Source organism: Oncorhynchus clarkii, chromosome 4, assembly GCF_045791955.1.
Source record: "Oncorhynchus clarkii lewisi isolate Uvic-CL-2024 chromosome 4, UVic_Ocla_1.0, whole genome shotgun sequence".
NCBI classification, from domain to species: Eukaryota; Metazoa; Chordata; class Actinopteri; order Salmoniformes; family Salmonidae; genus Oncorhynchus; species Oncorhynchus clarkii.
In genome coordinates, this window is record NC_092150.1 from 59,427,294 (window position 1) to 59,555,831 (window position 128,538).

The 128,538-nt window shown below is 42.4% G+C and overlaps 2 protein-coding genes and 1 non-coding gene across 6 annotated transcripts; all 3 read right to left on the minus strand.

The window, feature by feature from the left end:
- Positions 1-24,102: 24,102 nt before the first annotated feature.
- Positions 24,103-115,903, minus strand: LOC139407012 (collagen alpha-1(XII) chain-like). Of its 4 annotated transcripts, none has more exons than XM_071150254.1 (80): positions 115,726-115,903; positions 113,935-114,048; positions 108,599-108,715; positions 108,186-108,329; positions 106,683-106,742; positions 105,206-105,466; positions 104,876-105,040; positions 104,132-104,305; positions 103,659-103,949; positions 102,942-103,544; positions 101,104-101,382; positions 100,711-100,986; positions 99,510-99,782; positions 93,387-93,656; positions 90,636-90,902; positions 89,928-90,120; positions 89,664-89,788; positions 87,282-87,431; positions 86,984-87,103; positions 86,262-86,426; positions 85,942-86,088; positions 85,057-85,196; positions 81,040-81,172; positions 79,237-79,382; positions 78,414-78,543; positions 77,538-77,674; positions 76,262-76,391; positions 75,648-75,787; positions 75,350-75,482; positions 75,196-75,216; positions 74,421-74,560; positions 72,055-72,184; positions 71,692-71,831; positions 65,857-65,980; positions 65,601-65,743; positions 65,347-65,476; positions 64,822-64,964; positions 64,592-64,721; positions 64,300-64,439; positions 59,789-59,918; positions 59,198-59,337; positions 58,846-58,975; positions 58,578-58,717; positions 58,330-58,459; positions 56,823-56,962; positions 56,537-56,666; positions 56,279-56,418; positions 55,961-56,090; positions 54,740-54,882; positions 53,473-53,602; positions 53,082-53,224; positions 52,215-52,344; positions 51,452-51,571; positions 50,832-50,984; positions 50,513-50,629; positions 47,257-47,409; positions 47,010-47,084; positions 46,060-46,199; positions 45,784-45,907; positions 45,352-45,495; positions 45,014-45,178; positions 44,843-44,881; positions 44,575-44,713; positions 42,420-42,562; positions 41,691-41,800; positions 35,967-36,125; positions 35,610-35,687; positions 33,816-33,902; positions 33,319-33,372; positions 32,803-32,898; positions 32,155-32,208; positions 30,784-30,837; positions 30,616-30,669; positions 29,559-29,630; positions 29,383-29,418; positions 29,213-29,279; positions 28,916-29,101; positions 28,167-28,235; positions 26,557-26,727; positions 24,103-25,039 (listed from the first exon to the last, which is right to left on the minus strand). In XM_071150254.1, exons 2-80 carry the CDS (start codon positions 114,002-114,004, stop codon positions 24,918-24,920), a joined length of 11,217 nt encoding a protein of 3,738 aa, XP_071006355.1. In that variant the 5' UTR covers positions 114,005-114,048; positions 115,726-115,903; the 3' UTR covers positions 24,103-24,917. The 4 variants fall into 4 exon arrangements, with proteins under 4 accessions (XP_071006355.1, XP_071006354.1, XP_071006357.1 ...); XM_071150253.1 differs by having other exon boundaries at positions 24,103-25,042; XM_071150256.1 differs by having other exon boundaries at positions 24,103-26,312.
- On the minus strand, positions 73,419-73,492 carry trnaa-ugc (transfer RNA alanine (anticodon UGC)). Its single transcript has one exon. It is a non-coding gene; the product is annotated as a tRNA-Ala (tRNA).
- Positions 115,904-117,741: 1,838 nt separating the features above from the next.
- LOC139407015 (cytochrome c oxidase subunit 7A2, mitochondrial-like) lies at positions 117,742-121,483 on the minus strand. Its single transcript, XM_071150267.1, has 6 exons — positions 121,256-121,483; positions 120,691-120,871; positions 119,384-119,586; positions 118,957-119,046; positions 118,160-118,244; positions 117,742-117,995 (listed from the first exon to the last, which is right to left on the minus strand). Exons 3-6 carry the CDS (start codon positions 119,399-119,401, stop codon positions 117,937-117,939), a joined length of 252 nt encoding a protein of 83 aa, XP_071006368.1. The 5' UTR covers positions 119,402-119,586; positions 120,691-120,871; positions 121,256-121,483; the 3' UTR covers positions 117,742-117,936.
- Between the last annotated feature and the right edge of the window lie 7,055 nt (positions 121,484-128,538).

A 128,538-nucleotide genomic window follows, 5' to 3' on the forward strand; every position in this document is an offset into this window, starting at 1 on the left:
ACCTGAGGTTACCTAGAGTTTGGTTAGTGTAGCTAGGTCATAGACTATGACTAAGAAGTGCTGGTTGTGAGGGACATAGCACAGCTCCACACCCATATACATTTGAAGATGATCCCTGGGCTTTGATGGACAGTAAACGGTTTGCAGAGGAGGTGGAGATGATCAAGCAACTGTCTCACAGTCAAATCCCAGCCAACATAAACAATCACATACAGCAGGTTTAACCATCCTAAAGTGCCTCTTGTTTGCAATAAATGGCATATGTCCTTCTCGGAATGTTGGGATTACTGCAGTTTCCAAGACCAATGCATGAATGCATGAAACTCATTCTTCAAATGCCACTGAACAAGGCAGTAAGCCAACTGTTCCCCGGTAGGCCGTCATTGTAAATAAGAATTTGTTCTTAACTGACTTGCCTAGTTAAATAAACATTTGTTATATATATATATTTTTTAATTCGAGTCCAGTTCAGGTGCATCATGGGCTGGCCAGTCATGGTTGGTAGCAAAATAGGTACATATGAGGACAATGCACGCCAGCAATTTCCAGACGGCAATCCCCTCCACCCTCTCAGAATGGCCTCGTCGGGGCATGGACTTTACAAGGTGTCGAAAGCATTTCCACAGGGATGCTGGCCCATGTTGAATCCAATGCTTTCCACAGGTGTGTCAAGTTGGCTGGATGTCCTTTGGGTGGTGGACCATTCTTAATATACAAGAGAAACTGTTGATCGTGAAAAACCCAGCAGCATTGCAGTTCTTGGCACAAACCGGTGTGCCTGGCACCTACTACCATACCCCGTTCAAAGACACAAATCTTTTGTCTTGCTCATTCACTCTCTGAATAACACACATACATAATCCATGTCTCAAATGTCTCAAGGCTTAAAAATCCTCCTCCTCTTCATCTACACTCATTGAAGTGGATTTAACAAGTGACATCAATAAGGAATCATAGCTTTCACCTGGATGCACTTGGTAAGTCTGTCAGGGAAAGAGCAGGTGTTAAGGTCTTAATGTTTTGTATACTCAGTGTAGACTGCCCAGGTGAATCCAGGTAAAAGCTTTGATTCCTTATTGATGACGCTTGTTGTAGAGCTAGGGATAGGGTGGTCAGGGTTGGATTCTCGTTCCTTTCGTTGAACCCTCCCAGTTGCCTCATTGATGCTCAAAGAGGCTCAGTGACACATCAAAACACATGTGTAAATGTATGCATTTTTGTCAGGCAGGACCATACAGCACTAAATGAGAGCAAAGTGTACTTGGGAAGTTGGCTATTCCACCACAGATAAACTGAAAGGTGGTGCCATAAAAAAAGAGCTATTGAGGCTGACGCTGCTAAATGTGTGAAATTAACTGTCAATAGCCATCTACTAGGCAGTTATACAGTGTATTTAAAAAAAAAAAACTAAATACAAGGTCAATTCAGGGACTGTCTGTGTAATTTAAATTGTTTTATCAATATTTATTTGCTTCTGAATCTCAGTCTCTTCAACCCAGCGAGTGAGTTAATGAGCCGTTTTAACAAGTGACTCGTGTCGGATTACATTACATAGCCACCGCCACTGAAGGCTGAAAAGTCCTGCCCATCTCCCTCTTATTTCAAAGACCCGTCACTTCTTCGCAAAAAGATATGCATATGTATGTCAAACGAAGCACAACGCTGGAAATCTATCCGCATCCACATAAACTAGTACCGGCATTGTTCTTTGACAAACACAGAAGGTTGCATATTGAATTCAATAGAAGAAAACAGAGAGTGAGGGGGAGAGACTGCCAGTTCCTTATTGTAGCCTTTGGCTGTATTATACAGCCAAAACATTAAGGAACTGGCAGTCTCTCTCTCTCCTTCTCTCTCTCTCTCTCTCTCTCGCTCTGTTTTCTTCTATTGAATTATATGTAGCCTAATATTTAAACACTTAGGTAAGTGGGCAGGGGAGAACACTTGGCATGACTAATTTGACATGTGTAGTTGGGCTGTTATAAGGTATTATACGCTGAGTTTACAAAATATTATGAACACCTGCTCTATCCCTGACAGACTGACCCGGTGAATCCAGGTGAAAGCTATGATCCCTTATTAATGTCACTTGTTAAATCCACTTCAATCTGTGTACAGGAAGGGGAAGGGTTAAAGAAGGATTGAGACATTTGAAACATGGATTGGGTATGTGTGTCATTCAGAGGTTGAATGGGCAAGACAAAAGATGTAAGTGCCTTTGAACAGGGTATGGTAGTAGGTGCCAGGCGCACCGGTTTGTGTCAAGAACTGCAACGCTGCTGGGATTTTCACCCTCAACAGTTTCCCGTGTGTATCAAGAATGGTCCACCACCCAAAGGACATCCAGTCAACTTGACACAACTATGGGAAGCATTAGTCAACTTTGGCCAGCATCCCCCGTGGAACTCTTTCGACACCTTGTAGAGTCCATGCCCTGAAGAATTCAGGCTGTTCTGAGTTTAAGCCTTGTGTGGCTGAAATGCCAGGCCCTAACTTTTTTCCCATTCCACCCCTGTCAGAGCTTGCAATATTGGGTTACATGAGCTGATAGTTGGGGCAACCTGCACTGTAGCGGCTACAGTTTAGCCAATGCCCCTATGTGCCCCAGCCCATTGAAGGCACTAATGGCACAGTCTCATGGCACAGGGAGAAGGGCTCACATGCAGGGGCAGGAATGGGTAACAAAGACATAAAACTCTTAATGGACAACACATTCAGAATTCCTGGCCCTAAAGAAAACATTTGTCTTAATAAAGGTGGTGTTGATTTGAATAAGTCACCAAACCAGTCTGTGACATACATATGGCCTTCATTAAACGTTGAAAAGATTGTTTGTATATTTACATGGGACCCTCTGATGTGGCTGAGAAGTAATTCTTTTGAATTTGTTTTTTTTTAATAAAGGAAGAAATCAAGACATGCATCCCAAATGGCACCCTATTCCCTATGTAGTGGACTACTTTTGACCAGGGCCCATAAGGTTTCGTTCAAGATTAGTGCACTATATGTAATAAATAGGGTGCCATTTGAAACACTGGGCTTGCGTCGGTCCTCTTTTAATAAACATGCCATATTAAGGTAATCAGTAGAGGAGTTGACAAGGATTTAATGTCTTGTTTTGAGGTCTGTCAATGTGACTGCGCTTAAACATTTCTCTGTACTTGTACTTCGAAAGTATTTGCCCCATACTAGCTCAATTGGCTTTTCTTTTGGAATAGCTGCAAAACTAGCCAGGGATCATTTCAAACTTATTTAGTCAAGTCAATTATTAGTCAGTCATTAATATAAGTACAAGGACATGTTTTCCTTCAGTTGGGTCTGAATTCATTGCAATGGAATTGTAATTAAAGTTGCCTTTTGGACTGATAGAGGGAGGCTGCTCTCGTGAGGCATTTGATCAACAAACGGACGCTCACTTTAGTGACCTGCAGACAATTCACTAAGTAAGTCTAGATTAGGAACGCGAAGCGAGGCGGCCATCTCTGTCTGCGCCGGAAGTCAATGATTAGAAATTAGATTAGAAATTGGTTGCTGTTAAACAAATCGCATGGATCAATCAACATGTTCTGTTTCTCTGACGGATACATCTCAAGACTTAAGAGGGAAAGTTACCATAAACTGTGTTACACTGATCCCTAATAGAAACAAAAAACTAAGTTTTAATTGAGAGATAGGCATTGGTCTGAAGCTGAAAAATAAAGGAAATTCACATGAGCACCACAATGCCTACTCCACCCATGCACTACCAAGGTTTTCCAGCACACAGCTTTGACCTACTACAGTAGCTGTGTTAGTCTATTGTACTTCAAATAGTGTGTAGGCAAGTTGCTTAGGATTCAAACCTTCTCAAACTGCCTAATCCATACTCTTAGAGGAGGTGCTTCCACAATAATGTGATTTGTATCACAATCAAGTTAATGTATTGGATTCGTTAGCATTGGATTCGTCACACACCAGACTAATCGCATTCCACTACCTTTTCAAACTCTTTCAAATGAACTGAAAATAAGCTTTGCTTTTAAACTTACAAGACCATCATTTGATTAAGCGAGTGAGCTGTTTTGTCTTGCAGTAATGTGGTGTCTGTCTGTATTTCTTTAAACCTTTTTATTTAGCAATACATGTACATGTCATTAAGAAAAAAAAATATTCCATTACATCTATTTTTGATCAGTAGGTGCCCAACATAACGCCAGGTGGTAGTGTGTTGGACACAGACACTCATATGTAGAGGTCTATAGAGCCTGTCTGCATTCCTGATTTCTGAAATAACACATATGGAATCATGTAGTAACAAAAAAAGTGTTAGACAAATTAAAATATTTTAGATTCTTCAAAGTAACCACCCTTTGCCTTGATGACAGCTTTGCAAACTCTTGGCATTCTCTCAACCAGCTTCACCTGGAATGCTTTTCCAACATTCTTGAAGGAGTTCCCACATATGCTAAGCACTCGTTGGCTGCTTTTCCTTCACTCTGTGGTCCCACTCATCCCAAACCATCTCAATTGAGTTGAGGTCGGGTGATTGTGGAGGCCAGGTCATCTAATGCAGCACTCCATCACTCTCCTTCTTGGTAAAATAGCCCTTACACAGCATGGAGGTGTGTTGGGTCATTGTCCTGTCATTGTCTGGTTTGCACTTTGTCCCACTAAGCACAAAACAGATGGGATGGCGTATCACTGCAGAATGCTGTGGTAGCCATGCTGGTTAAGAGTGCCTTGAATTCTAAATAAACCACTGACAGTGTCACCAGCAAAGCACCTCTACACCATCACACCAATGCCAAGAGAGGCAAAGGGTGGCCATTTGAAGAATCTCAAATATAAAATATATTTTAATTTGTTTAACACTTCTTTGGTAACTACATGATTCCACATGTGTTAGTTCATAGGTTTAATGTCTTCACTATTATTCTACAATATAGAAAATAGTAAAAATAAAGGAAAACTCTTGAATGAGTAGTTGTTTGAAAACTTTTGACCGGTAGTATATATATATATATATATATATATATATATATATATATATATATATATATATATTAATCGCAGGACACCGTATAGTCCGTATAGTCCATTATTCCACTGAAGAGTATAAATTAGGCTGTTTGAGAACGTTTGAATCCTGAGCAACCTGCATACACATTGTTTGAAATACAACAGAAATACAACAGACCAACATAGCTACTGTGGTAGATCAAAGCTATGTGCTTGAAAACCTTAGTAGAGCATGGATGGAGTAGTCATTGTGGTGCTCGTGAATTTGCTTTTTTTCAGCTACAGACCAATGCCTACTTCTAACTTACAACATTGCTTTTTGTTTTTAATTTCCATGGTTTCTACACCGGAAGATGATTTTCTTTTAAAGGGATACTGCACCTGCTGACTTTTCCTAGTTTTTTGGGTTGCTTCAGAATTGCAGGCGGCCATGACAGAAGCCAAACGTGTGTTGGCTTGGGGGCGTGGTTTGATATGGGTTTCGTGGGAGTGTCCTTGACACCACCAAAACATACCCATCTGTCAGAACCTTGCCCAAAGCTGTTTCCACCCAGTCAGCCACAACAAACAAACCTCCTGCAGGTTAAGCTCAATAAATACAGGTAAATGTATGGTGAGCTGCTTTGAATAGGTCAGAAGAATGCAATGGCTAAATTTATATAGATGTAGAGTGTAGACTAAACAATCCTTTACATAATACCATAGAATCAGTGTTCGGCTAATATAACAATATGCACCTTTCATTGTAATTGTGAGCCGGTACAGATACTGTGCTTATCAGCATTTTGTCTGGTGGTAATGGGGCTACCTTGGAAAACATGTCAGAGTGGTCAGACCTTCCTGTGTGGTGTCCCCTATACAACAGGAGTTCCCTGATCCTGGTGCAGAATACACACGGTTTCTGCCTCCCTCTCCATATTGATTTTTATCGAATTGAATGGTAATACAAGTAAAAGTTGTCTAGTAAAATCACGTAACATTGCAAATCTCCATGTGCTGACTCCATACATATTTCTGTGAACACATACACACATAGTCACTGTTCTATTACCAATGGCAGTAATGATAGGTGATATCTGACACACAAACAGGTACTATGTAGAAGTTTGAACAGGTCAGATAAAACCTACCCAATGATGGTCTCCCCATCAAACAACTGAGGCTGTCGTCTGGCAAAAGCATTTCCAGTCCATCTGTAGAAATAGGCAGAGTTGAGGCAGAAGTCATCAGTGACACATGGAATGAAAAGGGTGTTGCTAATACTGGACATGTGTGTTGTACTGTATTAATAGTAATCACCTCATAGTGGATGTGTTGAGTGGAAATGTTGAGTACCAGGTCTCTCTGCATCTCATGCCTCGGTGAACACACACACAGTCACTGTTCTGTTACCAATGGCAGTTAGGGATGGGTGATATTTGACAGACAAACATATACTATGTTGAAGTTTGAACAGGTCAAACTAAACCTACTTAACTCTGTTCTGTTCTCCCCACGGCGACTGTTGGCGAGCAGGCAAGAGGTGAGGTTGGAGGTAAGGTCTTTACCAGAGCAGCATAGATCAGCTTCTGGCCCCTCATCAAAGATACTGGTCGGTCACACACACAAACACACACACAGAGCACTGATTAAATGATCAATGGTGGTTATGAGTAGCCTGGTGGAACCAACCTGATCGCTGCTTTCACCTTTTTGTTTCACTTCAGATATCATAAAATGTGAAGTGAAATAGAATGGGGAACACAGCAATCAGGCTAGGTTATGCCCTGGACATTATAAGCATGAAAGAAGTAGAAAATAAGCAACAAATAATGTCAGTTTACATAAATGATGTCTCTGAATTGGGTTATCAAATGTATCAAAGTAATGAAGTGGGTTGCCTTCTGTATTTGTATAAGTGATGAGCCTGTGAAAGCTGTTGCCGCTGACAGGTGAAGGTTGCTGGCAGGATACTTGCAAACATGAGGCTCACGGTGAAGGCATGTCTGCATGATGTTGATGAGGGGCCCCCTGCTGCTTTTCTCTGTGCTGCGTGTTCGGCTGCAAACAGGACATCTCTCGAACAACTGCAGCAGGTAATCAATCGTATGAGGTGGTGTTGACTAGGAGGGCCTGTGACAGGGTGATGTAATAGACAGCCAATTTATTAATTGCATTTTGTTCTAAAGAAAGGGCAAAGATTTTTGCTAATACACTTCACAACCAAAATGACTGTATTAGTTGCATCTGCTTGGCTGGGGAATTAGGCTACTAGTTCATCAAGCAGGGTGTTTTTGAATACAACTTTTAAAATATACATAACCAGGTACATAACCTGCAGTCTATGACCATGCTACCGGTATACTCACCACCATTGTACTGGGGACCAACAAACTCCAACCACCTATTCCTCATTATAGGGTCCGTCGGCAGGGCTTGCAAACCATAGTTGGTCAATCTGTAGAAGGCTTTTCAGTCTCAAATGTCCGTGATCCTTTAAAACAAATTCAGTGAAGGGAAGCAAAGTGGGCTTAGGGGTGATTTGCACGTGAAGCTTGGCAAAAAGGGGGCATGATTTGTTCACATAATTGTAATCCAAACCCAACCTTCATTTACTCATTGTGACACACTGAGGATCCAAACTCTTATCCTATTTTGTAGTACATTTTGAGACTCAATCTAAAAAGGATGTATTCTAAAAAGCACAATTCAGTTTTTTTTCTCTCAAACATAATGGAAAATGAGAAACAAAATGACAATATTCACATAAGTACATAGGTTGTTAGAAAACCAAGACGCTGATTTCCAAACGAGGTAACATGTTTCTGACTCCTATCGATGTCATATAGCCATTTTTAAGGGATTAGTGGTTTTTTAGGGGAAGTCGCTCTTTAAAACATTTCCACATGCAAAAAAAAAATGTTTTTTTTTGCAACCAAAAGTCTGTAATTGGCAGTGCTATTGGAACCTTTAATTTGGCCTCTGCTAAAAGGTCTGGGGCCTCATTTATAAAACTGTGCGGAGGATTCACGTCAAAAGGTGGCATACAGACAAAACACAGAAAGTGCTTACGCACTAAAATATTCTGATTTATAACACAGTGCGCATGCACGTCCCAAGCCGGTTTCCCTTTATAAATCACAATCAACTCGAAATTTTGCGCACGTGTGCGAGCGTCTTGTACCACCACCCTTTTAACGCCCATAGTTATAAATTGCCTATAAATAGTCAGTGAAGCGCCCCTAATTAATATTCATCCATACTGATTGCATAAAGGCAAATCCCGACAGAAAGGCAAAAAAAGCAATTTCACCCAGTGTGAAATGGAAGTTCTTGTAGGGGAGACTGATGCAAGAAAAAACATATTGTTTGGTGGACACAGTGTGGGCATTTCAAATACCAAAAAGGCGTTAGCGTCCAACCACATACTGCCACTCTGTATGCTGCTGGCTCAGAAGGTCGGAACCTCTCAGAAAAAAAGTGGTCCGATAAAAGTGGAGGCCAAAAGACGCATAGCCTTACACAGACAAAGTGTTGGTGCCATGGGCGGGGAATGGGGACACCGGAAATCAAGCGACATGCTGTGTTATAGGGGAATCGCTCCTGAGTAGAGTAGTGACGGAGAGGGACACGGATATGCACGACGCACCGGAAGATCCAGGTATGTAATTAGTGTTCCCTCATTTGAAAAGAGTAAACTAAATGCATTCAAGTTTAAACATTTGACAAACAATTGGGACATTTTCTATTGTTTTTAGTTGCTGCGTGTTCCAGCGGGTTCGGTGGTGCTGCAGCTGAGCAGGAGCTGAGTGCGCCCAGCCCCGGGGTCTCCACTGCACCTCACAATTCTCCAGCGTCCGTGTCCTCACAGATGCAATCCTACAAATGCAAAGAGACACCATAGACGCTAATAACGAGGTTGCCAATGAGTTGACGTGGGACAGGCATGGCTTGTTTTCTGCGGGTGCTTATCTGTGAAGCTGGGCCCACTACAGCACAGAGATCCAAGAGAACAGCTCTTGGTAATCGAAACTGGTTCATAAGTCACTCATCATTGGCCAGTAAATCTTGCTGGTCTCTGAATTCTCTCTCCGAATTCTTCCATTCGCCAAATCTTCCAACCGTGACAAAGCCGCCATTGTTGCGCCATTACGTATTGGTATTGCGTGCCTTTTTATACCCACCCATTTGATTGTCAAAGCTTACCAATTGCGTAACACCTTCAGGTGTGGTAAATACCCTGAATGTAACTGACAATGACAGGGCCATTATCACATTGACAGTTCTGCGCAACGAACATGAGAACAATAAATGAAACTGTGCACTCCTATCTGCCCGACTGAGGCATCGAAAACGGCATCAGTTTAAACGTAATTTGTCCTACCGTTCACCTTATTATTTATGAGAATACATTTCATAACATGTAAGTATTGATTAATAATTACAGATCCAATTAAATATGATTCCCGATTAAACTGTACAACATATTTGAGGGGTTATTTTGTAAAAACCGTTTGTATTGATTATCCTAAATCATGTTTTCTTTAGTGTGCACTCAAGGGAACTCTTCATATATAATGCATGAGAGGTAATATTTTGATTTACTTTACACAATAGTATCAATTTCAAAGCGTTTCTCAAGTTTCATCCTTCTGCCATCGGACTCAGTTTCTAATTTCTCCAGTTTATTTTTTTTACCTTTATTTAACTAGGCAAGTCAGTTAAGAACAAATTCTTATTTTCAATGACGGCCTAGGAACAGTGGGTTAACTGCCTGTTCAGGGGCAGAACGACAGATTTTGTACCTTGTCAGCTCGGGGGTTTGAACTTGCAACCTTCCGGTTACTAGTCCAACGGCTCTAACCACTAGGCTACCCTGCCGCCCCATGTGCGTAAATATGGGTCAAAGTGTCCATGGAGGACCGCACATTCTCCCATCAAGTTAGTAGTTGGCTAACTTGATGGCTTAGAAAGTGGCGTAAGCCTTTTGTGCCTACGCAACGCTTATAAATGAGGCCCCTGGGCCTTATTGGCATAGGTGGTGTGCTTGCATAACTGCAAGGGTTGCCGGTTTAAAGCCTGGTCTCTTGGCTGTTGCCCTCTAATAGCTCAAATCAGTTTTGAACTAGCTATTAAAGTATGTGTAGAATTGACCATTGATAGTCAAAAGTAATTGTATGCAGTTTTCAGAAGTTGAGTAGCTCAATTGATTGTGACAGTCTTACATTGTAAAAGAAGATTCAATTTCCATTGAAAGTAAAAGAACAATTTTAAGTAATTGACTTTTGAAGGTTGTATAAATCGGCCATAGAGACTAAAATATATCCCATTTACACGAACCACATCTTTCTTGTGCATTTTACAGCCTGGGGTGGAGGGGGGTATTGGCCCTCCACCATGCCTAGAGCTGTGCCACTGGAATGGCCGTGCATGGCAGAGTTGTTGACAAATATCCAGCACATGGCAGAGTTGTTAGTTTGGCACTGTTGATCAGCACACATTTGGATTACAATGCTAGCAGGCATGCATTTGCACACTGCAGTCAGTGACAACATAGGCGCTATTGGTTGAACAGTGCAATTTGTTTTCTCAGCAGTTTGAGTTGTGCAATGTCTGATAGTAAAATGTGGCTAGCTATTACCGTAGCTTGTACTATGGAGTAGTAGCTAGCTACTGTTGCAAAAGCCCATTGTCTACATTGTAAGGTAGCAGCGTGACAATTTTCCTCAAGTTTAGTGTTGCTTTTTAACTGATACGTTAGCTAGCAAGCTATGTTTTGTGGAAAAATGTAGGACTAGCATTAGGATGTGAGCTAGCTAACGTTAGTTAGCTTCTGTCGAGGCCCTTTGCCTGTTTGTTAGCTAGTTGGCTTAGAGGGACGGCCAGGTCTTGGTAGATTTACAGTGGTCTGATACTCCTTCCATTTCAATATTATCGCTTGCACAGTGCTCCTTGGAATGTTTAAAGCTTGGGAAATCTTTTTGTATCCAAATCCGGCTTTAAACTTCTTCACAACAGTATCTCGGACCTGCCTGGTGTGTTCCTTGTTCTTCATTATGCTCTCTGCGCTTTTAACGGACCTCTGAGACTATCACAGTGCAGGTGCATTTATACGGAGACTTGATTACACACAGGTGGATTGTATTTATCATCATTAGTCATTTAGGTCAACGTTGGATCATTCAGAGATCCTCACTGAACTTCTGGAGAGAGTTTGCTGCACTGAAAGTAAAGGGGCTGAATAATTTTGCACGCCCAATTTTTCAGTTTTTGATTTGTTAAAAAAGTTTGAAATAGCCAATAAATGTCGTTCCACTTCATGATTGTGTCCCACTTGTTGTTGATTCTTCACAAAAAAATACAGTTTTATATCTTTATGTTTGAAGCCTGAAATGTGGCAAAAGGTCGCAAAGTTCAAGGGGGCCGAATACTTTCGCAAGGCACTGTATATATATTTGTCTGCAGACTGTGCATATTGCATTCAGTTTGAACATGCAAAGGCTTGTCAGTCTTGATATTTATAAAGTCCATTTAGGACCATCAACTGAGGATGTCCTGAAATATATTCTGTACTTCTGGTCATTTTATGGGACAATAAGGTCACTTGAATGACCAAACACATTAGCACAGTCCAAGCCTTTGATGAAACGTACTTACTCTTACCCATATCTAAGTTGTTTGAACATGTAGCCCAGGTACACACACCAGTGATGCAGCAGAACTTGTGCATTTGCCCTCCGAGGTCCTAGTCAAACACTAGGTTTGATCTTCATGTGTGAATCATTCTTTACTGTGACAGTGACATAATTAACAGGCTGTAAATGGTTCTTGATTGTTTCACACTGGGCTTATAAAGCGACTGGAACTTGGGATACATCCCAAATGGCACCCTATTCCCTATATAGTGCACTACTTTTAACCAGAGCCTACAGGCCCTGGTCAAAAGTAGTGAACTATAAAGGGAATAGGCTGTCATTTGGGATGTAGCCTTGATCTTCACAGAGCCACAGAGGAGCAGAGCGGCAAAATGCTTTGCTTGCACTGAGATCTTATGAGACATACAGTGAAACAGCAGCTAACTTAAGTTAACCCCATAATGAACATAGACTCTACTTCCCTATTTAGTGCACTACTTTTAACCAGAGCCCATAGGGCTCTGATCAAAAGTAGGGCACTATAAGGAAAAGAGTGAATAATCAAACAAACATTCTAGAATAATCCAATTACTTACTGCTTGTTAAATGTTTGCTATTTTTTCTCCAGCCCCTCTTTACTTTGACAGGTCCAGATTGCAGGTCCAGATTCACAAACCAGACGGATTACCAGAACGTGTACTCTGAACGTGTCTTCACTGACATTTTAAACCTCTCCCTGACCCAGTTTGTAATACCTACATGTTTCAAGCAGACCACCATAGTCCCTATGCCCAGGAACGCTTTCAAATGCTGGTGATGGCTCACATCAACACCAAGAGATTCACAGATGATGCAGTCTCTCCACACTGCCCTTTCCCACCTAGACAAAAGAAACACCTACGTCAGAATGCTGTTCATTGACAACAGCTCAGCATTCAACACCATAGTGCGCTCCAAGTTCATCACTAAATTAAGGACCCTGGGACAGAACATCTCCTTCTGCAACTGGATCCTAGACTTCCTGACAGGCCGCCCCAAGTGGTGAGGGTAGACAAAAACACATCTGCCAAACTGACCCTCAACACGGGGCCCCTCAGAGGTGCGTGCTTAGTCCCTTCCTGTACTCCCTGTTCAACAACTACTGCATGGCCTCGCATGACTCCAACACCATTAAGTTTGCCGATGACACAACGGTGGTAGGCCTGATCACCGACAACGATGAGACAGCCTGTAGGGAGGAGGTCAGAGACCTGGCAGTGTGGGGCCAGGACAACAACCTCTCCCTCAACGTCAGCATGACAATGGAGCTGATCGTGGACTACAGGAAATGGGGGTCCGAGCATGCCCCCATTCACATCGGCCGGGCTGTAGTGGAGTGGGTCGAGAGCTTCAAGTTCCTCGGTGTCCACATCACTAAGGACCTATCATGGTCCAAACACACCAACACGGTGTTGAAGAGGGCACAAAAACAACTATTCCCCCTCAGGAGGCTGAAAAGATTTGCACAGATGCACCATTGAGAGCATCGTGACTGGCTGCATCACCGCTTGGTATAGCAACTGGTTGGCATCCAACCGTAAGGCGCTACAGGGGGTATTGTCAAAGACTGGGTGGCAAGGCAAGCAGTACCGGAGCGCCAAGTCTGGGACCAAAAGGCTCCTGAACAGCTTCTACCCCCAAGCCATAAGACTGCTGAACAGTTAATTAAATGGCTACCCAGACTATTTGCATTAACGCCCTTTTTTCTGCACTGACTCTTTTGCATTGGCTCTATGCACACTCACTGGACTCTACTGACACACTCACACTACTACACTGACACTCCAACACACGCAAGAACACACAATACCTACTGTATGCTCACACACACACACACACACACACACACACATTCATACTCTTTCACATACTCTGCTGCTATTCTGTTTATTATCTAACCTGATTGCCCAGTCAATTTTACCCCTACCTTAATTGCCTTACCTACCTCGTACCCCTGCACATTGACTCAGTACCGGTATATAGCCTCGTTATTTTATTATGTCTATATTTTTTTATTTTGCAAATTTTTCTTACTTTTTAACTCTGCATTGTTGGGAAAGGGCTTGTAAGTATTTCACCTGTTGCATTTGGCTCATGTGATAAATAAGATTTGATTTGATTGCAGACTCCTTAAACCAACAGAAATGCTGATCTCCGTGCATTTTAATTATCCGATTAGAGCCATTACATTTGTTGGCACTAATAAGAAATATGTGAACAATGTACACTGCAGTTGAATCAAGATGCTAGTCTCTCTTTGTGATAGAAAGGAGCAACGTCCCTCTTTAACCTAATGCATGAGGATCTGTAAGCAAGACAAGGTTTACTATTCAAAACGCAATCAATGTCAAGTACTAATCAGATGATATGAAATCTTTTCTGGCTTTTGAGTCTTTCCAGTTGAATTCATCCTTTCAGAGACATCCTTACTTTGTCAACCACACAGCTTTACAATGTCATCACTGTGCTCATGTCCAAGATCCATTTATATTCCCTGTGGCAATGCGCCACTGCAATCGGCAAAACCGATGAGAGAGGGCCATACAAACCTTACAGTAACTATAGTTGAGATATAATCTGTAGCGCAGAAGAGCTGTGTTATAGCGTGATTGAAATTTAAAGGTCATTTCCGATTCAGTGAATGCAGTCTCCACAAACGCGAGAGCATTCCCTTTAAATGTAAATATTTACATGTTTTAATTCAATCGGTTTTGCGGAAGATCCATGATATAGCATAATTAAAATGTAAAGGTGATATCCAATTGAGCCAACATATGCAGCTTTGCCTTTTCAATATAATTTGCGCTGTAGCACGGATCTTCCACGATACAGATTGAATCTAGACCTAAGAGCAGTTAATGATGTCATCAAGTGATACCAGTGCCAGTAGAAACATGTGTCTTTCACACTACAAAGTTAATTGCATTGTTGGCTCTGGATGTGCAGTACATTTGTAACACTTACACTTGCTAAACAATAGGGTTATGTCATGTTTGGTTAACTTTTGAAAGCTTTCTGAAACTGACGAAACTGACAAAGGACAGGCATGAAATGATTAATGATTCACATACTGTACTCTTCACAGATGTCATAATACCATCACACCTGTAAGTGTGCGCATGTTAAAACAGAAAGAATGCTGTACTAAGTCCTGCTTAGCCTGGTGGCTCATGGTCACAGAGTAGCACAGCATATGTCTCCTACAAAGATCAGTAATTGTTGCTATTTGGCTAACAGATTCTTCCAAGTGATTTAGCACCAAAATAGCTATTTATTTGAAAGGCATAAGTGGTGGTCATGCACAATTATTCAAGCATACTTTTCTACTCAGGCAAACAAGGCAATCCTGGGGGAGCAACCGCTCAATATTTGCATCTTTGGACATATGTGGTAGGCACAGAACTTTCTCAACTACAGAATAAATCTGTGTTGGAGCAACATAATGTTTCGAGAACTGGTCATCATTTGTCTTCTTATATTTATTTTATAGTCAGTTTCTTCCAGGACGTTCTGCTTCCTGTCATTACACCATTCCATTCAATAATGTCTACCTACATAAAAACATTAAATGTGCAATACGCAGAAATCGCTCCGCCATTTCCTAGTTGCAAAAATGTGAATATTTTGTCTAATTTAAGTTTGTGACAAAACAAGCAATGTAGAGAATCTTTGTACCATATATACCGTTGTGAAATATATTTTCTATAACCCCAAATATTGTATTTTCAGCTTTTTGAAGCTGGTGTACAAAACCGAAAGTAATAGATGCAAAAACGAAACTTAAGAATGGGGAAACATAGAAATAGCACACAGAAAATATATACCGCTTCTTAGGCTTTCACTAAGAATGACATATCTATATCACACATTTCTATGTGAATTTGATCAGGTCATCCAAAAACCTTCATATTAAAGTACCAATGTAGCATTAAAGTACCAATGTAGCCATTTTTATCTCAATATCATATTTCTGGGTAACAATTAACTGCCTTACTGTGACTGTTTTCAATTACAATAGTCAAAAAGAAACAACAATTGCTTCTTAGCAAAGAGCAATATCTCAAGCAAGAGTTTTGCTAGGACTTTCTGGGAGTGGTCTGAGTGGGGATGAGAAAACTGAAAACTAGCTGTTAATTACAGAGATGTTTGGAACTCTCTTTCTTATTGGTCTATAAACTAATTTACAGCCTAGTGATGTCACCAGACAGGCCAAAACTCCATCCCACCAAAACAAGCTGAAATTTCAGTCAGTCTTTTCAAACAGCTCTTGCACTAAAAGGGCAGTATCATAATTTTCACAATTTCACAGCATTATTTCAACCTCCTAGTGTGTAAATGTATATACAACCCCAGAAAATCACGTTTTTGACTGCACAGGGCCTTTAATCCAATTTAATGTTTCTGTGGCTATATTTTCAACCTCATGTGCTTGGTCACAGAGTGCTGAATCTGCAAACTAAATGCATTTCTAAATATTGACAAGAAGTGGTGTAAGAGTAAGATGGAGCCAACTTCAAAGTTTTTGAAATATAACAATATAATTCCATAGGAATTTATTTAGTGCCTGACTTGATAGCAGGTCAGGCAAGTTGCAGACAAAAAAAATGTATACATTTTTACTCTTTATTGCTTCGCTCTATAAAGTCCTGTCAATAATTATAATAATAATAATTGAAAAGGGGATTGTCATTTACTTTTGCCCTTTTTCAAAGTAAAAGTCACACAAAAGCCCTTCATAGAGGAACATGATAAATGTGACCCCGTGTAGTAACGGAACAATGATCTCACCAAACATCTTTTAAATGTATTTTATTTTTACCCTTTTATATAACTAGGCGTGTCAGTTTACAATGACTGCCTAAACCAGCCTGGACAATGCTGGCCCAATTGTGCTCCTCCCGATCACAGCCAGTTGTGGTACAGCCCAAGATCGAACCAGGGTCTGCGGTGACGCCTCTAGCACTGACATGCAGTGCCTTAGACTACTGCGCCACCCGGGAGCCATGGAGAGACAGCAGAGCTTGTTTCCTGGTGAAACTCAATGCACAGGGCTATATAAATAGCATGCCCGACTCAAGGTTTCTAATTGAAACTCTCACTCTTCTTGAACAATTTACTGTCTGTTGTAATGATGTCTGTATGTTAAATGACTAAGGAGTCTTACCTAGCATTTACTGTAAAACGGGGAGAAAATTAGACTGCTGAGCCGTGTAATGCTGTACCTTATCTCTAGAGACATTCTAGAGGATAAATGTGGAGTCAGGGGAGATTGTTTAGAGAGTAATTTTCATTGGACTGTGTCTCAGTAAGAACAGTGTCTCAGTTGGCACTCCAACCATGTGTGAACAGCTATGTGGAGCTAGTAAATTCATGCAGTATGTAAGCGAGTATGATGAATGCAAGCTTAGCTATAATCTAAGACGGATTTCTGACGCAAACACAAAAAGCACAGGTTCTCTCAAGTACTTTCTTTCAAATATGCGTTATGTAGTATGTGTACTGTGGATACCCTAAAAGATTCCCTTGTACAGTAAGGGTTACCGTCTGTTCCAAAATGTCCATAAAAGTTCCTTACTCTTCAGTATTAACAGTATTTAGAGCTGAATTGACACTAAACTATGATCTATATTTGTTTGTGGTGTATAATCAAGAACACACAAGATGACAGTATATCACCATTTACCTCATAATTTAAAACCGCTTCTATCTCCAGGCCATCCGACTGTTAAACAGTCATCACTAGCAGGCATCCTGCTCTGAATCTTAGACACTGTCACTAGCCGGCTACCACCCGGTACTCTACCCTACACTTTAGAGACTGCTGACCTATTAACACTGGTCACTTTAATAATGTTTACATACTGTTTTACCCACTTTATATGTATATATTGTATTCTAGTCCAAGCTCATCCTATATTCATATACTGTCTGTTCATATATATATATACATACACACACACACACACACACAGTATATACACAGTATATATACCATGCCAATTTTGCAGGTTTTCCAAATTACAAAGCATGTAGAGGTCTGTAATTTTTTTATCATAGGTACATTTCAACTGTGAGAGACGGAATCTAAAACAAAAATCCAGAAAATCACATTGTATAATTTTAAAGTAATTCATTTGCATTTTATTGCATGACATAAGTATTTGATCACCTACCAACCAATAAGAATTCCGGCTCTCACAGACCTGCTAGTTTTTCTTTAAGAAGCCCTCCTGTTCTCCACTCATTACATGTATTAACTGCACCTGTTTGAACTCGTTACCTGTATAAAAGACACCTGTCAACACACTCAATCAAACAGACTCCAACCTCTCCACAATGGCCAAGACCAGGAGCTGTGTAAGGACATCAGGGATAAAAGTGTAGACCTGCACAAGGCTGGAATGGGCTACAGGACAATAGGCAAGCAGCTTGGTGAGAAGGCAACAACTGTTGGTGCAATTATTAGAAAATGGAAGAAGTTCAAGATGACGGTCAATCACCCTCGGTCTGGGGCTCCATGCAAGATCTCACCTCGTGGGGCATCAATGATCATGAGGAAGGTGAGGGATCAGCCCAGAACTACACGGCAGGACCTGGTCAATGACCTGAAGAGAGCTGGGACCACAGTCTCAAATAAAACCATTAGTAACACACTACGCTGTCATGGATTAAAATCCTGCAGCGCACGCAAGGTCCCCCTGATCAAGCCAGCGCATGTCATGGCCCTTCTGAAGTTTGCCAATGACCATCTGGATGATCCAGAGGAGGAATGGGAGAAGGTCATGTGGTCTGATGAGACAAAAATAGAGCTTTTTGGTCTAAACTCCACTTGCCGTGTTTGGAGGAAGAAGAAGCATGAGTACAACCCCAAGAACACCATCCCAACCGTGAAGCATGGAGGTGGAAACATCATTCTTTGGGGATGCTTTTCTGCAAAGGGGACAGGACGACTTTACCGTATTGATGGGAGGATGGATGGGGCCATGTATCGCGAGATCTTGGCCAACAACATCATTCCCTCAGTAAGAGCATTGAAGATGGGTTATGGATGGGTCTTCCAGCAGAAAAATGACCCGAAACACACAGCCAGGGCAACTAAGGAGTGGCTCCGTAAGAAGCATCTCAAGGTCCTGGAGTGGCCTAGCCAGTTTCCAGACCTGAACCCAATAGAAAATCTTTGGAGGGAGCTGAAAGTCCGTATTGCCCAGCAACAGCCCCGAAACCTGAAGGATCTGGAGAAGGTCTGTATGGAGGAGTGGGCCAAAATCCCTGCTGCAGTGTGTGCAAACCTGGTCAAGAACTACAGGAAACATATGATCTCTGTAATTGCAAACAAAGGTTTCTGTACCAAACATTAAGTTGATGTATCAAATACTTATGTCATGCAATAAAATGCATATTAATTACTTAAAAATACAATGTGATTTTCTGGATTTTTGTTTTAGATTCCGTCTCTCACAGTTGAAGTGTACCTATGATAAAAAATTACAGACCTCTACATGCTTTGTAAGTAGGACAACCTGCAAAATCGGCAGTGTATCAAATACTTGTTCTCCCCACTGTATTTCAGTGGAGGCTGCTGAGTAAATGGAATGGCATCAAACACATGGAAACCATGTATTTGATGTATTTGCTACCATTCCACTAATTCCACTCCAGCCATTACCATGAGCCCATCCTCCCCAGTTAAGGTGCCACCAACCTACTGTGATATATTTCAATTCCTGACTCTGACATTGCTCGCTCTGATATTTCTTCATATTTTCTTTTTACCATTTGGATTATGTGTTTATTGTTATTGTGTTATATTACATTACTACACTGTTGGAGCTAGAAACATAAGCATTTCACCGCACCTGCGATAACATCTGCAAATTTGTATACGCGACCAATAAACTTTGATTTGACCTTCTTGTCTTTTTCTGCCATAACACGCAACAGTGAAATATGCTTTCAACATTTAATTTACTACACTGCGATATTATGATGGTATAACAACGAATTGAATGACACTGCTTAGCTGTATTACTGTGTAAAAGTATGATTTACTGTATGGGTAATTACACAATTGACATGGACTTTCCCTTGACCTTTTCAGGAAAACATCTGTAACTACATGTTTTGAAGGAGCGTCTCATATCACGGCTTAAACACTCATCTTTGCTCTTTCCTGACTGTCTCTATGTGATGATGGAATTTGTGTATGGACTCTGTCGGCGATTGAACTGAGGCGATACCATATCAGTTGGAAAAAGAACCTATGCTACAGAACCATGTTGAGTTCTTCTGTTCTTTTGAATTCCAGGTGCTCATCCTCTGACACCGCATTGGAATTCTCTATTGGAATGTAAGTAAACAGAGGAGAAGGTGAAAGGAATGAGGAGAAACCTCACCATAAAAGACATGTGGGATCATCTCTGTGGGGGTGGTGAGGGAGGCAGATTAAGCAACTATCAGGAAAAGGAGTGGCTGCTCAAGGAACACCTCGTGTTGTGCAGACGAGCCCCTCTGCCAGACTATCTCCTAGCTGTTGCTGCCTCTTTATCCATGAGGTCATCCCTAGCCAGGGAGATTCTGTGTGTTTATAGTTCTGCTAAGTGCCTTCAAAAGCCAGACAGAAGATAGGTTTTTCTTGCACGTCACAGCGACATATAAAACAAGGGTCTCTACATTGTGTTGAAAGCTGCTCTCCTGTGACGGAATGGTTTGAAACATTAACGTCTTTGCTAAAAGCAACAGGGTCCAAACGTATGGATTCAATATTGTTTTTCACACATGACCAGGTGAAGCGTGGTAACTTCATACTTTTTGTTCATTTCTCCATCCACACTCGAGTCATTGTGACACTACGGTGTTAATCACTTTCAAACAGATTTAAATGCTCGAGCCCTGTGTGTATGCAACACTACAGTACCCGAGTTCCATTAATCAGAGAAGCCCGCACTGACAAATGAGGCGTCAAGTGTTTGATTATATTCTGCAGATGTGAGAGGTTTGAGCACCAGCTCAAACGTGAGCAACCAGTGGCAGACCCCACAGTCCACCAGACACGGGAATGCTTCCCAAATGACACCCTCTGCCTTATATGGTGCACTACTTTTAGCCCTATGGCCCCTGGTCAAAGGGAGTGCACTATAAAGGAAATAGGGTTCCATTTGGGACGCACCCAACGGCATCGGGAATGGTTTGCAAATGTGCAAACGGCTTCTCCTTCATCTGGCCTGGCGTCTGTGAGACAACGTGCTGCACTCAAAGTCAGAGCACCTGTGCCAATAGTATCGTCTCTGACCCCAAAAAGGTGAGTCACGCCTGGCTTTTGAGAGGTGGATTACTTTTTATAGAGTCAGTAATATTATGCATCCATAACACGACGATGATGACACACTCTTTTCCTACCATGTAGTGCTTACAATGTAGGTCGGCCATAAATCATGAATACTTCAAGGACCAAGGATGCTGTTTAAACAATTGGATGTGAATTCGAGTCGTCCCTTTGATTAGCTTTTTGGTGGACAGGTTCAAGGAGAGGGCACATGATATTGCTTTTATTCTCACTGACCTTGGCTATATCATCAGAGAAAATGGTGACTTGAAACTATTTCTGCAGGGATTCTGTTGAGAAATGTACCAGCAGCAAAGAGCAGCATGTTAATCTGCATGCATCTCTAGCAACGGTCCAAGTCAGGGATTCACATCAAAGGCTCATTATTGATAAGAGTGGTGCGAAAGCAGCAAGCCCACTCCTCTTCCCTCCCTGCTCATCCCTTTTCAGTAAAGTACCAGAACTGTGCTGATGAAAAATGCTAGAGCTGCATATAGACGTAGTGAACTTCCTTAAATATTTTCAGTTGTATCCTTAGGAAAGCGCTTTCAGTCCAAATGTTTGAACTACATCTAATGGAATGGTGCAGTGCACATCCATGTCATCTAACCATCAGATATAACTGGGACACATGGCATCCAGTTCAAAAATATCATCTATATTTTCCCGGCTTCCAGGTGCCTACATGGATGTATTTAAGTTCATAGCAACAAGTAGCTTGTGTGATTCAGACCATGCTAAACGTACCCTTAAAACAAAAAGGAAATAATCTCCAAAGCAGTTAAGCCAGAGCTGATGAGGTGTTTCCATGTAGCTAATAGGTTCTGACCTGATGATTGTAACAAATACAAAGTTGTGAGCCTGACTTGTGTACTTAGCCATTACGATTTATGTTCGGGGCTCAGGCAAATGATTCAGGAGGAAAATATCTGATGAGGAAAAGTGGTGCGCAAATTGGTCAGATGAAATTAATTAGCGCCTTCGGAAAGTATTCAGACCCTCTGACTTTTTCCACATTTTGTTACGTTACAGCTGTAATCTAAAATGGATAAAATAAATACAAATCCTCAGCAATCTACACACAATACCCCATAATGACAGGTTTATAGAAATGTTTGCTAAATGATTACAAATAAAAAACAGAAATACCTTATTTACATAAATATTCAGACCCTTTGCTATGAGACTTGAAATTGAACTCGAGTGTGTCCTGTTTCCATTGATCATCCTTGAGATGTTTCCACAACTTGATAGGAGTCCAACGGTGGTAAATTCAATTGATTGGACATGATTTGAAAAGGCACACACCTGTCTATATAAGGTCCCTTAGTTGACAGTGCATGTCAGAGCAAAAACCAAGCCATGAGGTCGAAGGAATTGTCAATGGAGCTTCAAGACAGAATTGTGTCGAGGCACAGATCTGGGGAAGTGTACCAAAACATTTCTGCAGCATTGAAGGTCCCCCAAGAACACAGTGGCCTCCATCATTCTTAAATGGAAGGAGTTTGAAACCACCAAGACTCTTCCCTGAGCTGGCCGCAGAGCCAAACTGAACAATCGGGAGAGAAGGACCTTGGTCAGGGAGGTGACCAAGAACCTGATGGTCACTCTGACAGAGCTCTCAAGTTCCTCTGTGGAGATGGGAGAACCTTTCAGAAGGAAAACCATCTCTGCAGCACTCCACCAATCAGGCCTTTATGGGAGAGTGGCCAGACGGAAGCCACTCCTGAGTAAAAGGAACATGACAGTCAGCTTTGAGTTTGCCAAAAGGCACCTAAAGACTCTCAGACCACGAAAAACAAGATTCTCTGGTCTGATGAAACCAACATTGAACTCTTTGGCCTGAATGCCAAGCGTCATGTCTGGAGAAAACCTGGCACCATCCCTACGGTGAAGCATAGTGGTGACAGCATCATGCTGTGGGGATGTTTTTCAGCAGCAGAGACTGGGAGACTAGTCAGGATCGAGGCAAAGATGAACGGAGCAAAGTATAGAGAGATCCTTGATGAAAACCTGCTTCAGAGCGCTCAGGAGCTCAGACTGGGACGAAGGTTTTACCGTCCAACAGGGCAATGACCCTAAGCACACAGCCAAGACAATGCAGGAGTGGCTTTGGGACAAGTCCCTGAATGTCCTTGAGTGGCCCAGTCCGTGCCCGGACTTGAACATGATTGAACATCTCTGGAGAGAACTGAAAATAGCTGTGCAGCAACGCTCCCTGTCCAACCTGACAGAGCTTGCAAGGATCTCCAGAGAAGAATGGGAGAAACTCCCCAAATACAGGTGTGCCAAGCTTGTAGCGTCATACCCAAGAAGACTCGAGGCTGTAATCGCTGCCAATGTACTGAGTAAAGGGTCTGAATACTTATGTAAATGTGAAATCAGTTTATTTTATTTTATAAAAGAGCAAACATTTCTAAAACCCTTTTTTTTGCCTCATCATTATGGTGTATGGTGTAGTGTGTAGGTTGATGAGGGGAAAAAACAATTTAATCAATTTTAGAATAAAGCTGTAAGGTAACAAAATGTGGAAAAAGTGGGGTCTGAATACTTTCCGAAGGCACTGTAAGTGGCATATAAAAGAAAATGCTCAGAGTAGCATGCTCATTTTCTCTTGACTACACTATACTAAGTTAAGTACCTTTCCAAATTCGTCTTATCTGTTCCTAGTCCCCTCATTCCTTCCATATTTCAATCTCATGGCAAAGAAGTAGCTCAATTTGCTAAACTTGTCCTCACGTTACAAATTCCTGTCAGACACTTATACTCTGATAATTTGTCAGAAAAAAACATGGTTAGAAATGCATAATGGTTTAACAATTTATACATTAACTGGACATTGAATCTTGCTGCCATTTTCTCTCTCGCCACTTGACTTTTTTTTTGTTCAAACTAAACCTAAACTTGACCTTTGTCTTTAGGACCAAAGAAAATAGTTCTGCCTTCAGGGCGTCCAATCAAAAATGAGTTGACATCCTGTCCTCATAGGCAGATTTGTCCCAGAACAAAGTAAATGTTATTATAGTTGACTAGATTTGATTGTGGTAGATGTTTTAATACATATCCCTGAAAACAATCCATATTTAAATCATCTATTTAGCTGGTGTGATATAATGATTGACACGACAGTACATTTTCAGTAGTTTTATTGAAAAATGCCTCTTGTGTTTCAGAAATAAATAAGAAAATAAGGCAGTGGAATTCACAATTTGCAGTTAAAACATGAAGCAGCAATACCATATCCATAGTCTTGCACACAAATTCCAACTGCATTCGATATTAATAAAACAACAAATGACAACAACTATATTCTGATTAACAAACCATACTAAATATACACCACAGACATGCAATTCCACCTTTTGGTCAAATCAGCTGTGAGTTGATATAAGAAAACGGATAAATATTTTGTCTAAAGTTACAAAAATGGAAGCCATGTTTAACTGCAGTACTGAAGATGAAAACTGTAGGTAGATGGTGAACAAATGGCCATCTTTCAAGTGAGAAAAAAGGCAAAAGTATAAAATAGGAATAAAACAACATTTTGATAATCAAGCCATTTTGGATGAACCGTAATTTTGGATGAACAGTAAAAGAGGCGTTTTTTTTTGTTGGATGCCCCAACACTGTGTGAACAAACATTTGCTTTCCTTTAATACCTTTGAATTATGGTTTTGTCATGAAGAGTGCATTGTCCAACACTGCAATTCAATAACGCTTAATGCAGATATGTTACAAGCAAAATACACAATAGGGAAGACAGCAAGCTTACAGATTTGTCATGTTTTTGCTTCCCCCTCCCCCAACATATGATTTAAGGTACTTCCAAATATAGAGGTCTCAAACCCCTTTTTAGTGGAATGTGCATAGCCCTTAATGACACCATATGTGAACACAGCAACAACAAAAACAAGAAGAACAAAAAAAAGAAGAACATCCTCTTTTTATGAACCTATACTTTTGGATTCCATTCTTGATAGTGACCTCTTTCGACGCTCGTTTTGTGAGTCGTCTTCTTCTTCGGGTATTGGGACTACGTAGGTTTCAGGCTCAGGTGGATATGGGTCTGCTTGGAAATAGTGTTTTATGCCAATTGAACATGAGTGTAATTTGCAGGGTATGTCAGGCTCAACATGCACAAAAATGAATTGCTGTGTTAGGTTTTCTTTTCAGGCTTGGACATACAGTATACTGGTGAAAAGACAATTGAGTGGACGTGGTCATATCCCTCCATATGTTATTTTCAAAAGACACTGATAGAAAGTAAACAATTCCATGCGTTTTATATATCTGTGTGATGTTAGTATTACACCATGTTAATACAGTTTGAGTGGTGGGTGGGTTCAATCGTTCAGTGCATTTTCTATGTCTGTGTGATGTTAATAATACAATGTCAATACAGTTTGAGTGGTGGGTGGGTTCAATCGTTCAGTGCATTTTCTATAGCTGTGTGATGTTAGTACAGTTTGAGTGGCGGGTGGGTTTAATCATTGAACAGAATCATCATTGCCATTTGCTGCAACTCATTCATTTATAAAATATCAACACAAAATATCAAAAGATCAAGTAAGAGCTCTACCACCAGCCTATTCATACATTTTGGAATTGGGAGGTCATTCCTCATAACATTAGAGGTAACCAGCTGGTACTGGAATCAATGCATACTACAGCATAATGAATGACGATTCTCAGAATGCTACTGCCGTGTACATAGGGAGAAAAGCTAAACCTTCAAGGTCACATCGGCACAAAAGGCACGTGGTTCAATATGGCCCTGAGCGGTCTGCGTGTGTTTATGCTACAGAAACATCCCTTGTTGGGACGTGGTAGAAAAAGAAGCATTCGTGTTGGCATTCACCAAGCAGCAGGTTACAAGGCAAAAGCATAACTACAGGTGTTAAAAACCACATTGAGTGGATGCGATTTAAACATCATTTACAAGGCATCATTAGTTTATTTACAGATTTCACCTCAAGAGTAACCATGTTAATGTTGTTGTTGAAGTATTTGGTGTTTGTTTGTTTGTTTGTTTGTTTGTTTGTTTGCACATGCTTCTCCACCTGATAGAAGGTCTTTGTCTGCTCGTTCTCTGGCTTCAAGATGCAAACAGGCAACTATGTTGTTGTCATCACCGGTGCTTGTTTGATCTAGTTGCTCTACAATGTTGTTAGTACCGGTCCTCGTTGTTCTTGTCTTTCTCAACATAGCTTGTTAATCTTATCCTTTGGTGGCTTATCCTCAAACAGCTCTAGAGCGCGTGAGCAAGCAGGCCTTTTTTTTTTCTCAGGAATTCAAAGTGAAAGCAGCACAGGCGATTTAGAAAGTTTACTATGGTGAACCTGAAATAGGTCAAACGAGGTGTTAGTCTTCAGTTGGTATGGGAATATTTACTTTAACAAATGAACTATCACAATTTATATATAGTAGTTTCTGGAATATGTCCATTTTGTCAGCCTATACTGTACTCACTTATGTTACGTAATAACTATGTAGTAACTACACATGCGTTTCACTCATGTTTCATGCTTCGGTGACATGCAGTCATTGAGGATGTCATGCCCATCAACCTTTCCAGTTATGTACCTCTGTATCCTTGTCCATTGTACGGAATGCTGACGCACTGGGAAGAGTCACAGTAGCCAGGGGTGCCAGGTTGGCCCCTAATACCTGTGAACCCTTGGCGCCCAGGAGGACCGCGGGGCCCGGAGGAGCCTGCGGGGCCTGGAGGGCCGGTCCGAGCTTCGCCTGTTGGGCCTGTGGAGAGAGAAATCACAATCGACCAATTAGAAGGCATCGGCATGTCATCACCGTGACATCAGTGGGAGCTATAAGTGTAGTAACTGTTTCTGCCACAACGGTTTGGAAAATATTTTTATTTTTTTTACTGAAGAAGGAAAACCCTGGATTCATTCGTTGATCCTTTTTCCCCCTCTGTTTCGTCTAGACGTTTAGAAAAGCTAAGCTTGGAATGTTTCCCTCAGTCTCTCATCCATGGTCCTCTAAGTCCTTTAAACATGTGTTGTTTATGTGACCATGAGAGAAAGACCTCAGTAAATACATCTGATTGGCCCCTGAACAATGACTCATCATCAGCTATCTTCCCCTGTAATCTGGGCATTTCCCTTTCCCTGATTCAAGACCACTTCCCAAGTCTTGACCTTGTAGACCTTGAAGCCCAATGCTGTATAGTTACGCGTGCTGCATTTCAGTGGGAGTGGGTGACTTTAGTCAAGCGTGCTGAATTTCAGAGGGAGTGGGTGGCTATAGTGAAGCGTGCTGAATTACAGTGGGAACGGATGTCTGTAATAGCTGTATTGCAACTCTAAGACAAGCTCATATTATTGTTGGATGGCCTGGCAGGCAGTTTGGCTGGAATCTGTTCCTGTAGCTCCATTACAGGGTTCAACCAATGGGAATCCCACTGTCTGATCTCTGGTTTCAGAACTCAATCTATGATCTCTGTCAGCGCCGACAGAGATCGTAGATCAGCGACAGCTTGTAATGACTGTGGTACTGCTCAAGACGTTAGAATGGACAAAGACTAAGGTGAGCACATCATCTGAAATGGACCAACTCTGGTTACTATCCATATCAAGTTTGATGCTGCTAATCTGTTTGGTACATTAAATCTGTGATGTACATAAACCCAGTGATGTAAAGTACTTAAGTAAAAAATAATTTTAAATACTACATTTTTGTTTACATTTGACCTGTGAATAGAAAATGTATTTCAACATCTGTGCGTACGAGCACCTCACACACAAAGACAACATAAATCCCCTAGAAGGCAGAGTGTTTAACTGGGAAAATACTGAACGGCAGCGTTGGTCATTTATTAAACACAGCTGCCCCAGCACTGCTTCAGGCAACACCTCTGAGCTTAGCAACGCTTGGTTAAGCAGCCTGTAGTTACAGCTAAGGAGATTTAAACTGGGAGAAATGGTTCAATTCATAGTGACACATCCAGCTTAAAATGAGAGATGTGGCCAGAATGACCCCCATTACTGCAGCTAGAGCAAAGTAATGATTGATTTCCCCTGATTCTACCAAATAATATGACGCCATGCGAATCACTCGGAGAGATTAAGCTTAATGAATGAGAAGTATTGCCATTAAGACAGATGTGACGCAATGCAGGACAAAAGACAAAAGACTGGATTGTTATGGATCTGGAGCAAAAATGTGAAACTAACCAGGTGGTCCTCTTTGTCCTCGCTGTCCGACTGCTGCTGTCCCTCGATCACCCTTCTCTCCTGCAGGGCCTGGGAAACAAATCGAAAATCACTCACAGCCGACAAAGACAAGGACACACACTCAAAGAGTAAACCCTAATGCAACCACTATGAGCGCACAGGAATTGACATTTTCATGAAGTTGCGGGGGGGGGGGGGGGGGGTAGACATTTCCTGAGCCACTGAAAACAGTCTGAGACAGGCCTATGGAAAGACACACAGAAATACAGACATAACCACTGAGATGAATGGAATATGTTGTGAAGATGAGACTTTGGAAAAGTCGGTGAAGGCTTCATTCCATTGCTATCGCAGCAATTCTAAGACGGAATTGGTATGTCTATGGAAAAATGTCCCGTCTTCGTTCCAACCGTGACAATACCACACAGCAAGACACTCTAGTTAAGCCTACTGATACTGAACAGCTGGGCCAGGGGTGTCAATTCCTGGAGGCCCATGTGTCTGTTGGTTTTTGTTACTTCCTTTCAATTTGTAGTAAGACCTAGACAACCAGGTGAGGGGAATTTCTAAATAATCAATTACCTTAATTGGTCAATCATGTACATGGGAGGAGAGAAAATCCGCAGACATACTGCCGTCCAGGAATTGAGTTTGACACCCTAGAGCTAAACGTATTGATAAACAGCTTTATCAGTTAACATAGGGGAAATCTTGGGTTCCTGACAGTCATGGACATCCTGACGACGTACCTCTCTCTCCTTGCTGGCCAGGTTGTCCTGAACTTCCTGGGAATCCATTCCTGCCTGCCTGTCCAGGCTCTCCACGGGGACCCTGGTTACCGCTGGGCCCAGCGGGTCCGGGGGGACCTGGGTTGTTGCTACTACGGTAACCGCTGGGAATCTGGTTCAGCATGGAATTGACTCTACTCATTTGTCCTGAAAAAACAATGATAAACATAAACATCTGAGAAGGCAACAGACATTTTGATTTCTCTCTGGTGAAATAAGTACTTACAAATGTAGTGCTGAAAAAAAAGGCCCACTCACCATTTACTATCTGCTCACACACTTGTCTGGCAATGGATCGCATCATGTTCTGAGGAGCAAAGTCGCCCTAGAAACAAACAGAGAGGAAGGCTTGGTGATGAATATACATGACTTACTGAGATTTACTGAGGTTCACAACTTGGAGCTAGAACCCTGGAGATGTTACTCACTCTCTCTCCTCTGTCCCCTTTAATACCATTGGCTCCCTGAAATGAAATGAATATACAAGGCCGTTACATCTCACTGCACACAGATGTATGTACTGTATGACACAAAAACGTTGCCTTTCAGTGGTTTGCATGACATGCAGAACTGTATTATGAGATTTGGTGAGGTGGATGCTTACCGAAACACCTGTGTCACCAGGCTTTCCTGGTTTTCCTGAAACCCCAGGCATTCCAGGAGATCCAGGAGGTCCCTGAATAGTGACAAGACCAAAAACAACCAATCAAATACATGTATTGCACCATGCACTTCAAGGGACCACAATGGGAAGTCATCGACTTTGTTGTTATCCCTGTCAAGTTTTTAAAATTAAAAACTTTTTTAAACTTGCAAATAAAACAATCAATCAATCCAGTGACACAAACAACGGACGGAACAAATCAGAAACAGTGACACAAACAAAAGAACCATTTAGATACAGTGACACAAACAAAAGAACCAATCAGATACAGTGACGCAAACAAAATAACCAATCAGATACAGTGACGCAAACAAAACAACCATTCAGATTCAGTGACACAAACAAAAGAACCAATCAGACACAGTGACACAAACAAAATAACCAATCAGATACAGTGACGCAAACAAAAGAACCAATCAGATACAGTGACGCAAACAAAACAACCATTCAGATACAGTGACACAAACAACGGACGGAACAAATCAGAAACAGTGATGCAAACAAAACAACCATTCAGATACAGTGACACAAACAAAAGAACCAATCAGATACAGTGACGCAAACAAAAGAACCATTTAGATACAGTGACACAAACAAAAGAACCAATCAGATACAGTGACACAAACAAAACAACCATTCAGATACAGTGACACAAACAAAAGAACCATTTAGATACAGTGACACAAACAAAAGAACCAATCAGATACAGTGACACAAACAAAACAACCATTCAGATACAGTGACACAAACAAAAGAACCATTTAGATACAGTGACACAAACAAAAGAACCAATCAGAAACAGTGACACAAACAAAAGAACCAATCAGAAACAGTGACACAAACAAAATAACCAATCTGATACAGTGACACAAACAAAATAACCACTCAGATTACGCTCAAGAAACTTCTGGTCTGTCTTCACTATAGTTTAGGAGAGGCTGAGTTTGACAGTTCTTAAATGTCTTTATCTCCCTGACTTTACTTTGTCTGAGCATACCATTGGGCCTGTTGGACCTCTGGATCCAGCCTGTCCTTCCTTTCCTTGGGGTCCCTGCATTCACAACACACAGACAATCGAGTTAAACAAGTTGAGCTGATGGGATAAAGTTCATTTGACAGACGACATTGCATGATCATTAGACAAAGCCCCATTGATTTTACTTACCCTCGGTCCAGCAGGTCCGATTGGGCCGATGGTCCCAGCTATCCCAGGTGGACCCTGGGGGAAAAAAGCGGAAACACAACCCACGTGAGAGCTGGACTTTCTTAATTTCTTCCTCACAGCTCACATTAACACAGGACACCTACCTTTGGACCAACCAACTCAAACCAGTTTATTTAACCACCAGTTTCCTGTGTGTCAAACAGCACATTTCCACATTTATTTCAAATTTCCTCTGAAACTCTGCTCACTTTTGTATTGTCAAATCCTCTCTGGCCTTTGATGCTTCGCATAAAATGTACAGGGAACATAACATATTCCAGATCCGTTTTTATTGGCCGTTATAAATCAGGACCGCATACTCTGCAAGTCGTTAAATGCATGTTGCTCTATCATCTGTTCTATCATGTTCACCTGCAAACACTACCCACAATCTATTTAAGCGATGGGTTCACCAAGGCTTTTATCTTGGAATTGATCATTATTTTACACTTGGTAATTCATTCTCCAGTGTCTTGTGGCATCAACAAACCAGCATGAATTCTAAACTGAGGTAAAACAAAATTGTAGGGAGGGGGAAGGCTTTGTTCCCAATTGACTCCTCTGCATAGAAGGACTCTGAGTTTACTGGTAGACACACAGGGGGCTTCTCCTTTTAAATCCGTAAATAAAAAGGGGCAGGCTTTTTCTTAGAAACACAAAGATGCCATTTCATGTATGAGGACTGGAGGGGGCTATTTGTTTATGGCATTGTGAGTTTCATGGAAACCATCTCAGAGGATCTCTCAAATGCAGACGTATGACGACACATGGAAGTGCATTGTTGCTCTGTAAAACGCCACAGGCGAGGCCTGGAAATCATTGATGGGCTCGCATAATGTTGTCAATATTGATGAAGTAGAAGAGCCAGCTATGTTATGGGAGCAGAGTAAGGCTCGTTTACCATTATGTTCTGTGTAGCGATGCCATCTATCATAGAGGTTTGGTGTGTTAAAAAAAAAAAGATGGGTGTTCATGAATCTGGATTTTCCATTATTCCATTCTATATCACCTCATCCGCTTTGTATGGACCACAGTACAACTGACACAAACAGGAAGGCCTAATGTGCACAGCCTAACCAGAAGCCCCTGGTTAAGAAGCGTTGTATATCAAGGTGATTTGTTTTCCACTCAGTTATTCTTAACTTCAAGAAAGATTCAATACAAATTTGGGAATCTCAACCTGCCTCTTTGTGAGTTCTCCTCATGTGAAATATTGTCTGTGGCTTGCCACATGAAGAGAGGCCAGAGAAGCAGAATATCTGTACCCTGTGAATTATCCCCGATTTACTGTTCTAAACCACAGCCAGGCCGGTGAGCCAAAGCAGCACTCACTTTCTGTCCAGGTAGCCCAGAATCACCAGCTTCTCCCTTCGGTCCTTGGCGGCCCTGAAACAGCGGAGGGAGAAACACATTCACACTCAGTGGATAACAACATAATAATTCCTCCAAACTCAACACTCACTAACCTTCAGGTGACAGATCTAAGAAAATGTGTTGTGCCAATCTGTCTTGAACCCAAGATAAACACGCTGTGATGAGAGTTCTGTGTGACATGTGTGGAAGTGTATTGGTGATGTCTGAACAGTCTAATGGCAAATTCCTTTTTTTTTTGGTGAAGAAGTGGATAAACATTCGTCTTGAGTTTGGGTGCTTTTCAGCGAAGGAAATCCCAGGGGTGATTAATGTAGCACTGAGCTGCATTGAGATGCATCGAGATTAGGCTGGTTTAACATATCCCTAGACATGAAGAAATGCAGGCTCAACAGGCCTCTGCCACAATTACTCTGCAGCTTGTGATTTCCTTACATAATGAACGGACAAAATGATTCCTATTCGGTGTGTGGCGGCATCGTGGGATTTACGTGTAACTGCTGGAAACGAGCCGTGCGCAGCAGCAACGCCCGTGGCTGGGGAGAGGGAAGGGTATGTGGCGTGTGGAATGTGTGAGTGTGGAGTGTTCAGTGTAAGAGTGAGACTCACAGCTTCTCCTGGAATAGACAGCCCGCTAGATCCTTGAGGGCCAGGCAGACCCATAGGTCCTGGCAATCCTGTATCTCCACGCGGTCCAATTGGACCCTATCAGAGAAACAAAGACAAGAGATAAGAATCAATTAGAGCTGGAAAGAATGCTGCTATTGAGATCTCCAGACTGAAAATAGCAGTGCAGTCAAACACGCTACTGTTGCAATCTCTGGAAGAAGGCACCAGAAACCGTGGAATGCCTACACTGTCAAACCAAGCCACCCTGAAATTTCGAGAAGACTGACATACTCCTAATAAGTGAATTCAGATGTGTTCCTTCCTCTTCAAAGCCATGAAACTGTAAACAGTTCTCAGTTTTCATCAAGAGCAGAAAAAGCTTTAAGGAGTCTCCAATATCCCACATTCTCCAAACTGTGTCAAATGCCTTGACCACTTTATGACTTGCCTGCCGTCGGTTATAGCCCTGCAGACCTAAAGAGGGAATCTGAGAGGTGAGGTTAGTGAGGTACTTACAGCCGGGCCAGTCTCTCCTCTTTCACCCCGGGGACCTTTGCTACCGGGTGCGCCCTGGTGAAGAAAGATCATTTGTCAAGTTAGCACCGGGTGTCCAGAAGCTCAGACCCATACTCATGATGGATACTCCCTCCCTGGGGGCTTCATAATCATCACTGTAGTTTCCTTCTGGCTTGCCCTTTTAAAATACAAATACAAGCCAACTTTTTGTTGTGCATTGTACAGTCAGTCCTACATAATGAATGCATGTATGTCAGAGGCAACTGTACAGTACATAAATCAAAATGTGTCAAAAAGATACTTTCCGATCGGCAGATCAATGAGTTCACTAGAAACCCTGGCCTGCAGCATAGAGATGGAAGGAAAACAAGTCCTAAATGCCACCCTATTCCCTATGTAGTGCCTTATGGGCCCTGATCAGAAGTAGTGCACTAAATAGGGAACAGAGTGCTATTTGGAGACAAATAGAGAGCGTAGTGGGTGTATCTGGTGCTTACCACTGCCCCCTGTGTTCCCTGGGGTCCTGTGCTTTCCGAGGTACATGTGCAGGCGTTGGGGAGGGACGGGCACTTGGACTCTTCTCTCTGATAACAGGGGAGGGAACAGACAAAGAGAAGTGGTGAGCTGCGATAACTAGAAGGAGTAGGGCTAAGACACAGACCCATTACTGACTGTAAGTCTCTCCAGATAAAAGTGTCTGCTAAATGACCGAAATGTAATGTAAATGTAAGCAGAGGAAGGGTCAGGAGGTTACAGGATAATACGGCTTATTTTGATTGATTAAATGTTATTAAGTTTGTACCAGCAGTACGGTATATCTCAAGGAAGACAAACTGATGAAGTACATGCTCACTAGATAAGAGCAATATTTTATAGAACAACTCTAATCAGGCAGATGTGTTGGCATGCAACCCTATACAGCCTGAGTTTCCAGGAAGTCCATTGTTGTAAGCCCTACCCACAAGACATGAAACACATTAAAACACATTCTGGGTGTCCAACCGACAGTGATTGTGCAACTTGTTGAAACAGAGGCGTGTTCTTGGATCTCTCTGGCGGAACAAAAGCGAGAAAGTCCAGATCAAACAGGGGCATTGTCTTGACAGTTTGGCATTGTTTTCTGTTGGATGCACGTATTGTTGAAGCCCGTTCAAAGTTGGGATGCCTTTACAGTCGACGGGCGTTGCTTCTCCGCCTACCGGCCGGGCTCTGGGACAGCGTATCTGCAAATCAGCAACACTCTCTCCTTGACAAAAGGTGTTTGAAGCTGCAGCTGGGCCATTTAAACCCAGTCATGGTTCTTTAACAGTCAGGACAGGAGACCATAATTATAGAATGGCCAACTAGGATTGTAAAATGAATGTGCCTCACAAACATCCATTGAAACATCCATCTTCCAAGAGTTTGAATAATTTAAGAAGAAAAAAAAAGAAGAGATTTCCTGTTCTAACTGATGAACGTTCTTTTTCTGCTGCCAAAATGTGCTCTGTAATGAGGCACTTTTTCATTCAGCTTCGACTTTGACATATTAGAGAGAACAACTGCCTAGGGGTGGTTAGTCAAGTGCTAATCATGCCATACGTAGCTGCTCGCCATTCACTTTTCCATAGGTTGAGTGAAATATACGAAGCTTTCTGTCTGCACATGATTTGACCATTTGGAATCGGATTTGTAGGGATGCCGTTTCACTCTTACTGCATCTGTTATACAAGTTATCAGGACAGCATTAGAATCCAAGACACGGCTCAGAAAATACAGGCTTGTTTTTCCATTGTTCCTCTTCACGTGTTCAGGATGAGGTAAGCATGTCCTAAAGCAGAGATGTTCGATGGATATGCGTCTGTTTGCTGCCGTGTTAAAAGGTGAGACAAGCATGATGCATTGTCTAATACGCACATGTTCACACACACACACACACACACACACACACACACACACACACACACACACACACACACACACACACACCTGGACTTGATCTCAGTCACGGACACTCATGCCAGGCCGAAGGCACACATACACTCAGAGGCTCAACAGGTGTCAAGAGGACTATGGAGTTGGGTCAGTGAAGATGCTTACAGACTGCTCAAGAGCTTTTTTTTGCAGCCTGTTAAGTTGTCCCACCTCTCCCCTCCAGGGAGGTCCAGGTGTAGGGTGAAGTTGCCCTAGTCACTGATCGGCATTTTCCCCCACTGATGGTTAAGGTTAGGGTTGGGGGGAGAGGAAGCTGATCCTAGATCTGTACCTTGGGGAAATTTCAGCGGAGGTCCACTGAGGCTCCTCTTACTCACCATAGACGGAAGGTCACAGCATCTGTCTCTGCTCGTCCAGCCCAGGGTGCACACTATATCGAACATCTGGAGCTGGAACTGTGGAACAGGGGGGAAAAAAAGAAGGAAACTTTACATACTTCCTCCGCATCCCAAAATATAAAATAAGAAAACAAGGAGAACGTGGAGACAGAGAGCCCGCAGAGCATCAGATAAGGATAACAGGCACATTCCACTTGGGATGCACTGTGTTGGAGGGAGTGAGCTTCGAGGCTTCCTCCTGTCATAACAGCACTCAGATACACAGGAGCACTAAAACCGTCATGCTAGTAGGCTTGTAGGTCCATATCCTTTGATGTTGTATGACAGTTCACTTACAGTTGCAGATTCACCCTTGGAGCCAATGGACTTGGACATTTTGCCCAGAACTTGATAGCCGTCCGTGGACGTGTTTCCAGCTTCCTTAATCTCCTTGTCCGCCACCTCTTGGCAGTCGAGGTTCAGCTTGACATTGGTGGGGGAAACAAGGATGTGGAGCTGCAGACAGAAAAGATTGAGTTGTTACATTCTTCGTCCAGGACATACTTTCGTCTAGGAACGTCTGCTGTCTATCCTAAAACTCTGCAAATCATTGGGTTATCTGGGGTTGGCAACAGAGCACAGAGAGACACAGGGTGTATTTGGATGTGTTATTTCCTCTCCTTGATGTGTTGTGCCTTGAATCTCTCCAAAAGAGATAGGCCAGAGTACAATAACAAGAGCAGCACACAAACATGATTTCAATGTGTTCCGATGATGTAGAGTATCCTAAAAGTGCACACAGGGTAAGATACGCTCAGGATAAGATAATCACCAAAATTCCATCGATGTCATCTCCATTCACTGTTAAATACATAACATTAGTCATATAGCATGTCATATCATCAGTAAGATTGAGCGAGTGTGGTAGAACACAGTAGGCAATGCCGGATCAGCTGTTTTGCTTGCCTACTGATTTACAGAGCACCGCCATCCAATCATCTGTCTCGTTTACTTTGCGGTGATGGGTTTAAAGTGATGTGGTGCACACCAAGGATGAGTCTTTCCACCACTGTGTTTCACAGAGTTAATGTACACACTGCGTTGCTAGTCCTGACTCAGATCGACCTCACCACATTTTCTGATGATGTTTTGTGGCGCGGCATAAGAAGTGCTCCCTTTTCACCCTTTCCCTATATTGCCAAGCTTTGAGAGGCTAGCTGCTGTTCTGGGGAGTTCAGCTGTAGCCCAGTAACCACATTCTTACTGAGCATACAAAATGATACTGTACAGTACCGAGCCATGGAGTCAGCCCCAGAGGTTTGACAACCACACACTGTTTAATTCATTGTGGTCGACAAATGTACAGCTATGTTTAGCCGACTACGAGCAGAGGAAACTCGTATCTCAGGATTCTTCTCGGAGAGCATGCAGACAGACAGCGGAGCACGCTCCGTAATTTATGGAAACTGTGAGTCTATTTTGGACAGCAAGAGGGTAAATAAGGCAACGGTACTGTGAGAAAGCAACTCGGCTCAAGGAAATGACATCATCATCAGCGCTCTAGCGTGAAGAAGAAATGCAGCACCTCTAGGAATGCTCTACACAGCCTCAGACTGTCTCCAGTTTAAGACCTTGGGCTGAGCCATTCAGAAACAGCAATACAACAAATCTCACCTTGTCGCCCATCAAGAATCAGACACACAAAACCTTAAACTCTAAGAAAAGGGATACTAAGATGCTATCGTAACCCCAAAAAATGTTGTGTGCAGCAGGCAGGACCGTAAAGATGGCATTCCCGGTGAGCTCAATGATGTGACATCCAAGTTACAGATGTCGGAGTTTCCCTTGACCTCTGGTCAGTGACTGGGACAGATTATACAGCTCCTCCCAGACCTTCTACTATCATATGACCATATCCTCTCTCTCTCTCTCTGACATGACCATCACCTAACATGTATTAGCCTTTTTATTCACAAGTCTTGGGTGTTCTCTATCCATTTGGTCTACATATGGTTTGCGTTTTGCTCACTGACTCAAGCTTCCATGAAATCCATATGCCTTTATTTGAGTATTTGGTACAATATGCATTAGGTTGTTATTGTATTATCCAAACACAAGACAGTGGTTTTTGATAACGAATTAAAATGTTTGATACTTTCAGCATGATGAAAAGCAGAGTCCATACTGTCAGGGTATGTCAACACTCATTTATCATCTTTGTGGATATTTAAACGAACTCCAAAACGGCTATTAATCATGGTTTAAGAAACTGCTTTAGAGTTTGATTCCTGAGGGTCTGCTAAACCTACTATATGCTTACCGTAATCTTAGTTGAAAGAAAGGGTTACTGGCGAGAGAACAAAGCATTCAAACTGTCATCAGAAACAGGCAAATAGAGATGGTTTATACCAGGGGTTTTCAAACTGGGTTACAGACTGTCTGCATATTGCACCAAATGGGCACTGAACGGGGTCCGCAATTTTTATTTTTTTGCTAGCTGCAACATAACACCATGGATAACATATTTATTTCTCTGCATCCAATATGAAGGAAGTTAAAGGTAGTTTCTAGCTAGCTTTAGCGCAATGACTGGAAGTCTACAGGAACAGTTAGCATGCTGGCTGTTCCTGTTCCTGTTCATCAAAATTTCAAACTACCCCTGGAGAAAATTACATATTTTTTTCTGTATAGAAAATTCTTAGGCTTATTTCCTGCAATTCTACACATTTTGTCATGGAGTGCAAAGAAAATGTTGCTATTTTAAAGCAAATTTTCTTGCATGTGTATTCATGATATATTTGAATGACTAAAAATTACAACAATATCTATGGCTAACAAAACTAAATAAAAAAACTATTCCTAGATCTGGACACTTCTGACAAATTATAAATAGCTCTCTAAGGTATGTAATTACTAACATGACAAGAGGAACTGATGATGTCCTACCCAATTTGGAAATTGCCCCTTGTGCATTCTACTACTACAACTTTCAAGAGTAAGTTTAATACAGAATCGGTGACCCGTCCTCGTGCTCACCTCATTAGCATGAGGTTGTAAGAAACCCCAAAAAAGCCCAGGATATGGGCAGAAAGCTTAAATTCTTGTTAATTTAACTGCACTGTCCAATTTACAGTAGCTATTACAATGAAATAATACCATGCTATTGTTTGAGGAGAATGCACAATTATGAACTTGAAAATGTATGAATAAACCAATTAGGCACATTTGGGCAGTCTTGATACAACATTTTAAATAGATATGCAGTAGTTCATTGGATCAGTCTAAAACTTTGCACATACACTGCTGCCATCTAGTGGCCAAAGTCTAAATTGCGCCTGGGCTAGAATGATTAATTATGGCATTTCTCTTGCATTTCAAAGATGGTACAAAAAAAACACTTTTTAAAAAAGTATTATCTTTTACCAGATCTAATGTGTTATATTCTCCTACATTAATTTCACATTTCCACAAATTTCAAAGTGTTTCCTTTCAAATGGTATCAAGAATATGCATATCCTTGCTTCAGGTCCTGAGCTACAGGCAGTTAGATTTGGGTATGTCATTTTAGGTGAAAATTGAAAAAAAGGGGCTGATCCTTAAGTGGATTTATTAAAGCTGCCCCCACTGCCGACCCATAAAATATATTAAACTATGTATTTATTTTTAGAATACCGTCTTTGAAAACTAACAATCAAATAAAAGCTTGACAGTCAGGGAGAGAAACAAATAACTGCATTCAGGGAATATGGCTATTGATTTTGTTCTAATGTTTGAGGATTTTTTTTCAGTACAATTTTCTCTAAACCGCCAAGATACCTTTATCTATCTAGCTAATAGACTTTGTTTGAGTTTACGCTTCCTCTTCCAATGAACTGCGGGGAGGTCAAAATAATGAAACTGTCTACCAAATCGATTCATTCTAAAATGTTGATTACTTTTATTTGCCATTATCATTCATCATTCATTCATGTGATTGTATTTTTTACTAAGATATGATGGGTGTTCCTGGGTCGCCGGTTTGCCTGGGCAGGGGTCCCTGGGTTAGAAAAGTTTGAAAACAAGTGGCTTATACAATAGTAGCAGTGAGGATTTTTTTTACTGACTGATATAATGGAATTGTATTTTGACCCAATATACACACAGGAGGTTCCCAATTCCTTCAGTGGAGCACATCTGTTAAACCTATTTTAGGGAATTTTGTATCATCGGCGGTAACTAAGACCTTTCAAACGCTGAATTAGCAATTTCCTGACTGCTTAGGTCGAGGTAAATCAGCCTTGCGGTGAAGCAGTGCAACCCGGCTGTTTAAAAGCCCATAGCCCTCCTCACCACACAACACTCTCCTAAACCTGCCAGAGTTGGCTAAGAAAACAAACCAGGACATCAATCAAATAAGGGAGTGAGAGTCTGGGTTCAAGCTAGCCCATCTAAATTGTGTTTGTTTATGCTGCATATTCTGGCAGCAGGGAGAGAAGAGTGGGTTCTATAAGTCACCAGTTCTGTAACTGACGCGGTCATCTACTTCTTAAAAATACATGATGCATCCTGCAAAGGAAAGTTTCAACCGCTACACTGACTGAGGGAAATTACAAGTGAAAAGCGCTTACCCTACTCAATCCCTACTCATTACTGTCTGTCTGTGAGTCTGTCACTGTAAGAAGTGTGGTTGAGGTCCTGTCCCCAAGTGGGAGCTGGAAATTTCCTAGCTTGCGTTCCAAATGGCACCCTATTCCTTACACTTGATTTACATTTTTTTTTTTTAAATTTAACTAGGCAAGTCAGTTAAGAACAAATTCTTAGAGCACTACTTTTGAGCCCAGCTGGACAACACTGGGAGAGATAGTGCATACATAACCATGCTGGAAGACTGGGACAGATACAGCATACATAACCATGCTGGGAGGTAAACCGCAGAACAGAGTCGCCGCCCCTACAGCAACTGCGAGAATTCCCCTGCGGTTGGCTACCAGAGGCAACAAAGGCAAGGCTTGCATCCAACATCCAGGCAGAGAAACGGCAGCAGAGCCAAAAATGGGATAGCGATAGAGAAAGAGAGAGAAAGAGAGAGCGAGCGAGAGAAAGAGAGAGAGAAAGAGAGAGCGAGCGAGAGAAAGGCAGGCAAAAAAACCTCCCCCCAGCCTGGCATTCCACTGCCTCTCTGATGTAATTATTTAATAGTTATAGCAGTGACCCAATATTTTCCAGACTAGCACGCCAAGCAGCGACTAGCAGTACATTTTAATGGTCTCCGCAAAAGGACTTATAGATTCTAGTGAACGTTTGTGATAGCGTTGTTAAATGACTATGTCCACAGCCCCTATGAGCACACGGCTCTGACCTTATGGTAAATGGAAACTCCAGTAAATACCAGCGGGAAGTACTTCCATATAGCTCTTAATGCACAGAGTATACACAGACTGCCTATGGTTACTCTTTAATGGTCTCCCTCCCTCAGGCTACAACTTAATGCGCTAATCCAAGAGATCCAAGAGATCAAATATGCCAACAGAGTCTGATTTCTCTGCCCCACTTAGTCCAGTTTCTCCCGGGAAACCAACAGCCATCGAATTAGAGCCCAATGTGGAGTTGGAGCCGGACCAAACATGACCACTTCAGTTTAGCATGAACCAGTCATTTGATTGGCTTCAAAGTCCAAACAAACGGGTAAAAGATCAATGGCCACTTCTATCGCTTGATTACTTTGAGAGGCTTTGATTACCATCAATAACGTCAATCTATGCGTCATGTAACATTGGGGTTTATACAACTTACAGCCAAAGACCATCTGTTTGCATGAGCAGACACTGTTCTGCAGAACACATGTCTGTAGCTGTACCGGGAGGTACACCTCCTGTAATATACAATGTATTAGGAATGCCAGGTATCCCTTCTCATTATCTGTGTATCCTCAGGACATGCAAGCTGACAGCAAGAAGAAAGGAGACAAGTGTGATTGACGTGCCATACCTCAAGTCCAGTCGCCAGGCCCTTGAATGTTCCATAATCTGGCCATTAACTTCACTACACCCAGTATATTCCTCCAACCCCAACAGTCACGCAGACAGGCAAGTCAGGGTTTACCTTGTGGAAGCTTCCATGGAAGATTCTCTTCACTTGATCATTGTCGAATGTGACCCTCTGGATCTCCCCCCTCGTATCCTTGTTATAATACGAAATTGTTTGGCTGGAAGCTGAATAGAGAAAAACGAGTTTGAGGAGAGAAAAGAAAGAGGTTACAGATAGCTCTCCAACGTCGCATTAGGACTTGGTGTCATGCAAAGCTCCTAAACTAGAAACAGGACTCCAATACCGTTGTCATCAACGGGCAGTGTATCATAAAGCAGATATGCTTTGTGAAAGCTGCATCACAAACAACATGGCCGGGGCTTTATAAAGGCCAGCTGAAGATAGCTTATACAGGATGTTGGAACCGGAGGAGGGTGAGTGTGGTTACTGAGGGAGACCAAAGCAGCCCTGGGCTCTGGAGCCCATTACGATCCCTTCACTGCTCCCATGAGAGAACATCAGACAGAACAACATCAATCTATCTACAGCTGCTGGATATGATATCGCCTCCTCACACAACACTACTTCCTCCTTCATCAATGGTTGTGTCACAAATGGCACCCTATTCCCCATGAAGTGTACTACTTTTTTTGACCAGGGTACATATGGCTCCGGTCAAAAGTAGTGCACTATGTAGGGAGTAGGGGGTCATTTTGGGATGCAACACCAGTAACATCTTGTAGCCCTCATTGTAAAACCCTATGTACTCGACCCCTTCAAATCCCCAGAGCTACAGAGCCTTACGATCAATGGTGACCCCGACTTCAGGCTTGTCGTCCTTGGTGGACACCTGCCAGATGTCAAAGGCCTCGTTGGGTGTGTCCGGGAGGAGACGGAACATCATGATGATGGTGTAGGAGTGAGGTAGTCCGTCTGGGTGGATCTCCCTGTTCAAACCCCCACACAACCCCAACAATAAGACTGACCATTAAAAAAAAAAGACAAAATACACAATAATCAATTCACCATTAATATACATGTGTACAGTAATACTCTATGCCTATGAACCACCGTGATGTGGCTGATGTTTTTCCATAGAGTCGCAAACAGAGGTAAAACTGGAGATATACAGTATTTGATAGGCCTACTGTGCGTGCGGCTGATAAAACGCTTAGAGATGTACGGTGTAGGAGATAGCCAGTGTAGTTGGATGTCTCGGGGCTACGTGGGATGAGTGAACCCAGCAGCACGCCAGAACTTCAGATTGAGCTAGAACACTGCTATAGGGCAGTCCATATTCTGACATGTTGGGACCTGTTGGGTCAGCCAATTACAAGAGAATAAGCAGGACATCGTACATTAATTGACCTAGTTTAATGGGGTCTAACATTTTGTCTGAACATAGTTGAGTATGACGTGTCATCTCCAAGTGCCAAACCAACATGAATACAGTTTTTACTGCATGGGAAAGGCCCACAAAAAAGGTAATGTTTAAACAAGTCATTTCTTAACACCTGCACTCCCTGCATTGACCTACATCTCCTAAGTCTTCCTGGATTCGAGCAGAGACAAGCTTTCAGAGTCTGAGACTATCATTATAATGTGCTGCAACTCAATTATCCCTTAAATCCATTAGCTCACAAAAGCAGTGCAGAAATACACTGCAAATGAGTGGATTCGGCTATTTCAGCCACACCCATTGCTGCCAGGTGTATAAAATCAAGCACACAGCCATGCAATCTCCATAGATCAATCAATCAATCACATGTATTTACAAAGCCCTTTTTACATCAGCCGATGTCACAAACAGACATTGACAGTAGAATGACATGTATTGAAGAGATCAGTGACTTTTAACTTGGCACAGTCATAGGATGCCACCTTTCCAACAAGTCAAGTTTGTCAAATTTCTGCCCTGCTAGACGTGCCCCGGTCAACTGTAAGTGCTGTTATTGTGAAGTGGCAACGTTTAGGAGCAACAATGGCTCAGCCTCGAAGTGGTAGGCCACACAAGCTCACAGAACGGGACCCCTCACTACAGAGTTCCAAACTGCCTCTGGAAGCAACATCAGCACAATAGCTGTTCGTCGGGAGCTTCATGAAATGGGTTTCCATGGCTGAGCAGCCACACACAAGCCTAAGATCACCATGCGCAATGCCAAGCGTCAGCTGGAGTGGTGTAAAGCTCGCCACCATTGGACTCGTTCTCTGAAGTGATGAATCACGCTTCACCATCTGGCAATCCGACTGACAAACCTGGGTTTGGCAGATGCCAGGAGAATGCTACCTGCCCGAATGCATAGTGCCAACTGTAAAGTTTGGTGGAGGAGGAATAATGGTCTGGGGCTGCTTTTCATGGTTCGGACTAGTTCCAGTGAAGGGAAATCTCAAAGCTACAGCATATTATGACATTCTAGATGATTCTGTGCTTCCAACTTTGTGGCAACAGTTTGGGGAAGGCTCGTTCCTGTTTCAGCATGAAAATACCCATGTGCACAAAGCTTTGGTCCATACAGAAATGGTTTGTCAAGATCGGTGTGGAAGAACTTGACTGGCCTACATAGATCCCTGATCTCAACCGCATCAAACACCTTTGGGATGAATTGGAACGCCGACTGCGAGCCAGGCCTAATCACCCAACATCAGTGCCCGACCTCAATAATGCTCTTGTGGTTGAATGGAAGTCCCCGCAGCAATGTTCCAACATCTAGTGAAGGCCTTCCTAGAAGAGTGGAGGCTGTTATAGCAGCAAATGGGGGACCAACTCCATATTAACGCCCATGATTTTGGATTGAGATGTTCGACGAGCAGGTGTCCACGTACATTTGGCTATGCAGTGTACAACCACAAGAATTGACCATTCAAAGCCAAAGACAATGATAGCGTGTAAAATTTCCAAACAGGACTTCTGAAAAACCTGGTGATTTTGTAATCCAAGACAATGGTATCGCCGACTCACGTGGTGGGCTGGGTCAGGAAGGAGTTCTTATGGAGTCTGTAGGCTGTGTAGCTGTTGAAGGAACCAGGTTCCATAGACACTCCCTTGATATAGCCATAGGTCTTCTCTGTCAGGTTGAACGCCTCCAGCATCCTGAAGCCTACAGCACAAGGTGAAGAACTAATTTTAAGTTGTAGAACTTCTCAAACCAATGAGGGAATGATGCATGCGGTTTCTGCAGACGGTTCTAATTTGGGATGTACATAAATAATAATCTGAGCATTTTTACCAGGCGATGTGAATCCATTCAGGTAGATCAGGGGACAAGCTGTGAAGATAATATCAAAGATTAGCAACAGTTCAATTTGTTTCTAAAATTTTATCTTGGGCGATAAATGAAATCGCTTACAGCTAAATACTATAAGTGGTATCCAAAATAACAAACAACAAAACAGCTTACATGACGTCGCTGTTTCGCAAATGAAGGTCACAAGGTTGTCTTGGATAGTTGCAAAGGCGTCAAAGTCGTCCACAACAAAGATGTGTCTGTCGCTTGGCTTGCTGCCAATGTTCTGCAGCTCAGCAAAATCCACATCGGCAACACCAACCACAAACACACTGTAACCTGGAGAAGGAGCACATGCATTCTCAGAAAACCAACTGCACTATGTGCATGGGGTGATGCTAAAATGCTACAGATTGCTAATACCTCAATGACAACATTTACAAGCATTATGGGATATGACTGACAATGGGTTGACTTGAAGATTGCTGTGCAGCAAATTGAGTAACCCTTACCAGCATGCTGCAGCGTGGCAGCGTTTTTCTTCACCTCATCCTGAGAGCGACCGTCTGTGACAGCTACCACAACCTTGGGGACATTCCTCCTCATTCCATTTTCTGGGGCGAACACCTTCTCCTTGACATGCATCAAAGCAGCGCCTGATCAAGAACAAAGAAAGGTAGATTAATTAAGGTGATAGACAACAATGTATACTCAAAGGGTGGATATATGCCTGGCTCCGATGAAACATGTTGGTGTCCATTGCAAAGTCACTTTTACAACCAGAGACTAGTGTTGCATCCCAAATGGCATCCTATTCCCTTAATAGTACACTACTTTTGATCAGGGCCCATAAGGCCCTGGGCAAAAGAAGTGCACTATATAGGGAATAGGGGGGCATTTGGGAGACAACCTAGTTGGTGGAAGCTGGGTTTGGGGAGCCTCACCGGTCTTAGTGTTTCCTCCTCGGTACTGGATCAGCTGTAGAGCAGCGAGAGCGTTGCCCTTGTCCGAGTAAGAATTCAGCCTGAACTCTGTCTTTGCTTCGTCGCTGTACTGCACGAACGACACCTGTTTCCAAAGTAGAACGCATTACAAGGAGTTACAGTACGATTTCATACCGCACCTATTATTCTAAACAGTTCGCCAAGTTGACTAACAATTACAACTTGCTTTTTCCACTATTACAATGTGCTTTTCCCACTATTTAAAGCACTACACACCTGCATTCCTGTCGATCCGATGACGTCGAAGGCTCCAATCATGCTGAAGACGAACTGCACCACTTTCCGGAAACTGTCTTCTCCAATACTCCACGAGCCGTCAATAAGGAACACCACATCTGCCTTGGCACCTTTGCACACTGAGGCAAAAGAAAAAGAACTCAGTGAACTGCACTTAAAAGATTCCATGGCAGGCACCAGATTCTGGGCTGCCCGGAACACCAGGCCCGATAACAGAGAAAGGCATGATAATGAGAGTCGACAACCTCAAAAATAAAAATAAAGTCTGCATGAATCTCACAAACAAAATCATTGAGAGAAAGAAATTACATAATGAAGCTATACATGGCAATTATTGGTTTAATTGATCACACTTTCCTGAAGAAAAAAAAAAAAAACTAGGAACATTTGGTTACTATAAAGGCTTCGAGATAATGTCTGCCTGATGTGATAGAGCACTTTATTTTTGTATCTCTCGCAATCCCCTTCTTCCAAGTCAGAATCCATAAACAAGTTTTACACCATACCTTATCAAACAAACAGCTTCTTTGGACTTTCTCAACACCTAGGTCAGTCATTAGTCAATGGGTGAGTTCCCATTGAAAACCCTGGAGGTTCTGTGTGGAGCATGTGGCGGCCATTACTTTAATACTGGCACCACTCTGATCCAGAGGAAATATCTCTGCAGGTCTCTGCTTCTGCCAAATAGTGAGATTTTGATGGCATTGCATGTTTTCTGAACCTGGCTTTTTATGACTCGCAACTAATCGCACTAAAACACACTCAAATGCAAATGTCGATGACTTTGCAGTTGACACCTTGTTTGGGCTCCAAGGAAGGCTTCAAATGTCCTATATAGCATTGGTGAATGTGGTGCCGTTTGGTGCTTTGGCAATATGGAGGTGATGGATACTGTATGTCGTAGTCATCATAGCGCCATTGGTTCTTACCTGCCCATGCAGGAGGAATGGTAGGTGGTGGTGGAGGAGTGGGGGGTGGCGTTGGGGCTTCAGTAGGTTTGACCACTTTGAGAAAGAGACAACAAAGTGTCAGTGAACATCAACAAAGAAATGACAAATTCGGATAGCACATCGGCACCACTTGTGTAAAAAGCTGAAGACTACTGAGGTAACTGCACTGACTGTAAGTCACTCTGGATAAGAGTGTGTGCTAAATTACTCAAATGTAAATACTCACATGTTCTCTCTTTGACGCTGACTCCAGGGCCCTCGAGGTTAGGGGTCTGAACGAACACGGTGGCGCTATAAAGAGCGTCAGGGGAGAGCCCCTTGAAGCAGTACTGGCTCTGAGCTGCAGTAATGGTGATCTCCTGCTGACCTTTACTGGAGGCTACACACAGATAAAACAAGGAGAAATATGAGACATGTTGACATATGTTGAGAAGAGAAACATGTTGACATGTGTTGACTGCCGAGGCCGCCGCCTGAAACGTTGCTCCTCGTAAAAATCACGGGTCTTCTCCGAGTACGAAAAGCAGAGTTAATGCCATTCAGCTGGGGCTATGACAGTGCTGCGGTAAGGCAAATAGATGTAATATCGGTGTTGTCACGCTACACATGTAATTCAATATGAATTGTTTTGGGGAAAATGGAGAACGTTTTCCAAAATGTGGTATTTTTTGTCAAATGAACCATGAGACCAAGACAATGGCCTTATAAGGGCAAATATCCCCTCAATCACTTCTCCTGGGCTGACCCCTTGCTGCTCAAGGTAGAAGACCAAGATTATTGCACAGAGATGTATGCTATGATCCTCATTCCTCAACCACATTCCACTTCAGTAACAAACACTTGGCATTCCAATACTGACTTGGAAGCTCAGTCTGTCTGGGAAGCATCTTTAAAAAGGTTGCTAGCTTTTCAAACCTTGGGGACTGTTTACTTTCGGTGAGTGTTCTTTATTCTCTACCACAGTTGTCTTTCTGACACAAGCAAAGCCTGCTTAAGTTTGGAAATATGTCACGGGTAGTGATTACCATGTTCATATTTAAATCCTTGAGATACTGCGTCTTGTTTTTAACAGTTTATACCTATACTGGAAGAAAAAAAAAATCGGGAAACAAAATAATGATTGTTGTTATACCTAATAGTCTACCGCGTATCACGCACGGCATAATTAATATTATTATTTTTTACGATTTAATATGTATAATAATTGGTCTAACCTATTGGATCCTCCAAAATGAAACAAACTCTAGTAGGTCGAAGGAATTGTCCGTAGAGTTCCGAGGAGGATTGTGTCGAGGCACAGTTCTGGGGAAGGGTACCAAAAATGTCAGCATCATTAAAGGACTCCAAGAACACAGTGGCCTCCATCAGTGGCAGGGACTGGGAGACTAGTCAGGATCGAGGGAAGGATGAATGGAGCAAAGTACAGAGAGATCATTGAGGAAAACCTTCTCCAGAGCGCGCAGGACCTCAGACTGGGGCGATATTTTCACCATCCAACAGCACAACGACCCTAAGCACACAGCCAAGACAACGCATGAGCGGCTTCGGGACAAGTCTCTGAATGTCCTTGAGCGGCCCAGCCAGAGCCCGGAATGGAACCCGATCTAACATCTCTGGAGAGACCTGAAAATAGACGTGCAGCGACGCTCCCCATCCAACCTGACAGAGCTTGAGAGGATCTGCAGAGAAGAATGGGAGAAACTCCCCAAATACTGGTGTGCCAAGCTTGTAGCGTCGTACCCAAGAAGACTCGAGGCTGTAATCGCTGCCAAAGGTGCTTCCACAAAGTACTGAGTAAAGGGTCTGAATACGTATGTAAAAGGCTGTAGCTTAACAAAATGAGGAAAAATTCTATGGGTCTGAATACTTTCCAAACGCACTGTATGTGGAAATAGCACTTTTCTATGTTTTGTAGTCAAAAAGATAGAGGAAGATAAATGTTTCCAATGACATCATCAACCAATTACTAGACAATTAGTAGGCAATGCCTCCTCATCATTGGTAAAAGCACATGATGGACACTGATTATGTCATTGGAAACATTTATCCTCTATTTTTCTTTCAACAAAACACAGAAATGTGACATTTTCACATATGTTGATGTTGGGATGGTGCTGGAGATGATGAATTTGAAGTTAAACATGTAAAACAGTTTAAGCACATTTCTCTGCTGTAAAACCGGAGTAGCCTATCAGAATGATTGAAAAAGGGACACCGGGAAAGCGCAGCCGCCAATTCGTTATTCGAGTGCAAACGGATGATAATGGCCCATTCTAAATCAAAACAAATGCAGCACATTAATAAAGACAAGATTACATTGAGAATAGTCTGATGAGTTCAAATATTTTCACTTGATGAGGGAACAGCTAGTGCAACAGAGCGCAAGCTTTTTGTTTGTGACTTTTTACAAATCACCAATGTAGTTGAATAGAGCAGCCCATATATGTTTGGAAGACATTCTGAAGTTTTGTGTCATTCACAACTAAAGTTGCCAAATAACTCTAAATCTAGCACTGTAGGACCTGTTTCAAATGGTCACTTTCACGCTCAACATAGCTCATATGCGCACTCGCTCGGGAATGGTAAAAGTTTACTATAAAATCATATAATAAAAAATAATGGCACAGAATTTATGAGCATATCTTGTCTATTAAATGAACTAGCCTACAGCCTATGCTCCCATTGGCATGGCACCTAGCCAGATAACATACAGTAGGGCCAACTCATATTCTGCTCTTCTGAAATACATTTTCTCCATATCATAATGTTTCTTTAGACCTGCCTGAAAGAATTAATGGACTTATTGTGATGGTGGATTTATTAGACTTTGGAAAAAAGTAGATGTTCCAAATCAGCAGCTTGTATGCGCGGAGGCATGGAGATGCTAAACATGTTTACGTTAATTAACGGTCAATTACCATGAGAACAGCAGTTATTTGCATGACAGTCCCCATCTGACAAAATGTCATGACAGTCGCCATCTGACACAATGTCATGACAGTCACAGCCCTAGGTCTACATGTGAACATTAATACAGAAGGATTCAAAGGCCGACAGTAATAAAAAGGATGTCATCTTTTCAGACAGAGACAACTAACACTTGGTGGTCGGATGCTTTCGGAGCACGCCACATTGATGCATTCTCCTTCAAGAGATAAACACAGGGGCGGGCTGAGGATAAACAGTCGTGTGAATGTCTAGACCCAATCTCAACAGCCAGCACCGTACCATTCCAATGTTCTGGACACAGAGGAGGGTGTGGCTCTGATCAGTGGGGATCTATAGCATCTCTGACTAGTGACTGACTAACACCAACTACAGCATGTGTTGATGCTCCTTCTGAAGTCTCCTTTATGGCTTCAGACATTAGAAGAAGCATAAACTCAATTATAATGGAGCAATTCTTCAGGGTAGAAAAAGAGTCTCTCGTGTAGCCAAGCTTAAAAGGTGCGATCTGAAATGAACGTTTGGCTGAGACTTACGGTCCAGAGGGTTGAGCTTGATCCTGTAGGAGGTGGCAGCCCTGTGAGGACTCCACTTGACGCAGAACTTGTCGAAGCCAACGTTGTAGGTCTCGAGGTTGGTGACGTTCAGGTAGACTGGAGCAGAACACAAGAAGACATTTCTCAGACTGACTTCAAGACCGAGTCCCAAATTTGCACCCTATTCCCTACATAGTGCACTACTACAGACCAGGGCACATAGGCCTCCGGTCAAAAGTAATCCACTATATAGGGAGCCATTTGGGGATGGTTGACATTGATGCTTCAGAAAGATGATATTTGTAGATCAGATACATACGTGTTGTTCCTTGTCCTTTGAGGGCCCCGCTCATGCCAGCATCATACTGGGCAAACACTTTGACATCGTAGGTGGTGCCAGGGAGGAGGTTCTGGAGGGTGTATGACGTCACGTCACCCACAAACACGTCCAAGCTCTTACTCTGATCTTCTTCTGCAGGCAAAAACAACACAACCTCTACATTAATAACAGCTACACTACAACACCATCTCTACCTTAATAACAGCTACACTACAACACAATCTCTACCTTAATAACAGCAACAGTACAACACAATCTCTACATTAATAACAGCTACACTACAACACAATCTCTACTTTAATAACAGCTACACCACAACACAATCTCAACTTTACTCATGAGGATAAGGAGAAGAGCAGACCAATCTAAACCTGAAATCATCTCATTTGAAATGTAAAGATGGCCCTTAGATTTCATGCAAATTATTCTGGGTCCTTACTTAGTCATTGCTGTCAAACTTTGGCTTTGCACTGCGACCTTTGACGAGTAAAACACGGTATGACAAAACGTGACATTGTGAAGTGCTGTAACTTTTATTTCCCGAGCGTGTTATGGGTCCCTGCTCATGATTGCATGCACAGAGTCGGACGTCATCTCACCCGCAGGCGTGTAGACCAGCTTGTATCCGAGCACCGGAGACGGCGAAGGGTCCCAGGCAACACGGAAGCGGGTGTACCACTCATCCGAAACGCGCAGGTTCCTGGGCTCCAGCAGGCCAACTGTAACCAAGGCAGAGCAGAAACATGTCAACATTCAATCAGTCACAGCAATTACCCTCAACAGCAAGTAGGGCCATGACACCATTTCCAGTCTTGCTAGCCCTCAGTGCAGTAAGGCACCACATTACCATAGCACACAGCCCGGCCTGCTGCTAGACTACTGCTGTTTTTCCTCCTCCTGTGTTTATGAAGACTATTATGAGTAATACATGTGTTTAGATTGGATAGATTTTTCCATGGTCTTGCTGAGGGAGCTGGGCAGTGGATGGGTGGGTAGTCGGGTGCGGCGTAAGCTCCTCATTGGAGCGAGGCCCATCCAAACTGCCTAGCTGGCACAGTGGTGCCTCGGTCCAAGCCAAGACATAAAGTTTCTATTGTTTGTGTAACTCGGGACTAATGTTCGCCAGTCGTTGAGCTTTCCCAGTTGCTCTACTGTGAATTCCCCAATCCTCCGAACTCTTCAAACTGAAACATGTTGGAATCGGTTGGCTATTTTGTATGGCTCTTTAAAGTATTTTCCACTCCTGTGCACAGGTCTCACTCCCAGCTCATCAGGCTTGGAAATGATGTACAACTAGCTAGACCATTAGGTGTTCGGTATACCAGACTGAACACTTCCTGACCACTTTTCTAACCGCCTTACCTGTGCGTCCGGGCCCGTTCAGCGATCCCCCTGCTCCATCAGCATAGATGGCTTCCACAGTGATGTTGTAGGGAGTGTCAGGAAGCAGGTTCTGCAGAATGGCATTGTTTCTGTTGCCAGGGACAACGGTCTGTAAGGAAAAACACCAGAAAGAACTGTCAGTTCGTTCAAAAAACGTCTTCTCAACACACTTGACATAGGCCTTTCAGCTCCTGGCGGAGCACAGCGCCTCAACACACAAAGGAATGTAATTGCTAATGGAAGCTATGTGTCGCTGCTAGCCTAGCTCCTACGTCACTGCAGCATAGAGAAAACGGAGGTAACCAGGAGGCTAATAATGAAAGTTTCCTGTCCTCTTAAAAAAATAAAAATATTGGACGATTTAGCTCAAGTGACCTTTCATTTCAAATTCAGCATGCTAAAAGACTCCTTACATTTTTCTCTAGTTAAGTAGAGTTTGTTAACACAATAGTTACCTTGCTAGGTAGGGAGCAATGATGCAGCACAGCTGTGCTATCCTTAACTGGTGCTCATGTTTAAGTCATTAATAATAGACTGTAAGGTAACGTAATGTTTCCAGTGATAATGTTGATCTTACCGAGCATTTAATTCATCTTACTAATCAGCAATTAACTATTGCGAGTGATATGCCTTTGTATGCCTTCAGTGCTTTGGCAGTGGTAACATTATCACGTTGAACAGAAGGGTTCATGCTAGTGTATGGGATGTGTATTTGATTTGGGTTAGGGTTTGACTCAGCTACATATAAAACGAGACATGTTTAGGCCATAAACTCAACTCATCCCTCGAGTCAAACTCTAAGTCCTGTGCTACATGAACGTTTGTTGAGAATGACTTTGAACTCACAAACTCAGTGATGGGGTCTCCTGTGGTGGGGGCGTAGGCTATCTTGTACTGCTGCACGGTTCCCTCAGCGTGGTCCCAGCCGATGGTCAGAGTGTTGGTGGTGGCATCGAACACCCGCAGGTTCCGAGGTCCAGCACGGGGCACTGCAACAACACTGGGTTACACTCACACACATGCACCTAGCAACCACCGCTACACCGTGTGTTTGTTGTATATAGCTACGTGTATGTGTGTGCGGACGTGCTTGAATGTAGACTACAGTATAAGCAAGTATGCCTGGAAGCGTGAGTAACATGATCATGAGCCGGTAGTATCAATGTAAACAAAAGTCGCATGAGTCAGTAGTACCAATGTATACAACAAAGTCAGATTGATTGGATTCAAGTCTTACATGTTTTGCCGTCTCCCTTCACCGGTGGTCCCTCCCCGTCGGCGTACAGAGCCAGGACGCTGACCGAGTACGGTGTGTCGGGAATGAGCGAATCCAAGAACGCGTTGTTGATGTTCCCCGGGACCAAGACCTTTGGCGAGGTCACAGGACATAGATCACAATGATGGCTTACAAGAGAGGAATCTTGGTGTCGTGTCCCAAATGGCCCCCTGTTCCCTATTTAGAGCCCTACTTTTGACCAGGGCCCGTAGATGCACCCTCAAATGAGCTTCTTCAACCATACTACTCTGGCACTAGACACGGACATAATGAGCTCACTGTGAATCCCTGCTAGTGTTTCCTTGGAAGGAGCCTAGTGCAAAGGCTAGCGGGAAGTACTAACAACGCCCTGAAGAGGTTTAAAAAGATAAACAAATGCATTCATTTTGCTTAAAAGTGACTGATAAACAGTTAGTGTTATGGAGGCAAATGAAGACGACGCAACCAACAGCAAGAGACCAGCGCTCTGTCATTGAACAGGCCTCAACGTGTATCTCACCCCTGTTTCTAACAACAGTGGAGCCTAGACTCGTCATATCATCAGGGTAATCACTATCACGACGCAGCCCATTATCCATTAGCATGTCCGAGGGAATGCCATTACATCATGCTAAACACAGCTGCTCTTTAAAGTGGCCTACCCTCGTCTACAGCTTATCAGGGGATTCAGCAGAACATCTCTGTATATAACACAGTATATGTCCTCCAATTCTTCAAATGTAAGAATTTGCAGATCTCTCCCGTATGTGCACATCCACATTTTCCAAACTCCTAGTGATACAGTAAAAGCTGTTTGTTGGGCAATTAGCTCCATCTTTCTTCTGTAATCCAAGATATGTACATCGGTGCATGAAACCAATCCTGATATTCAGATAATTAAAAGCCAAATAGTCTGGATTTCCGCATTAATGAACACTAACCTCATTACAAAGGGAATACCATCTGTGTCGGCTTCTAAACAGACTTCCTACAACACTCTCCCAGAGGCTTTTCGATATCGTTGCTAAACGTGGAGCCCAGCAACCATTTTCTACTATTTCATTGCTTACGTTCCCTTTCCTTCTGAGTGGTCTGAGCAGAGAGGGAGAGTGAACGGGAGCGTGAACATACTTCCCACCACACCACATTGGAGAGAGATAGCTAGTGTGTCCCAAATGGCACCCTATTCCCTTTATAGGGCACTACCTAGGGAATAGGGTGCTATTTGAGATGCATCCATTGAACTTACCGTCTCTGCAGGTCTTTCTCCGGACAGAGGTGTGTAGATGACACGGTACTGCTGCACCTGGCCAGAGGCAGGCGCCCAGCGCACGTTCAGGCTGTTGGTGGTAGGGTTGTACACCTGGACGTTCTTAGGAGGAGTGCGTGGAACTGGGGGTCACAGAGGGTAATAGAAAATCAAAAGGGGAGAGGGCAACTGCTAGATTGACTTCCCCTAACAAGTTTAGCTATCTTAACAACCCAAACCAACAACAACTTTGATTTGACTCTCTGGGAATTAAGTAAAGATACCACAAGAAAATGTTAGAATTATTTGACTGCTCAGTAAAAAAATTAAAAATAAAAATGCTGAGGGGTGCAAACTCTCCAGTCTCCAAGTGATTTTATAGTGTCTATGTAGACAGCACATAGAGAGAAGCAACACAGTTTGGGTTTATGAAAAAAACCTCTTAACTTCCCGTTTAAACTAAAACAGATGTTCATATTCCTCTGGCATTCCGCACTTTAGCCCAATAAAGCTAGATGTAGTAGGTAGACAGACCCAGCCACCTTATTGAGAAGCAAAGTAGAACCTATTTGTCCAACAGTGAGCTTCATTCTATACTGAACACGTGTACAAGTGCACATGCATATGGTGTCTTTAGGAAGATTACTCTGTCAAACATCTCTTCACGTTTGGCCGAGGATCAGAGCACATCAGATGTGAATCCATGATCATAAATCTGTGTCCGTCTCAAGACTTGAAACTGACAAGGACATAGCGAGATCAAATAAAATGCTTGACTTCCATTGGACGTCTTCATATTAGCCTTGCACAAACGGAGCCTCTGGAACCTCCCGTGGAACCATCACGCACTATCAGCTCTGTAATACTGATATGCTCCGCTGGTATCACAGCTTTCCAATTAACTTCTCTGGGATGGATTTCTGCTGACTCAGCATGGCAAGCCGTTTGAGCAGAAACAAAACCGATGCACACAACCTGGTGCAAAAACTGCACAGACACAGGCAGGGCAACCCAACTAGCAAGTATTATTTGTATGGTGAGATAAGCTACCCCTCTGTTGACCTGAATAACAATGTTTCCTTCCCTATGAGGGAAAATTCTGGAAAAACCAAACAGGCTTCAGATAAAAGATGCTACTGAATCAAAATAACTGAATAAAGCACATCTTTGTCCCAATAAGAACAACATGGATTACTTGAGGTCACTCAGTTGATAACTTACGTGTCTTTCCAGTCTCAGACTGGCGCAGGCCCTCTCCCTCGGGGTAGACGGGGACCACTGTGATGGTGTAGGGCGTGTCTGAGAGAAGGTTCCTTAGGACGGTAGAGGTGGTGCCACCAGACACTTGCTCCTGTTCACAGAGAGGTGTTTGAGATGCATTATCAATGTTTATACCATTGATTGGTTGAATGCTGCAGCATCCGTATTAGGAAGTAAACAAATTCCTAATATGGATGCCGTACTCGACTCAATTCTGATTGGTCAAGAGATACCCTGTACAGTATCAGATGTTAAGGCACAGATAGTTGGTGGTCTTACCATGTCCTCGGCTCCGCCAGAGGCAGGGACGTAGAAGAGACGGTACTGGCGCACGTTGCCCTCCGCTGGCTCCCAGCGCACCTTCAAGGAGCTAGTAGTCGGGTCTATGACCTGTAGGTTCTTCACCCCACCCAATGCCTCTGACAAGTCACCAAACAACGAGTTGAGCATCAAATCACTTTTGGGATTTTGCTGCACATTTGTCTTTTTCTCACTGTATTGTACCTGTATTGTGTAGTTTGTTCAGTCATGACTTACTTGTCTTTCCATTTTCAGAAGTTCTCTTCCCTTCAATATCGCCATACATAGGCACCAATGTCACTTTGTACTCTGTGTCTGGCACAAGGTTCCTGAGAACGGTGTTGGTTGACATCCCAGAAACTGTGGTCTGAAAAAAGAGTTATCGGATTAGAACGTAAAGTAAAACCACACTACTAAAGACATAGCATATTCAATTATTCACCGTACATGTTTCTAGTGCACAAGTTAGTGAGTGTGCAGATATCGCTTTGATGCACTATGAAAGGAAGTGTTGACTTTGTACCGTGAGTTCAGGCCCTCCTGCTAGCGGGGCGTAGATGACAGTGTACTGGCGCACATCCCCCTCAGCTGGCTCCCAGCGTACCCTCAAGGAGTTGGTGGTGGGGTCAGTCACCTGCAGGTTCTTCACTCCACCCAGAGGCTCTGAAGAAGAAATAACACATCAACATCCCTGTAAGTAAATGGCGCCAAGATGCTCAAGCTGTTACTGAGTCTGATATGGAAGCATATACAGTGGGGTCTGAAATGATTAATACCCTTGATAAAGATGAGCAAAAATGACAGTGTAAAATAAATCATTTAAACACTGAACTATGCTCCAAAGACATTGGGAAACTATATTATATACTATACTATACAAAAATGTGGAAGTCGGAATTCGTGACACCTCTGTTTTCAATACCTTTCAATACCTCACCTTGCGAGGATAATGGGACTGAGCCTTTTTCTAAATGTTTTTCTAGTTGGACAACATATTAGACCATTCCTCCATAGAGAATCCTTCCAGATCCTTGATATCCTTCATCTGCGCTTATGGACTGCTCTCTTCAATTCAAACCACAGGTTTTCAATGGGTTTCAGTGGTTTTCAATGAGTTTCAAAAGATTGAGATGGCCATTGCAAAATATTGATGTTGTTACCAATTAACCATTTCTTTGTGTTTGGGGTAATGTTCTTGCTGGAAGATTCAGTTGCCGCCAAGTTTCAGCATCCTGGCAGAGAACCACGTGTTTGGCTAAAATATCCTGGTACTGGATAAAGTTCATGATACTGTTGTTGAGCAAGGGCCCAAGGACCAGTGGAAGCAAAATAGCCCCATAACATCCAAGATCTACCACCATATATCTAACCCTAACCCTAACCCCCCTAACCCTAACCCTAACCCAAACCCACCACTGGTGTGCATTGCCAAATACCTCTATTTTCATGCCCTTGTTAAGGTCAACAGCATCTTGAACTTTACCCATTACCAGAATATTTGAGCCAAAAACCTGGTTGCCTCTGCCAAGAAGTTGAAACTTCCAGCAAGACAATAACCCCAAGCTCACATCAAAATCCACAAACAAATGGTTTTGCAATGGCCATCTCAGTCTCCAGACTGAAAACCTGTGGTTTGAATTGAAGAGGGCAGTCCATAACCGCAGATGAAGGATCTGGAAGGGTTCTGTATGGAGGAATGGTCTAAGATCCCTCCCAATGTGTTTTCCAAAAAAAACATTTGAGTAAAAGTTGCCGTTATCCTCGCAAGCTGAAGCATTTATAGGTATTAAAAACAGGGGTGGCAATCATCTTAAATTCTAACTTTTTGAGAGAAATAAATATTACTTGTTAAGCAAAATCTCTTTCTCTGAGCAATCGTATTAGTAAAAAAAGATATCAGTTTTAAATATGTATTTTTGCTCATCTTTTCATGTGTCAATAATTTTTAGATAGTTGACAGTTACATTCTTCACTAGTGTTATAGTATGGGGTTTCTGAGTAAAAGAAAGTATTGAAATATCTTCACTCACTTGTTTTTCCCATCTCAGACTGCATTATGCCGTCCACGTCTGGGTAGACTGGGACAACAGAGACGTTGTACTGGGTATCGGACTCCAGATTACGCAGGATAAGGTTGTTGGTGCCTCCAGAGACTTGCTCCTGTTCAGGGCAAGTGCAGATCAATGTTAGTACTGTATAACAATTCCATAATCTACTTATAGTGTAAACATGGCTAAGTTGACCGTAAAATGGCTAGAGAGATGAATAGGAGACGTGCCATTTGCTCCTTCCCATCTGGCTGGGCCACGTAGAAGACCTTGTAGTTGCGCACGTTACCGACAGCCGGGTCCCAGCGAACAGACAAACTGTTGATGGTGGGGTCGATGACCTTCATGTTCTTCACTCCACCCAAAGGATCTGAGGCAAAAGAGACAATGTTATAGCATCACACTTACTGTACAAGCTGAACAAGTAGTAGACATTTTGAAAATGATCTGTTGCTTAGATGGCCTTTGAATAATTTCACCCCATTCAGTTCAACTCACTTGTCTTTCCATTCTGAGACCTAGAGAGACCCTCCATCTCATGGTAAACAGGCACAACTGTCACAGTGTATTCCGTGTCTGGATTCAGTTCCTTCAGAACAGTGGTGGTCGTTGTTCCAGACACCTGGTCCTGTTCAAGAAAGAAGAAGGGAGAATATCAGTCAGAAACGGGGCTTACTTACACCTGAGCCATGTTGACTAGCTATAGGGGAATACACCATAGGCTTATGACACTTTAAATGTAAGGATGGGCTGATTGTAATGGATTTCACCCTCCACCAGTCTCCAATGGAATACACCATTTTTTGTGCGTTAGTAGGGGTGTTGTGTTGGTGAGGTGATCCGGACGTACCACTTCCTGCTCCCCGCCTGCAGTTGGGATGTAGACGATGATGTACTCGCGCACGTTCCCCTCAGCTGCGTCCCAGCGCACGTTCAGTGTGCTGGTGGTGGGCTCAATGACCTGCAGGTTCTTCACAAAGCCCAGTGGCTCTGAGCACCAAGAGGAAACAGGGCAGCTTAGCCATCACGTCCATTTGAAAACAATGATACACCTGTTGCACAGCTGTGTTTTACTACTACTATATGCCTATTGATTATATGTCTGCAGATGAGCTAATACACATTATGAACTGGGTGGTTGGAGCCCTGAATGCTGATTGGCTGAAAGTCGTGGTATTTCAGACCGTATACCACAGGTATGACAAAAATATATATTTTTACTGCGCTAATTACATTGGTAACCAGGGGTATACCACGGCTATATATGCATGCACTCCGCTTTGCGCTGTGCATAAGAACAGCCCTTAGCCGTGGTATATTGTCCATATACCACACCCCCTCAGGCCTTATTGCTTAAGTAATTCATGTCTTTCACTGTAGAATTTGCCCGTAACTATCACCAGTCACTGAGAGCATCGTGCAATAAGTTGTCGTTACTCACTTGTTGTTCCATCCTTGGTCTGGATCTGACCATCTCCTTCCGGGTACACTGGCAGCACAGTGACTCTGTACTGTGTGTTGGGAGAGAGGCTCTTCAGAACTGTGGTGGTTGTGCTCTCTGAGACTTCCTCCTACAAAGGAAAAAAATCGATGGTGTCACACCAACAGAAGCTCCAACAGACATACTGGAACACTATGGCTGCATCCCAAAAGACGCCCTATTCCCGTGCATAGTGCACAACTTTTGACCTGAGCCCTCTGGGCCCTGGTCAAAAGTAGTGCACTATATAGGGAATAGGGCGCCATTTAGGACAGTTATATCTAATACACCAGATCCACACGAGAAGGCCCATGTACCACCGCTGTTCTGTGATCTGTAAAACTACATGTACTGCTCTAGTTTCTCTCACCCTTCTGTGGAGTTTATTTTGACAGGTTTGATTTTGAGCGAAAGCCATGTGCCACACTGTTCAGGCCAATTCTAAACAGACAAACCAAACAATGCTTTAGAGCAGTGGTTGCCAAACTTTTTATAGTCCCGTACCCCTTCAAGCAATCAACCTCCAGCTCCGTAACCCCTCTAGCACCAGGGTCAGCGCACTCTCTAATGTTGTTTTTTGCCATCATTGTAAGCATGCCACACACACACTATACGATACATTTATTAAACATAAGAATTTGTTTTTGTCACAACCCGGCTCGTGGGAAGTGACAAAGACAAATAGGACCATAATAATAATAATAATAATAATATATAATATAATAATCAATAATTTAGCTCTTTATTAAACCATCTTACATATAAAACCTTATTTGCTCAAAGAATATTGTGAATACCTCACCACAGGTTAATGAGAAGTGTGTGTTTGATAGGATGCACGTAACTCTGCAGTGTTTGGTTGTATTGGAGAGAGTCTCAGTCTTCAATCATTTTCCACACACAGTCTGTGCCTGTATTTCATTTTCATGTTAGTGAGGGCCGAGAATCCACTCTCACATAGGTACATGGTTGCAAAGGGCATCAGTGTCTTAGCGAGATTTGCCAAGGCAGGATACTCTGAGCGCAGCCCTATCCAGAAACCTGTCAGTAGCTTCTGATTAAATTACATTTTCACACAACCGCTTGTTGCAATTTCGATGAGGCTCTCTTGTTCAGACATCGGTAAGTGGACTGGAGGCAGGGCATGAAAGGGATAACAAATCCAGTTGTTTGTGGCATCCGTTTCGGGAAAGTACCTGCGTAATTGTGCACCCAGTTCACTCAGGTGCTTCGCTATATCACATTTGACATTGTCCGTAAGCTTGAGTTTATTTGCACACAAAAAAATCATACAATGATGGAAAGACCTGTGTGTTGTCCTTGTTAATGCAGACAGAGAAGAGCTCCAATGTCTTAATCATAGCCTCAATTTTGTCCCGCACATTGAGTATAGTCGCGGAGAGTCCCTGTAATCCTAGATTCAGATCATTCAGGTGTGAAAAACATCACCCAGATAAGCCAGTCGTGTGAGAAACTCGCATCATGCAAGTGGTCGGACAAGCGAAAATTATGGTCAGTTAACCTCTTTGATCTCTAGGGGCGCTATTTCATTTTTGGATAAAAAACGTTCCCGTTTTAAGCGCGATATTTTGTCACGAAAAGATGCTCGACTATGCATATTCTTGACAGTTTTTGAAAGAAAACACTCTGAAGTTTCAGAATCTGCAAAGATATTGTCTGTAAGTGCCCCAGAACTCATTCTACAGGCGAAACCAAGATGATGCATCAACCAGGAAATGAGCAGAATTTCTGAAGCTCTGTTTTCCATTGTCTCCTTATATGGCTGTGATTGCGCAAGGAATGAGCCTACACTTTCTGTCGTTCCCCCAAAGTGTTAGCAGCATTGTGACGTATTTGTAGGCATATCATTGGAAGATTGACCATAAGAGACTACATTTTCCAAGTGTCCGCCTGGTGTCCCTGCGTCGAAATTGGAGCGTAAAGCCAGGTGCAATTATTTTTCCATTTGAGAGCAAGGAGAAACCAGGCTTCCACGAAGGATATATCATTGAAGAGATATGTGGAAAAACACCTTGAGGATTGATTCTAAACCACGTTTGCCATGTTTCAGTCGATATTATGGCGTTAATTTGGAAAAAAGTTCGCGTTTTGAGGGCTGAATTTTCGTTTTTTTTTTTTTTTTTTTTTTTTTTTTTGGTAGCCAAATGTGATGTACAAAACGGAGCTATTTCTAATACACAAAGAATCTTTTTGGAAAAACGGAGCATCTGCTATCTAACTGAGAGTCTCCTCATTGAAAACATCAGAAGTTCTTCAAAGGTAAGTTATTTTATTTGAAGGCTTTACTTGTTTTTGTGATAGTTGCCTGCTAAATGCTAACGCTAATGCTAACGCTAATGCTAACGCTAAATGCTGCGCTAGCTAGCTACTGTTACACAAATGATTGTTTTCCTATGGTTGAAAAGCATATTTTGAAAATCTGAGATGACAGTGTTGTTAACAAAAGGCTAAGCTTGAGAGCTAGCATATTTATTTCATTTCATTTGCGATTTTCATGAATAGTTAACGTTGCGTTATGGTAATGAGCTTAGGTCTATAAATAGAATCCCGGATCCGGGTTTGGTCGTCGCAACAGGTTAAGAAAACTTTAAGCTCGTCTCTCAATTAAAAAAAAAAATATGTCAATACTTTGAACCCTGATAACCAGTGCACTTCTGTATGTGGTAAAAGCGTTACATGGTCGCTGCCCATATCATTGCATAATGCAGAAAATACACGAGAGTTCAGGGGCCTTGCTTTAACAAAGTTAACCATTTTCACTGTATTGTCCAAAACATATTGCAAGCTGTCAGGCATTCCCTTGGCAGCAAGAGCCTCTCGGTGGATGCTGCAGTGTACCCAAGTAGCGTCGGGAGCAACTGCTTGCACGCGCGTTGTCCTTCCACTATGTCTCCCTGTCATGGCTTTTGCGCCATCAGTACAGATACCAACACATCTTGACCACCAAGTCCATTTGATGTCACAAAGCTGTCCAGTACTTTAAAAACATCCTCTCCTGTTGTCCTGGTTTCCAGTGGTTTGCAGAAGAGGATGTCGTCCTTAATTGACCCCCCATAAACGTAACAGACCAGGAGCTGTGCCAGGCCCGCCACATCTGTTTACTCATCCAGCTGTAACGCATAGAATTCACTGGCTTGTATGCGATGTCACTGGTGTGTCATGAAACAGTGTTGTTTGATGAAGACATTGTCTATATAGTTTTTTTGGTCTTTTCCCCCAGCATTGTCCCAGCAATATCTGCGGCAGTAGGAAGAATTAAGACCTCCACAATAGTATGGGGCTTGCCTGTCCTAGCTACTCGGTAGCTCACCATATAAGACGTTTCTTGCCCCTTCTTATTACTGGTATCTGTTGCTTTTATACATATCTTACTACTCGAAAGTCGTCTTAATTCTCCCTCAAAAAATCCCTGTGGCTTAATTTTCAAATTGGCATGTTTTGTTTCTTAATGTCTGCGCAAGAGTGAAGGTTTCATCGAGTTGTGAGATAGAACTTTTGCACATACAACACACTGTGGCTGAGGAAAGGCATTACTCCCAATATAAGTGAACCCCAAATCAATGTATTTCCCATTTCTCAGCACCTCTTCGATGGTCCAACGTCCCTGTCTGTTGTTCGGTACTTTTCCGGGTAAGGGAGCAGTAGCTCTTTGGCTGCATCAGATTCACAGCTGTCAGTGTCCATGCTAGCTGGGCTAACGACATATGTAGAATTACTGATGCTAGCATTGGATGTGCTCGTGGAAGCAGAACAACTTGTGTCGTCGACAGGTGCAGGTGTAGTACTGCTGGTAGTAGAATCTAGGACCTTACTTTTTTTTTAAACATTAATCCATTTTCGAGCAAACGGAATGAGCAGCAGCTATGTTTGGCTACATATGGACCGTTAGTGGAATTCCCGCGATAGAGTAACGGTTAATGTGATTGGATGTTCATTATTTGACTAGGCCACCTGTATTTGACATTATGTTGTTATTTTTGCTGAACACTAGATGGCTAAAAACACGCATACCCCACTTTGGGAATACCTGCTTTAGAGTATCTTGTTCCGTATAAGCCGACCAAACCAAAAAGTCCATTGCATTAGAGTTGGGATCACAGAGCTGTTCACACTCTGTTAGCTCCTACGCAGCCTGAACTCCATCCTCTTTAGGCTACAACGGCGTTACTACTCTGCTGCGGCCTCTCGTCATGCTTAACCCAGCAGGCGAACTGCTAACGCTAAGTCCTCAATGCTAACTCCTCAACACTACTCCTCATGCCGGGCTGACGAAATGCCCACTCCACAAAATATGCCGTGCAAGGAAGCTGGATTCTTCCCTCCCACAGGATTGGAAACCATTGTGTTAGGCTGAGCTCAGGGGGATTACACTGTCAACAAATGTAACATCACCGTATCAGTGATGAGTTCTAGGCTTATGGAGATGGATCGGAGTACAGTAGAATACTCACAACAATCTCAAGGCCTCCTGCGACGGGAGTGTAGATGATTTTGTAGCCCTGCACATTGCCGTCAGCTGCGTCCCAGCTGGTGGTGAGGGTGGTGTGGGTAGGGTTGGTGACCTGCAGATTGGTCACTCCACCCAAAGGCACTGGGAATAGAGATACAAGTGTGGCATTATGATTATTATATGATTCTGTGATTATTGGAGAAAATCAAGTAAACCATATTTCACATTTCCAATATTCCCAAATCACAAAATAGGTTGTATAGGCTACCAGTTCATTTGATGTTTCTACTCACGTGTCTTTCCATTCTCCGACTGGCGTTTCCCATCCCTGACTGGGTAGATAGGCAACACTGATATTGTGTAAGGTGTGTCAGGCTTGAGGTTTCTCAGAACAATGGCGGTGGTACTTCCAGGTACTTGCTCCTATTTACACGAGAGAAAAAGGTGATTGCAGATGAAATGCTTCATCGCAGTTTAATTTCCTAAACGCTATTTATGAGGTCATAAGGTGAAAGAGACCCACCATTTCCTCTGGTGTTCCTCCAGCCACAGGAACGAAGAAGATCTTGTACTGGCGCACGGCTCCGTCTGCTGGGTCCCAGTCCACCTTCAGAGAGGTCATGGTGGGTTCAGTCACCTTCAGGTTCTTCACTCCCCCCAACGGTCCTGGTGAGGAAAACAACATTAGAACCAAAACTATAGAAAACCTGGCCCTCATCCATTATATCCCTCTTATCTCATTAATAATCATCTTACATTGAAAACTCAAAGTTTACGGAAGCTTATTGCTGCCAAAAAAAGAAAGAAATGGCCGGACAAAGAGAAAAGTTCTCTTTCAGGCAGCAATGAGGTTCCGTACCTCCATACCGTAAAAGGAAAATATAAAAAGTGTATACAAATAATACAGCATACAGTGGGTACTAATGACAATTTATGAGATTTATGCATGTCCTGGCATCTGAGTTGTTCTGAAAAGGTGGAAGTGTGTCTTGGTTGCAATCAAGGTTCACGCATGGCGAAAGATTGCTTGGATGTCAGCCAGTCTTACTTGTCTTTCCGTTCTCAGACTGCCTTCTGCCCTCTGTCTCGGTGAAGACAGGCACCAGTGAGACGGTGTAGAGGGTGTCTGGTTGGAGGCCTCTCAAGACAGTGCTTGTGGCAGTAGCAGCCACAGTTTCCTAAAGATTACACAAACACAACCCAACTATTAGCCTCTACCCATCCCAACATACATGTGTTATTATATGGCAAGCAATGGGGAAACAACCATTTCTACACTATCAGCTACAGCACTCGTCCTACCATGGCCTCAGCAGCTCCACCAGCAGCAGGTACATAGAAGACTTTGTACTCCTTGACTTTCCCATCGGCTGGCTCCCAGCGCACGTTCAGGGTGGTCATTGTGGGGTTGATCACCTGCAAGTTCTTCACTCCACCCAGGGGCCCTTGGACACACCAAAGTTAAAGTTAAAATCCATTAATGAAGAGCTACCCTCTACTTATGATACTCTGAAAGTATCATTATCTCCGTCCTTCTTCCGATGTCAGCCAGGCTTACTTGTCTTTCCATTCTCAGACATCTTCTTGCCATCTCCCACTTCGTAGACCGGCACGACTGAAACGGTGTAAATGGTGTCTGATGTGAGGCCCTTCAGGACTGTGTTGGTTCCAGCCACAGTCTCCTTTACATTATACAAACACAATACAAGTATTAACATTTGCCCACTCCCAACATAACTAAGGTTATATAAATCACAAAATATGACAAGCAACTATATTCAGTCAAACAGGAGTGTATAAGGATTATGAGTACTCATACCCTTGATAGTAACCACACTTTCTACACTGTCAGTTACCAGTCCTACCATGCTTTCAGCTCCACCGGCAGCAGGTGCATAGATGACTTTGTACTCTTTGACTTTCCCCTCGGCCGCGTCCCATTTCACGTTCAATGTGACCATGGTGGGGTTGGTCACCTGCAGGTTCTTCACTCCACCAAGAGGCTCTGGACACACCAACCAGGGCTTTAATAATATAACTTGATACTGATTGATAGTACTTATTACAGTACCATCGTATCTTATGGAGTTTGCATGTAGTTAAAATCCAGCAAAAAAAGAGTTAACCTCTCCATTGATGATACTAATGGGTTTCAAGGCCATTGGGCAGTCTCTTGAAACATTATACTGATTACATTTGGTATTGCAGGAGTCTGTATAAAGTTCAAATACAGACTCAATGTAGAGTTATCCTCCGCATTGGTGGTTATTTATGGATTCACTCCATAAATCGGCTTTTAAGAAGGCCATTATCAGTCCCTGAAAAGATCACTGAATAAGTGATCTTTAGAAGATCTTTAACGATCTTTAGACGTAGATGTCAGCCAGTCTTACTTGTCTTTTCGTTCTCAGACTGTTTCTGTCCATCTCCCACTTCATAGACAGGCACCAGTGAAACGGTGTAGAGGGTGTCTGGCAGGAGGCCTTTCAGAACCGTGGTGGTGGAAGTGGCATCCACAGTCTCCTTTACATTACACAAACACAACCCAACTATTAACGACTGCCCACTACCAACATGCCAACAATACATGTTTTGAATGGCATGAAAACAACCATTTCTAACAACACTGTCAGCTAGAGTACTAGTCGTAATTAGTGATGAGGGAGGGAAAAAATCGCTATTTATATAATCGCAAAATAATTTGGGGGAGATAATATAAAAGTATATATATATATATATATATATATATATATATATATATATATATATATATATATATACATACATACAGTACCGGCCAAAAGTTTGGACACACCCATTCCTTCCAGGGGTTTTCTTTATTTTTACTACTTTCTACATTGTAGAATAATAATGGTGAAGACATAAAAACTATGAAATAACACATATGGAAACATGTAGTAACCAAAAGAAGTGTTAAGAAAAATCTAAATATATTTTATAGTTGAGATTCTTCAAAGTAGCTGCCTTGATGACAGCTACCTTGTCACAACAAAACTGGCTCAAACGCATTAAGAAGGAAATAAATTCTACAAATGAACTTTTAACATGGCACACCTGTTAATTTAAATGCATACCAGGTGACTACATCATGAAGCTGGTTGAGAGAATGCCAAGAATGTGCAAAGCTGTCATCAAGGCAAAGGGTGGCTACTTTGAAGAATATAAAATATAACATATTTTGATTTGTTTAACACTTCTTTGGTTACTACGTGATTGCATATATGTTATTTCATAGTGTTGATGTCTTCACTATTATTCTAAAATGTAGAAAATGGTAAAAATAAAGATAAACCCTTGAAATGAGTAGCTGTGTCCAAACATTTGACTGTTACTGTCAGAGCTTGAGAGGATCTGTAGAGAAGAATGGGAAAAACTTGCCCACTACAGGTGTGCCAAGCGTGTACCCAAGTGCCTTCGGAAAGTACTCAGACCCCTTGACTTTTTGCAGATTTTGTTACGTTACAGCCTTATTCTAAAATTGATTAAATTGTCTACACCCATAACGACAAAGCAAAAACTGCTTTTTAGATTTTTTTGCTAATTTATTACAAATAAAAAACAGAAATATCACATTTACATAAGTATTCAGACCCTTTACTTAGTACTTTGTTGAAGCACCTTTGGCAGCTATTACAGCCTCGAGTCGATTTGGGTATGACGCTACAAGCTTGGCACACCTGTATTTGGGGGGTTTCTCCCATTCTTCTCTGCAGATCCTCTCAAGCTCTGTCAGGTTGTATGGGGAGCGTTGCTGCACGGATATTTTCAGTTCTCTCCAGAGATGTTCGATCGGGTTCAAGTCCGTGCTCTGGCTGGGCCACTCAAGGCCATTCAGAGACTTGTCCCGAAGCCACTCCTGCGAGTGTCTTGGCTGTGTGCTTAGGGTCGTTGTCCTGTTGGAAGGTGAACCTTCGCCCCAGTCTGAGATCTTGAGCATTCTGGAGTAAGCTTTCATTAAGGATCTCTCCTAACTTTGCTCTATTCATCTTTGCCTCGATCCTGACTTGACTCCCAGTCCCTGCCGCTGAAAAACATCCCCACAGCATGATGCTGCCACCACCATGCTTCACTGTAGGGATGGTACCAGGTTTTCTCCAGACGTGATGCTTGGCATTCAGACCAAAGAGTTCAATCTTGGTTTCATCAGACCAGAGAATTTTGTTTCTCATGGTCTGAGAGTCTTTAGGTGCCTTTTGGCAAACTCCAAGCGGGCTGTCATGCGCCTTTTACTGAGGAGTGGCTTCCGTCTGACCACTCTACCATAAAGGCCTGATTGGTGGAGTGCTGCAGAGATGGTTGTCCTTCTGAGAGGTTCTTCCATCTCCACAGAGGAACTCTAGAGCGCCGTCAGAGTGACCATCTGGTTCTTGGTCACCTCCCTGACCATGGCCCCTCTCCCCAATTTGCTCAGTTTGGCTGGGCGGCCACCTCTAGGAAGAGTCTTGGTGCTTCCATTTAAGAATGATGGAGGCCACTGTGTTCTTGGGGACCTTCAATGCTGCAGAAATGTTTTGGTACCTTTCCCCAGATATGTGTCTCGACACAATCCTGTCTTGGTGCTTTACGGACAATTCCTTTGACCTCATGGCTTGGTTTTTGCTCTGACATGCACTGTCAACTGTGGTGTCTTATATAGACAGGTGTGTGCCTTTCCAAATCATGTCCAATCAATTTAATTTACCACAGGTGGACTCCAATCAAGTTGTAGAAACATCTCAAGGATGATCAATGGAAACAGGATGCACCTGAGCTCAATTGCAAGTCTCATAGCAAAGGGTCTGAATACTTATGTAAATAAGGTATTTCAGTTCAATTTTTAATACATTTGCAAAAATGTCTAAAAACCTGTTTTCGCTTTGTCATTATGGGGTATTGTGTGTAGATTGCTGAGGATAAAAAAAAATCTGTTTTAGAATAAGGCTGTAACGTAACAAAATGTGGAAAAAGTAAACGGTCTGAATTCTTTCCGAAAGCACTGTATGTATGTTTTTGCTACTGTAGTTCGCTGTACCTGCTCCAGAATTCCAGTATGTTTCATCCTATAGCTTGTTTTCTATCTTATTTTAAATAGTGAGCCAACATGCGTTTAGCACATTTATTTCCCTGACTGATCAAAACCAGTTTTCTCTTGTCTCTCTGCAATTCTCTCTCGTGAGAATTGCAATATACATTGTTTTTGGCAGCTAAGTATTGGGATTTCGTATTGTGAGATCCCTGGCAATTCCCAGCCCTACCTACCATGGCCTCAGCACCACCACCAGCAGCAGGTACATATAAGACTTTGTATTCTTTGACTTTCCCCTCGGCTGGCTCCCATTTCACGTTCAGGGTGGTCATGGTAGGATTGGTGATCTGCAAGTTTCTCACTCCACCCAGGGGCCCTGGATACGCCAAAAAAGGCTTTAATAATATCACATTCTATCGATTGATAGAACTTAATAAAGTTCTATCTTATCAAGTTTGTATGAAGTTAAAATCCAGCAATGAAGAATTCTCCTCTCCATTGATGATACTAATGGGTTTCAAGGCCATTAGGCAGTCTCTGAAACATTATACTGATTGAACTTGGTATTGCAGGAGTCTGTATAAAGTTCAAATACAGACTCAATGTAGAGTTATCCTCCGCATTGGTGGTTATTTATGGATTCACTCCATAAATCGGCTTTTAAGAAGGCCATTATCAGTCCCTGAAAAGATCACTGAATAAGTGATCTTTAGAAGATCTTTAACGATCTTTAGACTTAGATGTCAGCCAGTCTTACTTGTCTTTTCGTTCTCAGACTGTTTCTGTCCATCTCCCACTTCGTAGACAGGCACCAGTGAAACGGTGTAGAGGGTGTCTGGCAGGAGGCCTTTCAGAATTGTGGTGGTGGCAGTCACAGTCTCCTTTACATTAAACAAACACAACCCAACTATTAATGACTGCCCACTACCAACATGCCAACTATACATGTTTTATATGGCAAGTGTGATGGAAAATGTTATGTTTGTGCTTTTCTAATAACCAATTTCTGTGTTCATGCAAGGGACTGACTGAATGAATCCTCACTATCAGCATCTGCAATTTGGCAGTATGCCCAGAACCTTGTTTTGAGAACAAAAGAATATCTCAATTTCAAGGTTATAGCTTGGAGAGAAGAAGCCTTGTGAGGTATTGGTCTGTCACATTCATGAACCAGTATTTGTCGGTCACATGCATGAACCAAACATGAATGATGAATTAATTACGAATATTGAATAAACTGAATCATGCAAATATAACTGTCTGTGTAAGCAGTACATTAGAGGACTAACGGACAGTCCCCGTGGAGCTCCTGACAGACGTGTACTATGTTGCATCAAGTTTGTTGAAACCTCTCCAGCTAACGTGCAAAAACAATTATTCATTCAATTTGACTTTGAGTGTCCCTCTGTAGAATGTCCACGACACAAGCAATGGGGAAACAACCATTTCTACACTATCAGCTACAGTACTCGTCCTACCATGGCCTCAGCAGCTCCACCAGCAGCAGGTACATAGAAGACTTTGTACTCCTTGACCTTCCCATCGGCTGGCTCCCATTTCACATTCAAAGTGGTCATGGTGGGATTGGTCACCTGCAAGTTTCTCACTCCACCCAGGGGCCCTGGATACGCCAAAAGAGGCTTTAATAATATCACATTATATTGATTGATAGAACTTAATAAAGTACTATCTTATCAAGGTTGTATGAAGTTAAAATCCAGCAATGAAGAGTTATCCTCTCCATTGATGATACTAATGGGTTTCAAGGCCATTAGGCAGTCCCTGAAACATTATACTGATTGAACTTGGTATTGCAAGGAGTCTGTATAAAGTTCAAATACAGACTCAATGTAGAGTTATCCTCCGCATTGGTGGTTATTTATGGATTCACTCCATAAATCGGCTTTTAAGAAGGCCATTATCAGTCCCTGAAAAGATCACTGAATAAGTGATCTTTAGAAGATCTTTAACGATCTTTAGACTTAGATGTCAGCCCGTCTTACTTGTCTTTTCGTTCTCAGACTGTTTCTGTCCATCTCCCACTTCATAGACAGGCACCAGTGAGACGGTGTAGAGGGTGTCTGGCAGGAGGCCTTTCAAAACCGTGGTGGTGGAAGTGGCATCCACAGTCTCCTTTACATTACACAAACACAACCCAACTATTAACGACGGCCAACATGCCTATGCAACCTTGTTTGACTGAAGATACTGTAGTTGTTTACCATATTTTGTGATTCATAAAACAAACAATATCAAACAATACAGTGATATGCTAATTCTTATTTTTGGATGTGAATTGTTGGGAGTATTTTCTACAGTCAGCCAACTGTAAGCTGAGAGACTTCCTACCGGTCCTACCATGCCTACCATGCTCTCAGCTCCACCGGCAGCAGGTACATAGATGACTTTGTACTCTTTCACTTTCCCGTCGGCCGCCTCCCATTTCACGTTCAGGGTGGTCATGGTGGGGTTGATCACCTGCAGGTTCTTTACTCCACCCAGAGGCTCTGCGTAAAACCAAATGGCTTTAATCTGGGGTTTCAAACATTTGACTGTGTGTTCTTGTTATTATATTGATTGAACTGACGTCAAAATCCTGTACAAAATCGTCTTATCTTCTCTATTGATTGTACTCTAAAATTATACATCTATTGGGGGAATGTTGTGGGTGTTCTCTGGCCTTTTATACGCCCGAGGGTTTCGAGAGATCCTGTCGTCGGGTCCACTTACTGGTCTTTCCTCGGCCTGAGATGTCTTTGGCCTCTCCGCTGGGGTAAATGGCAGCCACGGTGACAGAGTAGGGAGTGTCAGGCGTTAGCTTCTGGAGGATGACACTGTTCTTCTTCCCTCCTACCTGGGTCTGTTTGGGAGACAACATGTCAACAGTCAGAGTCTTTTCTATGTCTCTGGGAGGATAGAACATCTCACTTCAAAGTTTAAAGAGCAATACATTATAAAGGGCTGATAGATGGATGACAAGTAACACTGTTTCAATGGTTAGCGCTTTCCTCGGCTCTGAGACAAAATGCCCTGAAGCTCACTAGCTAGCTACCTCGGCAGTTGAGGCCAAGCAGAGTTCTTCGACACTGTCCCGGGGAAGCCATCCAAACGTGACCAATGTAAACTCCAACTCTATCAAAGCAGCAATTGAGTTTCTCTATAATCAACCAATACATTAATCATTTATTTACCTGATGCCATTTGTGTGAACAGAGTTGCTCATTCAAACACCTTAGGAGAAAACAATTGCCTTTCTCACACTGCTCTGTTCATCAACAAGTAGTATGTAAAGGGAAGACGAAATGGTCTTGAGGGACACTGGACATCATGGAAGCCTTTTACGTTGCAACATCATGGAGATTAATGGGCACTACAGTAAGCAACAGCTATTGACAGCAGGAAGCGCCAAAGCCATTGAGCGGAAAGACATACGATGCCATTTCCATTGCATTTGCTTATTTCTGACATATCTACTTCGCAGCTCACCTAAGTAACACATCCACCGTTTGTGCTTTGACATCCCTAAACCATCATATCAGAGAAAGGCACTTGAGGATCCTCATATCACCCAAGTGTGAACGTCATGCCTGGCTTATATGCCTTATGTTAAATCAACAAGTCTTCAGACCCACAGCAGCAGATGTCTCCATACTGTTTTAAGTGTACAGAGACACAGCACTATAATAGCAATAATGTGCTATGACGGGATCAGATGTACATGCAACAGCTCTGTCCCAATGGTGTCATGTTGAGATCACAGTTTAGAGAACTGACACCTTGTTTGGGGTGCCCTGTCATAACTTCTCAGAGACACTTAGGAAAATTGTTTAACTAACCAAATTCTTTTCATATTAGCGCATTGTCAACCGAAAAAGACCCCCCCCCCCCCCAAAAAAAAGGAATTCCCAAGCAATTTCCGTCGCTGCTCACAATTAAGTTATCAGTTAGGAATGTGGGCTTGGCTGCCAGATACAGTAAGTACACAAACAGACCGGATAGGAAGACAATGTCATGATCAAATGTCAAACTAACGACGTGCAGGAAGACAAAAGAGCCTGTTGTTAATACATTTACATTTGACACGTTTTAGCTCTGGTCCCCTGTGGGAATTGAACCCACAGACCTGGCGTTGCAAGCGCCATGCTCTGCCAACTGAGCCACACGGGACTACTACTTACTACTCTTGTCGGGGGGGGGGCACTAGTGGGTCCCAAGAGGCAAGGGATTTCATGTTACAATGAACCAATTCAGAAATGCTTCAGTACTTCTACGCACACGGATTTAGCCCTTTGACTTTAAAGGCATAGTTTTGGCCGAGTTACAAAATGGCATATTGGTTTCGTTACCCTGTAAGCAGTCTCCGGGAAATGTATGACAGCAATCCATTCTCTGGTTTAGTTTTCCTGGCACTATTTCCACATGCTAACGTTGTAGCATTTGTGGCACAAATCCCATTGATGTCATGGGACCGATATTAGCCTTTTTCGCGCGTCATGTCCAAATCATCCAAAAGTATCTCAAATGTATTGCTGAAAGTCACTTACAGATGATTTTAACATGATGTGCAAAGAAATGCTAACATCGGTCCCATGATTTGAATGAGATTTGTGCCATAAATGCTCAAACGTTAGCATGTGGAAACAGTGCCAGGGAAACTAAACCAACGCATGGATTGCTGTCATACCTTGTCCATAGACTGCTTACAGGTTAAGAAAACCAATATTTTATTTTGTAATTTGGGTGAACTATCCCTTTTAAGGTTTTGGGCTGTTTATCTGTTGGCCTTAAGAAGTACTGATGCACAGATTTCCCCGTTTTCATCATTGGAGTTAAACTACTTCAGGCACATTGGAGAAATTACACTGATAACAACCAACATCACCGCTCACTTACAGACCAGAAAGTAAGAACAACCTACTCTAAATTATAGGTGAGTAAACTGAGAGATATCATACCCAGAAGGCATAATTCATCAAGTTAAAGGATTGAGTAGTCAGGACGTCATGGGCGGCCAAAGCGTATCAGTTGCTCAAAATACACTCTTAGTTAGAATTATTCAAATTTTTCAAGAAACTACTGGAGGGTGTGTGACTTACTGAGAGAGCTTTGCCTCCTGCCACAGGTTGGAAGGAGATCTTGTAGTTCTGTACGGGACCTGGGGCGTGGTCCCACTTCACTGTCAGAGTGACAGTGGTCGCGTTGAACACCTGCAAGTTCTGCGGAGGTCCAGTGGGAGCTAGGAACACATTACAATCAATACACTGACCCAAGAGAGTGGTAATGTATACAAAATGGCTGCAGGGCACATGACACAGCCTTTACCAATTCCCAATGATCACTTGGGGGTCATGAAGCTGGATGAAGCAATGACGGTAATGATGGGGAGGGGTGAGATGATGGGAACACGTGATTTGGTGACGAGAACACATGATTTGGTGATGAAGTACACATAAGCGACACAAAGGGAGAGTGAAGCAGCCGGTAAGGTTACCATTGAATATGGCACATGCATTTCTAATGATGGGGACATTGATAAGGAAGACATTGTGACATGATGAGGCTTGACATTAAAGACATGAGGAAGGACAACATTACGGCATGAAAAACGACATTAAATGACATGAGAAATGATATTATGACGAATGGTTGACAATGAGGTGTCTGTGGTGGAACGTCCGGTCCCTGCGGGTCAGTAGTCACACTTTTGCATTTGCAGCTCTTTAAAGGCACATCAATGCACATGCAGATGATGATTATTTTTTTAAAGTGTGTTTTCCATCAACAACACTGTCATTATCGTTCGCATTACCATAATAATTATAGTCATGAATATTACAATGACAATGTCCTTCTCCGTTTCAAATAACATACCAGGTGTGGTCATCTTTAACACTGGAAAAAGAGAACGTTAAGAGAACAACAGGTTATTTCAATACGCTGTGGACCACATCTGTGGTCTAACTGGAAAACATGAATGGAATTGATAGGAGGATGACAGAGGAGAAGAAGAGAAGGGTCAACCTACATGTGCGCTGGCTGCCAATCAGGTCCTCGCTCTCTGACTCGTCTGGGTAGATGGCCGTGACGGTGACATCATACAGGGTGTCCGGATCCAGGTTCTCCAGATTATGGGACGTTTCATCACTGTTCAGGATAGACTGGAGAGGGGAGGGGTGGGGGGAGTGAGAAAGGGAGAGGGAAAGAGAGAGTGAGTGAGAAAGCATAAACAGTCACATTTCACCACTCCATTCAATCCTGTCCGCTCTACAGCAGTAGATAGTCCAGTCAACAATCCCCGTCGGCTAGCCACTTGATCAACGTACATATTGGAAGTTGTTCTCTCCCTTCTTGGTCCAGCCAATTCGGTAGAGGGCCACGTCAGGGGCCCCGTGTTCCCAGGTGGCCCTGAACGAGGTCTGGGTCACCTCGGACAACTTCAGATTCTGCGGGGCAGGAACAACATCTGTACACATGGACAGAGACGTGAGAGAGGGAGACGTGATTATTATGAGGAAGTCCTGAGAGATGAGGCAAAGCCATTTCATCAGAAGGGCTGCGAACCATGTGAGGAACATTTTTGCTGCGAGTCCATTTTGTGGAACAATCGTCGACAAATGGGGTTTTGTGTGTGAGTGTGTGGAAAACAAAACGTCCTCAAATCATCTGTGATTAATGATGAAGAAGGCCCCATGCAGTGAGTGACAGCAGACACACACAAACACACAATTAACTAGACACACACACACACACACACACACACACACACACACACACACACCCCCTCAGGGAACAGTGGCTTCATGTTTGGGCTATATCTAGAAAGACGAGAGGCTGAATCCAAGGGGGATCTGCAGACTCAATTCTCACCATACAGACACACTAATCTCTAATCTACTGCTCGTCAGCCAAACAATAAGTCATACAAACGATCGTGTACCTGTAATGGCTTGTCCAAGCATAGAGTTTCCAACGCCTTCGTCGTAAACTGGGGTGACAGCAACGTCGTACTCAGATTGAGAGATGAGGTTGGTAAGAGGCAGGGATGTTATATCACCATTGACTTCAACCTGGCAGAAAAGGGGTACTAGGATTATAGGATCAACAAACAATTAACAACCGTATTTTCTGCTGAACAACTAGCATGAACTCCCACTACTAACATTAACATAAACTCAGATTGTCCCATTTTGAACATTGATGTTAACCAATACAATGTTCTCGAAGTGAAATCCCCCTCTTTTCTCTCTCCAATTTCTTTCCTTGTTATTTCTAAACGTCATCAGCACACTTGAGAAAAGCCTCATGAATAATTGTACGTGTCCTCAGAAAAGTCCTACGGCTATATTGGTAATTCCAGAGGATGTTCAACGGTAGGGAAAACCTTTGAAGTCAAAAAGCTTCCAGCAGGAATGCGGATAAATGTCTCTTTCAATTCAGTTTCCACTTCAAACTTTGAGAAAGAAAATCAAGAAAAAGGTGTCCATAACAGCGACAGTCCTCCAATTGTAACGTGGAGGGAAAATCTGTGGCAACTGACAGGGCAGACCTTAGAACATAAATCCACAGAGAGAGAGGCTACTTTGGAGACAGCAGCCTTCAGATGTTATCCATGAGAGGAGCTGGTTGGATGTATCCAGTGGAGGCCCATAGCTCATCCATCAGTCATTTCTGGAGGTTCTTTCAGGGGTGTCCAAAGAGACACCTCCTTCAACATCAATTTTGAGCTTTCTTCACAGCTTGGCGGTCTCTTAAATGTAAGTGAGAAATGATGACGAGTGACGCCAGTGATATATCTCTGAGCCTGTGGCTGGGTGCTGGGGCCAGGGTCTTCTCTGACTGCCAGTAGGCTTCTTTCCCCACATCGACGTGTGCTGGCCTGCCCATGGAGTCAAGATCCCAGTCTACTGAAAGGGCTGCTATTATAACCCTCTGACTTCAGTGGCCTTCCCTAAACAGCTAGGCGATCATAGAGAACGTTGAGTTCCTCACTCACACTTTTCCCATGACCTCATGGCACCACTGTAGAACCTTGAGGACAGTATTTGTGTGTCCTAAATGACACCCTATTCCCTACATAGTGTACTACTTTTGACCAGGGCCCATAGGGCTTAACCATACATGTTATTTATTGCTGTAGCTAGAGATTGTGTTTCAAAACCTTTCAAATTCTATATTAGCGACAGGCCTGTTTAAATGTGTGGTGCTCGTGTCACCTCTTTGAGCTCTCCTTCCTCTGGCTTGTAGGTGATGATGTACTTGAGGACTTTCCCCGGGGATGCGTCCCATCTGAGCTTCATGGCGCTATGGGTGACACCAGTGATCCTCAGATTACCCGATGGTGGCAAGGGCACTGGGTAAGAGGAATGACAGAGAAAGGGATAGAGAGGGAGAAAAGAGAGAGCGTGTGGTAGAGGGGGCACGGGAGTGAAAGTTAGTGAGTCTTAGACCCATCTATGTATTGTAAGGTAGTACACAGCTCTATAGGGTCATGGTGGGGGAAAGAGATGTTGATACACTCCCATATCTATTGGGTGAAATACCCATGTGGCATCACAGCAACAAGGGCAACCAGTGACGAACAAACACCATTGTAAATACAACCCATATTTATGTTTGCTTAGGTTCCCTTTTGCACTTTAACTATTTGCACATCGTCACAACACTGTATATAGACATAATATGGCATTTGAAATGTCTTTATTCTTTTGGAACTTTTGTGAGTGTGATGTTTACTGTTCATTTTTTATTGTTTATTTAACTTGTGTGTATTATTTATTTGACTTGCTTTGGCAATGTAGACATATGTTTCCCATGCCAATAAAGCCCCTTAAATTTAATTGAAATTGACAGAGAGAGACAGAGAGAGAGAGAGAGAGAGAGCGAGAGCGAGAGACAAAAAGAGAGAGAGCGAGAGAGAGAGACAAAATGAGAGAGAGAGAGAGAGAGAGAGAGAGAGAAAGAGAGAGAGACGAGAGAGAGAGAAAGAGACACAAAAAGGGAGAAAGAGAGACGAGAGAGAAAGAGAGAGACACAAAGAGAGACAGAGAAAGAGAGAGAAATAAAGAGAGACAGAGATAAGAGGAACATACAGGTGACTCCTTGGTCTATGAGGGGGTTGCTGGCTGCCACTCCATGTAGGGCGAACAGGGTGAGTGTATACGCTGTGTCGGTGATAAGATCCTTCAGCTGAACATCATTCACATCTGCCCCAACTCGTACCTGCACGGCAGGGGAAGCAGGAGAGGAGGGAGAAGGAGAGAGAGAGAGTGTTAGAGCAGGCCGGACGACAAAGGGGAACAAAACAACAAGACAGGACTTGTCAAAAGGACACTTTTTGAACACCTGGTTCACAGCGCTAACTGGTATGCCTGCCTTGCTGCCTTCAGTCCATAGTGAAATCCCTCTAAAGGGTACACTACGTCTTGCCAGCCCTTACAGAAGCCTGCAGTTCAAAATATACAGCATTTGTTGAGATTTTCTTTGGTTAATATCATCGCAATGACATCACTGGTGAAAAAATCATCTGCACAGGGTCAGCATGAGCTAGTCCTTCCCATTACCCTATGGGTCCAAAGGGTCTGTTTTTTTGTAGGCCTTGCCTGAACACCACTGTAAACGTCCACTTCCTGCTCTGTGCAGAGATCATCATATTGCCATCTGGAATGAGTAAGGCCCCGCTAGCAGAGGCCTTGGCTTCAAGGAGTTATAAACTGGATGGGGATATGCTGATCATGCACATGGAGCTCCTATCCAACGCGTCCTCCACCAGGATATGTGTGTGTGTGTGTGTGTGTGTGTGTGTGTGCGTGTGTGTGTGTGTGTGTGTGTGTGTGTGTGTGTGTGTGTGTGTGTGTGTGTGTGTGTGTGTGTGTGTGTGTGTGTGTGTGTGTGTGTGTGTGTTCTCCTACTCACCTCTTTCTCCACAGTGGGCACAGTGGCATTGATGGCACGGTAGAGCAGCATATATCCTGTCGCCCCTTCAGCCTTCTCCCACCTCACCTTAAAGGTGGTCATGGTCTCATCGTACACAGTCAACTTGATCACCCCAGGTAGTGGCACTGCGGAGAGAGCAGATAGGAAACCCACAGTTAGTCACCACCAGTCGAAGCTCTCCTCTATCCTGGCACCCCAATAGTGGAACAAGCTCCACCCTAACATCAGGAGAGCAGATTCCCTGCCCATCTTCTGGAAATGTTGGAAAACCTACAACCACAGCTACCCACCTAACTCTAGTCTATTGACATCCACAACACAACCCAGTCACCCACATCCCTGTGTTTACGGATGAGCCACACTAACCGATTACACAGGAGGGCCCTGGTCAAGAATAGTGCATTATTAAAGGGAATAGTGTGCCACTTGGGTTGCAAACGTCAGTGGTGAAAAGTACTTAAGTAAAAATACTTTGAAGTACGAGTAGTTTAAGTAGTTTTTTGGGAGTATCTGTACTTTACTAATATTTTTGCCAACTTCTACTTCATTCCACATTCCTAAAGAAATAATGTACTTTTTATTCCATACATTTTCCCTGGAACTGAAAAGTACTCATTACATTTTGACAGGAAAATGGTCCAGTTCACACACTTATTAAAAGAACATCCATGGTCATCCCTACTGCCTCTGATCTGGCGGGCTCACTAAACACAAATGCTATCTGTAAATAAAAATGTAATAAATGAATATTAGGAATTTGAAATGATTTATACTTTGACTTTTGATACCTAAGTATATTTTGGCAATTCCATTTACTTTTAACACTTAAGTATATTTAAAACAAAATACTTTAAAACGTTTACTCAAGTAGCATTTCACTGGGTGACTTTTACTTGATACATTTTCTATTAAGGTATCTGTACTTTTACTCAAGTATGACAATTGAATAGTTTTTCCACCACTGATCAACGTGTTAGCTTAAACTGACAACTAAAGGAAACTATGGTGAGCTCACCCTGCTATTACGGTGTCCAAGTGGCGGGCGACAAAACAATAACCATGCTTTATGGGAGTGAGAAATATCTTAGCACATCCACCATGTAAATCAAAGGGACACGTTTCAAAAAGTAACAACGTCCACTATTAAGTACAAATAGAACAATGAAAGTGGTCAGTGTATTTAACCATCGTGTGAAATTATGTCAGTTTTCTTAAGACACTTTTAATGAGGCCCAGAAATGAGAGAACAATGGTTATTCTCCTCATAAGAAGGGAAACCTTATGGGAACTTGTTGTTTAACACTTTACTGCCACCAATCAGATATACACCCAATATAACCCTGGTGGTGTAAACAACCCTGTTTAATACGCCTCCAAGAGCAACATGAAGTTCCATCCATGTTCAACCCATTTAAAAACAGCCTAATAAGCATGGAGGGCATGGGGATGTAGTTCATTTCAGCATCGTATACCGCAATGAAACAAATGAGCTCCTACACCAGTGGAACTCATTGGAGCGGTGTTGCTATCCCTACATTAAAGTTCCCTTTTAATCATCCCTGAGGGCAACCGACAGACGTCTTTGCGGAACTCATCTCATCTGCAGCTCTGCTGAGTCATTCAACTTCCAAATAAGGCTATTGGATTGGCTGAACCGGGCCACCTTTCCAGGAAGTGATTACAAGGTTTACTCTGGGTAATTGGGACGAGGTTGTGTGAGGAAACGGCGGAAGAGGAATACAAGACAGAGAGGAGAGGGAGCAGCACGGCTGCAACACTTACAGGTGGTTTCAGTGCCCTTCAGTGGCTCTTCGCTGGTCTCCCCTCCGGTCACAGAGAAGACGTTGATCACATACTCCGTCAGAGGGGCCAGCTTGGTCAGGACCACAGTGGTGACCGCCCCATCGACAATCATCTGAGGAGTGCAAAGGAACACGGTCGTTATGCAGGAAAGCCCGCCTCAAAATCCAAGTACAACAGGAGGATGGTCCAAAAAGCTGAGCAGAAAATAAACAGCAACCGCAGATTCGTCATGGGATTATATTGGAATTACAGCAGGTCAAAGGCAAATGTCCCAACTAATACGGCACACATTTAGGAAACCCCAAAACAAAACTAACAAAACTAATCTTCTCGCACACATACTACTCTCTCTTCAAAATGTCAGAGGGCTATCCAAAATAACGGAGCACATATATCATCAAATTCAATGTCAAATCTGATTTACTTGTGTGAAGAAGCTTTTTGGGGTCCAACGCAAGCATTTGAAATGAGGTGAGTATTTATGGATAAGCCAAGAATCCGTTTCTAGCAGGAGAAGTTTGGTAACAAGTCTAAACTACAGGCCTATCTCAAACCTCCTCTTCAAAACATGGCCTCTCATGAACTTTCCGAACCCTTTCAGTCAGGCTTCCGGGCTATGCATTGCACTGAAACTGCCTTGGTAAAGGTAGTGAACAACCTCCTCTGTGCTGCTGATGCGCTCAACATCTTCATCCTTATCCTCCTGGGCCTGTCTGCAGTATTTGATACTGTCTGCCATTATATTTTAACTGACCGTATGGAGAGGCTTCTTGGAGTTTCCGGAACACTCCTTGCCTAGTTCCACTCCTATATATCTGATAGACAACAGTTTGTCTACATTGGCAACTGCAGGTCTGCCCCAGCCCCTGTATCACAAGGTGTCCCACAAGGCTCAGTGTTACGTCCATTGCTGTTTAGTATTTACATGCTACCCCTTGGCCAAATCCTCTGTCAATTTTTACTCAGATTTCACTGTTATGCAGATGACACACAAATCCACATCCACACAAACCCCAACTCCACTATATCACCCCCCTCAGTTGTAGACTGTTTCCGTGAATTGAAAACTTGGATGACCATCCTCACCATCCCTCGCACCAGGCTCTGCTCCATGTGAGACCGGGCTTTAGCAGTTCAGCCCCCCAAAACTGGAACTCCCTCCCTCTCCATGTCAGAACCTCACAACCCATACACATATTCAAATCCACACTAAAGACGCACCTCTTCACACGGGCTTACCCGCATTCTCTGTTGTCTTAGCTTTTATCCTCTGTCTAGTTCACTTGCCTGGTTAATCTGTTATCATGTTTACTGTACTCCATGGTTAGTCTGTCCTCACGTTTAGTGTACTTTTATATACTTCTTGCTTTTTATCCTGCTGATTTTATTGTGTATGAAAAGTGTCTTTGGGAGTCGAGAAAAGTGCTTAAAATACTATGTATTATTAAACTGACTGGGTCTAGTCTTAGGTTGAGGCCTAGTGGAAACTATTTGGTCTCGCTTTCAGACAGGGCTCACTAGAACCACCCAAACCCTGACGAGGGCCAATGAAAGCAAAGCATGGAATAGATCCATTCCTTCACATAAATGTGAAACTGAATGCAGGTCTGCCTCAGCCACTGTTGTCCACTTCTCAAGGGTGAGCAGAGATCCAAATTAATCTGATCAACGTGATGAAACGGATCGATGATGACAACTAGGTGGATTTAAGCAAACAATTCACTGTGGATAACACTTGATAACCATGACATCTCCCGTTAGGCAGCATAGAAGGCAGTTCCTCCTTCAGAAACTCCTGGATAAACAGAGTGAAATGAGGCCGTTGCCAAAGTGACCCTGATCACCTCTGGCAAGATGAACCATAGAGGTCTGAGAGAGGAATTCAGAACAAAAGGAATAATACAGCCAATTCTCTGTTACACACTCGTCTGCATATTTATTTGGACAGTGAAGCAGCACATTTAATTTGGCTCTATACTCCAGCATTTTGAATTTCAATCAAATGTTTCATATTAGGCGACAGTACAGAAAGTCACCTTTAATTTGAGGGTATTTTCAAACATGTCTGATTTAATGTTTAGAAATTAAAGCACTTTATGTATCTAGTCCCTCCATTTCATGGGGTAATAAGTATTTGGACAAATTTACTTACATGTGTATTCAAATAGTCAAAAGTTTAGCATTTGTTCCCATATTCCTAGCGCGCAATGACTTACATCCAGCTTGTGACTCTGCAAATTTGTTGGATGGATTTGCAGTTTGTTTTGGTTATGTTCCACATTATGTTGTGCCCAAATAAAAATGTATGGTAAACAATGAATTGTGTCATTTTGGAGAAACTTGTATTGTAAATAACAATATAATATGTTTCTGAATACTTCTACATTAATGTGGATGCTACCATGATCATGGATAATGATGAATGAATCGTGAATAATGGTGAGTGAGAACGTTACAGAGGCACAAAGACTCATATCAACCAAGACATGCTAACTTCTCACCATTACCAATAAAAGGGGAGGTTAGAATATTTTTTTTTTGGGGGGGGGTATGATATTTACTCCTCTATAACATTCTCACTTCACTGATAGTGATAGACTTCATATGTATATATATATATATATATATATGTATATACTGTATTCTAGTCAAGGCTCATCCATAACTACTGCTGTACACCCCTTTTCTATTCACATACTGTCTATACACACCATACATACAGTGCTCGACTTGGACTGAAATAGGTGCCGGTACTCATGTTTGGTACTGTTTATATTTAGGTTCAACAATACTTTTGAGCTAATATTTTATAGGAGCAGCAGGAGCTCAGGCAGTAGAAAATTTGAAGCTAATTTCCTGCAATTCTATCAATTTTTTTTATTTTACCTTTATTTAACTAGGCAAGTCAGTTAAGAACAAATTCTTATTTTCAATGACGGCCTAGTAACAGTGGGTTAACTGCCTGTTCAGGGGCAGAACGACAGATTTGTACCTTGTCAGCTCGGGGATTTGAACTTGCAACCTTCCGGTTACTAGTCCAACGCTCTAACCACTAGGCTACCCTGCTACCCTTGACGTGGGGTTTTGTACTGCGTATTTATATACTGTCCCGACCTCCGCCGAAGTTGGTCCCTCTCCCTGTTCGGGGCGGCGTTCGGCGGTCGAAGTCACCGACCTTCTAGCCATCGCTGATCCTCTTTTCATTTTCCTTTGCTTTTGTCTCGTCTTGAATCGCACCTGGTTCCAATCCCATCAATTACATGTTGTGTATTTAACCCTCTGTTTCCCCTTATTGTCTTTTGTCGTTGATTGTTATTTGTAAGTGTTTGTGCACGTTGGTCCTGGCGTGCGTGGGGCATTGTACCCATTTGTTATATTTGTTATGTTTCCCGGTGAGTTTTTGTTTAATAAACTGCGCCGTTGGAAACACAGTTCTCTCTCCTGCGTCTGACCTCTCTGCCGCCAGTACCCTCTTACATATACTGCATTCTTAACATAGCTCATTCTATTAGTTCTACTACTGTACATTGCATTTTAGTTCAATTGTTTATACACTGGATTCTTTACATAGATCACTCTAATATACAGTATCTAATGCTGTACATAACAGTCTTAGTATATAGTGTAAATTCATCCGGTGTATTTACATATAGATTGCATTTGGATTACTGCTACAGTGCTATTTGGATATTAATTGGATTCGTTACTACATTTATTCATTCAATTTGTATTATTATTATTATTATTATTGTGTACTGTTTGACATTTTACTGCATTGTTAGCACTAGTAACATAAGCATTTCGCTGCACCCGCTACATCTGCTAACCTGTGTATGCGACCAATAAACTTGGATTTGATTCGATTTTGGGTGTACTGTATCTAAAGCAGGTGTGAGAGCTGACGCTCTTCAGTTCAAATGCAGTAAACGTGGAGAGATGTGCTGAACTTGGAGAGGTGAGGTAAGTGAGGTACAGTACTGTAGGCTATAGCCTTACCTGTTCGGTGATTCCTCCCACCACAGGCATGTAGTCGACACGGAACTTTTCCACAGGACCTTCAGGACCGGTCCAGGTAGCACGGAATGAGTGGTGTGTTACCTCGGAGGTTACCAGGTTAGTGGGCGGGTCTAGACCCCCTGCACGAGAAGCAGCAAGAATGTGCGCAAACACGTCAAATATTTCACGACCTGAACACTCTCACAAATCTGTCCCGAACACCTTAGCCTCGTTGACACAGGGCTGTTGGAGCTGTTTCTATATATCAGACCAAAGTCTTCTTGAGGAAATAGTTTCACCTCCCCGTGTAGTAAATCACCATTGTGTTTCCTCCTAAATTTGATTTAAGGACAGGAGTGTGTCCAAAAATCAAACGTTTCCATCAAATGGGTGGACCTTATGTAACATAAGTGAAGAAACTCAATTTATCAAGTGTGTGAGGCAACCTTCGAGACAAAATCCAAGTGTTGGCGTTCAATCTGTCTTTTCATTGGCTCGTCTCATCAATCACGCTGCTCTTATTGCTATTCTCTGCCTTCTATGCTAATCCATTTATGCAACTGATGGGAGAGATCAGTACAGCTTGTTCTGGGTGACAGATTAAATTACTTTCTAATGCCTGCTCTCTGCCATCTGTGCTGCTTTTGGCATCTTAGATTAGAAAGACCCCTAACCGCTGTACCAAGTACAATACACAGCTTGACTCGGGAGAATCATTTTACAATAGCAAAACTTTAAGTTGAGCATTGCTTCACAAATCCATGTTTCTCTCGGTGATTGGGAAAGAGTTAGATAATCAGAGAGAGAGAGAGAGAGCGAGAGCGAGAAAGAGAGAGAATTAGAGAGAGAGAGAGAGAGAGAGAGAGAGAGATGGCCTTACAGTACCTGGACCCTTCACACTGTTACAGAGGTTGATGGTGAGCTCATCCACTATGTCTAGCAGGAAGGAGAAATCATTCACATTGTACATGTGAATCTCATCTGGGTCTGAGGCAATGGATCTCAACTCATTCTCATCAGCGTTCTTCACACCTAAAAGTCACACAACACCACAATATTTACTTATGTGGAGTCTGGACAAAAAGACTCTTTCATCCGTCTGTTTCATACAGTCCAAGCGTTGAAAACTCACTTGACATGGTCACGACCTGATGATTAGCTGAACCATGACAGATTTTGAGTTCTACACTAGGAGGGTCACTCACCGATGGCGTAGAGCTCGATGTTCTCATCCCTCAGCACCTGGGAGTTGGTGATGATCTCGTCCTGCGACTTGCCGTCAGTAATGAGCACACCGATCTTACGCGAGTCCTTACGCAGTCCCACGTTGGTCTTGAAGTTGTTTGTGAGGATATAGTTCAAGGCCATACCTACAGAGAGACATTTGAGAGATTGTTTAGAGGCCCAGTGCAGTATATTATTTTATATCATTTCCACAAGTTGGAATAATACTGTGAAATTGTGAAAATTATGATAATGCCATTTTAGTGTAAGAGCTGTTTGAAAAGACTGTTTTGGTGGGATGGAGTTTTGGCCTTCCTGGTGACATCATCAGGCGGTAAATTAGTTAATAGACCAATAAGAAAGAGAGTTCCAAACCTCTCTGCCAATAACAGTTAGTTTTCAGTTTTCCCCTCCCCACTCAGACCACTCTCAGACAGTCCTAGAAAAATGATTGGTTGAGAAATTGCTCTTTGCTAAGAAGCATTTAAAAAATTTTTTTTTTACCATTTTCATTTAAAACAATCACACTGGGTACTTAATTGTTAGTCTGAAATTATTTGATATTGAGATAAAAACATCTGCTTGGACTTTTATCATGATTAAGTTAAGTGAAGTTATTTTAAGTTAAAGTAAGTTAAGTTAGCTTAGGTTTTTTAAAACAGATGACAGCTTGGAGTTATCCCTTCATTTGATGATACGTCACCTGTCATGGTGTTTCCCCCTTTGTAGGGCAGGTCAGCCACAGCTTTGAGAAGCCCGTCACGGGTTGGGTGGGCATTCAGATGCCACTCAGTCTTGGGGTCTCCACTGTACTGAACCATACCTGGAGACACACACAACACAGCATGAGACTATACCTACCTCCAATCAAAGTGATTGTTCAGAATATAACATTGATTTTCAATTATGGCATCAACTCCAGATCAAACTCAATCAAGTTGGGTGATGAACCTATGCCATCGTACACATTGCTAATGGGATTTGATCAAAAGAAAGATTACCGATCATGACTCTATCAGGGTCGATGTCAAAGACACCAACGATGCGAGCGATGAAGGCGCGGATGGTTTTGAAGTTCAGACGGCCAATACTCCATGAGCCATCGACCAGCAGGATGATGTCAGCCTTGGCCTGGCTCTTACACTTGGTTTCTGTAAGGGGTGGAGGAGAGGGCCGTGAAAGGGAGGCCTGATACCATGGACACCCCTCGGATGTGACCACTTAGTACAGTCCATGTAGTGTGACAGTAGAGAGGATGTGTGTAGGAAGGGACGAGGAGAGGGGTGCCAAAGAACAATAGAATAATTTAAAAAATCAGTTTCAGACAGACATGCACAGGCAAAATACACACACCAAATACAGACATCAACAAGCAGGAGGCAGAAAAGCATTACAAATATCACAATAACTATACTAAAAAACTATACGTACTATACAATAATGTTTCTACAATATACTATCTATTGCTTCAACATGTTTTGCAGCAGTATTTTTATATTGCGGGGGGGGATCAACTATTTTCTTTCCCCTGGGGGTCCATCTTCTTTTTTTTCTGTGTATATCCAAAAAGCTTTTTGTGGCCTGCGGCTCTTCGGGATGCTTGTGGGGTTTCTGTCGTTGGGTTTGTCCCCTGCCTCTGAACAACAAGAGCAACCAGCTCACAAACGATATACGAGAGACTCCTCTCCCCGAGTTATTGCACATTCCTGCTGTGCTCGCTCCTTGACACCTGTGGGGGTGAAAGGGTGGTTGCTCGCTCGTCCTGCAGCCGAGCAAAAGGACCCAGAGTCGTTCAGACACGGAGCTATGCAATCTGCCCACTGTATCTGCAATTGAAAACAGGTTAGAGGAGAAAACAAACATTTACCCACTTTCTTTACTGCAGCATGGAGAAACAGGTGCTTGACGATGTGTGGGGGATAGCCCCTCGTAAAATGTGTATCTGGTTATATATGGAAGCAGTTTGTTTGAGTTACACATCGCGGGTAAACAAAACGCTTGTAAGCTCAATGTAAGTCTATGAGACATTCCCCAACAAAACCACCTGTCATCAACTGAGACGGTAAGACACTGTAGAGGAGTCTTAACGACTTAAGTCTGGTCATGGTGCGGTGGGCAGTGTGTCACTGTGTGTCAGTGTGTCTGCTCCCCGTTACTGAGAGGAATTTCGGGCCAAGGTCAGCAGCTCTCTTAGGGTCTTTTATGAGAAACATTTTCCTAGCCGCATAGAGCTTTGCTCCGCGGCAGCTCGGGTGCACTGCATACTCTCCTGGTTGTAAAACATCTCTAATTAAAAGCAGGAACGTTTTTTTTTCCATAACTATTTTTTTTATTTGCGAAGTAAAAATGAGAAATATTAACTTTTGCATGTCAGGAAGGATTAAGGAAGAAACAATATGGCTGCTGGGTCAAATGGGCACAGTGATGAGAAATATTTGTTTGTGGCAAAAGATACACAACATGTTTGGCACGCTGAACGTTTGGAGTTGTGGGGGAGTGCAAGTCATCACACAGTGGCACTGCAAGAAAAAGGAGGTCAAGACATATCACCCATAATTAATTGATCCTACAAATATCATAATGTCTTGCTTATCACCATGCTGTGATAAGTATCATATGCACCATATGAAATTTGGTACCCTGGTTCAGTTTCCTGGAGCGTTTGTGAGAATTCTACAGAATATGTTTTGCTTTCACGAGACCAGAAAAATAATTGTTTCTCGTGCGATTAGCAAGACGCACATTCTCCATGACGTTAGCGAGCTAGCTTGTTTATAACGGGCCAAAAAGTTTCACCCGACTCGCGCTGTCGCGTCACAGTACCTGGTACTCTGGTCCTGGATCTTGGACCCGCTACTCACGCAGGTCCAGAATTCGTTTCAGCCAGTGTTCGATTGCGTTTCGCACATGCTTTAAAGCGTGATCAGGGTACCAAACGCTCCAGGGATTTTTGAAAGTGCCTTTAACATGATATGAGGCAGAAAATAGGCCATTGAAGCCAAACAGCTACAAGTGATTAGAATTGATGGCAGTGTGATGTGGTGCTTTATTCCAATGAGTTTGTGATGTGGATTAGTTTAGACAGACACATAATTCCCTGTAATGGGATGATTAGCGTCATACTCTAACTTGCAGTGGGAAAGCCGGTCCTGTGCTCTACTAACGGATGGGAACAGAGATGGGCTGTGGCTGGGACACTGTGTGTCTGTGGTTTGGTCTGTGTGTCTATCTGAGTGGTTGTTCTGTGGCAGCCTCCAATACGGCGCCCTATTCCCTATATAGTGCACTGCTCTGGTCAAAGCTAGGAAATTAGGTGCCCTTTAGGATGCAACAAATGTCTGTTTGTCTGTAGTCGGTTACGTTATGGTATTGTAAGGTTTTACCGTTCCAAGGTTCCAATGGGACTTCGGGTGCATCGGAGAGGGTAGTCTTCTCCTCTCCAGCCAGTGCAGCAGAATGGCCTCCATCAAACATTCCAAACACTGCTACAGAGTACTTGGTTCCGGCCCTGATGAGATGGAGAGATGAGATTCAAATGACTATAGTCAATAGTAGTGCACTATATGGAATAGGGTGCTATTTGGGATGCAGAAAATGTCACAAGGCAGAAGACTTCATGTCTGGGGTTATAACTTCCTGTCTCTCACCTGAGCTCCTCTAATACCACAGTGTTGTCATAGGGCCCAACCAGCAGCTCTCCTAGGTCGATATCATTGCCACTGGGGTGGAATGTGACCTTGTAGCCACGCACATCTCCAGGGGCTGCGTCCCAGGAGACTCTGAAGCTGGTCTTGCCAGGGTCCGAGGTCTTCAGGTTTCTGGGAGCTTTGTAAGGTGACACTACAAGGGGACAAACAGAGCAAACATATCAGTTCAAACTCATGAAGAAAGATCGTAACTTCATCTTTGGCAAAGCTAGTCATTTTTCAATGAGATCAGCCAACCCACATTCCAGTCAGTTTCTCATTAGTCCATAATACAAGTCTTGAGTCCCAGCATGGGTCCCAAATGGCATCCTATGCCCTATAGAGCGTACTACTTTTGACCAGAACCATATGCACATCAACAGTAGTGCACTACAAAGGGAATATGGTGCCATTCTGGCATCTAAGAACCCAATGTCATTCCATCTCTCTCTCTCTCTCTCTCTCTCTCTCTCTCTCTCTCTCTCTCTCTCTCTCTCTCTCATATATATATTATTTTATACCTTTATTTAACTTTGTGTTAAATATATGTGTGTATTAACCAAGTCTCTGAGGTGTCCTTAGTGAAAGATACCTGCCCCACTCCCACAGTGTTTCCCACTGCACCCTACTGTCTCTCATCTCATGGGGTTGAATTATGGACCAACGTACGTGTCGTTCCTACTCCTTGCCTTGCTTTTCCTTCTCCCCGCTTGTAGATGGGGTGCACTGTGATGTCATAAGTGGTCATGGGCGTCAGTCGCTTCAGCACAGTGGAGGTGGAGGTGCCAGGAACCTTGGCGAACATCTCTTTGCCGCCATCGGTGGGTACGTATGTCACTCTGTAGTTGATGACTTTCCCCGGTGCCGCCATCCACGTTATCTTCATGCTTCGCTCGGTCTCATCGGACACAGTCAGAGCCTTCGCAGCAGCAGACACTGAGGACAGAGAGGAGGAGAATGTTCGATTCGTAGCGAGGATGTTGAGAAAAATGATCTAAATCTGTTTATCTTAAAGGCCCAGTGAAGTCAAAAACTTGATTTTTCTGTGTTTTAGATACAGTTGAAATCGGAAGTTTACATACAATTAGGTTGGAGTCATTAAAACTCGTTTTTCAACCACTCCACAAATGTCTTGTTAATTTCTTATGGCTGCAGGGGCAGTATTGAGTAGCTTGGATGAAAGGTGCCCAGAGTAAACGGCCTGCTCCTCAGTCTCCTCAGTCTCAGTTGCTAATGTATGCATATTATTATTAGTATAGAAACACTCTGAGGTTTCTAAAACTGTTTGAATGAGTCTGTGAGTATAACATAACTCATATGGCAGGCAAAAACCTGAGAAGAAATCCAAACAGGATGTGGTTTTGAATTTGGCGCCCTGCACTTTTACTGGCTGTTGTCATATCATCCCGTTAACGGGATTGCAGCCCTAAGAAGTTTAACAAACTATAGTTTTGGCAAGTCGGTCAGGACATCTACTTTGTGCATGAACCAAGTCATTTTTACAACAGTGGTTTACAGACAGATTATTTCACTTATAATTCACTGTATCACAATTCCCGTGGGTCAGAAGTTTACATACACTAAGTTGACTGTGCCTTTAAACTTTGCCACAACTTTGGAAGTATGCTTGGGGTCATTGTCTATTTGGAAGACCCATTTGCGACCAAGCTTTCGCTTCCTGACTGGTGTCTTGAGATGTTGCTTCAAAATATCCACATAAAAATGTATTTGGCTAAGGTGTATGTAAACTTCCGACTTCAACTGTATATTTGCACACTATGAGGTTGGAATAATAATGTGACATTTTTTAAATTCTGATAATGCCCTTTTAGTGTAAGAGCTGTTTGAAAAGGCCGCCAGAAATGTCAGCCTATTTTGGTGGTATGGAGTTTTGGCCTGCCTGGTGACATCACCAGGCGGTATAAGTCAATAGACCAATAATAGACAGAGTTTCAAACCTCTGCCAATAACAGCTAGTTTTCAGGTAACATATCCCTCCCATTAGGCTAATCCAATTAGGACCCTTCACTCAGACCGCGACCAGACAGTCCTAGCAAAATTCTGTCTTGAGAAATTGCTCTTTGCTAAGAAGCTATTTTTGTTTCTTTTTTTGCCATTTTAATTGAAAACAATCACAGTAAAGTACTTAAGTGTTACCCAGAAATGAATTGATATTTTGATTTTAAAAAAACAGCTGCATTGGACCTTTAACTTTGCCTTTCCCCTATTGTGAATGAAGCTAAGCTCCATAGACCATGTAATAAGGTGCATTTGTTCCACCATTTCGGCACACAAGAATAGTCAAACCAAAGGCAATCCTTCCAAACAGTTAATTATCCCAGGAAAAAAAGTCAGACCACTAGTCTTCATTTGTTCACTAGGAGGATTGTTATTGGCGGAAAAACACATGACCTCCAACTTCTCAATGTGTTGATTGACCTGAATGAACCTGTAACCCTGTTACCGGAGATCCATTGGTTCCGCTGTGCGAACGTAATGAGGTAAGCACGGATATGAAAGGTGAGGTCCCCTGAGAATGTCTCGAGGTTATTTACTGTTCAAAATATGCTTGACTTGGCCTGCCAGAGTCAATGAACTAAATTACGTTCCATATCTACAAATGTCTAATCAAACCATCTCACTGGTTCCTCAAGTGTTTGAGGACATTTCCATCAATGTGATTTCCCATGTGTAGGATAGAGTGATGTGTGTTGGATTTGATAGTGTGTCTAAATACTGCTCCCACGCACCCTAACAGCAGTATACAGGACACATTACACCATGTGCCAACAAATGCATGATTACAATTTTAAAAATCCCCTCCACAAAAGTGAGGTTATCTTAGATTCTAGAACACATAATGCATAATAACTGTCACCACCTCTGCTTTCCACTGCAAACCACAGCTTAAAAGGGAGTCTTAGAAATGACCTTTTTCCAAAATACCCGACACCAAGACAAAAGAGTTCCAGAGAGTGAGGATGATGAGCACTGGAATGGAATATTTTCATATTTTATCAATTTGTTTTAAAAAAAATCTCAATCTTGGCACTGGCATGGTGCTATTGTATGAAAATATATGTGATGGCCCAAGGAGAGTTTCAAACCGTTCGACAGATCTACAAAATGCTTCATGGATACATCCAAACCGCCACAACTAGCACCACTTCAGTGACTCATTACTTTGGTAATCCCTAGCAGTGATGAGACATTGATTGTGTCCCAAATGACACCCTATTCCTTACTTAGTGCACTATTTTTGACCAGGACCATATGGGCCTTGGTCAAAAGTGTTCCACTGTATGGGGAATAGGTTGCAGTTTGGGATGCTACCATTGTGTCCACCTCTGACGTCCAACACTGAGAGCCTTCCCTGGCCACAGACAGAATGAACGGAGGGTGATGTGTAATAAGTCTTACCATCGGTGGTCTCCTGTCCAGTCAGTGGGTCCCCGTCTCCTCTGCCGTAGGATGCCACGACAGACACCTGGTAGAGGGTCTCAGGTGTCAGACCATCCAGGACAGTGTTGGTGACATCTCCAGGGACCGTCTTCTCCCCTGACTCGTCACTGTACAACGACTTCCAGTGGATCCTGTACATCTTCACGTTTCCAGGGGCAGCCGTCCAAGACGCAGCAAAGCTGGTGTCCGTTACGTCGCTGGTGACAAGGTCCTTGGGGGAGCCCAGTTCTGAAACAAACACAAAGGGGAAAAAAAGATCAGATTTCTGGGTGAGGATTTGGGAGAGGATACGGGATACAATGGTTGGTTAATGAGAGTCAATGAACGTTCCACCACACTATCCGGATAGGCCCTTATGCACTTCTCAGGAAAGGAAGAGAAAATGCTCAACTCTAAATCATCTTACATAAACAAGTAAAAAGGGTGCTTAGAACCGTAAACAATATGCACTTTTGCAAACAACATAGACATTCAGTGCCTTTGACAAATCCCCACAGCCCAGCTGTATCTAAGCATCCATTTTGACTGACTGCATCTGGCCAATGGCACTACTCAAAATGGAAAGCATTGAAACCCGTGTCCAGAGGACAGCATAGTTAAACAGCTAGTCACATCAATAAAGACAAAAGAGCAGCAGAGATACCACATATCTACCTCGGATGACAAACATGCCTCGCACTCCGACTGGACCTGTGACATATGGGCTGACTTATAGGAGACTCCCAATAAACTAAAGGTCAACAGTGCACATCTGCTTCATATACTGGATGGATGGAGAAAGTGAGGGAGGGAGGGAGGACACTGACAGGAGCTATGGGTCTATGCGAGAGCATGGTCATGTTGTGGGTTCTCACCACTGTTCCTAACTGATAAAGCAGACAAGGGAAGCCGGTTTGCCTTCACATATAGATTTGTTTCATTAAACAAGACCAAAACTAATTTAATGTGCTTATGGCTTCATGTTACTGCAAAAAGACACATGGAGCTTATGCTGCACAGAGCCAGCAGTCTATAGGGACTAAAGACATGACTGGGGTTTGTGAATGGAGGTGACAATCTGCATCGCCATTGTATATGTTACATTGGGCGCATTCGTTTTGCATCACTCTGTGCCACTGCCGGGCGGAGTTTGCTCCTAAGGGCGATAGCTCACCGACCCTGGGAACCGAGCGATGCAAAACAAACTCACCACATTGGTCATGAGTTGAATAGAGGTAAAACATTGCATAGCAGTACAAACTCTGTCTGTTTTTGATAATAATGAAACATGTCTGGTCGAGTGATCTAACTAAACAATGTAACTACAATGTAACAGAGAGTAGCCATTAGACATACAACACTTCACTTTCTGCCAATGGACATATTGGGATTGTAATGGATATTGCACTGCACAGTCAACCGATTATAGTGGACCACAGCCAGTATTACCCTCCGAATACAAGATGACATTTTCATGAATCATCAAAACCTGTGTTCGGTACATAGTGTGGTGGATCCGAGACAGAATCTATTAATCGTTTTAGGATAGCCCAGAGCAGGACTACTGGTGGATATTTACTGGTAAGACACGTGACCAATCTAACAACGCGAGCACATCGCGCAGATTCTGACTTAAACCATTACCCTTTGTCCGTTTTCTCATCTTACCACTGAAGCCAAACAAGCTGACCGATAAACGCAAACGTCCGGTTCCCCATCAAATCAACATGTGAACATGTGTCCTCTTTCATATTGAAAAACTAACATATGGAAGTACTGTTATACCTCAGGGGGGAAAGAAAGATTTGGGTTTTTTTTCCTGACAAAGAATTGTACAGGGATAGATGTTAACTTTAAGCATGTGTTTAATTTTATAGATCAACAAGTAAGCTGCGTCTGATTTCAGGAAAAGTCTTTCCAACTGCCACGCCAAAAAGAATCTATCAAACATAATATAATCTGAAGCAACCCATTCCAGTCCCGGCTAAAATCTAATTTCCTTCATTTTACTGGACATGTACTGCCTCAGTCCACATGGGCAGGCTCTCCGTCTCCACCACAGAGGCACAGCAGCAGCCACTGGCATTGGCTCTCACTTTCAATGTCTGGGAGGGAGTCTGGAGGTTTTCTAAATATCAAGCCACAGGCGGCTCTCGCAGGGAATCTGGCGCTCGGCGGCCCGGCCTGAAACCCACTCAACCCTATTATAAGGCAAAACTGAACAAAACCACAGTAAATTCAACTCGCTTTCTTTTAAACACTACACTTACCATTTCTCTCCAAAAAAAACGATCCACTATTTTGGCTTGGAATATTTTCTGAATAAACAACCATGTGATTTTACGGCTGCCTGCATAACATTGAATAACAATGTTAAGCCAATCAAATGAGTCAATTGTTGAAACGTAACAAAATATATACACTATTGTTCTGTTCTATTTTATCTGCACTCACTGTAGCCTTCCAACACCAGGCAGCATTGATTTTGTTCAGGCCGTTGACATTCTAAATAGCCTTGACATATCAAGCACGTTGCAATCTCCTCAAGACTCAAGACAAAACTCTAACCATCGGAGAAATCTGCTGTGCATTTGTATCCAGCACTGATATTAATCCAAAAGAGCCTAAAAGTTCACTACCACAGTCAAAACAAGCTGGAGCTTTAATGTTTGAGGTTTGAACCTTGCTTTCAGATTCTTTAGACCCTGGTCCAATAGAAGGGAGAGTGCAGGTCCTGAAGTGCAGTCTGCCCACTACATGTTTGTCTTCACGCCATCCCTGAGGATCAGTCAACAGCAGCTTGAATCCTTTATAAACTCTGACAAATGCCAGATAGGGGAGGGAGGAAACGTTCAGCTCAATGCGAGGGTGGATTCTAAGGTGCTATCTATCCTAAAGGAAGACAACTACAGTATATAGCTACAGAGCCTGAGTCCCAGTAAGAGTAAACCACCTCTTGACTAGGCCTGCAACCTCCTTTATGCTCGTTGTTGATTCAATTTCCATGCCTCGCTTTGGTTCTTTTTGATTCCCGGCAGTCTGGGCTCCTCGTCATCACCACTCCCTGATGAAAGTGGATGGGGAGTGCTCAGTATGGAGGCGGCCAGCTTTTGCACAGCATTGAAGTATTTTCCCAGGTAACACTTTCCATGCGCCGCCTCTGTCTTTAACATTCATTATCTCACCACTTTTCCTTTTTCATTTGTTTTCTTACAATTATTCTGTCCTCCTCCTACCACATCGAAATATTAAATTAGTAGGGGGAAAACATACAGTGTGCTCCGTCGATTTAAAAAGGAATGAAAAGGAATGTGAACTCCAAGTCAGAAGTCATCCTTTTCCCCCAATAGGGACTGGAGCTGTGCTGGAGTGTGTTGCGGGTCAAACTGGACGCTCCACTGAAACGGTCACTCCCACAGGCAGGCCTAGGGTACGGCCAAAATGGCACCCTACTTCCTATACAGTGCACAAGGGTGCCATTTGGGACGCAGTCCGGAGCCGGGCGAGGGTCCACTACCCCTTAAGTGTGTCCAGGCATAGGGCCTGACAAATAATCACAACATGGACTCCCCGGGTCAAATGTACTCCAAATCCCCACTACCTCACTGGGGCCAACATTATTGGAGTTTGCTCTGTTTATAAGGACTTGCAGCTAGATACTGTACATATTCATCATTAAAGTACGTGCCTTCTACAATATATCACTACGGTTCAGTTTTGTTTTAGGAATTCACACAACATTGTTACAGTGGGAGAAATTGCAACACACCAAATCCAGTAATTCCCCTGTTTTCAGTTGGGAATTGAACCATACCATAGGTTCTTCCCAGTGGTTGAGTCCCTAGCCTTCCAGTGGAGCCCAGCACAAAGTGATCAGTGTGTGTCGGCTTGGTGGCGTGAGCGAAAGCAGAGAGAGTCCCAGATGCTGTGTCAGCAAACTAACTAACTCAGAGACTCTGCGACTCCTCCACGTCCCTCAGGAGAGAAGAAAGTCTGCCAGCAGGGGGCCCGGGGCCTTCCCCAGTCGCCCCGGCATCCATGACAGGCTCAGACACGTTCAAGGACCATGGCCCATTCCCAGTCACACCAAGTCAAGGTCCAGTCAAATATGCACCATTGTGCAAAGCCTGGAGACGGAAGGCTGGCTAACGTCAAGCTCTTGGCATTTTTTTTTATGAATGTAAAAGGGAAGGATTTAGTGGAAAAGGCAAAAGGGATGAGATGTTCTCAGTTTAAGACTCCTCTTTAGCTCCTTCCTACTGCATTGCATGTGTGACTGTTATCAAAACAGTCTAATATCGCCTAGTGGTTCTGCTTTATGTCAGCTCTGATGCTACTTCAAAGTCCATTCCATTGAAAATGGGCCACAGTGGCAGGTAAAGAACTAGGTGAGCACCACTGGGTGTGATACAGTATCTGTGTTATTGTGGCAGCGATCCGGGGCAACCAGCTTGACCGCCAGCCAAAACACAAGCACACAACATGATCTCCAGCCTCCAGAGGGATGGAGCTGAGCTGACTAAAACAGCTATAGGAAAACCAGATGGCTGACTCGCTGACTCTCCCTCTCCCTCCAACCCAATTGGTCCCAGGGATTCGCACAGTGAAAAAGCTGAAATTCGCTACTTCATTCATCTGCTTGCTCTGCCCTTAGATTTAGCCTCACATTGAAGTTGTATACCATGTTATTTTCAGGACAACCAGGGCTACAAGTAGAACACAAAATTTGGCATAAACAGTTGCATTCATGAGTTTTATTGACAAATGTCAATGAACAATAAGTTTCTGCCAAGCAAAAACATGATACAAATGTATACGAATACTAAAAGTAGAGGGAAAAAAATCTCAGTTGGAAATTAATATCCAGCTATGTGGCGTTTGTGACAGCAGCTACACTACCGGTCAAACGTTTTAGAACACCCACTCATTCAAGGGTTTTTCCTGATTTGTACTATTTTCTACAATGTAGAATGATAGTGAAGACATCAAAACTATGAAATAACACATATGCAATCATAAAGTAACCAAAAAAGTTGCAATGGACATTAGACAGGTGGAAATTTGTCCTTTGGTCTGGATTCCAAATTGGAGATTTTTGGTTCCAACCGCCGTGTCTTTGTGAGACGCGGTGTGGGTGAACGGATGATCTCCGCCTGTGTATTTTCCACGGTAAAGCATGGAGGAGGTGGTGTGATGGTGTGAGGGTGCTTTGCTGGCGACACCATCTGTGATGTATTTAGAATTCAACGCACACTCAACCAGCATGGCTACCACAGCATTCTGTAGTGATACGCCATCCCATCTGGTGTGGGCTTAGTGAGACTATCATTTGTTTTTCAACAGGACAATAACCCAACATACCTCTAGGCTGTGTAAGGGCTATTTTACCAAGAAGGAAAGTGATGGAGTGCTGCATCAGATGACCTGGCCTCCACAACCCCCCGACCTCAACCAAATTGAGATGGTTTGGGATGAGTCGGACCGCAGAGTGAAGGAAAAGCAGCCAACAAGTGCTCAGCATATTTGGGAACTTCTTCAAGACTGTTGGCAAAGCATTTCAGGTGAAGCTGGTTGAGAGAGTGCCTAGAGTATGCAAAGCTGTCATCAAGGCAAAGGGTGGCAATTTGAAGAATCTCAAATATAAAATATATTTTGATTTGCTTAAGACATTTTTGGTTACTTCATGATTCCATATGTGCTATTTCATAGTTTTGATGTCTTCACTATTATTCTACAATGTAGAAAACAGTAAAAATAAAGAAAAACCCTTGAATGAGTAGGTGTTCTAAAACTTTTGACCGGTAGTGTATGTGAGCTTATTACAGTATTATAGACATTGTGTCCTCAGATTTCCTATGATCTTCTATGTAGACGAACCCCTTACCTTCTAACGATTTTTGTGTGGCTTGTGAACATTATATAGCAAACCAGAGCGTGTTCGTGAAAGTCACAGCTCATCATAGTGGGGTCATAATAGCTTGTAGTTCAAACCGTTCAGACTTTACATACGTTTTTGTGAGAATAACTGTTTTTCGGGATCCGCCCTTGTCTCACAAACACCACTCTAGCTGCACTCCAATGAAACAACTCTCTGCTTTATACCTTCCAGTGTGGTTCCTTTCCCCTCCAGAGGGTCTCCTAGGCCAGAGGAGTAGCGTGCGCTGACCGCCAGATCGTACTCCGTGCCAGGCTGCAGGTCCTTCAGAAGGGTGTTGGTGTTCCCTCCCTTCACCGACACCTCCTTCTTCTCGCCACCCGCCGACGGTCGGAAAATGATACGGTACTGGAGGACGCGGCCCGGTGCCGCCGCCCACGAAAGCCTCATGGTGGACAGGTTCTGGTCAAAGACCTGTAGGTCACGAGGAGATCCCAGCGCTGGGAGAGAAGAGGTGGGAAAAGCCACACTGTCAATGAGGAGCCAATCAAAGTTGAAGTTGTTGTGGGTAGGCTATGGCATATGACCAATTAGCTGAGGTGTCCAGTATAGCCTGATTATAGTCTGTTGTTAGACAAGACAGATTGTAAATACCACAAGTCTTCATTAATGCAAATCTTAAGTCATATAATTACAGAAACCTTTAGATTTTTGGAAAGGTACGCAGTGGATAGCACAATAAGGGCAACATTGTGAAGAAGATTGAGGTAAAAACACAAATCCATCTCTGAAACAGATGGGTGGTGAATGCCAAAGAGGCACAGGCTGGGATACGTTCTACCCTTTCAAAGGCTCTGGAAGTAAACAGCTGCCTTATTTAAAGGAGCTGGAACATCCGTGGGCACTAACTGCTCTGAGAGCTGATAATCACTCAGAAAAATGTGGCTGCCGTGGTGAATAAGAGTACATTTTTGTTTATTTCCCCTTGTTCCTTTGGCTCCGACGCTGTAAACTACAGCATTACTGGACACACACACACACAAACACACCTCCGGTATGCATCGAAAAAAAATCCCCCCTTAGATTGCAACCCCTTTGTGATGCCTTTCCGACAAAAATCGAATGACACAGTAATTTGGGGTGGAAAATTAGCTCAGTAGAACACGAAGTTGAAAAAAATGAACACTTTGTCGGAAACAAAAGGCAGGCATGTTCAGTTCACACCCCTGGAGGGATGGTATAAGGGAGTAGGATTCCTAGCCTCAGTCCCCAGCATGAAAGGTCTCAAATAGCTTTTCTATAACATAATTGGCTAAGACGTTGCAAGGCAGAGGAGCCCTAGTCTGAGCACAGTGAGGGACTGCGATGTAAAGCTATACTATTAAGCAAGTGCAGAGATGCCTGTTACATAAGCAGAGATCTAGTCACCTTCTTTGGTGGTGCCATCGATCTTCATCTCAGCACCAGTGCCTGACTGGTACTCTGCAGCCACCATCACGCGGTACGTTGTCAAGGGGAAGAGCTCTGGCAGCACGATGGTGGTCTCATCGCCGACGGTGGCTGTCTCTAGTCTTGTGCTGTCACCCCTGACTGGTACGTAGGTTAGACGGTACCGTACCACCGCCCCTGGCGCTGCCGCCCACGACACCCGGAAACTGTCTGTCGTTTCCTCTGAAACCCTCAGGTTACGCACTGGTCCTTGTTCTGCAACAAAGACGGTGGGATTAGAGGTCATAAGGAATTTAGAGGTTATACAAATATTAGAACAGAAGTTAAGGCATTGGCATCAAATTCTTTATCTGTTGGTCTGACGGTGCTGACCATCTAGTGTGGTCTCAAATCCATTCAGAGGGAAGCTGTCTCCTTCGGTGTACTGGGCAAAGACGTTGACCTCGTAGTGGGTGAGGGGCGTGAGGTGAGGCAGCAGAGTGGTGAGCATGTCCCCGGGCAAGGACATGGACACAAAGTCCCCGTTGACGTCAGCAGCAGGTCTGAACTGGATCAGGTAGGACAGGACATTGAGGGCATCGGTCTCCCAAGTGGCTCTGAAGCTCCTGGCGGCAACCTCAGAGAAAGTTAACAACCTCGGTGGGAGTAAGCCTGGAGGAGATGGTAGATGACTACACGTTAGGTCACAACACTCAGGATGCGTCCCAAAAGGCACCTTATTCCCAGCCTCCCATAGGGCTCTGGTCAAAAGTAGTGCACTGTATAGGGACTCAAGTGCCATTTGGGATGGAGCCTCAATAACACTCAAACATCTCTATTCCATTAGTGTATTGTTTTCTATGTGTACAGTTCTTTATGTTGTCATAATAGATTATTATGTAAGGAATATATCATGAGTAACCAAACCTTGTGTGAGTTACGCAATACACTGGCCATGTAATGCAGAGCGACTAATATTTGGTATTATATTTCCACATGCAAGTCATCTTACTGCCCTGAGAGGGCAAGAGCTTTTACATGTGTGTAACACATTGCTAAACAGAAGATGATAACTTTGAAAAAGAGTATTGTGACAGATGTAATTGCAAGCATATGTTGTATTCACTCTTAGGATTTTCTCTTCTACTTCTCAGGTCATGGACCAACAAGACCAAGGTAGAGTGGAGTCATTTTCAAGAGTTATTCTCTCCGAATTGTCCAAATAGAAGCAGTTGATCAAAACTACATTGATTAATAAAGTGTAGAAAAAATGATTTTTGCCACAATTCATCCAATTCATCAAATTACTCATGTATAGTATGTCAAAACATGGTTATTTGCTCAAAATCAATAAATCAAAAATGTAAAAACTGACTAATGTTTCGGATGTAAGTTATACATCGGAAATCTGTGCTCCTTGCTTGCTGCCATATGGCGTTGTATGATACTGTCTGTGCCAGATGTTAGCTTCACACTTTACACACTGTTCGAATCTCATCACAAACAACTTTAGCATTTGAGCTACTTTGCAACTACTTAGCATGCTAGCTAACCTACCCTTAACCCTTTAACCTAACCCCTAGGCTAGCAAAAAATTGGAATTCGTAACATATCATACGTTTTGAAAATTCATAACTTATTGTATGAATTGCAATTCGTAAAATATTGTATGAACTGCAATTCATAACATATCATACGAATTGTAATTTGTCACATGGATGATGACCTTCCACAAATTAATACATACCATACGAAAAGTAACATATCATATTCATTTAAGTGCCCCGGATTTACTTTTACTATGTAATTCAAAGAATGCTAGCATTTATTTTTGTATTGCAAACATACTGTATCTAAGACACTTCCATTAACATCTTAGACTTTGGAAATACTGGGTGCTGGGCCATTATCTCCATTGAGAATATATGGCATACACAAATGTTCCCCATATTTCTTGTTTGCAAGACATTCTATTTAGCTCAGAAATTCCTTTACTTACTGTAGCCTAGCGGTTTGGAGAGTTGGGCCAGTAAGCGAAAGGTCGCTGGTTCAAATCCCAGAGCCAACTAGGTGAAAAATATGTCGATGTGCACTTGAGCAAGGCACATAATCCTAACTGCTCCAGGATCGCTATCAATAATGGCTGATCGCTGGCTTTGACCCCACTCTCCGAGGGGGTCTCAGGGGGAGTGGGATGTGCCAAAAAAGAAAAAAAAAAGGGTCCTACTCACTTTTCTTCTTGATGTTGAGGAGCTCCTGCTCAATCCTCAGGCAGATGGCCTGGGTGAGTTCTTTGGAGATCCTCTGAAAGGCGTCAAAGTCCTCCACGGTGTACACATGGGTCTCCACAGGCTCGGTGGCAATGGCTTCCAGTTCAGACCTCACAGCGTCCTTCACGCCCACGGCAAAGATCTCAACGTCTGCTTTCTTCAGCTTGGTGGCCGGGTCCTTGAAGGAGTCGGACGACTTCCCGTCTGTGATGAGGATAGTGACGCGGGGGACGTTTGGCCGTGATCCTCGGTTGGTCAAGAAGATCTTCTCCCTGACATAGGTCATGGCCCTTCCGGTGTTGGTGGAACCGCCACGGTAGGGGAACGTCCGGACGGCGTTGACCACAGCGCTCATGTCGTGGTGGGTGTTCAGGTAGAACTCAGTGTGAGCGTCCCTGCTGTACTGAACCAAGCTGATCTGAATCTTGTCCTGTCCGATGTCAAAGGAGTTCACCAGCACCTCCAGGAAAGCTCTGACTTTAGCGAAGTTGGACAGTCCGATACTGTACGAGCCGTCGACCAGAATGACAACGTCAGCTTGCACGTCTACTCCAAGAGAACATTCTAGAAGAGGACACAAAAACATCTGTCATGTCATGACAAAATCAGACACTGAATAACTACAACAATGACTGACATACAGTATGACTTTAAGATATTGTTGTAGAGTATACTCACCAAGGGACACTTTGACTGGCTCAGTCTTCTCCATGGTTATGATGGGCTCACTGGGGGTCAGGCCCTTGAGGGCAAACAGGCTGATCTGGTACTCTGTGTCTGGAGACAGGCCCGTAACCATCACTGAGGTCTGGCTGGCGCCCACGTACAGCTCCTGGCGCTTGCTGCCGGCCATCATGGGGATCAGCTGGAGCTTGTAACCCGAGACATCTCCAAAGGAAATGTCCCATGTCACCCTCATAGACTTGGAGGCCATCTCCATGACTCTGAGGTTTGATGCTGGTTCAATAACTGTAAATGAACAATCACAACAAAGAAATCACAACGGGAATTTGTTAGGAAGTGATCTTCCTCTCCCTAGCTGGAAAAGTTTTGATCCACCCCCATTAATTCCTTCATCTCTAATCATTTCTTCAAAGTTTATCCACGCCAAAAACCACTTCCAACATTTGAGTCGTAAAACTGCATTTTACCTTCCTCTCCGCTGACGAGCGAGTTGAGTTGATCGTCCACCCCCGAGCACACATGGGTAATGAGCTCTTTCTGCACATTTTTGATAAGGTCAAAGTTGAGAATATTATAGACATGGGTCCTGTAGGGGGTTGAAGCCATTTGTTTTAGCTCGTCCTCATCTGCTCCTTTGATCCCTAAATTGGACAAAGAACAAAAAAGTGGTGTAAAATGTATATGGTCTCTTATAAAAACTGGGGGAAATGTTCCATATCACCATTGTAATTCTGATCTCCCGACAGTTTCAGAAGGTTTACTCATTCATAGTTAAAACCAATAAAGTCCAAACACTCCTTGTTAAATTCAATGGCGGCACATGAAAATGATTCCGAATGTAATTGCGGCATAGTTACTCAGGTTCTTATTATACTGAATAAAACAAGTGATCTATGAAGATGTGAAATGAAGCAAGAGGTCTTTCCTTCTTTTCCACTTTTAAGAACAACCAGCTGGATTCACTATGGAATATATACATTTTTCAACAGGCCATGTCATAACTTCAGTTGGAAAGAATGACAACATGGTCAAAATGTTGTGAAACCCATTTCATACCATTATTAACTTGTAGGTTTCAGGATCCTTTACGTTGTGATATGAATACGTCAATTTACTCTCGTGACTATAGAATATATATATAGACGGGATTAGCAGTATCAGTAAGACATAAACAGGGTTAGATGACAAAAAGGTAGCCTGTAGTCACATACCCAAGGTGAAGATCTCCACCCCCATGTTCTTAAGTTTCTTGGCAATGTTCTCCACAGGGTCTTGAGACTTCCCATCTGTGATAATCATGGCCACCTTCGGAAAGCCTTTCCTGGCACCGTTTGCCTCAGTAAACGTGTTTTTCAGCAAATAGTCCATGGCCTCACCTGTAACAAAGTGGCATGACGTCCCTTTTGGTTATAACATTGCTCATTCGATTCACTCTACCAACCTCAGAGAGTTGTTAATGACGAACTACGGCTTTGTCAGTTAGTATTATGTTATGATTGTGTATTGTATAGCCAGGCACTGTACATGGGATGGGTAAGTACCTGTCATGGTGTTGCCACCCTTGTAAGGCAGTGTGTTGATGGCTCTGAGGAGTTCACCCCATTTCACGTGCTGGTTGAGGTTAAACTCTGTCTTGGTATCAGTGCTGTACTGGACCACGCCCACCCTGGTCTTGTCTTCCCCAATCTCAAAGGCACCCGCCATGGCAGAGATGAAGTTACGGATGTATTTAAAGTCTCTTCCAGCGCTCCATGAACCATCAACTAGGAACACCAAATCTGTGATGGCACTGAATGAGCACTCTGAGAGAGAAGGAGTGGTAGAGAGAAGGAGAGAAGAAGGAAAATGAAAAAAGTAGCATAGACTGGAAAAAATGGGAGAGGCAAATTATTTGAGCTGAGGAGAAGCATGTCCTGTTTCCGTAGCTTTACAAGTCCCCGATAGCTGTATCATTGACCAAAGAAAACAATGTGAAGAGTGCTGCTGGGCAAATGTATACAGTGAACAATGAAAGTAGCCTCCAGGTGCAAACTTTGGTCCAGGCGTTTTAACATTATTGTATGAAGAAAACAAGGAAAACTACCCTCTTAACACTCATATACTAGACAGGAACTATGGAAAATCAATTCATATTTCTTATTGGCAAATGCAAATGCTCAGATAGGACCCTAAGGTGACGAGGAAAGAATGCAATAAAAATGTTGATGTTATAGCCATCCCTTTTGACAGAATACCAAAATCAGCGCTGTATTCATCAGGCTCTTCATCAGACTTTTATTTGACGAGCCAGTGGTCATTCACCATCCTCACGAGACCAGATACCGGGTTAGGGATAGTGGCATCAACAGTGCAGTCAAGAATAATCCGATTGATATAAGCCCAGCAGCCACCATCCAGCTCAAATGGTTATATAAACTATTAGGGTGATACTTTGAGATGTAAGCCCTCATAGCGGGTACAGTCTTTGGGAACACTACGAAAGGTGAAGTGAAGGTGAAGGTACAGTGGGTGAATAGGGGGTTACCTGGAAGGTATTTTCCAGGTATGACTTCTGGATAGAAAAAACGTCTGAGAGAGAGGTTTTCCCCAAGTAGCAGTAAGCATGCTGGGGGAGGCCACAGTGCTCTTGTAAAGAGCTGTATCCATAACGGTTTCTACTTTTCTCAACCTGGCTGTGTTCTCTTCCAGGTCCTGCCCCCTGACACAGGTGTTAGCTCCACACCACTGACCCCCACACTGAGCATGTGCAAACTCCTTCACTTAGCATGATTGACAGCCTGACTATGACAGGCAGCAACGTTATGATCTATATTTTCGAGAAAAACTGATTTGACTATACAATGGGGCATTGAATAGAATAATATGTGGAAACTCCCTCTACTGTGATGTCGACCACACACCAACGGAAAGAGACCAGGCACAATAAGAGAAATGTAAAAAAGCCTATGAACAAACTGGAAAATGTTGTTAACTGTGAAATGTCAGAAAAAGAAAAGGACAATGACGCAATGGACTTACTGACTGAGTCTGTGACCTGTGGTTTCCTGGGACCTCCTTGTGCTGTGCCACTTGATTGGACTGAAACACAAGCAATTAGACAAAGAACAATGTGAGTAAAAAAAACAACGAATAAATATATTTAACCTTACCCACAACACCTTAATGTGAAAGAGTCAACTAGTAGCATGGAGGGGGGGGGGGGGGGAATGTATTCTCGAATTTATACATAAATATATACTTTGTGTATACATTTGATGAGGTTGTCTCTAATAAAATCAAATCCATTAGGGGTCACAACGAGCAGGCAGGCGAAGCCAGCTCCCAAATTATAATGGACTGATGCAATTAGTTACGGCAGTTTTCTCAGTAATCTCTAAAGACCCGGACTGGGCTGCTTAGGACTCTAGCATCAGAACTAAGGACCGGTGCCAAGGAGGCTTCCCCACCAAGCAGTTCATATTACATTACAGCATACTTTAATCACTGTTAGACTTGGGAGAGGGGTTGCCTCTGTGTTAGGGCCATGGATTGTCCTTCCTCTTTCTATACATTTGGAATCATTCACCAGTAGACTAAATCCTCAAAAAAGTTATACAATTGCACCATTGAGAGCATCATGACTGGCCGCATCACCGCTTGATACGGCAAGTGCTTGGCATCCGACCGCAAGGCACTACAGACGGTAGCGTGTACATCACATCAGTACATCACTGGTGCCGAGCTCCCTGCCATCCAGGACTTCTATACCAGGTGGTGTCAGAAGAAGGCCCTAAAAATTGTCAAAGACTCCAGCCAACCAAAACATGGTCTGTTCTCTCTACGAACGCACGGCAAGTGCCAGCAGAGTGCCAAGTCTGGGACCAAAAGGCTCCTGAACTGAGCTTCTACCTCAAAGCCATAAAACTGCTGAACAGTTCATTAAATATCTACCTGGACTTTCTGCTTTTTACCCCTTACTTACATGTCAATCAATCACCCCAACTACCTTGTATCCCAGTACACTATCATGGTACTGGTACTCCTAGTATATAGGCTGTATATATCCTCGTTATTGTTATATTATTATGTTACTCTTTTCTTTTTATCTATTTGATAATGTTCTTACTTTTAAACTGCATTGTTGGGAAAGGGCTCTTAAGTAAACATTTCACGGTATGGGACAAATACAATTTGATTTGAAATAAGAGGCGGGGGGCGGGCTGTGTCCCAAAAGGCACCATATTCCATATAAAATGCACTACTTTTGACCAGGGCCCATAGGGCTCTGGTTAAAAAAAAAATGTGTGCACTGCATAGGGAATAGGGTGTCATTTGGGATGCAGCCTCTGTGATAAAGGCCATGCAGTGATTCAGTGTCATTCCTCTCTCTAGTCTGAATCAATCACCAGTAGACTAAACAAATGTCTGTGACTGTAAGTGACTCACTTCATTCATCAGTATAGTCTACATAAGATGTGAAAGTAAACGACTCACTTCATTCATCAGTATAGTCTACATAAGATGTGAAAGTAAACGACTCACTTGTGAGCTGTCCTGAGATGGGCAAACTTTCCTCTGACCCAGAGTATGCAATGATTGTTACTACATAGTCCTTGTCTGGTGTCAGATCTGTGATGGAGGTCTTAGTGGCAGTGGCAGGGAGGGATACATGTTTTGTTGGTTCGTCTATGGAAATAATACAGTTAAAAGTTAAAAGTTAAGGGTTAAGGAAATTAACAATTCTGAATCTCAAAAATCAAGCAATTTATGCCTTAACAATCTTAGGAGTTCAGTGCATGAAATTTTTAATATGTGGATCCCATATTGAATTGGTGAAAACAGGAAATGTAGGTGTTTTGTCATGTCAATGGCAGTGATTGCTTGCTACACAGGTAATGTTGCAGTAAAGGTAGTGAAGTTGAGAGAGATGGCCTGCAGAAAAACAGACCACTCACCTGTGTCTGAGGCCACTTGTATCTTGAATCCCTCTATCCGTGTTAGTGGAACATTCCATGTCATTTGTACTGTGTTCTCATTTAAAATCTTAAATCTCAAGTCTGAAGGTGGTTCAACTGTGAAAAAGAATTTGACAATGTTAACTCCAGCTTTTGCAAAAATAAATGTATTTATGATTAAACATAAGGTGTAGGTAACACATATCCCAACAATCAACACTTCAAGGTTGAAGTTATCCGATTCATTGTTGGGGCAAACAGCAAGAGGTGACAAGGCAACATAACATTTGAGACGCGAGCAGCCATTTTGGAGAAAAATTACATTCGTTTGAGCTGTCCGACCACAGTCAACAACTCAAGCACATACAATATAGCGAGGAGAATAACAAAGGGTGGAAAAAAATAGATCCACGGGCACAATGACTTTTGTTTACATTGACTAACTAACATTTTGCATGCTGATAAGGTCATGCCTAAACTGAGTCACCTGACAAAAACATATGACTTTCATAAAACTTGTGGAAATGGATTTTACAATGGAGTCTTCTCATACCTCATATACCATGGTTGTGTAAAGGCCGACATGCAGTCATACATAGCCTTCAGTACATTGTTGCTTTTGATTGACCCATGTGTATGACTCCCATCCATTGCAAACCTCTTAAAAGAATACACAACGCCATTTAAGACCATTGGGTACATCTTTTCCAACCCCTCTAGCGCTAAGTAGTGAGAATCCACAATGAAAAAAATATATTAGGAAAACACAAATCAAATAGAAAAGCAAAACAAACCATAAATGTGATTGGTCACAGTGAATGGACTGTCTGAAGATCATGCACATGTACATGAAAAGTTGTTTATAACAACTTAAGGAACCGGACAAAAGTTTCCATGTACAAGACGGACCAGAGAACATATTTTAGAAATATTTTAAAATGATATTCGTCTGTTGGGGGATGGGTTTAAGTAAGTTAGGCTATTAAGAGAAAACAGCATTAACAAGAGTAAAGTATTAAAGGGATGCCTTTGGCAGTGAAGGCCGCTATCTACTTCCCCAGAGTCAGATGAACCCATGGATACCATTTGTATGTCTCCACGGGCAGTTTGAAGGAAGTTGCTAACTAGCATTAGTGCAATTGCTAACTAGCATTAGCGCAATGACTGTAAGTCTATGGTAACTGCTAGCATGCTAGTAGATACCATAGAGTTCCAGTCATTGCGCTAACGCTAGTTAGCTTTGGCTTGAGAAATTACCTCTAACTTCCTTCATACTGGATGCTGAGACATAAAAATGGTATCCATGAGTATCCTTTTAAATAGCCTATATAGGAATGACAATGTCTAAATATGTCTAAAATGACAAATACAGTAAATGATAAGTATGAGTAGTGGTTTAAGATTAATCTGCTTGTTGATTAACTATAACAAGATAATGTGTCAGTGGATAGTGCAGTGGTGCATAGCAGTGTAAGTATGGGGTTCTAGTCTAAATAAGGGTTTTCTAAATAAAGGGAAGCTGGTGGAGATCAAGAATATCATTCTAAAATATTGTTGAAAAGCCATGACTCAGGACAAATTGAATGCAAATTTGCACAGCAAATGACCTGAGCGAAGCTTGTCCAGTACAGGATATCAAAAATGAGAACCACCAACCTGGCAGATCAACTCAAGGGCCATGGTCTGCTCCTTCTCTGTTTCCAAATGGACCCATCAAAACCATACAGTACTACCCACATTTTCTTTGTAACGAAGCTCTTAATTAAAGCACACACACCACAAGCAAGCACAGGCATACGCGCATGTACACACAGTCCACAAAGGCATGCACACGCAAACACGCGCAAACACACACACACACACAAACCTCAATGATGGGCCAAAAAGTTTTGTTCAAGATTTGGTCAGTGAGCATCCTGGTCTCAACATGTCAAGCCATTCAACAAGGAACCTACCAATGTGGGGGGTGGGTGCTACTATGACCTCTTTTTTTGAAAATACGGGGTCTATATGATATGCCAACAGAATATTATAGCCTGATTATAGCCTGATTTAATGAGAAGAAGGCAGTGCTGTAATCTGTCATTTATATGAATGGTCATGGAAGCTTCTGAAGAATGTTTTTTCTCAGTTTTTGGAAAATAATTTTAGACATTACCTAGCTCCTTTATCATTATCTAGTTCCTTTATCATTATCTACTGTACCTTCCATTATCATTACCTAGCTCCTTTATCATGACCTAGCTCCTTTATCATTACCTAGTTTCTTAATCATTACCTAGTTCCTATATCATGATAAAGTTATGGTCAGATTTGCCAAATGGAGGGCGAGAGGAGAGCTGTGTAATCGTCTCTGTGTGTGGAGTAAAGGTGGTCTAGAATTGTTTTCCCTCTGGTTGCACTGCTGATAGAAATCAGGTAAAACTGATTTATGTTTCCCTACATTAAAGTCCCTGGCCACTAGGAGCGCCGCCTCAGGATGAGTGTTTTCCTAACAAATAAAATTTGATTTGATTACCCAGCTCCTTCATCATTACCTTGTTCCTTTATCAATACCAAGCCTCTTTATCATTACCTAGCTCCTTTATCATTACCTAGCTCCATTATCAATACCTAGCTCCATTATCATTACCTAGCTCCTTTATCATGACCAAGCTTCTTTATCATGACCTAGCTCCTTTATCACTACCTAGCTCCTTTATCATTACCTAGCTCCTTTATCATTACCTAGCTCCGTTATCATGACCTAGCTTCTTTATCATGACCTAGCTCCTTCATCATTACCTAGTTCCTTCATCATGATAGAGTTATGGTCAGATTTGCCAAATGGAGCGCGAGGGAGAGCTTTGCATGCGTCTCTGTGTGTGGAGTAAAGGTGGTCAAGAATTTATTTCCCTCTGGTTGCACTGCTGATTTATGTCTCCCTACATTAAAGTCCCTGGCCACTAGGAGCGCCGCCTCAGGATGAGCGTTTTCCTTACAAATAAAATTTGATTTGATTACCCAGCTCCTTTATCATTAACTAGTTACTTTATCATTAGCTAGCTCCTTTATCATTACCTAGCTCCATTATCATTACCTAGTCCCTTTATCATTACCTAGCTCCTTTATCATTACCTAGCTCCATTATCATTACCTAGTTCCTTTATCATTACCTAGCTCCTTTATCATTATCTACTGTACCTTCCATTATCATTACCTAGCTCCTTTATCATTACCTACTGTAACTTCTTTATCATTACCTAGCTCCTTCATCATTACCTAGTTCCTTCATCGTGATAGAGTTATGGTCAGATTTGCCAAATGGAGGGCGAGGGAGAGCTTTGTACGCATCTCTGTGTGTGGAGTAAAGGTGGTCTCTAATTTTTTTCCCTCTGGTTGCACATTTAACATTCTGATAGAAATTAGGTAAAACTGATTTAAGTTTCTTTACGAATAAAATTTGATTTGATTACCTAGCTCCTTTATCATTACCTAGTTACTTTACCATTACCTATTTCCTTTATCATTACAAAGCTTCTTTATCATTACCAAGCCTCTTTATCATTACGTAGCGCCTTTATCATTACCTAACTCCTTTATCATTGCCTAGCTCCTTTATCATTAACTAGCTCCTTTATCATTACCTAGCTCCTTTATCATTATCTAGTTCATCATTACCTAGTTCCTTCATCATTACCTAGTTCCTTTATCATTACCTAGTTCCTTTATCATTACCTAGTTCCTTCATCATTACCTAGTTCCTTTATCATTACCTAGCTCCTTTATCATTATCTAGTTCATCATTACCTAGTTCCTTCATCATTACCTTGTTCCTTCATCATTACCTAGTTCCTTCATCATTACCTAACTCCTTCATCATTACCTAGCTCCTCTATCATTGCCTACTGTAGCTCCTTTATCATTACCTAGTCCCTTTATCATTACCTGGTTCCTTTATCATTACCTAGTTCCTTTATCATTACCTAGTTCCTTTATCATTACCTAGTTCCTTTATCATTACCTAGTTCCTTTATCCTTACCTAGTTCCTTTATCATTAACTTGTTACTTTATCATTAACTTGTTCCTTCATCATTACCTAACTCCTTTATCATTACCTAACTCCTTTATTATTACCTAGCTCCTTTATTATTACCTAGCTCCTTTATCATTATCTGGCTCCTTATCATTACTTAACTTATTTTTTTAAACAGATTTCTTCCCTTCACCAGAGAGTTGGGCCTGCTAGAGGAACTAGGTACTGATGACAAAGTCCTATAAAAAAAAAAATATCAAGCAAGTGCCCCTCCTAGCGCAAGAAAGACTTCACTACAACTATCATGCTTAGGGAGTCGCCCCTTCACTAATTTCCAGACTAGCCTACTACACTATTAGAAGAAAAGGTGCTATCGCGAACCAAAAGGGGTTATTCGGCTGTCCCCATAGGAGAACCGATTGAAGAACCACTTTTGGTTCCAGCTAGAACCCTTTTGGGTTCTACATGGAACCCCAAAAAGTCCTACCTGGAACCAAAAAAGGGTTATCCTATGGGGACAGTCGCAAAACACTTTAGGAACCCCTTTTTCTAAAAGTGTATTCCACTTTGAACTTTTAGATTTTAAAATCAATTTGAACCAGTTTTAGATTAAAAAATATAATTGTGCATTCCATAAACTGTACTCAAAAGTTTAAAGTGTGATGTTTGGAAGTGTAGGGGGTGTCACTAGTTACCACAGCCACAAAGTCTGAATGGGCTACTGTAAAAATTCATGACAACAAATATTTGCTTTTTGGTCTTAATTTAAGGTTAGAGTTAGGCATAAGGTTATCAGTGTGGTTATGGTTAGGTTTCAAACCAGATTTTAAGAATATACATTTTAGAAATAGGCAGGGTTTAGTGAGAAGTAAGACTTTGTGTTTGTGGTAACTAGTGACGACTAAGTAAAAGGTTAGCCTACCTACCCTAGGCTACTTGTTTGAGTTGATTCAACCTGTCACAATTAATAGGCAGAGAAAATTGGATCAAAAGACAAATGAAATAGCCAACCTATTCAAACAACAAAAATACAAGAATCCATACCGATGAAATAGGCCTATAGGCAAAGGCCTACATGAGATACAAATACTGTAGACATTTTATTTCAGCAAACATTTATTCATAAAATAAAAATGCATTGGTGAAAGTATTGTAATTTCACCTTGAGGAGTTAAAGAACGGATACAACTAGCTACAGAGATGGGGGGGGGGGGGGGGCGCAATTTTCATTCGGATCAGATGTGTTTAATTAATAGTAGGAAAATTGGAGGGGGGGGGGGGGGGGGGGGGGGTCAGGATAGCGGGTGAGGGGTATTTTACCTTGAGCCTCGACGGAGGATAGTAGCACTGCAAGGAAGGCAGCCGCTGCCAGAGACAGCCTTATCTTCATTTCGACTCGCTCTCTCTCTCTGGCTCAGCAGAACATGAATGAGGCTACAAAAGGCACGGGCAATTACACAAGGATCTCAGTAATGCGCCATCCTTCCACACACAGTCTACCTTTAATGACCACAAGCAAAATGTGACATTTTAGTCATTTAGCAGACGCTCTTATCCAGAGCGACTTAAGGTAGTGAGTGTATACATTTTTGTACTTTTTCGCAGATGTCCTATCATCCAATAGTCTACTCATACATACAGTGGGTATTATATCATGAGTTTTCACCCCCCTTGGATTTTTTGTTGTGTGACAAAGTGGGTTTGACTTAAATTTAGTTGTGATTTTTTTTGTCATTGATCTAAACAAAATACCCCATAATGTCAAAGTGAAAGGAAAATTATACAAATGTTAACAAATTAATAAACATTTAATAACTAAAATTTTACAAATGTATTCACCCTTTTTTTAGGCGAGCCTAAATTAGTTCAGGTGTAAAATTTGGCTTAGCAAATCACATAAATTACATGGACTCACTCTGGTGAAATAATGTTTCAATCTGCTTGAAAATCTATGATCGCTAAACACTTTGACAGAGCTTGAAGAATTTTGAAAAGAACACTGGGCATATATTGCACTATCCAGGTGTTTAATTTTTAATTCCTTTTTTTAGTATTGAATTTTTATTTTCACTTTGACATTATGGAGTATTTTGTGTAGATCAATGGAAAAAAATCTCAATAAATACATTTCAATGCCACTTTGTACAGCAACAGAATGTGAAAGAAATCCAAGGGAGGGGATACTTAGGATATGACACTGAGAGTGGGTAGTTAATATAAAAGACAAATGGCAAGACCATTGAACGTCCAACTGCATTGGCTTAATAAATTAACATATTGTTAAATAGCATCTTAAATAGCATTAAAATGATCCTCAAAAACACACATTCAACTTTCAATGAGGTTTAAATGCACAGCTACAAGTGGAAAATAGTCCCTGGTAGGTCTACACTTTTCTATGGGACAAGTGAGCCTGCTGTAGTATCTGATCAAAAAGGCTGTCCCCACTAAATCAAAACGTGCCTTGAGGAATACATTAGAATTGATGGAGATGGAAATGCTGTGCCTCACTAGCAAGACACAAACACCATAACTTTCACAAACTTGTATAAACCCTATGAAAACACAATGCATCGCATTCCGTGGTCTCCCAACACAGAATCCAAATAAAATATTCAAAGGCGCCAGAATGCAGGTGCGCCAGATGCAGGCTACTGGCCATCACTCTGCTGCTGATAGAGCAAACGATTTCAAAAACTTGACCATCTTTATCCAGCATTGCATTGTATGTTGATGTTAAGTGTTATAGCGAAAACTGAATACGCTAACAAGTAATCAATATGTTGTTTCTTCTCAAGTTAAATTATATTTTACATCACATACATTATTACACGAAGAAGCAGTCAAATATTCCAACACGCACGGCATTTACGTCATGGTTGTTGGGCTATAATTATGGGCTATATTTAATTTCAAACCAACATGACACCGTGATGATAAGGCAAATGAACAATATGCAAATGCTAAAATACTTGCCCAGAGGCCAATTTTGGGATAGCCTAGCCTACTTCCCTGGTCTCCGGATGACCACAACTCACCTCACTCTCCCCATCTTCCTCTCAGAGAGCCTAAGCAATAGTCCAATCCCTACTCAATTAATTCAATACTGACCTGTGGAAATGATGTTTTCTCTGGTCTCAGAATACGAAAAAGTAAAGCCTCTTTGGATATGCCTCTTCTGCCTAATGATGGATAAAAGCTTCACTTGAGGAGAATCAAGTAGCCTAAGCACAGACGAAAACTCAGTGCTCCTCTTGCGGAGGTCCCAGATAAGAAGCCTTTTCCAAGTGGGAAGACTCTACACAATCTGCTACTTAATAGGGGGCTGTTCCCAACTCTCCCTTTTACATCGTAGGCTCTTACGACAGCCAGCAAGCATGGAACCCTGCCATGGATTGACATGTGCAGCCTCTCAAAGTGTGGGGATTACTTTTGGAAACTTTGCATAGTTTTCTGCATTCCTTTGCAATGATGCCCCTCTATGTGCTGTATCCACAAGTCCACTGCAAATTAAAGGGATACGCATCTGCGTTTGGAAACCAGGAGATGTTTTACTGGCAGCCGTTAAGCCGTTATTTTTGTTTGACAATGGAACAATGGAAAAATCCTCAACAGCCCAATAGCATTTATTAAGTGACCAAGTTTAAGAGTCAGTAACCATGTCCTTTTAATTTAATGTGCTTTATGTCAGTAGATAAATATTTATAAACGTATTATGTTATTGAAGTATTTAATAGGTCTTTGGATTCAACTCAGAAAATGTCAATAAATTCTTAACAGTCCAATCAGAATTATACAGGCAAGGCACGGGGAAAGGGTGATGCTTTCTGCACTGGTTCCTTCTCTGTGAAAAAAGTGAATTGATAGGCCTAACTGAATTAAGGCCTAGGCCAAGATAAAACAAACCCTTTGTCCTGCCTATCAAAAATAGGCTATTGGAGTAGTCTAATAAACCCTCATTTATGAAATACAGATTATAGCCCTACAGATCATTTGGAAGAGTAACTTTTCCAAATGTACATTGTTGATAATTGGCATGTTAATGGAATGTAAAGAGAGTCACGTTTGAACTATTTTATGACAGAATTCAGTTACCTGACCATAGACCGACCATAATGTGAGACCCAATCCATTCCCTTGAAGACATAGCCCTCTAGTGACTCAAGAGGCAAAATGCTCATGCAAAAGAAAATTCCTGCAGTGCTGGTTCCTTGGGCAAATAAGTTCATTAAAAAAACATTACATTTCATGAGTTAAAGGTCTGATAAAAACACTTTCTGCTACTCAACTTCGTAACGTGCACGCATAGCCTATCACCATTTTTTTTTTTTTTAATATACAGCAATGATATAGTCTTGATTTCTGTAGGCTAGAGCTCAAGGGACATTTCAAAATAGGAGCATCATTTTCTGATTGTAGATATGCTAATTTCTTTACAATGTAGCATGATACATGTATTCAAGACTGCTCTTGGCCAAATGTAGCCAAGTAATCTTAGACTGGCTTTAAACCTGCCAAACTGTGCAAAGTGTAGTCAGGTAGCCTAGTGGTTGGACCAGCAACCGAAATCCCGAGATGACAAGGTAAAAATCGATTGCTCTGTCCCTGAACAAGGCAGTTAACACCCTGAAATTGGGGCACAATTGTTCTCTTTGATGCTGTTTATAATAAGATCAGTGTGTATATCCATTCAGGAAATTTCTAAAACAAGATGACTTTCCATTTACAGCACGGATAGTAATTCCCATCATGAGAAAGTCAGTAGCAAACCAGATTAACAACATTGTTAACGCCTTTCTTCCTCTGCCTGCGTTGATGTTAATGAACACTTACCAGACATCCAGATGTAGGCTACCACCAACATTCCTCCATACAGACTATTGTGAGCATTGTTTATTCAGTGTAGTTTAAAGGACAAGAGAAACCAACAAATGTCAGCCATGCCCAGTAGATCACCTGCTGGGTTTCAACAAATGGTGGCGATACCACATGCAAAATTGTTGGCACATTAACAGAAAATGACAACCAATGTTCTGTGGTCAGAGGCAACAGGATGGTTTTCGTCTGCGCACTACTGACGTTTATGGTGTCCCGTACTTCAAATATAAAATTTACACACAAAAAGAACAGACCACTTGGTAATGAGAGGCATATTTAATCATCCTCAGTGATAAATAAATAAATAATTACAGAAATAAATATTGATCCCATGAACATGAAACAAAAGCCATTATGACATGCCAAATCAACCCCGATGACACAGAGACAACTTTTTACAACTAATAGGGTGTCATGTAGAACAGGTAAGCCCAGCAGCTGGAGTCACTCCTTCTTCTTGGGGAAAGTGGCACAAACCAGTTCATATATGACATACGCAGATCCTGCAATAACATAAAACATCTTACTAATTAAATCGTGTTATTACAAAGGTGTTGAACAACTTAAAGTGGTAATTCACAACCAGACTATATACACCAAGATCTGGTGTCTCCATGGATTAAAAAAATAAATAAAATGTTTTACCATTGAGTCCATCTGTACTCACCTAGGATGGTGAGTGCCATTGTTGCTCTGTACAGGATGGCGTCGCTGACACCCCCTTTCAAATGAATTGGAATCCCATTGTCCTCCTGGTGAAGAAAAACATACTGTATCAAACTCATGTCATGCACAGCAACATGCAGTATAAGCATCCTACTTCCTTTAAGCCCACCAAAGCTGTGGTATTTGCCGAGTGGACATCGACTTACTTGACCTTCCTTTCAGCTTCTAGTGGCACAAAGGGCCTCAATGGTGCATCTACAGCTAACTCTGTTCTAGGTGTTTGAGTGGTCATTAATACCTCCAAAATGGACCAGTCTAGATAGCCACAGAATGCAACATGTTGCCATTTTCATTATTGACAGCAAGATCTGCAATGCACCCGTTTTAGAACGCATTTACAGCAACAGTTTGCAGTTATTGAAAAGCAGCCAATGAGGCAGTCGCATCACCCTCCCTTGATCATGGGTTTCTCATCTCATGCCATGGTCTATGTCCCGAATGGCACGCTATTCCCCATTTAATGCACTACTTTTGACCAGGAGCCACACTTACACTCTACATGCAAATAAGTAACGCCAACCCAGTGAGCCATCTTTCAGATGTACTTATCTGTCAACTATACGCATCTCACGCTTCATCGTGTAAAAATAAACTACAGGAGCAGACATGTCACCAATCATTAAAACATATCACATTGTCATTGATTTGAAACGACATTTTCCTTGACATTGAACTGAAATCAAAGTACGTTTAATGTTGAGCTTGAAATAGACATTTTAAGTGTAAACTGCCAATTACCTGGAAATGCTTCTGTTTATGTGGGACCTTGTTCTCCACCTGCCTGCGCGCACTGGTGCTCAGTGTCCGCCGCGACACCTGCTGGAGCGCCTGTCAATCAACGAAAAAGAGGCATCAATTTCTAAGCCCCACACCAGCACCGCAGTTTCACAGATCTGGAGATTTTAAGATCAACGCTGGTTTGGAATAGGCCGCTGTCTATCTGAATATTCAACAAATTAGCTAGTCTGCCATAAAGACTTGTCAGAACGTAAGCTATAGAGAAGCTACGGGCACCCAACGCAAGTCTGATAGGATATGTCCTCACATGCCCGCTAAAGGCTCGTGATGCTGCCTTCTCGTGACCTTTTAGAATGCATTAACAAAAAAGGCAATTATACAATTATATTAAGAACTCCACTCAAAACCATACTAAGCCGCATCTTACTTGAATGTGTCGGTACATAGCTCCACGTCAACAGTCGTCGTATGGTCGTACAAGGACACCGGAAGACTGCGCATCCACTATTTTCTTCTTTGAAAGGATTTACTGACGCATCACGAACACTTGTGCATGCTGCCACATAATGGTCAGGAGTGGGTACTTGGAGAGTAGCCAACACATGAGCCACCATTCTCTCCATTTCTGAGCTACAAAAAAAGCCTTAAGATTCTCACAAATTTGTATACATATTCACTTTTTCCATTTCGCAACAAAAGGTACATCTCAAAACATTTCTAAATAAAAGCAGGTGACTAAACAAAATGAGTTCAGACATTTTATTTGTCAAGCAACAGACAGAATCTCCAGGTAATAAATCCATGGCAACTCTAAAGTGCAAAACATATTTCAATTTGCTGCAGTCTTAGTAAGAAAACAAATGGAGGTACATATAGACTAACATGAACAGTAGCCTGGTCCCAAATCCGTTTGTGCTCTTCCCTACTCCATTGCCAAGCCAAACATGTTTGGCATGACAATTCCATAGGGAGTTGGCAAGAGAGCAAAGAGCCTGGCACCCAGGCTCCTGTACATGAACAAAGCTTTGGTCCATGAGAAAGTCATTTTCAAGGTTGTGTAATATTACATAAACTTGACTCAAGCTCTGCACATTCCAGGCAGCTAAACATCATTACTGTATATACTGAGAGTAGAAATAGATACAAGGCAAGCAATCCATAACACTTGCCCCGAAAATGAATGCACATCATTGTACAAGCTATAGACCCCTATCTGCAGAGTAAAAACCCCAGGAAAATGTGCCTCAAACTACTGTACAGTAACACACAACCGACTTGTATGAAAACAAAAAGTCTATAGCCTTGATTCTTGAAGCAATTCTAGCCTAACAGACTGTTCAGATTTGCTTGACAATATGCAAACATTATTTTAAATAATTTATTCATAGAGATGTAAACATCTGACTGACATGCACATATTTCTGCAATAAAAATGATCGGCGATAGAATTCTCACGTCGATGTAGCGTCATTAAATTTCAACTTACTGCCACTATAACGACTTGACAGCAAAACTGCCTACAGTACATAGCTGCATAGCTTCCTGACCATGAAAAATAAATACGAGAGAACTTACACTTTATTGTAACTTTCCCCCGACATCTACTCATCCAATACTTGCACAGTACTTTTGACAAGCAGGCCATTCTTACATACAGTACACAAGCGTACCACCAGAGCTTGTAATTAGCCACTGGCTATGTCCGCTTCCTCTGCTAGCCAGCATGCAACATACCTATAGGACATCTTTAGTTAGGGATATCAGCGCTGTGGTTGTGGCTGCCATATTTGTGGTGGATGAGGACCACCCCCAGGAAGAAGCAGACGGAGCCCACAGTGATGTAGCCCCCCCCCCCCCCAGGAGACGGTGCTCAGGATCACACGCTTCCACCCTTCAAAGCTACGAACAGGATAGTCTGGGATCAACTCATTAAGGTTGAAAAAATGTTCAACTTCAGAAGCATTTAACATCTGACTAACCGAAGAACTCTGTAGCAATAAGGATCTTAACGTATCATACAAAAAAAAAAGTGGACTCATTATGAATATGTTAGTTTATATTAGTTACACAACAAAGAAAGCCAGCATTCATCTACATCCAGCAGGTGGTACCTATTGTTATAGCAAGTGAAGGAACGGCCACCTACTGCACACGGCTGGACATCGACCTGGTCTGTCTGACCTATTATGACAATGACTGATTTGAAAAAAAAATGAATACTATATCACAAGCCATCATTCCACAAACCCAAACTTCCTGTACAGCTGTATCATTTGAACAGCTGCCTGTGAAAGGATACTGTAGGTGACTTCCAGGGTGTAGTTGCCCCGGGGAAGAGTCGGCGTCACGTTCTTCTGGATAATACAGTACAGTTACAGAAGACGGGGAAGGCAGCTGTGAGCATCCACACAATAAAGTCCTCATTGATGAAGTCATTATTTTCAGCGTCTGTGTCCAGCTCATAGACAGGCTTGCGCCAGTTGATCGGCTTGGTTGTTCCCGGGGGAGGAAGTGACCGTGAGTTTCCTAGGAAAAGACAGTGAGACTCCTTATCAACGTCAACAGTAACAATTCTTCTGAAAGCTTGCTTACCTTGGAAAACACTTGTTGACTCCTGGGTTCCTGAACTTCACATGCTTGTCTGTCCACCAAGCGATGCCCTTCAGAGGAATTTGGATTCTTGTGCCATTAGGGTCAATGTAACACAGCTCCAAAGTGTGAGGATAAAGATCCTGATTAAACAGCTGCTCTTATTGCAATCCTTGTAATTCTGACCTAAAAAGGACAGAACTGTCTTACCATTAAAAATGCTGTTGGCGATTGCACAATGGGCATGTTTTCATTACGAGCGTAAGGCTCACACTCCTTACTAGGGTTCTGTGGACATTACAAGCAGACGGGTAATGTTGCATGTAGGTCATAGCACAGAACATGACATCTTGACAATTTGAGGGATATGTCAAATAACTGAACATGTAATGCTGATGATCAGTCAAAAGTCACTGCAGATATTCAGGAATGTACAGTGTCAAAATGTTACATTGGCACAGAACAATATTGTTTATTTTGGACTGATGTCCAACTGAGCATTCTGCGCAATGCATCAATGAGCGCTGATGAAGATTTCTTTAAAAGCGCATTAGAGGCTTGGAACTATATGACATTCAAAAGGAGACATAACTAGTAGGAAAAACATATTTTGATGTCGCCAGATTGACTTTATACGCAGTTTAAGCATTGCTAGCTATTTGACAAACTTTGCTAGCTAAACCATTAACATTATGATGAGCCATTAACATTATTTTAATGGTGCACCTGGCGTCAAATACATGACCTTGATAGGACTTGTTCAAGTTCATATTCTTTATTGATACCAATCATTTAAAATGACAGTGGTAGAAGCATATATACACAAGTGAATGGCACAGATGCTAAAATTGAAGGTTCAAACAAGCAAATATGTCAAAAAAAAAAAAAAGTTTTGCTCCATGAAGTAATCAGACTGTGCACGCAGCAATCTTGTCTATTTGAAGTCTACTCATCAATTGAGACAGGTGGGTCCACCCTAAAGATGGCAGCGTACACATTGTTGGATTACTTCATGGAGCAAATTTTTATTTTATTTTAATAATGGAGCATTTTCCAAACTCAAAACAGAACCCATGCAATTGGACAGATATTTTATTTGACTGTTTCCACGACTCGAGGACGAAGACAGTATCATTGACTTAAGGTTGGTCGAACATGTGCTTTGCTACACCAAACAGTACCTAACCTGTAACTCCCAGGATAATGGATACCAACTGTTGGTTAAATCAAATGATCTGGTGTTACAATCTGTAGCTAGTTTGGGACCCCTTCCCTTTGGGCTTGTTGAGTAGCTAGCTTGCTCCACATAGGACCAGGTTGCTGGTTATCCCAAAGGCCGGCAGATGGTGATAATGAGTTGTTTCATTTTACAGTCCAAACGCATTGTATGCAGCAGGCAATACGCTCATATCCCTGGTGGACCGGTTCATACCTAAAAAAATTATCCATTCAGGCTGCAATGGTTTCAATGTCCTCCTAAACTATATTCAATGGTGAGTTGGAACTGGGGAAAATAGGCTTTCTTTATGAAACACCATTTTCCACCACCATGCTAGAGAGGCTAATGCCTAGGAATGCTAGTCCCGGATGTTGCGTATCGCATTCAGTCAATCAGGTTGCAGCAGACTGCTGCAACAAATCTCTACACTAAACAAGCAAGTAAAGTGTAGAGAATCATTGTCCATCAAACAGCTGTGAAATATTTTCCATAACCAAAAATGTATTTTCAGCTGGTGTACAAAACCAAAAGTAAGACGCAGTATCTAAACTTAATGGGAAGCATAGAAATAGCGCCCATAGAACAGATATACAGTTTAACTTGCTTTCAATGAGAAATAAATGCATGTTATAGATCTGTCACTGAATTGTCAGGTTGCCTAAAAGTTACATACCAGTCTCTTTAGCTAACATTCCACTCCTTTTCATTGCCAAACAGACTTGCCTTTTTGCCATTTTCAAATATGAACATTCTATAATAATGAGCTTGAGGAGAACAGCGGTAACCAGTCTGTCGAAAGTAGCTAACAAACATCTAAATTCTCAACCTAAATACATACTGAAATTACAACCACAAAACCGTCATGCTTTGATTTTTAAAGTGGAACTGATAACATTTTATCAACATGAAATCTTATAAAAATCAATTCATATACACCCCCAGGAAGAATGACACCCTTTTTAAAGTCTTCTAACGAGAGCACTTAGATATGGTCATTTTCACGGTTTCATAGAATGTTTGGGAATTACTATTAGTAAGGCATTAGTGAAGATTATATAATAATATAGAGTGAGAAAGTGGCCATGCTTTCGCAAAATGAAGACACTTCAGTAAATAAAACCTGTCTTGTCCAGGGCCGGACTCCACGCAGACCGGTGACCCATAGCCAAGCAGAGCTTCAGTAGGCCCATATGCAAATAATCTATTTGCTACACCAGCCTGACATTCACTTTGAACTGGACTGTGTTAACAGGCAGTAGCAACAGCGCAACTTAAGAACGTATTCGCTAAAAGCCACCTCAATTATTTCTGCAAATATGTATATACCACGGGGGTCCTCTTATATATTTGGGAACTTCAGTCCTATTGATTATAAAAACATGAAGGTAGGCGTCTCCCTCAGTTGCCTATACACATTAACAACTAATGCTAGCCAAAGTGAGATCAGCTAAAATCTAAAAAGGGATAATTAGATAAACGCTCAACATAACTAGTTCGCCGTCAGTTGCACTGAAACGATTGTGAATAATAGCCTGCTTGTCCTTCTGCATCTTGCCTGCCAATGCATTCTTGTTCCAACCCACGTTTTGACAACTGAATGAGAACTTGCCTGCCTGACCATTTGATCAATGCCAAATACATTTGATTGACAACTAAGAGGTATGTTAACTATGGATAAGTCGTTCAAGTTCAGCATCGCTAGCAAAACGATTCACATTTCTTGCTAGCTAACCAAATGACACCTGCATCTCTAGCTGTAGCCACTGAAAAAACACGAGGGGAAAAAGTTGGTCACTCACCAACTTTTCCAATAACATCCTCCCAGCAGCTAGCTAACTAAAGTTAAGCTCTGTTAAAAGATTGCTAAATAAATAGCTAGCTACATAAATAGATTGAGTTTGACACCCCTGAGCTAGCCTATCAGCGCACAGGCATACTGAAAAAAACAAAAACAGAATTCGCGGGCCAGATATAGCCTATTTGTTTTTGGGTCGTGCAACTGCGACCCAAACTGGCCATTGATTTATTAGACATTATATGGCCCTTTATAATGTCCAATTATGTACATAAGATACTGTATATAGCATATTAAAGCAAACTAAATAATATTGGTCCATCCTTGGCTGCTATGCTTGCAGATGTGCATAATATTTATGTATTTTACTTCACTAGGTAAGTCAGTTAATAAGAACACAATCTTATTTTCAATGACGGCCTAGGAACAGTGAGTGTTATTACTGCCTGCTCAGGGGCAGAACGACAGATTAGTACCTTGTCAGCTCGGGGATTTGAACTTGCAACATTCCTGTTACTAGCCCAACGCTCTAACCACTGGGCTACCTCCCCAATATTCTGCGACCCTACTCAAAAAGTATTTAATAATTCCAAATAACAAAATCATAGCAATAGTTTTGTATTTAAACTTAAAACATGTTTAAAAAATGTTTGCACTGCATGGATCACCGGTGCAGTTGAATGCAGCATTGCTGCCTGCCTAGGTTACTGCTCAAATATTACTGTAAAAGGCCTACATGTTGCTCCTTTTTATGGTGATTTGTTGCAGGTTTAGTTTTGGTAGATTGTCAAGCTTTAAAATATCGATGACACTGCAACATTTTAGTAGCCTGGCTAGGACTGCATTTGTCTGTACACTTTCCCCTCCACTGCATGCACGCACGAAAGCAGTGCAATTGAAGTTGAATTCACCTACGTGAGCGCATCAGGCTGCATTTACATAAAGTAGATTACTCATTTACGCTTGTGTCCTATTCGCCCCGCGGGCCTTGTGTTTGACACATGTGCGCTAGCCCATTAGCCACGTTATGACTGATTTGCGATCATCGCATTGACATTTCCAGTGTCAGTTAAAATCGTGTTTTTATAAAATAAAATGTCATTGAAACTGAAACAGTGCATCCTAAATGGGTGGAGGCAGCAAACAATGTACCAGGCCAGCTGTGATTTAGAACCGGATAGCAATATTAATTGGACTACCAAGAAATGCATTGATCTATTATATTAATCATGCATTTAATTGCATCCATAGATTCTGCCAACAACGGCTTACTCTATATAATGGCATTTTGAATCAATCCATTTTTTAAACCGCTTATAAAGTTGGTTTAAGCATACTGAGAATTTGATATTTGACTGATATGATTGTTTCATATCTGCAAAGTAGTTTAGGCTGTCAGTTCCACTTTAAGCATCAAAATACAACTTGACAGCTAAATGTCTTTTACTTATAATTCTAATTTCGAGGCTCCACATGTGGTCATGGAAAATTACTTTAATGTTATTTCCAACAACCTACTCCGCCGTAAATCAAGCTGCACGTTGAGTTTGCCGAAGTGAGTCACCTTGGCAATGGCAAGGAGTGGAATGTTAGCTAAAGACTGGTACCCATAATAGTGGGAACTATTGAACCTGCCCCATTACCTCAAACTCCTTGATGTTAGACGTGATGTAGAGTCCGATACCAATGGGGATGAAGATAAACCAGATAACGAAGAAAGCTGGGAGAACTGTGCCCGCTGTCAGAATGGGTTGCCAAGCAGGTAATCGTTGTTTAAACTCTGTGTTACCGGGCTTTTTATTATTGATGGTCCCACAGGTACGGCGATGTAACAGTCTTCCTCCTGCGCGTTGTAGCTCGACGCCATCATGGTTTCTGACCGAAAACAACCAGTGTGTCAGCTATTTTAGGTCGTCTCCCTGAAGCTGAAGAAGCTAACAGTTTAGCTGAGGCAAGTCTGAGAAAACGCTCTGATATATGTGCTAGTTTTATAAATGTTATTTCTCCATATATAACTTTTATATTAAGATGGCTTGCCCGACAACCCAAGTCAGGAAGTTCTTACTGCGAAGCGAAAATAAGTGATTACATAAAATGATAATATTTGCCACAAAGAAACGTTAATCATTCAAACTATAGCGAATGTCTGATTCAATTCAGGAGATTAAGTCAATGAATGATAATTATTTTATAATTCTCATGTTTTCCCCAATAAATTGATATTGAATATTTTCCCTGACCTGAATTAGACCAAACCCATTTATCGGTCTAGTAGGAGATATATTTATGAACTCTCAAATAATGACAATCCATTTGAATTGTCAGGTTAATTGTTGCAAACAAATAACCAGCTGATAAATAACCATACATGACCATTTAGGGCATAATGCAGAGTTCCCCAAATGGCGGACTGCAAGTGGAATTTGATTGATATTAGCACCTCAAAGTTATTTTGGGGCATTAAATACTGTAAAAACACCAGCAAATCAGCTCCAAGTTACTTTAATTTTGGAATTCTGTTCCAAAGTACTCCCACACGTAATAAATAGAAAGATGCACTCACTGGCCAGTTTATTAGGTACACCCGTCTAGTATCGGGTCAGACCCCAATTTTCCTCCAGAACAGCCTGAAAGGTTCCACAGGGATGTTGGTCCATGCTTATGTGATGGCATCACGCAATTGCTGCAGATTCATGCTGCGAACCGCCCATTCCATCTCGTCCCAAAGATGCTCTATTGGGATGAGGTCTGGGGACTCAAGTAAACGGAACTCGCTGTCATGGTCCAGTTAAAGTTTTTCCACTCTTCAATTATCCAGAGTTGGTGATCGTGTGCCCACTGGAGCCGCTTCTTGTTTTTAGCTAATAGGAGTTGAAACCGGTGTGGTCTAATGCTGCAATACCCCATCCATGACCAGGATCACAATACTGTTGTACTGCGTCAGTGTCTGTTTGTGGCCCATCTGTTAGCTTACACGATACTTGCCCTTCTTCAACCTCCCTCTCATCAACAAGCTGTTCTCACCCCGAGGTTGGTGCTGATGTTTTGTGTTTGTCGCACCATTCTCGGTAAACCCTAGACACTGTCGTGAGTGGAAAAGCCCAGGAGGGCGGCCGTTTGAGATACTGGATCCAGCGCGCCTGGCACCAACGATCAAAACACAGTCGCTTAGGGCACTCGTTTAGCCCATTTTAACATTCAATCGAAAAGTAACAATGCCTCGATGCCTGTTTTATGTAACAAGCTATTTTGTGAGCGACAAAATTACTTTTGTTATTTAGTGATAGACATTAACGAGGGAATATATATTTTTGTCCGCTCAGGACTTCCTTACTTTCCAGCCCTAATGCCAGGTTTGACAATATACCTGTCAAACAGTAACAGTTGGTTATGGCATACATTTTGACAGCAGAGTCGCAACTTATCCAGCTGTGACACGCAAGGAACATGTGATTTGGGGCTTGTATACTTCGTATTTATAATCATAACGCCTTTCCCACCATTTGTTTTATTTGATTAAGTCCTTTTTGTCCTGTCAACACCATCGATAAAGTGTTTGGCTCGAGGCCGCTTGGAAATGAATCTTAATCACCAAAGCTTTATTCAAATATCAAGTTTGTGAGGAGCAAAACAGTGAGCTGACGCACCCTTTATCTATTATAAGCAGGCCTAAATTATTTTAGCTATGCTTTGGACGTGCGTAAAACCCCTTCCATGACGTAGGTTACATGCCCATCATGAAATGAGAGCTTCTGTGAATACCGGTGAACCTCGTATTTAGAATTTATTCTCCTGTAACAATTGTTTATTTTCCCCATTTCACATTCTTAAAACCCAAGCCCTCTGTAAGCTACCCTTACTCTAGGCCTACTATAACCTAGTCCAGTTCAACAGCAATGCGTCATCTTTTTTTATATCATTCCATTTTAAATGTATTTCTTAAAACATTTGTTACAGTGCTTGTTTTTCATAAAATCTT

Excerpts from the sequence above, each read along its gene's own strand:
- LOC139407012 (XM_071150253.1), bottom strand. The coding sequence starts at position 114,004 with ATGAAGATAAGGCTGTCTCTGGCAGCGGCTGCCTTCCTTGCAGTGCTA. Across the intron at positions 65,744-65,856 it reads GTCTGAGAATGGAAAGACAA|GGCCCCTGGGTGGAGTGAAG; the intron begins GTAAGCCTGGCT and ends GGTGTGTCCAAG. Across the intron at positions 58,460-58,577 it reads CAGATGGGAAGGAGCAAATG|GAGCAAGTCTCTGGAGGCAC; the intron begins GCACGTCTCCTA and ends TGCCCTGAACAG.
- LOC139407015 (XM_071150267.1), bottom strand. Across the intron at positions 118,245-118,956 it reads ATAAACAGAAGCATTTCCAG|GAGGACAATGGGATTCCAAT; the intron begins GTAATTGGCAGT and ends TTTCTTCACCAG. Across the intron at positions 117,996-118,159 it reads AATGGCACTCACCATCCTAG|GATCTGCGTATGTCATATAT; the intron begins GTGAGTACAGAT and ends ATGTTATTGCAG.